This window comes from Leucopleurus acutus, assembly GCF_964270905.1.
Source record: "Leucopleurus acutus genome assembly, chromosome: 12".
In the NCBI taxonomy this organism is placed as follows: Eukaryota; Metazoa; Chordata; class Mammalia; order Artiodactyla; family Delphinidae; genus Leucopleurus; species Leucopleurus acutus.
In genome coordinates, this window is record NC_139154.1 from 26,252,445 (window position 1) to 26,396,623 (window position 144,179).

Genomic DNA, 144,179 nt, shown 5'->3' on the forward strand with positions numbered 1-144,179 from the left:
TTTCAACTAGGAATTGAATAACTGTTTTAACATGCCAGCAACCACTCTGGCATTTAAAAGTAACTTTATGAAAGTTCAGGATAGCTGTTTATACACAGCTTGATGTAACAGGCTACGAACAACCACCACTCGCAGCACATCACGGAGCTCGCCGCGAAGCTCCTGGGCTAAGGCTCAGCGCTGCAGCACTGACCGGGCTTGGGAAGCCAGGCTACCTGCCCTCAGGGACCCACCGACTCTCCCGCTCCCACCTTCCAGGGCTGGGCATTACTGATCCTGAGAAGAAAGTGCAGAGCTTTTTCTGTGATGCTTGTAACTTACTTTACTGAACTGCAGAAATGCAAAAATGGAATTTAAAGTGTTGGTCCAGATAAGCTGTGCTACAAAATGAAAGGTTTTACTTGCAACTTAATGCAAATTCATGAAAAAAATACACTGCTCAGAATCTGACATGGGCTAAGTAAAACATTCTGTTATCTGAAAAATACTGCCAATATACCTCTGTCTTAAAATAATTCAAACATATAATTAAATTCTCATAGTTCTGGTAAGATGTTTAAGATCATGGTTTGCAAAAAGAAGAGTTACAGTCATTTAAATGCAGTTTAGTGAAGATGTAGATACATTTTATTTGTCAGGTGTAAATAACAGTTTCATTTAGAATATTCAAGTACAAAAAATGAAAACTTATGACTGTTAAGAAAAAGTTAGAAGCCATTAAATCGTTCTGCAAATACTGAGGCACTGAATTCAAATATCCTTTACAGTACGAATTATCTAAATTTTTATCTTTAATATTCAGATGTTCATAGTAACTTTTTTAAGAAATATTTTTAATAAGATGATTCAACTTTATTATTTATTTTCCCTGGAAGACAGTTTGCAACAAGTATGTAATACAGACTCATGCAAACAGTGTGAAGACACCCAGTTCCAAAGGTACTTATCACCAGAAAAGGGCTTATTTACCTGAGTGTTTCTGCTTTAAACATGTTGTTTCATCACAGCAACCCATGGACCACAACACTGAAGCACATATTATGTAATTTGATGCAAAAGCTTACGATCATGTTACCAATTGGATAATTGTATGAAAAATTTTAAAGTTCTATAGAACTATTGAGCTTAGAGTTTCAGGTACATAATACGTTTTAAAACATACTCCCAAAAGTTTACACAAAAGGTTCATCTTGGAATATGTATGCAATCAGAGCCGCAATATAAACGAGTCCTGTGCTTTCAAAGGCACCGACACTCTTGTCACAGCAAAGTGACAGCAGGCACTGGGCAGCAGGAGAAATGATCTCGGTTCATCACAAACCAACAACTTAAACTTCTAACAGTGCGTGAGTAACGTCATCCAGTCTGGCTTATGTACTGACCTCATACTTCAACTGTGGCCTTTTGCCAGATATAGAGTAAGTGATACAGCGTTAAGTGATACAGCAAATAAAAACAGCAAGAAAATCAAAGCATACTTCTCACAGTTTAATAACTTTCCTTGTGATGATCTTCTGTGATGTGGAACCTTTGTTTTACATAAAACTGGAGCTGGAAAGAGAAAAAAAACCTTTTGATTGGTACAACAGAAAACCGTATAGGAATAAAAATCACTGGTTTTACAAAGCTTTTACAGAAAGAGCAGATGTACATCGAGGATATGATAGGATATCTAGCCATGGGACTCTGGAAAAGAAAAGAAAAAACAAACACCAAAATTTCTTGAGGGGAAATTTTTCTGAGCTCTCAAACTATGGGCTTGGCCCTGATTTTGCAAACAACAGCCCATACCTTACTTCCACAAGGTGATTGTAAATGGTTTTTCGCGTATGGAATAAAGTCAGGGGAGTCCAAATCTAGTAACACTGGACTAAGTTGAGATGATGAGGTGAAAGACCCCTCAGCTTTAATTCGAGGCACACCGAAAACAAGTTATAAATTCTATTTATACACTTCGGTCCTATGGATCCGAGGGTTCCACATCTGAGGATTCACCTGACTGAGGATCGAAAATACAATATTTGGGAAAAAATAACAGAAAGTTCCAAAAAACAAAACTTGAATTTGCCACTTGCTGGCAACTCTATACCTAGCATTTCCATTCTATTTACGTTGTATTAGGTGTTATAAGTAATCTGTAGATGATTTAAAGTGTACAGGAAAATGTGCATAGGTTCTTTGCGAAAATTGTGCCATTGTATATGAGGGACTTGAGTATCTGTGGATTTTGGTGTCCTCGGGGCATCCTGGAACCAGTCCCCCCCACAAAGATGACGAGGGTGGTTAACCTTTTGAAATTCAGTGTATTCATTTTTTCTAGGCTCTGGGGGGTGGATACATCAACGGACAAAACAGAGATCCACTCCCTGGAAGAGCTTATGTGAAAAGATCATACATGAGAATTCCTTCTTCCCCAAAACCATAAAATCCAGAGGCCAATTAAATGCACCCAAAACCGTGTGGATTTACTTCTCCATAGTTCAAAAATGGAAAGCTATCATCATGGGCGATGTTATGTTCTCCTACCTTTTTGAAGGTGACTTACAATATTCTGAAAATACCAGTCTGAAATATGATGTGGTCATAAACCTGAGGGCTGCCCTTTGGGGCACGGGAGAACCTGAGCTCCCCACGTGGAGGGGGCTGGGTGCTCAACAGAGCGAGCAAACAAGCAAAGTGATGAGGACATTTAAGCGGGAGAAATAAATGAAAAAAAGGAAGAAAAAAACCCTTATTTTCTAAGACTTTGGTTACGTTGTCTTTAACACATACCCCAGACCTACAAGCCTTGGGACCATCCCCCACCTGCTACCAAGGCCGCCCCGATGCACGGGGGCCCTCTCTACCTTCCTCTGCATCTTTACGTCCACCACTCGTTTCACAAGTTCTGACATCAAAGCACAGGAGTTCCAATCGATAGCCTGGTTCCCTTATTAAAATAAGAATTCTCATAAAATCATTATCAGAATTTGTTTTAAAAAAGTAAACCTAAGAATTACTTTTTTTAATCAACTATTATGTCTATGATTCCCCAATATACAGCCTCTGTCAGGCATGAAATGTGACATAACTAACGGGGGGGAGGGGTGGTCAGCAGTTACTAGACGTGCCCTGGAGCAGCCAGTGTCCCAAGGTCGCTGACCCTTACGTGTTGTAGATTTCTATTTCGTTCGTTCATTCACTTCAGACTTTCACTCAAGGATGCACAGAGCACGGAAGACGTGCCAGGTGCCCTTCTAGCTGCTGGGGAATCAGCGCAGCAAGAGGGACAAGCTCTCTGCTCTCAAGGAACTGATGCTTTAGCTGCAGGAGCAGATGGGAGTAAGGAGACAGGGTGAAGCGCCCTGAAGGTCGGGGCAGTGAGACGGGCGCGGGGTGGGGGGCGCTTACTTCTTGCGGTCCTTGTCCTTCCGCACGTTACCACCCGGGGTCATAAAGGGCTGGCTTTGGTATATCTCGGAGGTAGCTTTCTTCTTAGAGAAGGCGATTATTTCTTCTTCCAGAAGTCTTCTCTTCTCCTCAAGCCTCAGCTTCTCCTCTTGGTGTACTCTCTTAAGGTGCTCAAACTTGGCCTGGAGCTGTGAAGTGAAGTACGGTTCCCGCTGAGGGATGTGCTGGGGCAGCCCATGCCCCGGCACCTCCCCACTGCAGCCCTGCTCACGCGGCCTGCACAGTGACATGTGGAATTGCTCTAACTTTAACTCTGAATGAGCTGCCATGCAAAAAACGCATGAACAAAACATAAAAACAGCCTCATGCACAAACCTCAGTTTTTTAAACGTTTGACCTCTTAGAGTTTTTCTTTTGCTCTACATTTTCCCCACAAAGCCTCTTCAAATAAAGTTTCAAAAATCCATTCTTAATAAAAGTGAGGGACAAATTACAAAAGCAAGTTATCAAAAAGAGGGTAAAAAGCCCTTATTTTCCAAATAAATTTACTACGTGGTAGTGAAATAGCTCTTGACTATACTGGTGAACCTGTTTGGAAAGCAAGTGTCAATTTAAATCAAGAACCTTAAAATCTGTTATGTTTTTCCCACGGTCATTCACCTTCTTGAAATCTAAACTAAATCGAAAAGTCCTGAATTTAGATTAAAGTTTTATACATAAAAATACAGTTGACCCTTGAACCTTGCAGGGTTGAAGACGCCAAACCCCGCTGGTTGAAGATTCGCGTGTGTCACAGCTCCGTAAGCACAGACGCACCGGTGCAGTCCTGTGGACTCGGTGAGTGAGAAACATCCACGTATAAATGGGCCCGTGCAGCTCAAACCCAGGTGGTTCAAGGGTCAGCTGCACTGGCTGGGTTTACACCATAATTGGGAAAATATACCTGTGTCTCTAAGAGAGAGAACATTTTAAAATTCACTTATGCTAAATACACTCGGTGCAGTCATTAAAATGAGTTTTGCCAAAGTTTATAACAGTACAACATGAGAATTCCCTGGTTTGATTGTTGTTTATCTGAAAAAAGATCTAGAGACTTCAGCAGGTTCCTTACGAATCAGGTGTGGTGCCAAGAACAACAAGCACAACATCTAGAATCTACATCACAAAAGTAACTTTGTTTTTGGTTCTCTGGTCTGGTTAGATAAGTTTTCAATTAGTATTTTCAGTTCTGGGCAGCAACCTAACATTTATACAAAAAGTAGGACTTGGTTTCCAGAAAAGATGGCTTATGATCACTGAGGAAATTCATCAGAGGCTGAGGGCAGAGAGCTACGCTGCTTCCTAATAAAAATCAGATGTTGCAGATACGGAGCGGGCTGGCGAGTGAACCGGCAACCCTGATGGCAGAGTTTACAGGATAGGGTTGGAACAGATGAAGTAAGGCCCGAAGATTCTCTTATTCCTGAGGATGTCATTTCCAGAGGGATCAGTTCCTTAGTATTTGCTTATGTAAGTGGTTCCTTATAAAGGAAGGAAGCATGTTCTTTATAAAAAGAAACATAAATCGGTGGTATGAATACACAGACTGGCAGCTCTCTGAGCATGCGTGCACCCCGTGGATTTGGGAGAGGAGCGGGGCAGCTGGCGGGTGACGCCTGGAAAGAGAGGCCACAGGGCAGATTTATGTTATGTGAACAGAGATACATCTCTGACAGACACTTAAACGGAGGGTGCACACTTTATATCCTTAAATATCCTGAAAGGTTATGGAGTACTTCATATATCATTTATGAGGTTGACTAAAAATTCCAGGAAAACTATGAAGAGAAAAACGTCTTAGAAAGGGGTCAGGGGGCATGTGACTTATTCACATTCTGTGGAGTTCATGGCTTTCGTCAGTGACAGTCTGCTCCACCTGCAGGAAGCGCTCGCTCACAGCTCCAATATTCACTACAAGGCCTTCAACTCAGACACATTTTCAAGTTCTTCTGTGCTGTTAAACTACTCACGGATGCTCTGAAGCCTCTATGGCCAATGTGGTACGCTGCTGTCTCTTGTAAACCTGCTTCTAAGGACACTATACATGCTGTTGCTCAGTGATCCTTTCTAAAGTATCCATTTTAAAAAGTGAATACCAGAGACAACATTCCTCTCTTGCCAGACTAGTCAGTGTCTTTGACCTCTGTACTTGGCTGGAGACCCCGGAAGTGTCACTGACAAGCACCTAGCGCTGCGGCTCAGCTGCACTGAGTGCAAACCTCGCTGCTCATCCTGGACTCCCCACGTCCAGGTTCTAGTGCAGCTGTACTTGTTTACTGAAAATTATCTAGAATACTTTTAGAAACAGGAGAGGCATAAATACTAAGTGAACAACTAACCAAGAAACAGACTTGCATATAAAATTCAGAAGTAGTAACATTTTAATGTTGGTCATGCACTTCACCTGAGGGATAAATATAAAGTGCACTTTTTCTTGTGGTGGGGAAGGGCTGTGCATGCAGGATGATGTTAACAAAAGATGCCATCTAAACAGTATCCTGACATGCTATCTGTCCTGTGCATCTGCCTACTCTAGTTACCTGACGCTCACTGCATTTTCAGCTAACTCTGTACTATACATGAAAATCGGCCAAATTCATACAAAAGGTGAACTGCCAAGGATACTTTAATAACAAGGCCATCTAATACAGACTTCAGTAACGTTTTGGGTTACCTGCCAGTATCTTATTGATGTAACTAGCTTTGAATGTCCCACTTTGCCCAGTAGAGACCTGGTTTACACCTACCTATTGTCCAGTGTAACTACTAAAGAGCCTCCTTTCCCTCTAAAACTGCACTTACACTGACGGTAGATTATATGGCCCTCCTTGGTCCTTCAACTGATGGCTCTTTTTAAAAATTTTTTTAAAAATTTTTGGCTGTGTTGGGTCTTTGTGGCCTTGTGCAGGCTTCCTCTAGTTGCGGTGAGTGGGGGCTACTCTTCATTGCGGTGCACAGGCTTCTCATTGTGGTGGCTTTTCTTGTTGCGGAGCACGGGCTCTAGGCCTGCGGGCTTCAGTAGTTGTGGCTTGTGGGCTCTAGAGCACGGGCTCAGTAATTGTGGCTCGCGGGTTCTAGAGTGCAGGCTCAGTAGTTGCGACACATGGGCTTAATTGCTCCGTGGCATGTGGGATCTTCCTGGACCAGGGCTCGAACCTGTGTCCTCTGCATTGGCAGGTGGATTCTTAACCACTGCGCCACCAGGGAAGTCCTAACTGATGGCTCTTGAGTTATGCGAGTGAAGATGACCCCCAGATGCCCTGCACCAGACCTGACTCTAACGTACCAGCCTTGCAGGATGAAACTGGTCATGAGGGAACTTACTGATATTATTGTAATATTAATGAAACAGGCCAGTAATCTGCTTCTAAACCTATATAATTAAAAGTTTAGAACTCTTGTGACAACTTGGTTTAAACTAACTTCATTAGTTTTAATATAATATTCTTAACACGAAACCGCTTGAATCACAAAAATAAACATCTATGAAGCACCTACTGACAAATAATACTTCTCTTTTTCTTTCAACCATTTGGTCACTCTGAATTTTCAATTTCCTTTTAAACAGTATGCATTTAAGCAAAATATTCTTATGTGGGGTTTGAAAAATTAAAATTCAACTATAAACCACTGCTACATCTTCTCTCCTCACTGGAGAAACTGAGAACCATGATGTATGAGAGAGAAACTCTTACAAGAGAAGCATCTACTAATCAAAAGAAAAATCAGCACCCTATTTCCTACTCATCACAACTCCTTCCTCAATATTTGTATTTAAAAATAACTCCAGGGACTTCCCTGGTGGTCCAGTGGTTAAAAATCTGCCTTCCAATGCAGGGAACGTGGGTTCTATCCCTGGTCGGGGAACTAAGAACCCACATGGCGTGGGGCAACTAAGCCTGCATGCCACAACTACTGAGCTCGTGTGCCACAACTAGAGAGGAGCCCATGCATGCACCGCAACGAAAGATCCTGCGTGCCACAGCTAAGACCCGACACAGCCAATAAATAAATAAATATTTTTAAATAAATAAAAATAACTCCAAACTAGGAACTGTTTTCAAATAAGAGACTGAACAAAACAGAACACCCAAATGCAGTATGAGACCTAAGATTGAATTCTGGTTCAAAAACAAAAAATCACCGAACAGAAAGCAACAATAAAAGACAATCTTGGGACGAGTGGGGAAATTTGATTGTGCACTGGGGATTAGGAGAGTCTGTGGCATGCTATTCCTGTTCTTAGGTGTAGTACTGGTACTGTGGTTATGGAGGAATATGCACCTGAGCTTCAGAGACGCATGAAAGTGCCTGTGATAAAGTGTTGTGATGTCTACAACCAGCTTTCAGACGACCAGGGAAACACACACACTAAAGACAGCAAAATGTCTATCCTAAATCTAGGTGTGGGGAGGGACACAGGTACCCCATACTTTCACTTTCCCATTGTTTGAACTTTTTCAAAATAAAGATCAAAATTCAAATTATAAACAAGATAGATTATTTTACAAAACCACTTACTACAGAGTTTATTGAAATAGCAAGTACTATAAAGGTACTTAAAATAATAAATTTGTAGCATTAAATTACTTTACAAATAACTCTTCAGGAACTCTTACATCGCAAGTTCATTTGTATTAACATTTCTGTCTTCTCTTAGAGATTCCTTTTTGCAGCTCATCCTTTTTGACCCTCATCTTAAATGTGGCCATTTATTTAAAAGCAGCCATTACAGTAAAGTCTACAGAAAATACCTTAACTCAAGTAAAACTAAAACTGATCCTTGGAGAACCAGAAGCAAACCAAACTCATTGCGGATGGTTTTGCGCCCAGGCTGCCCAGACCACCCACCTCCAGGAAGCCTGACCTCAAACTCAAAGGCTAGTTAACAGCTCTCAGAGTCACCTACTTTAAACAACAATCCCAAGGACTCAAAACTCTCAGAAAAGGCTTTATCAAGCCACAGCTAAAACACTTCTGGCTCCTGGTTAAGGTATTTAAAATGCTTCTTAGTAACCTAGTCCTTTACAAGTCCTCGATAAACCACTTCTAATGGAAGACACCTTGTTCAAAAAGGCAAAAATTTTTGTTTCCAGCCTATGCTTTTTTTTGGAAGTCTGCATCCAAAGAGTATGTGTTAAAATACAACAGCTGCTTTTTAAGGAACAACTAGTTTTCAAAACCATCTCGGAATTCTTGAGATAATTATCCCCAGGTTAACAGGACACCCCAAATAAGTGCACATCCCAACAAACCAGCGCACTTGCCTCTCTCTCAGCTTCTTTCAATACGGCTTCTTTCTCCTTCACACGCTGCACAAACAACTGCTTCATTTCTTCCTCCTTCCTCTGACGTTCACCATAAAATTCGTGTCTTTTGGCTTCGTAGGTCTCCTGAAGACTGAAAAATTATTTATGGTACTCTCATATTAGCGAGATTACATCACAAACTTGCGAACACTCGGTCCGCGTTAGGTCCCGTGACCATCACAGCACATGTGGCTCCAGGGAGCGCAGATCTGTCTGCGGGTCCCTGCTTTGCCGGTGCTCCCAGAGGTGCTCATCTCACCCCAGATGGATTCCTCCTTCCACCTCTGTTGGTTCCTCCCCTCCCCTCATTGCCACGTCCGATCACCAGGCTCTGGGGGCTCAGCCTAAGACCCCGACATCACTTCAGTCCCGTCTTGTTTTGATTTCTACAGACACCGTGTTCAGCCCAACTTGATCTTTGTGCTTTTCTGCCTTCGCTACTGGAATAATCTCCCAGCTGAGCTCTAGGCTTTTAGTTCCTCTTTCTTTCATTTCGTCCTTCCTGCCACTCCTAAGATTTTTCCACCAAAAACAGACATCTCCTTATCTTTTTCCTCTGCATTAGTTATATTATCTGCAGGATAGCAGCACTTCAGAAACTTCACAATCTGGCCCAACAGACCCAATCCCCCTAAGGTTTCAGCTGTACCAACCTAACCTTTGTTCCTAAGACGTGCCACACGTTTCATGCTCCAGCCACTGCCCATTTCCCAGCCCTCCCTCTACTCACTAGTCCTGTCCCTCGCTTCTCCAGTCTCCCCAGCTGGAATCCACTGTTCCTCCCAAGCACTTCCATGGCTCTTTGTTTGTTTATACCTCTTCCTGGCACTTACACCCCACCTGCCTCTCTCTCCTAACAGCATCTCCATAACCCAGCTATCCAGTAGAGCCCTCCAGATGTTTCGGTTTCTTCATAGATGTTCACCTAATGATAGAAACTGCAGGGAAGTAGAGCCAGTTTAACCAAGCAGCGCAGGGACTGTCCTGGAACTCCACGGCCAGTGCCTGCCTGTCTTACTCATGGCATTTCAGAAGAACCACAGACCTTATATCCGGCAATGCAGGGCCCTTCCATTTCAGCTCACTTGGAGAATATCCCCAAGGTTTAACAGGGAACACAGATTCACTTTCCAGCTGTGTCACAGTTAGAAATTTCTATTACTTATAAATAGATTTAAAATGTGATGAAATTCAGGAATTTTACTAATCTTATAACTGGAGAAATCTTTCATGGCTAGAACTGTATAAATTTAAGGAAAAACAAAGGAAGAAATGTTACACCATAGCACTTACAGCTGAGCATGAGTGTGTGGTACTCAGAGCATGTATTCCAAGGAGGAACAATCCTACACATTGTCTTTAAGAGCAAAGTTCATAAATGTACAGAATGCCCTAGGTAACCACATAAATGCCTCTAATCTCGAGGCATCTTACTTTTTATAAGGTTTTTTGTTTCTCTGTGTTTGTTTTGGTCTTATTTTAAAGAAGCCTCTAAATCGATCAGGTCACCTTCGCCCACATTTCACTGGTCCTACACTGGACTGATAGCCTTTAGTGGCAAACTTAGTTTAAATAATGTATTTAAATCATGTCAAATCAAAGTTTTAAAAAGTTCTCACTAATTTACTTACACAAGCACTTGAGTTGTTCAGGAGGAAAATCAAGCCACCTGGCAAAGAGAAAAGACCAAACACTTGCGGAATAGCTGCTACCAGCAGGGACTGGTCTGGACTCACTAATTCCCGCAGCGCCATGAAGAACAAAGCACTAACACTGTCCTTCAGGTAAGAAGACGACGCTCGGAGAGGTAAAGTCACCTGCACAGAGGGACAGAGTTAGCAAGTACAAAGCTGGGGCTGGAACTTGATCAGACGTGCTCCAAAGCCTGTAACCCTAACCAGCATAAATCCCGCCGACAGTGATGCCTCAGCAAGAGGTAAAGAGGAAACACTGGTCCCGCGTGTTCTGCATCCATCACACACGCCCACTGTGACAGGTAAACTCACAGAGCCAACTGCAAGGAAAGAGACCGCACTGTCTTTCAAAAGGTGGTAATGAAACTCTGAGAGGGCCTGCAAGGAGTGGCTGTGAAACTAATGCAACCACTGCTGACTGCCGTGGCTCTGAGAATGAAAAAGAGCTCTCCTGCTGCCGTGATAGTTAATGCAGCATCCTACCCTAGTTGCAAGCATCACTGATTGAAGGCAGAGCTGAAAATGAGAGAGGAAGAAAATGCAGCCTTGATTGCTCGTGCCCACCAGGAAAACCGCTGCGTCCCCCGCACTCAGGACCTCCCTGAGCTCCAGGTGCAGCTCTCACAGGCCTGATGAGCGTCCACCACAGACCAAGTGCAGAAAGACACAAAGGTTATGACACAAAAAATTATGCCAAACACTTAAGAAACTCTAAAATACCACACAAATCTCCCTTCCAGACTCTGAGGGCCCAGAGCACTTCAGTGATGGTAAACGAGACTGGTTTTGTTCATCTAAAGTAACTTGGGGATTTGAGGTTGATAAAAGCATGTTTCATGAAGTTTAAATAAGTAAACATCAGTTAATTAAGACTACAGGGGTACACATAATGCCGACCCCCTGGACCTCATGACAAGCATGAGATGGGTGTGGGTACGTGGGGACACAAACCATGACTCAGCACAACCGTTCAAGTGAAACAGAGATGGAGACACTGCGGGGCTGCAGAGAGAAAGGCCGGGCCATAAAGAGCAGAGCGCAGCCTAACAGGCTCATGTAACTAACTGTTCTTATTGATAGATACAATACTGAGGGACAGATTTTACGTGCCAACCAAATTATAGTGACTGTTGTTGTACACATCCCAAATTAAATGGGAAGATTCCTAAGAAAACAGAATACAAGTTCTTAAAACCACACCGGTGAAACCTTCCTAGACCTCAGGCTATAAAGAACTACAGGAATTTTATCAAATAATTTATTCACAAATGAGACAGCACCAAGAGGAGAGAAGATTCTGCTGCGCCTGACCCAAGGAATCCCATCTCATCAGGACTGCAGGCCTGGGCAGAGCAGAGGGCCACCAGCTCCCAGGCAGGTGGGCAGGGCCTCCCTCACACTGAGCTCGAGCCCCCGGCCTTCTCGCTTGTCCTCTGCAAGCAACCTGCAGCCACTGCTCCTGCCCACTCTGTAACCTGGCCTCCACTGAAGAGCCTCCTTTCCCAGTTTTCCATTCTTCACCTGTCCAGTGGGCAGACGCTCCCCAAACTGAGGAAATGCTAAAAAACGGCTGTTCTGAGTGCCCGCCCACCATCTCTCTCACCTGTTGTATTATTATTCTGGTTACCTTTGGAGAGCTACTTCTTCCCGCGGGATGCATTCTGGTGGGACGGGCAGTCAGGCTCACACCCACCCAGCCAGAACACGGGCACATGTCCTAAGCTGGGCCTGCTGGACATCCCCCTTCCTGGAAGGAAGGCTGGAAATGGTTTGTTCATGAATGAAACTGGTTTTCTCCCTTCAAATCTGCAAGCCCTGGGCTTCCCTGGTGGCGCAGTGGTTGAGAGTCCGCCTGCCAATGCAGGGGACGCGTGTTCGTGCCCCAGTCCGGGAAGATCCCACATGCCGCGGAGCGGCTGTGCCCGTGAGCCATGGCCGCTGAGCCTGTGCATCCGGAGCCTGTGCTCCGCAGCAGGAGAGGCCACAGCAGTGAGAGTCCCGCGTACCGCCAAAAATCTGCACGCCCTGGCCTGTGCCGTCCTTTTTGACTCAGATGGCGAGTTCCTCATTATTGTCAAAGAACGGTCAAGGGAGCAACTGGACTGTATCACACTGCTGTACTTCCACAGCAAAACCCTCTCACTTTCAACACGGCCACCTCTCCCTTCCTTCTTGAGACCCTCTTCACTTGGCTTCCGCGACACGACCCTGCTGGTTTCCTCCTTCCTCTACCCTAGGCTTCTCAACCGCTTCTGTCTGCTTCTTCTGCTGACACACATTCAACGGACTCAAGGCTGTTTCCAAGGCACCTTTCTTTCCAAATGTACTTCTCTCTCCAGGCATCTCACCCATACGCAGTATTCAATTAACCACCTCTTAGCGTCTGTGACTCTGAAGTTCATCCCTTTGGCCCAGCCCTCTCCTCTCTCCTCTGAGCTCCAGATAAACAGCCAAAGTGCCTACGTGACACTGTCACTTGGATGTTTCAGAGGAAACTCTAAGTCCCCAGGTCCCAGCTGAGCTAACGACCTCCATCCTGCCCCACAGAGCAGCCAGTGCGCCTCCAGAGACACTACCTTGTGAGGGGTACAGCTGCCTGCCGAACTGATCCAGGCCAGCAGAAGTCTTCTTTTGGCATCTTCTGCTCCTTTACCTCGTTGCATCTGAACAGTCACTAAGTTCTTTCACTGTTATCTTCTAGGCGCCTCTCAGACACGCCCAGTTCTGTCCTTGCTGCTGGTACCTAGCTCCTCAGCACCTCTGCACACCCTCCGACCCCTCCCTCACACTGCAGCCAAGAGTGATCTTTTAAGTGCAAATACCGTATCGCTATCACTGCTTCAAACTTTGTGTCTTTCCCCGAGGACAAAGACCAAATCCCCACCAGGCTGCCCTGCTCCTCCGACCTTCTTGCAGAGACTTAAAGGTGCCTTTCTCTCTCTGCCTTCCAGGTCTCTGCATATGTCTCCTCTGTTTTCCCCAGGTAGTAAAAGCTCAGAACAATAAGTGCCTCAAGGAAGCCTTCCCTAATTTTCCAGATTAAATCCAGATGCCCTCCCCCCATGATACACCACCTCTCCTTTTGTGCACATTTCACAACCATAATTCATTGTGCAATTAGTTGTTTGGTTTTGGCCTCCCTCCCCGTGAGAATATAAACCCCATGACAGCCAGGACTGGTCTCATTCAGTATTACCTCACCAGCACTTAGCCTAGAGCACTGCGAACACTAGATGCAGTATTATATTCACTGCTGACTCCAAAGTATCATCTCAGCCTTCACTTCTCCCCGAGCTCCAGATTCGTTTATGAAATAACCTCCTCTAAGTCTTCACCTGAAGATTTAATAATCAACTGAAATGTAACATGTCCCAAACTTCTCAGTTACCCACCAGGAAGTCTACCCCTTCCCCTGTCTTGCTCATAACAATGAACATCACCACCGTTCACCCAGGTTCTCAGGTGGAAAACAGTAACTGCAGCTACCACCCTGGCTTCCTCTTTCCTTTACATCCGTATCCAGACCATCAGAGAGTCATGTTGACGTCACCTTCCAGTCCCATGTGGTAGCCATGCTTCTCACCACCTCCGCCACTGCCACGCCAGCACAGGCCCCTGTCTGCTCGTACTTGGATGCCCACAGCAGCCTCCTGCCCGGGCGTCCTCACTCCCCCAGACCCTGATCACCACACAGGGCAAGAGCATCTTCCTCTCTGCACCCACGGTGCACACCTGGCCAGTGACCAGCAGGAAGTGTCTGCTGAAGGGCTGAGTGGGAATTTTCATTTAAATGTGATTCTTCGGCTCCATACCCGGAAACTGCGAACCTGCATTTCTGAGTCCTCCACAGGTGACTGATGACTGAGCCATCAGGCACCTGAATCCCTCTCCTCCAGCACGCAAGGCCGCCCCGCCTGCTGTCACTCAGGATCCGCGTCTCCTTCAGGCACGTGGGGACCCCTCACCACCCACAGACTTGAAAGAGTGAGAAGTGAAGCCTCCTGGGAAACACGAAGGGTAGCCAATGCTAGATGCTTTCTCTTCAGCAGAGAAAATCATCACTTTACCAGAGCTGGCCCGTAACTAGTGCTTCCTTTACAAGATACTTTCCTAAGTTTAGTCATTCCAAAACTTTCATCAGGGTAAAAAACAACAGCTTTGTAGTTAATATGATTCATAGTCCAGGTTTTTAAAATAATAATCGATACTCTTTCACCTTCTTCACATAAATACAGAAATAAAACCAAATAATGAGAGATTTTTCCTTGGTTACTCACTTCAGCGGATGCTGAAATCCTGGGCTTCTGCCCTGTGTCCTCCCTTCTACTCGAACTCCCTGAGTCGGGTAAGGACGAAGACCTCCGAGGGCGGCACGGAGAGCAGAGTCATTAATCGTAGCAGGTGGCGCCACCTCCCGATGTGGGAGACTCTCTGTCATCCTGGGCAGACGGAGAGGCCCACCCCACCGCCCTCCCTGGCTGCTCACCTGAGCGGCTTGTTCTCTGGGCCCGTGTCTGTGAGGCCCATCTCCTCCAGTTTGCGGCGCCGGTACAGCTCGTAATGCCTCGTGTGCGTCTCATCTCGCAGATCCTCCATGTTCGTACAAATGAGCATCTCCCGGAGCTTGACAAAGTCGCAGTGGTTTTCATTTTCCACTAGCCGGAAAACAGAAAACAGCAACACCGATGTTTAATCCTGACATATAATTAGTATTTGTTCAATGGACGAGTAAATGAAAACACATTTGAAATAACCCAAACAGCGAAATGATCAGTCCGATTAACAGCTATGGTTGTTTCATACAAGTAACCAAGGAAGCAATTCTTGTATTACACACACCGAATTATAGGCGATATTGATTAACAGAGGTTTGCTTAAATTTAGTAGCCAAGGATAAACAGGAAATAGGAAAGAAATACATTCTATTCTGTACCATGTGCTCCAATCATTTCACTAGTATTTTGTTAACAGTTTATAAACCATCCTTAGGACGTTTCACATACCGCCTGAAAAGAGTATGTAATATTTTTTCACTAAAACTTCAAGGTGGTAAATTCTGCACACTCGAGAACACCACCTGTGCCTGCTGTAAACATCAAATGCTTGTCACACCATGCCACATTTGTGATTCTGCGTCACATGTGTTACTGTGATCAATAGTTTTAAGTACAATTATTGCCTTTATATTTTCTATACATTAAAAATGTTAAGTTTTGTCAATATTTTCCACTAATTACAAAATTTGTCAACTTAAAAAAAGCAGCACTGGGGCTTCCCTCGTGGCGCAGTGGTTGAGAGTCTGCCTGCCGATGCAGGGGACAGAGGTTCGTGCCCCGGTCCGGGAAGATCCCACATGCCGCGGAGCAGCTGGGCCCGTGAGCCATGGCCGCTGAGCCTGCGTGTCCGGAGCCTGTGCTCCGCAATGGGAGAGGCCACAACAGTGAGAGGCCCACGTACCACACACACACACACACACACACACACACACACACACAAAAAGCAGCACTGGGAAACCAGTACCAGCAGGGGTAATCCATTCCCCATTAGTTGGCATCATGAATGAATGAGCCAGTCAAGTGCTAATTACTTACTCATTGTAGAGTTAGACAAATGCTAAAAATTATTACTTGGCTGACTGGTTTGTTTGGGAAATAGCTGGCAATACTTTGATGAGTAAAAATATATAAATTTACAAAGTGGTTTATTGTGTCGCAGAATTATCTAGTACTTAGTTTACGTACTATGTTTAAACAATACTATTTACGCTCAAATTTTGTTCAAAGTACCCGACCAGTGACTCCCACCTTCTGAACGTCCTGGTGCACCTGGGCAGGTAACGTGATCTAAGACAGGAAGTAGGGAGGCTGTGCCTTGCGCCTCTGCAGACGTGGCTAAAACAGAACAGAGCCAACCCTTCTGACAGCCAATCATAACCCCAAATCAGCATCACCTCCTAGAACACATTAAATTCAACTTTCAGGCTGTCAGGCAGCGCACATATCCTCGTTTATCTCCTTTACCTTGTACGATGCCCCAAGGGTACTGGCGAGCTTTGACCATCTTATTTCCAACTTTCACCTCATCCATACTTCCTACCACAGCAAACGGCAAGTGTCCCTGGAAAGGAGCCAGGACATCAATCACATCTCATACCAGTAAAAACAGAGAAGAGAAAATTTACTAAATAACAAATGTGTTAAAGCCAAATGATCTGCTGTGCCTCAGCTTTTAAAATGTGCCCTGTGAATATGTGTTCACAGCTGTTCACGTGTATGCCAACTGTTCTACAGAGTCATCTTCAGGCCCTAGAGAGAGAATTATTTACTGAGCATGCCCCACACGTATTCCTATTTTGCTGCAAGAATACAAAAACAGAATTCTAGCACAGGTATCATTTCCCTCATTATTATCTTGGTCCTAAAAGACAAAGATAACGTTGAGGAAATCACACACACACCCCCCCCATATAACCAAAGTGTATATATATAGTGTATATCTACATATATAACACAAATATAAAATAATATTTAAGTCCCAAACTAATGCTAAATACAAATGTTATAGAAATTTAGAGGAGGGAGAGGTCTCTTTGGGCAGGAAGACACAACCCAAACTGGAGACGGATCAAGCAGAATAGGAAGAACTAGCATAGTAAGGAGAAGATTTTGAACAAAGATACAATAGCTGGATTTAATAGCAGTGAGTAGACCGTCCTGTCTGAAGCTGAGGATTAATGTAGGGGAAAAGTCTAATGTAAACAGTATCATGTTTAATATTTAATAATTGACAATATTTAGTCTCTTAATTGTACCCCTCTGAAAACTTATTCCAGGTGGGCACAAAAAACAAATTAGATATAAAGACAATTTAACACACAGAAATTAATATCACTTCCCTTTACATTGGTCAGCTTTCTATAGATTTAAGTATCTTAATATGAACAAAGTATGAAAAAATCAGAAAAAAGGGGAGAAATGGAACAAACAGGTACTGAATGTCACTGTGTCAGGCAGTGAACAAAGCTGTATCCTCACAACAACCCTTAAGACAGGTATTATTAACCCAATTTCATAGATAAGTTAACAGTCTCAGGGAGGTTAATAATTCCCACAAGAACACATGGTAAAGTCTGACTCCAAAACCCATGATCCGTCAAAATATAACCAAGTATTTAAGAAATCTGGTAGCCTCAAGTAACACAAAGAACTTAGTCATCCTCAATCACATTAAGTTATGTATAATTAAAATATACTAAATATATTCTGTATTAAAATATTAAAAAAGTATGTGAATATTTCATATGTACCTGTGACCCTGTAAGGGAGAACGAGCTTCAGTACCAGATTAGAAAGCTCTCCTTAAAGATTTTAGGATCCTAGAGCATTCTGAGGGAGGCCGTAATGTCTTCTCATGTTCTTAAAGACAGGACAGAAAGGAATCTTTCTAAGGCAATTAAATATGGTTCCACAAAAGATGAAGCCCGGTCTCACAGATGTATCACTTCATTTAGGTGAAAGTAGGGAGGAAAGAAAAATGCTCAAAAATATATTCTCATTATACTTTTCCAACTCTAGAAAATAAAACATTTCCCTATACTGGACTCTTTCAAAATTCACCTTGTTTTGGAAGACAGAAGTGAAAATACATTAGTAGCAGCGTTACTTACTTATAAATCACTTTTTTCATATGTAAAACAGAAATAATATTCAGTTAAGAGCTTACATTCATTGAAGCATTGACTTTAGCAATAGTTTCATCATCTGTTGGGAACTGGTATATCTGAACACCATTGCTGACCAATTCACTCATGAGCTTGATCTTAAACTTCTGTAATTCAGTTTTAGAAATTGCATCTGCTTTGGCAATCACTGGTATAATGTTCACCTATTAAGAATAAAGAGAAACAAAATCTCATGATTGAGGATTTATTTTTTAATCCTGAAGCTTTTGCATTCAAAACCACTCAGTCCCTGACAAATTTCCTTGACCTAGATCAGAGGACAGGCAAACTACAGTCCACTCACTCCCTGTTTACATAAATAAAGAGTTACTGGAACACAGCTAGGCCCATTCATTACACATTACATATTTCCTATGGCCACTTTCATTCTATAATAGCAGAAGTGAGTAGTTGTATCAGAGGCCCACGACCTGCGAAGCCTGAAGTACTTACTACCTGGCCCTTCACAGGAAAAGCTTGCCAACTCCTGACGTAGAATCATTGGCTTCATTTTTACCAGATAATCGTATACAACCACTCCTACAAATGCTGGCCTTACAATAACTGCTTTTAAAAAGCAGAGCTCTGGCACTTCCCTGGTGACAACAGTGGTTAAGAATCCGCCTGCCAATGCAGAGGACACGGGTTCAAGCCCTGGTCCGGGAAGATCCCACATGCCGCGGAGCAACTAAGCCCGTGCGCCACAACTACTGAGCCTGCGCTATAGAGCCCTCAAGCCACAATTACTGAGCCCACGTGCCACAACTACTGGAGAACTCGGGCCTAGAGCCCATGCCCCACAAAAAGAGAAGCCACCGCAATGAGAAGCCCGCGCACCGCAACGAAGAGTAGCCCCCGCTCACCGCAACTAGAGAAAGCCCATGCGCAGCAACGAAGACCCAACGCAGCCATCCACCCGTCCATCCATCCATCCATCCATCCATACATACATAAATAAAGCACAGCTCTTATAAAGTTCATCTTTCATCTGAATTCAGGTTTAGAAATCTCACATTTTCTTCTCAGTCTCTGACAATTCCATCATACACAAAATAAATAAAATGTAAGCCGTGAGCTGAAATCCACTGCATAGTTATTAAGAATTTTTTATTTCTTAATACTCTAAGCACTAATTAATCAGGGTGACTGATCTCAGCAGACCTACGGAACAGGCCAAGGGCCTCCTTCTGCCTCTCATTTAAGCAGGTCCCTTTTCCCAATGACTTCATCTGACCTGCACCCCATTGTCAGACTCTTACCCAGATGTTGAAAGAAGGAGATTTTACGAATACCAACTAAAAACGTTCACGACTCAAAGGAATAACTTTCTCAGCACTGTTTTTTTTAAAATAATTTTATTTTATTTTTGGCTGCGTTGGGTCTTCATTGTTGCACGCTGACTTTCTCTAGTTGCGCTGAGCGGGGGCTGCTCTTCGTTGCAGTGCACGGGCTTCTCATTGCGGTGGCTTCTCTTGTTGCAGAGCACAGGCTCTAGGTGCATGGGCTTCAGTAGTTGTGGCACATGGGCTCAGCAGCTGTGGCTCGCGGGGCTCTAGAACGCAGGCTCCGTAGTTGTGGCATACGGGCTTCGTTGCTCCGTGGCATGTGGGATCTTCCCGTATCAGGGATCTAACCCGTGTCCCCTGCACTGGCAGGTGGATTCTTAACCACTGTGCCACCAGGGAAGTCCCCCTTTCTCAGCATTATTTAAAAGTCCTATCACTGGCCTGAGAGGAAGAGATGTGGGGTCCTGAAGACCAACTGACCTGCAACGCTAGTTCTGTATGATTAACGTCCCCACCGAAGAGTGATATCTCCACAAATTCAGGGGTTTATAGGTCTTTTGGGTTATTAGTTCGTTTTTAGTGAAAGACTTCAGGCTAAGTAGTCATGTGTGCCCAGAGAGTGAGCTATCAATGTAATTTTCAGAATGAAAGTGAAAACTAAATATCATAATTCCTTTTCTATTCTTAAATGTATTTTTCTTCTCCAATTTCACACTGATTTACTGTGTACATTTGGATTTATTGGTCTTAAATACGTTCCAAAGGAGGTAAAGATTTTTCCAACTATCCATGAAATAAACTTTTCAGCAATTGTGGGTAAACAGCTTTGAAGATAAGTTAGTCAAAGTATATAAAAATTTGATGCCAAATTCTTGATTTTGGTATCATATAATATTGATACATAGATATTCAATAAATTATGCCAAGTTAGTAACTTCTAATTGATTCCACTATTAATAGCAGAAGCAGGCCAGTGTACATACACGACGTTAAGCTTTTTGATTGTAGCATATGCGCCTGAAACTGACCTTTGCTGAGGCATCTATTTCAAAGACATCCATTCGAATAAACCCACGGCAGCTGCGGACATAGCTACTGGCTACCATCCGGTAAGGAACCGGGCAGCCCTGCCTGGAGGACCCCCTTTCAGAAACCCTAGATGGCCGAGCCTGGAGCAACCTGCCTCTCCCTTGCCAGCCCCAATTTGCACGCTAGTGCTTTAAAGTCACCACCAAAGTGGGAACCTGTGAAACCCCAGATGCCTCACCCTCAGACCCTGATAGAGGCTGAGCCCAGGTTCACGACGCCTCCCTCCCTCCCCCCCACTCCCACCCCACCGTGTGGCCTTGAGTGTGCTGTGTGCCCTCAGGACCCGTAGGGACAACCCTTGCTCCTCGGAGTCCCCTGAGGCTTGTTGCTGATGTGCATCCTGGGACCCTAAGAACCAAGAGGGCTGGCCCAGCCACGACAGTGGCCCTGGCGGAGGGGGACGTGGCACCACCCGCACAGCAGGTAACTCTCCACGTGGAGGGAGCCGTGGAGCCCTGTAGTAAGAACAAGACACACTGTCGATTTAGTCCACCCTCACACCTGCCTTCGAGGTAGATACTCTCCTGGTTCTGGTTTGAGAGGCAGGGAGACGGACGCTCGGAGGGGAGAAACCTGCCAGGAACAAGGGGCGATTAGGTGGCAGAGCGAGTACTGCAGGCACCTCTGCCGCCACCAGACAAGCGCAGCCTGAGACAGAGCTGTGTGCTCTTGCGTTTATGTCCCTTGAATAAGATGGGTTTCCTGTATCAGACTCAACTATGAAAACAACCGGCTAAATGGTCAGAACATCCGATCAGGTGAACAGACTCTCACATCAGCTTCCTCCAGGCCCGTCACAGCCTGGGGACTGTGGTACTGGTCAGAAGCCAGCCCGTCTCTGCACCGACGCTGCACCCGCTGGCCCGCGTGCCTTCCACACCGACTTCCGTACAGAAAGCAGCAGTGGCCAGATGCCCTTGCTTTCCCAGTCCTAGCTCACGAAATGCTCAGCCAGGTAACGGAGCTGCATCCCTCACACCATCAGAGGTCACAGGAGAACCCTGGAGACTTTTTTAGTATAAGACAGTAGTCTTTAACTATCTTTTAAAGAAATAAAAAAAATCTGAAGTGACTTAATTTGTAGATACTATATTTTACAGCTCCCTGAATTTATACATAGCTCATTGGCTCAGAAATTCAAAAATAGGTTTTCTGGATACGGTTGAAATAAAAATGTAATTTACTGTAATATGTGGTGAGACTTTAGACCTTGATCTTCATCAGTGAGCTGCTTCTCACTTAATATGTCATACAGTAAAGTTAGTGTCAAATAAATTCTATAGTTAGGTGAAAATGAATACCCATATTCTGGCATGCAATTTAATCACTAAAAAAGGACTAAAATTTTATGTTAATGCTTTTTCTTTGCATCTCATCTCCCAAACTGAATTTCTCTGGAAAATATCCTAAAATTGAAAATTATCAAATGTTTTTAAAATGCACAGAATAAGAGTTATGACATATGTATATATCATAAAGATACTTTAATAGTTCCAAGTGAATGAACTTGGAACTATTAAAATGAACTGAAGCACGATGGTTGGTCCTTTTCCAAACCCACCTTGCTGTCCAGGCTTTTCATGGTCAAGAGATCCAGTGTCTTCAGAGAGTGGCCTGTCGGGGAAATGAAGTAGAGGCACACGTGGATGCGAGAGTCGTGGTAGTTAAAGAGGGAGCGTTTGATTTTCAGCTCTTCTTGGAGATAGGCCTCAAACTGAGCGTCGATGTAGTCAACAATTGGTTGGTAGCTGAAAAAACAATTATTTAAATATTTAATACACTATATTCATGATACCTTAATAAGGTATATGCATAAATCTAAAGTCTGAGATCTGTATTTTCACCAGTGAACAGTTGCTATCTATGCTAAACAGATAACTTAAGTAATAAAACAATGTGCAAACGTGCAGGTACAAAGGCAGTACTTTGAAACCATCAGAACAACCTGTGCTTTAAACCATTTTATAGAAACAACGCTGAACGTACACTAATTCCCTCTCACACTCATTCACACACTGGAGCCCTTCTGGCACGGCTTCCCACACTTGCCAGGCTGCTGAAGGAGGGTAGGCGTCTAATTGCAACCAAACTGGACATGGCATATTATTCTGCTGAGAGAAGGCACGAGTATCAACAACTTAAAAGATACTTAAGTCAAATTCCATGACTCCCTGCTTCTGAAATCGGATCGTGAGGCGTGGAAAGCATTAACGTAGTAAGGAGGAAGTGCACACCCACATGGAAGCGCCTAACTGGTGACGCAGGCATGACCTTACTTACTTACAAGCAAGGGAAAGCCCGTCGCAGCCGACACGTGAGTCCTTGCCTGGACCCTCCTCCCACCTGGTGCGTCTGCCCCCACAGCTGTTCCAGGCTGTTCACCCTTCAGGGTGCAGCTCACAGCACGATGCACTGCAGACACTAGTTTGTGAACGGTCCACTTCATTTTGGTATGCTAAATCACCGCCTGTGAACCTCAACTTTCTATGCGTAACTATTCTCATCAGGCAAATCTGGGCTTCCAAGTGAAAAAAGCAGCAAACGGATCCTCTATCAAATTCCCTGGACACCTTTACACTTATCCCTGTAGCCCCTAAACAGAGCAGTCAGTAACTGTGCAGCTGCAGTACTAATAAACGTGCATTCAGCGGAACGCCTGGCCCTGCCAGTCCTCGAGGATCATCACCTCCTTCTTTCAAACTCATAGAACCCCTGTTGTCCCCAGGCACACGGGCACGCAGCTGGGGACAGAGACGGGACCGTACGCTTCTGTGCTCTCCACACAACAACACAACAGCACACCTTCACCACATCAGATGTACTATCGGGGACACCATCCTTGGGAAACTGGTCTAAATGTGACCCAACATGATGCCATCCCCAAAATAATAAAAATTAATCTGTAAGTACATATTTAACATAAAATTTCCAAAGAAGCTTCTATTAATGACTTAAAATAGATCAATTATAAATAGCCATAAACACTCCTCTATCTGAATGCTTTGCATAATGCCTGTCATAAATGAAAACCATAAACATTTTTTGTTAAATAAATAATAATAACATTAGAAATTCTTCCACAGTATTTTCCTCTAGGCTTCCGTTTCCAGTACCTTGCAGGTTCAGTCTTCAATGAAATGAAAGACACTGGCTTAAAATACAAAAACCACCTCCTTTTTCAAAGTACTCATAAAGGGTAAGGAAGTAACCACCTCAAAACTGAAGAGAGTAGAAACAGGGAGGTGAGCAGAGGACCAGAGCGGGCTTGGTAAATGGGCCAAATCCAGCCACGTTCCTTTGTTATTCATAGTCTGAGGCTGCTTTTTCGCTACAAGCAGAGTAGTTTGGACAGAGGCCGTAGGTTCTGCAAAGCTTGAGATATTTACTTCTCTGGCCTTTACAGAAAAGGTGTACCAGCCCCTGCACTAAAAGCATCAGTGCTAGTTTCATCCTGAGGCCAGTTTGTCAATGTGGTTCTTCGGCTTTGCTCCCGAAGGATCTGCGGGACAAGAAGGAAGAAAGCGAAGTCCAGGTCCACACAGGAGACTGCCTCCCCACACTGGGCTGAGGTCCTCAGATCTACACCTCAGTGCGGGAGTGAGCTAGAAGTAAACCCGCAGTTCCTCCCCCCGCCCCAAGGATGTGAGGGAAGGTTGCCCTGGCACTAAATGAAGTTGGGAAAATAAACGGAGAGGGAGAACCAGCCTCAAGAACTTGTGGCCACGGGGTCAGCCCTCGCAGGAATCCACGGCCCGGGTTCACACATGGCCTCTGATTCTGAGAACCTCAAGCCACGAAACTAGGATCCTGAGTATTAACACCCAGAGGGACCTAATGTAAGCAAATCCAAATCTGTTCTGAGTATCTCCGCAAATAACTTTTCAAAGATCATGAGAACTCCAATAAAAAAACAACCAAGCATATAGGGGAGAAAAGGCACAATGAATAAGAACCAAAGGAAAAAACAAACATCAGTACAATAACTGCAAAATTGCAATGTACTGGAATTTTAAGATATAGTTACAAAATAGAGACAAAAGAAATAGAAATAAAGGTGAACTTGAATATACGTGCTGGGAATAGTAAAGTAACAAAAAGTGATCCTACAGATATGAATATGAACCACACAGAATGTACAGATTTGAAAACTATAATAACCAGAATGAAAAACTCATGGATTAGTTTAAAAGCATACTGGACACAGCTAAAGAGAGAATCAGTACACTGGAGGATAAATCCAAACTAATTATCCAGAAAACAATAGAGAGAAGAAAAAAAAGATAAAACTATGGAAGAGAGATTAATAAACACAGAAGACATAACGAGAAGGTCTAACATACATTTTAACACCGTTTCAGAAGGGGCAGAAACAGCATCTGAAGAGATGATGTCTCAGATTTTTTAAAAGAACTGATGATACTGTTCAGACTCAAGAAGTCAAACAAATCACAATCAGGATAAATTATAAATAAATAAAACCTAGATATATCACGGTAAAACTGGAGAACAGCAAAAACAAAGATCTTAAAAGCACTGGAGGAAAATAAGGAGGATACTCTTAAGGGGAAGACAGACTCACAGCTGCCTTCTCAGCAGTAAAAACAGAAGCCAGGAGACGGTGGAATGGTATCTTCAGTGGGAGGAAAGAAAATAAATGCCCACCCAGAATTGTATACCCAACTAAAATTTCAAGTATGAGAGTAAAACAGAAAATTTTGTTTAAGAGGGTAGTAAATACTGGCTATATAAAATGATAATAATACTGTCTTGTGTGGTTAGGAAGAAGAGAGAGAAAACATGACAGGGTAAGTTGGAGGGGGTAAGTGGGGGGGCGGTTAACAGTTTAACTGTTCAAAATTCCATTTTATTGTCTATTTGTATCATCGAGGACAAGTACAAATATTAATTAACCTCAAACCTTGATTAGGTTAGAGATTAGGTTTGTAATTTCTAGGGTAACAGCTACAAGAATAGAAATCAAGCAAGAAAGGAAAAAGAAACGTGAAACTCGCGACAAACAGAAAACTCAAGATGGTAAATTTAAACCTAAAATATCAGTAAATATATTACCTGTGAATGGACTAAGCACACAATTAAAAATAAATATTGTCACAGTGGATTTTAAAAAGGAAAACCATATGCTTGATCAGAAGCACACCTAAAGTACAAGAGGACCCAAAGGCTGGAGTGAAGGAAAAGAAGAGCACGCCTCCACAAGGAAGTGACCTCTGACAACACAGAAGCCTCACAAGAGGAAGAGGTCGCTACCCAGTGATAAAAGCGTCTATTCTTCAGGATAAAAGAAAAGAAAAAGTTAATTGAAATGGGAAATATCAATACTACATATCAAAATGTGTGGGATGCAGCCACACTTAGAGGGTAAGTATGGGTAAAGCCATACTTAGAGGGTAATTTATAATCTTAAATACATGAGGCTGAGAATCAGTGAGAAATCAGAGAAAATTAGATCAAAATCCAAAGAAAAGTAATTACAGATATAAGAGCAGAAATTAATAAAATAGGAAAAACAGTAAGTATAAAATTGATAGGATCGACAAAGCCAAAATTTGAAAAGACCAAGTAAACTTACCACACTTTGTCAAGGCTGACCAAGGAGAAAAGAAACAAGCACAAATAACCAGTACCAGGAAAGGAGGTGTAGATGTCATTACAGATGATGAAGACAATGAAAATATATTAGAAGAATATTATCAACATCTTTAAGTAAATATATTTGGGAATTTGGATGAAACAGACTCCTGGAAAATTGTAACTTTTCAAAACTGTCTCAAAAAACAACTCCAAATTGTCCTATAATCATTAAAGAAAATTAATAACTCAAAATCTTCTCAGAAAACTCCAGGCCCAGATGGTTTTACTGGCAAGTTCCACCAATCATTCCAGGGAAGAATAACTCTAATCTTACACACATTTTTCCAAAAAACAGAGTGAAAAACTCCCCAAACTCATTTTAGAAGGCTAACATAACATTTATTTAAAAAAAAAAAAAAGTATAAGATACTGGTTGAAAACCTCACTTATAGACATAACATGCAAAAATACTAAAAGGAAAAAAAAAAAATCAGATACAGCACAATATAAAAAGAATACCAAATGGTATCCAAGACTGCCAGGTTAATTTACCAATAAAAAGTCAGTTACTGTAATTCATCTTATTAAAGATTAAAGGAGAAAAATTACAATCTTTTCCACAGAATCCAAAAAATACCTGATAATAATATGTATTCATGATTTAAAAAAAACAACTCTTACTAATAATATAAAGTAACTTCCTTATTCTAACTGAAAAAAAGAAAGCAGCACAATTCAGGGCAAAAAGGAAGCTTTCCCTTTGGAGTCAGGGCAAGGCAAAGATGCCCACTATCTCCACTGACTCTAGTGGAGTACTGCCAGTCCCAGTGCAGTCAGGTATTAAAATGCGAGAAAGGAAATAAAGACCACTGTCTTCAGCCATGCTGGAGGAGCAGCAACTGGATCCACAACCCGCCCCCGCCCCCGCCCCCACCCCCGCCCGGACAAAATATATGGAAAGGGGGTTTCAGACACAGGACAACAGGCAGTAAAAATGCTGATCACTGGGAGATGAATGAGGCGAGTCTACAGCCTCCCAGCCCCACTGCCTGCAGACAAGTTTCTGGGGCCCAGCACAAAAGAGGGCACAAAGCCTGGCAGACCCACTGAGGACGGAGGAGAGACAGGCGCTCAGGGAGGCCAAAGTACCGAGACTTCACCAGAGGGCGCCGGGGAGAAGCCACAGCACCCGCCCCAGGAGAAGGCACCGCCCCGGGGGAACCCCTGGGGAAGAAGTGGGCTGTAGGGCACGTGAGGGGACTCAAGGCTGTGGAGATTTCCTATAACTGTCGTGGTGGTGGGTAGGAACTACACGTTTGTCAAAATAACTAAATTGTACACTTAAGCAAACAATGCATTGTATTATTCTATGTAAATTATACAGCAATAGGGCTTCCTTGGTGGTGCAATGGTTAAGAATCCGCCTGCCAACGCAGGGGACACGGGTTCAATCCCTCATCTGGGAAGATCCCACATGCTGCGGAGCAACTAAGCCCGTGCGCCACAACTACTGAGCCTGCGCTCTGGAGCCCATGAGCCACAACTACTGAGCCTGCACTCTAGAGCCCGTGCTCCGCAGCAAGAGAAGCTACTGCAATGAGAAGCCCGCGCACCGCAACGAAGAGTGGCCCGCGCTCGCTGCAACTAGAGAAAGCCCATGCGCAGCAATGAAGACCCAATGCAGCCAAAAATAAAAAACAAATAAATTTAAAAAAAATTATACAGCAATAAAACTTATTTAAAAAGAAGAAACAAAAGAATTAGAAAGGAGGAATATGCCATTATTTGCAGATTATACTATTACATACATAGAAAACCTAAACAAATTTAGAGACGAGTTATTGGAATTAATCAGAGGATTCACAGAAGTGGCTATATGCAAGATCAATTATATTTCCATACACCAAACAGAAAATGAAATATTTGTAAGAGATGCCATTTACAAGATCATCAAAACTACCAAATATCTAAGAATAAATGTAAGTGATTTCTACACAGAAAAGGCCTTTGCCTCCTCCACCACCTGCTTCCTCCAGAAAGCCCACAAAACTGTTTCCTGAAATCTAAAGCAGAACACACAAGTGTTCTGAACAGGCTAACACATAAAGACAGTCAATGATGCAACATATTTTCCCTCTAAAGCAAACTTTTAGGACCTAGGAAACTACCTCTAATAATGAAAATATGTAACTTTCAAAAAGGAGAAAGAACAAAAAGTCATTGCTTTGCCCCAGTCTATTTCCTCCTTTTATAGTTTAAATTTCATATAGAATCTATAATCAATCTTTATAATACCATAGGAGGGGCTTCCCTGCTGGTCCAATGGTAAAGTCCGCCTGCCAATGCAGGGGAGGTGGGTTCGATCCCTGGTTGGGAACTAAGATCCCACAGGCCGCAGAGCAACTAAGCCTGCGCACCACACTACTGAGCCCGTGCTCCACAACTACTGAGCCCGTGCACCTCAACGAGAGAACCCGCGTGCTGCAAACTACAGAGCTCACGTGCTCTGGAGCCCACGCACCACAACTAGAGAGTGAAACCTCGCACGCCACAACGAAGAGCCTGCGTACCTCAACTAAGACCCATCACAGCACCCCCACCCCAAAATAATAAAAATAAATACATAAATAAATAAATTTAAAGAAAAAGAATAATTATAATACCGTAGAAATAATGACAAAAATAGTGACCTAATATAAAATACAAATAAAAATTTCATTATCAAACCTTTCCTGCGATGCTTAATAATGTACCTGGCTAATTTAGTTAGAATTTCACAAAACAATTCATGCACCATGGATTTGGCGATTATATATTTGCCATATATGCCTTGTTGTTTTTTTTTTTCCTCAACAAGACAAGTCTTGCCTGAAAATTAGTTAAAATCACTTAATATACACCAAATTGTCATATCAGGAAATAACTAAAACTATTTTTGCTGAAACACACACTTAAAATGTGATTCAAAAATGTGATTCAAAAATGTGATTCAAATTACTCTAAAGAAATTAGACAACTGGATAGAAAAATGTCAATTTGTTAACAATAATAAAATATTGCTTAATTATTTAAAAAATTTAAGTCTGGGAGGAAAAGCATGGGTTTCCACAGTTGAAAATCAAATCACAGCACATAGGGCAAGAAGGCAGATATCCTGAAATAAGAAAAACCTATTTATTACAAGAGGAAAGCGTGTACCTCTCTTCTTTGTTTATTTGGTCACCAAATCCCACTGTATTCACGATGGTCAATTTCAATCGAACGTTACTTTCCTGGAGTTCATATGTCTGTGCTTTAAGTCTAACATGTGGGTAAAAATGTGAGGATTCATGGTCTTCAAAATTCGTATTAAATAGTGTGTCAATCAGCGTTGATTTTCCAATTCCAGTCTCCCCTGAAAGAAATGCAGGTACATCTTCACAGGTGCACAGGATGGTTGAAGAAAAACAGAACAGTAAACTCTTACAATGGTTTCACGGATCCCAAATATTTCAGATACTTCAAAGGCTGGATTGTCCCTGAAATAAATATATGCTAAGGCTGGTCCACTGAGTCACCAGCAGAGCATAAAAATGAATCACGTGTGCTAAGTTACTCAGAACTCTGAAGAAAGCACTGAAATGTTTAAAGAACAAACAAAAAGTTTAAAGCAGTAGAGCTAAGAAAACCAAAACTGATAGAATTTAAATAACTGGAAAAAAATCTGTAATCATGATCTTAAGTTGCTAATGTGGGCACCATGCTGCTCATGACAAGAAGGAAGTGAGCACAGGAACAGGAAGGAGGAATCTAGGGGGGCTTGGCACTTACCCACGCAGAGAATATTAAAGCAGAAGCCTTGCTGAATTGATCTGTTGACCAGCTGATCAGGCAGACTCTCAAAACCAACATGGCCAGACATGGCTAAAGAACGAGGATTTTCTTTTTTTTGCTGAAAGGAAACAAAAACAACGGCAACAGTTTTTTAAAGTCTTACTAAAACAGGATATAGGCACATTAGAGATAAACATAATTTATCAGAAAAAAATTAAAGACTTTTTGATCATTATACCTCCCCCAAGATACAACTGGTTAAGTTTGTGAGAAACCTGTGTCCAGACCCTCAAAACACATATTTCTTATTATCTTCCTATGATGAGAGTCCAGCACTACTTATGACATAAAAATATTTGATTTTCCAAAACAGGAAAATACTGTTGGATGAAGAAAGCTTTACAAGCAACCAGGGGTGGGAAGGCGTATTACAGACAAGTAAAACATAAGACGCACACCAAAAGACGACAGAACAGCACCAGTAAAGCGCCAAAGAAGAAGTGACAGCCCGGAGTTCTGTATCCAATGAAAACACCCCTCACAGGTGAAGGCAAATGAAGACGGCTACATTTGCTAAATGTACAAATGACATTTACGAAATGGCACGGCCAGAAATGCTACACGACAAGAAATGCTAAAAGTTCTCCAAGAGAAAGGAAAATGACAACAGACAGAAACTCAGATCTACAAAAAGGATGAAGACTGTCAGAAAGGTAAAAATATGGGTAAACGTAAGAGAATTTTTTGCTTGTTTTAATTTCTTAAAAATATAGATTGCTTAAAGCAATAACAACAGTGTATTACAGGATTTATGATACGTGGAGAAGCAGGATGCATGACTGTGACAGCACAAAAGATGGGAAGGGGAATGGAGCTACACTGTCGTAAGGTTTCTACACTATACAGGAAGTGCTGCAACACTGAAGGCAGTGAGTGGTAAGTTAAAGCCCACATCAATTACTGTTTAAAAAAATAAAAGACCAAAGAGGGTTAGCTAGTAAGCAATCATAAAAATACTCCATTAATCCAGAAGTAGGCAGGAAAAGAAAAAAAAATGAAAGAACAAATGGGACAAATGGAAAACACATGGCCACAAATGTATGGACACCAAGGGGGGAAGTGGTGGTGGGATGAACTGGGAGGTTGGGATTGACATGTATACACTAATATGTATTAAATGGAAACTAATAAGAACCTGCTGTATAAAAAAATAAAATTCAAAAAAAAAACGTAAAAAAAAGAACACACATGGCCAGTTGGTAGACTTAAACCAGCTGCGTCTATAATTAAGCAGAAGTGGTCTAAGCCAGCTGTCCAACAGGACCTTCCATGACAAGGCTGAGCTGCCAACTGGAGCCACCAGCCACGTGCCGTCACTGAGCACCTGCACGTGACGCATGCAACCGACGAAGGAACTTTTTAATTTTATTTCATTTTAACTAATTTAAATTTAAATAGCCACGTGTGGCTAGTGGCCACCATACTAGACAGTGTAGGTCTAAACTTTTCAATTAAAAGGAAATTGTCAGACTGGATAAAAGAGCAAGACCCAAATATATGCTGTCGATACAGTAACCAACTGCTGATGGTAAAATTCATATGGGAAGGCATAAGACTTAGAGCAGCTAGAATGACTGTACAAAAGAACAAGCTGAAGGACTTACAGTACCTAATCTGAGGCTACAATCACCAAGGAGTGTGGTATTGTGACAATCTATTATTTATCTATTTGTCTACTTAATCAAAATTAAAAACTTAGAGTTATCAAGGAATATGCAAGTCACAGACTGGGAGAAAATAGTATATATATGACAAAGCACTTGTATTCAGAATACATAAAGAATTTTGTAAGATTCAATAACAAGACAACCCACTTAAAAAAAAAATGGGTAGAACACTTGAACAGACACTTCACAAAAAAGATAACAAAACAGCCAATGAGCACATGAAAGAGTGCGCAACATTATTAACAGGTATCAGGAAAATGTGAAGCACAACTACAATAAGATACCCCTGAACAGCCACTAAAATGGCAAAAATTTAAAAGGCTGATAACGTCAAGCGTTGGAGATGATGAACAAAGATGGGAACCCTAATAAGTTCGCTGCTGCACATGCAAAATGGCACAGCCGCTCTGGAAGGCGGGCAGTGGTTTCTTATGAAGTTAAGTACACATAACCACACAGCCAAAAGACCCCGCTTGCCAGCACCCAAGATAGAGCACCCATCCACACAAGGACTGACGCACAGATGGTCGTAGCAGCTTTCCTCCAAACAGTCAGAAGTGGCAAGAAACAAGCAAAGGCCCAACAACTGGCAAATGGATAAACAAGTTGTAGTGAATCCACACAATGGAATCCTGAACGACTGACACATTCCACACGTGGAGAAATCTCAAATGCTAAGTATCTAAACAGTGATTTATTCACTGTGATTTCAGTTTCAGAAAGAAAAAATCTTTTCATATATTCTCATATATATATGAACATGGATGAAGATGTCTCAAAGGGTAGTGACAGACTGTTGGGAGTGGACCTGGAGGTGTAGGTGAGAAAGACGAGCTTGTCACTGTATATGGTGAGAGAGTTCCCACGAGGACCCCAAGACTGCTGGCACCGGTGTACCCACACCTTCTGGTTATTCAAACGCTAATCTAGGTGCTGCAGTGAAGGGGTTTGACAGATGTCATTACGGTCCCAAATCAGTTAACCTTAGAAAGGGAGATTATCCAGGGTGGACCCTTAAAAGGGACAGAGGACTTCCGAGTGGAAGGGATTTGAAGCATGAAGGGGCCTTGCCTTTCCAGTTCCCCTTGCTGTATGGGTCGCAAGGACCTAAGAATGATCTCCAGAAGCTGGCAGCAACCGACCAGCAAAGAACAGAACTCTGCCGACAACCTGGAAGGGTCGGGGGTGGGGTGGGGTGCAGTCCCAGCTGGGAACCAGCAGCCGGCCTCCTGCACGTGAGGCCTGGGTGGAGAAGCCAGGGGAGCCAGCCTGGCGCTCCCGACCCGCAGGCTGGGCGCTAATCAACAGCTGCTGTTTTAAGCAGCTCAGTCCGTGCCATTTGTTACGGAGCAACAGAAAACTAGTCCACAAACGAGTTGTGCCCTTCGAGTCCCTTTTACCAGGTAAGCCTGTTATCTCTGTGATTTAAAAAGAAAAGAGAATGAAGAAACACACTATGCTTCCCAGCTGGCCGTGAGAGCGTTCAAGAGGATTAGAACAGTATTTGTTAGAGTTTCTATTGGAAGCACAAAAGTTGAACTAAATGGCCTATAGAATCCCTCCTGGTTCTGAAGCATGTGATTTTAATGTCATGGAAATAAAAGAATCTTTTCAAAAATGTGGGAGTGGTCAGCATCATTTAATGAAGAAGAGGGGCTGGAGAGAATGAGGACTGAGCAGTGAGCACTCAGTGCATCAGTCACTAAACAATTACAGTAGTTTCAGCAAAGCGACGTGCTAGAAGACAGATTAAGAGTAATTCAAAGTCTGCGAGGTGATAAAATAAAGATGGAACAGACTACAACTACCAATGAGAGAACAGAGATAAAATGATGGCAGCTCGGTGGCCAGATGACCAAGTATCAGAACTGGGGGGACCTCAGCACGTGTGGGGAGGCAGAGGCTGCTGGAGCATGGAGCTAAAGGAAAGGGATCTCGTGACCCGTGCTCCCAGTTACTGTTTTCTCTTTTAAAACACTGACAACTCACCTCGTTCACCAAATTAAATTTACTCCCTCTTTCTAAATATAACTTTTAATACAAATTACCCAAACACATCCCTCCTGTGCAGGCACTCAGAAAGCCCTCAGAAGCACTAAGGTCTGACCTCGCACTCAGGAAGGCTCTGACAGGGCCGTCCCGTGGCGTCCCACCCTGTCATCATCAAGGTCTGTGAGGACGCCAGCTACAGCAGTGTCAGGCTCCCCCTGCCTGCCGTGGCAGAGCTGGAACCTGCATCTGCTTAACGTCAGGCAGGGTAGAGACGCTGTGGACAGTCGACAGTGATGCAGTTCGTCACTGATTTTTAACTTGGATCAACATAACAGTTAATTCATATTCAAGGTAAGTAGAACAAAAGTCTTTCAGGTCTCTCAGTAGTTATTCTGAAACCACAGAGGCATCCAGAGTACAAGGTGGGTCTACTTAAAAGATATACTCACTTTCTCTTCATTGTCAAATACTTGTGTGGACATATGCGCTGTTTTTGTTGCCATGTGAGACTGAAAGAGCTGAAAAAGAAAACACAGATATTACTCCAAAAACCCCTGTATCTAAGTAATGTACTTACATTAAAAAGGAATTCCAATATTGTCATTATCACCAAGCTTTGACTTGTAATCTACACAAGTGACTCATGTTTAAAACTGTGGTTTTCTTGCTGGAAGGATATCTGCACAGGTAAGTAATATGTGATAGTCAACACATGATACACATTATTGCACTTACACCCACACACACAAAAATGTAAAAATTATCATGTATAGAACCCCTACCACATGCCCATCACCATGCCAGCTCACGGAGTACGTGCTCTTATTTGATCCTCAGGACAGATCTGAGCTACACACATTACCACTCCACAGCCTGCACAAGAAAATTAGGATTCTGAAAGGTTAAGTAACTCACCCTAAACCGTACAAGCCAGTAAGCTGTAGGCACAGGTCTACTCTGACTGCAAAGCTGGTGTTCGTTCTACTGTACCAAGTGTAGACCAAGTACTCAGTCACCTGTATGCGGGGAGTGGGGAAGACAGTACCAGAGAAGCTGTGGGAATTTAATTTCCGAGCAACCGCCTCAAGGGCACTGCCGCCCTACTCTGGAGGGCAGTGCGAGGCAAGGAGGAAACGTGGCCTTTTTAAAAAGTAACAGGAACATGGATGTAGTAAGAAAAAACGCAAACGGTGCCAATGAGAACACAGAGCAGAATAAGTACGTTCCCTTCCTCCCCTGATTCCCTGCAACCTCAGCAGTGCTCTCCCCAGAGGCCACCTCCTGGGGGTAGAGGATGCGTGTGGTGGGAACGTGCAGTCTCTTTGGCTCACAGACATGGCACATAACCCATGCTCTGCAGCGGGTGTTTCCTTTCCACTTAATCTATGGTGGGGGGACTTCCCTGGTGGCGCAGTGGTTAAGAATCCGCCAGCCAATGCAGGGGACACGGGTTCAAGCCCTGGTCCAGGAAGATCCCACATGTTGCAGAGCAGCTAAGCCCACGAGCCACAACTACTGAAGCCCGCGCGCCTAGAGCCCGTGCTCCGCAACAAGAAAAGCCACTGCGATGAGAAGCCCGTGCACCACAACTACTGAGCCTGCGCTCTATAGCCTGCGAGCCACAACTACTGAGCCCACGGGCCTAGAGCTCGTGCTCCGCAACAAGAGAAGCCACCACAAAGAGAAGCCTGCGTCCCACAACTAGAGAAAGCCTGCGCACAGCAATGAAGACCCAACGCAGCCAAAAATAAATAAATCTGTGACTCTGTTTAATAAATAAATAAATAAATAATGAACACTCCCTCTTAAAAAAAAAAAACCTCTCTGGTGCAGACTGTTTCCGCAGAATGTGAGCTGCCTCACTCCATCTACAGGACAGCGCTCTGTTCTGTAAACTACACAACATGCGGATGCACTGTCTTTAAATACAGTGAACTACACTGCAGTGAACAGCTTTGCCCACACGTGGGACGGGGGACTGGACCCTGTAGCAAGGGAGGGGCGTGCCTGGCGCCTCGAACCGCCCCTCCCCCCCACCCTGGGCTGTGAAGGTAACACCAACAGACACACGGGGCACGTCGGGACTGCGTTCTACACAACGCTAACGACCCCCTTCCTCTGGTACTTTCTGGGTAATGTAAGCTTTTGAAGACTGACCCTGGGACTTAACAGGACACGCAGCAAGTCCAAACTCTGAGCAGCCAACTAACTGAGCGCACTGTGGTGACAGGTGGCTCTGGCCAGTGGGAAGAGGCCCCGTATAAGAGCACAGCCAAGGCTCGGGATGAACCCACAAGCACTGGCTGTGTTTTTACCATTTAAAAAGTGAAAAGCACGTAATGATACGAAGCCCACCAGAACTGGCCTAGTGTGGTTTTAACTGTACACACAGCTCCCTGACTCCCCCCAGCCCGTCACAGTGTGTCACACAAGCCAGAGAGCACATCCCCACTCTGAGCCAGCACAGAAGAGCGAGAGCAGAGGGAAAAGAGAGCAGTGGTCACGGCTACGCACAAAAAGAGGAAAGACAGTGACACTGCGCTGGGCCAAGAGACGGCCAAGCATCAGGCAAGGCGGCATAAGGTGGGAAGACCCCTGAGCCCCGGAAGGGAGGCCGGATTTCTTATCTGGATAAAGTGAACCGTGAGGGAAAGTTTGCTGGAAACACAACGCTCATCATCTCTGGCGAAGTTACGAAGAGGCGAGAAGCCGAGCAGGGGCAGACGAGTTGTGGGCTGAGGCCTGGAGTGTCCGCCTGGGCTGGGACCTGCTGTCGGGACCCAGGCGCCCCCGAAGCTCCGGCTCAGGGCCCCGTGCAGGCCCAGAGGGAAAGCGAACAGAGCCTTCACGCGGCCATGCGCTGCCGTCGGATGGGAGCGGGTGCCGCCACGTCTAACTGAACTTCATCAACTACAGAACTCTAATGAAAATTAATCTTTATAAAACTATACTAAGAAAGTAGTTTTGGGGTTTTAATATAATGGAGAGCATATCGAAATTTTTGTGAAATGCTGCTTAGGAAGCAGTTTCATTGATGTGTAAAATTTGCTTAGAAAAAATGAGATAGGGTTTGTACTCCTTTATGATTAAACTTTAAACTTTGACTAATAAAACCAAGGTTACATTTCTGTCATTTATGTAAGTTCATATCAAATATCCACTTTTGTTTATTCATTTCCTGTGTTTCTGAACACCAGCCAAAAAGCTTACTTAAAATCTCTGTGGATAAATATTTTGATCGGGAAGTAAAAATGAGTCACATAAAAGTATTATAAATAGTTATTTTTAGTATTTTCCACTGGTACTACCTGACTAGTCAAATTTCCAAAACACATTTTAGAATGAAAACAGTTTTTAATAAATTAACAAGACATTATTGAAGGTAAAATAACAAAGGGACAAGAGTTGATCCAGTCCCTCTAGTGGCAAACACTAAACTAAAAAAAAATCTGAAAGTGGAATTCCAGTCTGCTCCACTACTGACTAGCTTCTTAGTAAATCCTATGCTGGGAACTGGGTCTCAGGAGGAAAAGACACGGCCCTTGATCTTAAGAACTTATCTCAGAGAAAACACAAGCTCATAATAGGCAATCAAATCTCATTCCAAGGCACCAGGGAAACTAACAAAATCACCATCTACATTTTTGATGAGAGTCAGTAGCTTTTATTTTAAATACAAGCATACGTCATACATACACAAACACACATGTATTTAAATCTCTACACCTACATCCCAGAAAGAAAAACTTTATACAGTACTTTTAACTCCTGGCAAAGTCTAACAAATTTTTTTAAAGTTGTAGTATATAACGAATCACAGAAAAAATGCCAGAACATTTTGGGGAAGATCAGGTTCTCCACCTTCTTCAAAATATCAGTTTGAGGCAATGCAACAGAGGCTGCACACAATCTGTCCTGGGGTCCCTTGGAGACAGGTGGTAGGTGACCTTTTTCCTGCCGGTCAGTTACGGGGAAAATTCGGTGATTCTTTCACAACAGGACCCTAGATTTCCTGACGACTCTTCTGACTCTCCTGGAAACAGTCCTGTAATGCCTCATCACTTCTCTAGGTACAACAATGAGCTTTGGAGGAACAGAATTATGACTTGGGTTACAATAGCTTCATTTTAACTTCACTTTCCCACAGTTTTTATCTTTGTAAAGCTAATCCAAGAAATAGAACCACAGTTTTCAAATTATCGTCTGGTACTACTTAGAGTTCTTTAGGCCAAAAAAAAAAAAAAAGTAAGAGAGAATGAAGAGCAGAGAGGTCAAAATAGTTATCTGGGCCTATTTTATGGGTTTCAAGAGATCCGCGTTCTTTGGCTTAAAACAATACTTTGAAAGATTCCACAGATGCATTATTTAAAATCATTTTATTAAATCTTCAGCTTAAGTAAACTTTAAAAGTAAAGTTAATATACTCATCTAAAATTTTCCTAAAAACAAGTAGTAAAATTACCTTATTCAAATTATACAGAAGTTGATTCTGGAAGTGGATACTAATTACAACCAGGGAAAAAAAGAAACAATCCAACTGAATCAATAAGACTGGGCACTGTCACGAGAAGCAACATGCTGGCCTCTTGTCCCTCCAAGACAGTCTTGGTCGAGGGCAGCTTAGGGTAGGCCAAGTTCCATCAAAATATCACTTCAATTTTACCACCATCTCCAATAAACATAAAAGTTAAAGGGTAACTACAGAGTCTCATATGCAGCCTCAAAAGATCATCAAGATGGGAAAATTCTTGAGAGTAATTCATATGAAAAAGAGTTAGGGATTTTAAGCTCAGAAGAAACCCTTACAGTAATGTGTATGTAGCTGCTTTAGATACAAATGCAATCTTATTTTGAAATTACTTCCCCCACTTAATTAGAAAAGGAGTATTTTATGTTTATTACAGGAAAAAAAACACCCTTTCTAATTGTGTCACTTTAATAACACTACCATGAACACTCCTCCGTGGCAGCCAAACGGGTGTGCCCCACAGATATCCCTCCAACAAGAACTGCCCTCTGGCTACACAGGATGCAATGAGCTGATGGCCTCCAGCAGCTGGGCCTGCAGGACTGGACCCACACCACGCCTTCCCAGGCAGCCCTAGCCGAGGCCTGAGCGCAGTGCGGTGTCAGGACCTGGGCTCTTCTGCCCCACGCAGGCTGCCCTGGCAGACACTGGGCTGGCCCAGACTCTGCTGGATCTGCATGGCCTCTGAGGGTCTCTCTGTGGATTCTGCTTCCTCCCCTTTCTCCTCTAGGGCGTTACCCTCCCCCGCCCCATGCCCCCCCCCCACCGCTCCCCAGTCAATCTCTAACACTCCTGGCTCTTCCTTGAGGACCCCACACACACCTGTATAACCATCGATCACTGTGTACATCTATCTGATAAGTTTTCTCACAAGAAATCCCTAGACTGTAATTACTGGTCAGAGGTATAAACATATTGCCAAACTTACATTTCCAAAATCAGTATAAAAATAAAGTATCATTTCATTATATAGTCATCAATACAGGTGTTAACAATTTTTTAAGTGTCAATCTGTTAGGCAAAAACTGAAATCTTAATTTGATTTCTGGTATTCTGAACATTTTTTTTTCAGGTTACTGGCCTAAAAAGTACATAGTATATTTTCATTCATCACCAGTTCGCGTTTTCCCATTTGCCTATTAGGGTATTCCTTTTTTGTTTCTTATTAACGAGAGCTGTTGGATGTAACTCCATGCTTGTCATGTGTATTACAAATGTCTTTTCTGGATTTGTCACTGATCTTCTTGGTTTCCATAGAGCTCAATCGAGCAATCTTTTCTATTATGGGTTCTTCCTTAAATGTAAGGCTTAGAAAATCTTTCCACACTCCAAGTTTTCTAAAAACATGACTCTAAATTTTTTCCGAGTTCTCTCATGGCTTCATGTCTTATACAGAAGCTTTTAAGCCTTCTAAACATTACTTTCTAGTTCTGTGTGAGGTACTTTTCCCCAGTGTTGTTGGCCTGTTGCAGCATCAGGGGACAGCAAAGCATATTTAAACATCTATAGTCTGTCTCATGGAGATGAATCTCCCAAGGGAAAAAGCAGGACCCACGAATGAACTAGAGAGGCTGACCTGACACAACAAAGGGAAACTTCTGAAGGTCTCTTAAAAAAAAGGTGTCTAACAAGATGGGCTGGGCTGCCCGGGAAGGATTCAGCTGCTGACCCGGGCAAACTGTGGCGCCAGTTCCTGCTCTGATCTTCTAAGTTCGCTTTCAACTCAGAATGTATGACCTGTGAGCAAGCAATGAGGAAAAGTATGTGATGTGATGGAGAATGAAGGATGAGTCATGGGAAACTGCAAGTACAGACAAAGTGGATTAAGGAAAGACAGAACACAACCACACCTACTTGATACGGAAAGGCTTATTTAAATGAAAAGTAGATGGTTTGCATTCCAGGGAGAGGTAGTATGTCCCAGGCAGGCTGGGTGACAAGCCAATCAAAGTTGAGAAGTCAATTACTTAGGACTGGGAAAGGCAGAAAAAGTCGTTTAAAGGACTTAAAATTGACAAGGAACATTTGGGGAAGAAAAGAATACTCAGAAATAAGTGAGAAATCTATCAATATACATTGCTTTTCGTTTCTTCCACAAATATACACAGTATTTACTAAAAGACCTACATTTTCAGGACCCCAGGCATTGAGGCTCAAAGGTGAATAAGTCATATCTTTGCGGTTTGAATTTCAGCACAGGTAGGAGACATGCGTACAACTATGGACAGGGCACAGGAGTGGCTTGTGGTGAAATGACGCCTGCACTGTTAGAGATGGCACTGCCAAGAAAAGGCTTGAGCTGAGCCTTGAGGGAGAAATACGAATTTTCCTAGCGAAGGAGAAAAGGACGTAAAGGAGTCAACGTGTGCAAAAGCATGAGCGCAGCCCTGGCGCGGCTGGGAGCTGCAGGAGGCGCCGTGCAACCTAAGGCGGCTTCAGCTGGCGCGAGGAGGACAGCAGAAGGCAGCAGGGTGGGGCATTCCCTCAGCCTCCCAGTGAGGCCAGGAGCACCTCCACGCCTTTCAGACAAAGGTAAACTGATAGGCCGCAGTGCTTAGCAGGAAAGAAAATTTGAGTTTAAGGTTCCTACGGCCCCGGATCCCTCAAGGAGCTTCCACCTAATCACCGGCATCTTTAGTCAAGTGTAAAATAAATCTAGGGTAATTTTTACAGGGTTATTAAAAACAAATACAGTGGTAGTTCCCATTTGCCTTAAAGTGTCCCCTGATTCCATAAGACTTGTACTCTTCCACATAGATAAGAGCACTAAAAATCCAGCCCAACTCACTAGGCCAGTCAGGTTTACTTTTCACACAGAACATAGTTAATACTATACTAGTTAATACTATATTACTAGTAACAGTTTAGAAGTTATTATCCCATTTTTGTAAGTCAGAAAAAGATAAATCTTCAAAAGGAAGGATGAAGTTGCATATACTGAGTCTATACTGAAATACTGGCTACAGGGAATATTTTTACAAAGATTAGAAGCAATAATTATGAAAATTAAGAGAAATTATATGTGATATTAACTGGCAAGAAAAGAATATAAGATTTTGTTGACACCATGGTTACAAGTAAAAATTATACATATGAGCAAGCATGTATAGAGTCTGATTCTAAAGGGAAGAGAATAAATATTTCCTTTTCTTCTTGATATCCATTAATATTATCATTTGGGCTTCCCTGGTGGCGCAGTGGTTGAGGGTCCGCCTGCCGATGCAGGGGACACCGGTTCGTGCCCCGGTCCGGGAAGATCCCGCGTGCCGCGGAGCCGCTGGGCCCGTGAGTCGTGGCCGCTGGGCCTGCGCGTCCGGAGCCTGTGCTCCGCAACGGGAGAGGCCACAGCAGCGAGAGGCCCGCGTACCGCAAAAAAATATATATATATTATTACTTATGTGAATTTAACAACGACTAATGTAGAAAAAAGAATATGTCTTCCTCAACTATCTATAAAAATGCATTTATTTAACAGATATGAATTGAGTGCCTCCTATATTCCAGGAACTGTCCGAGGCCCTGGGGCTGAATAACTTAATAAAATAGAAGAAAACACATTAAGTCATTATGGAGCTTCCATTCCAGTTAGGGGAAGAAAGGCAAAAATCAAAGTAAAACACATGCTCTGATGTGATAACAGAGAATAATAAGTGCAGCACAGAACAATAAGGCAGCAGAGGGGGATGGGGGTAGGAAATGAGGCGGAGGCATGGCTCAGGGGCACCGCTCTGAGCAGGGTGGTTACAGGGGAGACGGCAGCTCAGCGAAGGCCGGAAGGAGCACAGGGAGCAGAGCGGTGAAGGGGCACCTGGAGGAAGAGCATTCCTGGCAGAGGGAATGGACCCCTGCAAAGATGTGGCAGCTGTGTGCCCTCCTGGGTTCCTGGAACAGCAAGCAGGCGAAGCAGCAGAGGGAGAGAGAGGCAGAGTGGTGCCGGACCTCACAGGGTTCCCACGGCGTACTGAAGAACTTGGCTTTGAAGGGCTTTTAGCATAAAGGGACGTGAGTTATCTTTGTAGTAAAAGATTCATTACAGCTACTGTGTTGAGAGGACACTGAAGGATGGCAAGGCAGAAGCAAGGAGACAAGGTGCAAGGCTACTGCATTAACCCATGGCAGTCTGTTAGCGGTGGAAGAGGTGAGATGTGGGCACATTCTGGATCCACCTCGACAGCAGAGCCAACGGAACTTGCTGAAGGCTCAGTGTAGAATGTGGAGCAATGTGGAGAACGGTTCCAAAGTTCTGGGCTTGAACACCGGGGAGGAGGGAGCTTCCCTTCCTGGAACTGGGAAGACTGCAGAAGGAGGGGTTAGGGAAGGCGGCTCTCCTTGAACTGGAGATGCCTGCTGGACGCTCAAGTGAAGGTCCTGAGTAGGCAGCAGGATGCTCAAGTGGACAGAGCAGAGATACCAGGACTGGAGGTAACAACTGTGACGTCATCTATACATGGCAAGTCCTCAGCGCTGTGGGACGAGGTGAGTCACCCTGGGAGTGAAGGTGCTTAGAAAAGAGAGGGCTCCCAGAACTGAGCCCTGGGGGGACTCTGACACTTCAAGTTTGGGGCACTGGGAGTAATCAGTCCAACTGACTGAGAAGGAACAGTCAAAGAGGGTGAAAGAAATCCGGAGAAGTATGGAGTCCTGGAAGAAAGCTTTGGAAGAGAACGAGTACCACCCCCACTCCTTGACCGACCGCGTGCGGCTGCTTTCAGGACACAATGTACACAGAGACCACGTGGCTCGCAAAGCCAAAAATGTTTACTATTTGACCCATTAAAGAAAATGTTTGGCAACCCTCGACCTAGAAGGATGAGCCGGTGAATGAATGAGGAACATGCAGTACAGTCTGTCGGCAGCATCAAGGCCTCTTGAGCCGAGTGGTCACGACATGAAGGAAGACAACTCAGCACGATGCTCCCCCATCGCATTCAGCTGTGAGGACGCAGGAGCGGAGTCCAGCACCGCTTGACTGCAGGCGGTGTGGGTTTGCCGGGGGAGAACGATGAAGCGAGAGAGGCGGCTGAGACGTGCCACAAAGGGACAAGAGGGCATGGAGGATGTGAGGGGAAGGGAAAGGTGGCGGGATCAGAGAACCGTGGGACCAGGAGCAGCTGGTGGAGTGAACAGGAAGAGGGGAGGTGTGGTCAGACTGAGATCTCAGGGGTGCCCTTATGGATGATGACAAGGTCAAGGTGCTCCCCACTAGAAGGCGAGGCTAAAGTAGGGTGGAGAGCAGGACACTGAAGGAGAGGAGGCGGGAGGCTGAAATGGGCCGCGATCACACAGGTCACTCGCTGGAGATCCATCAGGCCCTGCGGCAGGAGGCGTTTCAGAGATGGCTGAACAGAGGCGGTGAGCATACAGTATGCCAGGCCCGTAAGAGTCAAAGCCCGGAACTTTCCAGGATGAGAGCGAATGATGGGGAGTGGCGACCACCTCCCCTCGGGGCTCTGTGCTGCCAGGTGTCTGTGAACCACAGGAAGCTTCCACACACAGCCCCCCGCTGCCGGTCCCCTCCTCCCTACGTCCCCCACAGAGGCTCCTCCTCTCCAGTCAAGGAGCTTCCGTCTGAGGAAGGCAAAGATTTCCTAGCTACAGTACCCAAAGCATGATCCACAAGAGAAGAATGATAAACTGAACCTAATAAACTAAAAAACTTCTGCTCTTCAAAACACACTGTTAAGAGAATGAAAAAACAAGACACATACTTGGATAAAAGATTTGTAAATCATTTATCTCATGAAGAACTTATGTCAGAAATATCTATTTTTAAAAACTTGTACAACTCAAAAGACAATAACTCAATTTAAAAAAACAGGAAAAAATTGGAACAGATGCTTCATCAAAGATATAGGGATGGCAAATAAGCACATGACAAGAGGCTCAACATCATTAGTCATTAGACAAATGTAAATTAAAACACAAGGTATCACTACATACCCATCAGAATGACTTAAAAAAAAAACTATCTGGCAAGGATGCAGAACCATTGTTAGTGGGAATGCAAATTTTGGCACAAACATTTTGAGAAACAGTTTGGCAGTTTATAAGGTTAAAACACACTTACCGGGCTTCCCTGGTGGTGCAGTAGTTAAGAATCCGCCTGCCAATGCAGGGGGCACGGGTTCAATCCCTGGTCCAGGAAGATCCCACATGCCGCGGAGCAACTAAGCCTGTGCGCCACAACTACTGAGCCTGCGCTCTAGAGCCCGCAAACCACAACTACTGAGCCCAAATAGGGGCAGAAAAGTGATAGAGACTAGGAGGAGGGCTGCAAAGAAGCACCAAGGAATGTGGGGTGGAGGATGCTGGAACAGTTCTCTATTTTTCATTGTGGTTGTGGTTACATGACTGTATGTATTCATCAGAACTCATGAAACTTTGTACTAAAAAAGTAAATTTCACTGTGTATAAATTATAGCTTAATAAAAAAGTTAATTCTTAAAGATATAACAAAAATTTTTAAGTAAGTAATCAATACATGGGAAAGCAGTAGCTAACAAAAACAGAATATCTGCAGACAAACTAAATGATTTAGATGATACATGTATGATTATTTGTGAGAAGCAATAAAAAAGAAAATATTCAACAAAATATGCAATGAGAATAAAACAGTCTCTCCAATTGTTCAAATTACAGTTAAGTATTAGGTTCTTTTGGCTCTCAGAGTCATGTGGAAACTGTAAATTATAATTCTTTTCCACACAACAGAATCTCTGTTACTATATGACAAGCAGCCTATCTTTTCCCGAAACAGAGAGCCCCTAGAAATTGTCTCAATGACCGAGGTCACAAGAGAGAAGGGTTAACATGACATCAGTGTAAATGTATGGCTTAAGAAGGCTGCTGGGATTTCCCTGGTGGCGCAGTGGTTAAGAATCCGCCTGCCAGTGCAGAGGACACGGGTTCGAGCCCTGGTCCGGGAAGATCCCACATGCCGCAGAGCAACTAAGCCCGTGTGCCACAACTACTGAGCCTGCGCTCTAGAGCCCGCAAGCCACAACTACTGAGCCTGCATGCCGCAACTACTGAAGCCCGCGCGCCTGGAGCCCGTGCTCTGCAACAAGAGAAGCCACTGCAATAAGAAGCCCGTGCATCGCAACGAAGAGTAGCCCCCACTCACCGCAACTAGAGAAAGCCCGCGCGCAGCAACGAAGACCCAATGCGACCAAAAATAAATAAATAAATAATAAAAATAAATTTAAAAAAGAGGGCTGCTGGAGCTAACTGCTTATGGTGGCAAGAGATACAAAGGTCGGGAGCACTAAGCAACTGCCAAAGCCATGTGCCAGGGCCCGGGCCAAAGAGGCACCAGCACAACAGGAGAAAAACAAGAGACAGTCTGTTAACAAATTTTGAGAGAGTTAACCCTCAACCCCCAAAACGGAGATAACAGTACTCGGCTCATGGAGTCGGGAGGAGAAATGTGATAATGCAAGTCAAGCACTTGCCCCAGTGAATGCATGTTAGCACGGGGAGCATTCAGTTACCCCAGTGGTGTCCCAGACAAAAATATACCTTGAATACTTTAGTGTTTGCAAAGATCTTTAGAGATTACCAGACCACTAAAAAAGTAAAGATTCATCTAAATAAGTTGAAAATAATGGTTAAAGTTTCCTTTAGTTTTTTAAAAATATACATTAAATTTTAAAGCTATTTTTTTCATGATTGGCAAATACAATTGAAAGGCATCTCGTGATATTTTAAGATTGAGTATACAGGCTGAGTCTGAGATGAAGAATCTTCTTCCTGCCTAAAATATTACTTCTCTGCTGATCCATGGCCATCTCTTCCTTTAATACTAAGCTCAATATTGAGTTTTGGCAAAAAGGCCTCACTCTTTATATAAATTTAAAACCAGTACAAATCACCATCTCACATATAGGTTGTATTTTCCAAAAGTTCATTTCAGTAAGCTTTTTGGATCTAGAATACAGTTTCCATAGAAACAACACTACAGTTAAGGTCCTGAGTAGGTTCACAAATGCCTTATTTAACCCATAATGTACAGACGATTTACAGTCTTAGACTAAGTTTTCAAATCCATCAGCAGACAAAGTACACCTGTTGCCCTATTCCTAGAAAAACTAACTCTAGATCATGCATTCTCAATGGGGGGTATCCCCTCACCACAAAGGTGGTAGAAATTGGTTCTTGGGGGACCAAAAAAAAAAAAAAAAATCAGTGGTTTGTGGACCTCCAAAGCTCAATCAACCCTATCTGAAAAAATTTATTCTTTAGTACTGAATTCCTCTCATTAGGGAAAACTTAATTAATTGGATCAATTAATTTAATAAGACTAATTAAATGTTATTAATTAACTAAATTTGATTTAAATTTCATTTTTCTCCAGAAAGGGCAATAATGAAAAATGATAATTACTGCTCTAGACAAAAGACTGAAACAGGCCACGTTTGCATGCAGCATTTCCCACCTTCCTCCACAGCTCTCTCCACGCTGCCCTGCGCTCCAGTCTCTTCACCCAGGTTGGTCCTAAATCAACTGCCCACCTGTTTTCACTGCTAATCAAACTCCTTTCTCGGTTCCCGAGATCTCACCAGGGGTTAGGAAAGTGACCTCTGACTAACCTTCCCTAAGCTAGTTATACTTTCACAAGAGGAGACTTGGTGAGGAGAATTCAATGCCTTTGTTTCTGAAGCCCTGAGTCACTGCCCTGAAGACTGAGCATCCTAGCTACCAATTTGCCAATGAGGACAATTTCCCACTTACACATACAGGACGGCCCCAGTTAATAACTCATCTTAAAACAAAGCTCCTTTATAACAAAGACATCTTTTAATGTTTGAAAATCATTCAAGCAATCCTGGCTTAATTAATAACGCAAAGTAACAGTCCAGTTAGTATACACGCAACTAAGCAAAAATATCACTGTGCACAACTTACATTTGTCCATGAAAAAACGAGTACAGACCACTCACAAAACATTTATGGTATCCATCAATATACTCTCTACCTAGCATTTCATTACTTATGGCCTCTTCCTACACATACCAATCACACTGTCTAATGAGAACAAAAGGACTCCTCACTGTCTCCATAAACATGGTCCGAATAGAGGGCAGGATAACCTTGATCCGGTTCTTCAGAGGAGAGGGAAAGGAAACCAGAGAAGACATCCCACAGTTCTTGCACCTCATCTTTGGTAAGCCCTGTGGTTGTGTGACGCCAGGCTGCCTGAAACTGGCTTGGAGGGGCCGGGGACCCCATCACACCTGGCAGGAACCTGCAGGGCCAGCCCGTCCTCCCGGTCCCTCCGCACACACATCTCAAACAGAAACTGCCTCTTCTCCTTTCCCCCAACCTTAACTCCTTCTTATGCCTCACGATGCATATTTTATTTTTTCAGCATATGTCATAATTTTAATACTTGCTTCAGTTGTTTTACTCAGGTCTGACATCCCAGAAAACAACCCTATTCCTCCTATATAATTTCTACTTCTGTTAATAAGTATTTCTGAAACACATACTTTGTGAACTAAATGACTACCATGCAACCTCTGCTAAACTGCCATATGCTTACATTTCCATCTGTCAGTTGTCTCAGGCCTAGATGTCAGAGTATTTAGGATTGTTTCAACAGGAAAAGATTCCGGATGGCCTTAAATGGAACACGGCTGAGAGGGTGTATCTTTATCCCTCTCCCCTAACAGAGGTTCCACAGCCTCAGCCCTCCATGTTCATTATGGCACGGCTGCCACTTCCACTTACTTGCATCTCCAAGCATCTTCCCTCGTAACACAAAGAAATGGGAGTGAAATTCTGACACCTAGGTTCATTTTCCTCCACTTCATTTCTCCCAAAGGCTGCATTTCAAAAATCTTTCACATGCTCTGTTTGACTCTACCTTCCTTTTGTAGTCTCAATACCCGGTTCATTTTTTTTAATTTGCCCCAACAATTTAGTTATTCCATAATTTAAATTTTTCTAGTGTCAGAAAAAGCAGACTGAAAGAAATCTGAAAATTCTAGAATGTAGTCAATCATGGCTCCTGAGAGAATATGGTCACAATGTTTCTCAAAACAGATGCTCCAAACACATGGTCTAAAAGTATCCTGTCCTTGGAAGTGCTCCAGAAAACCCAGGGCTCAGAGCTTCCCTAAGCGGTAAAAGTCTAACCACACACCTTCATTTGCCTCTGACAGGGAAAGCCTGCAGATAGCCAAAAGGGAGCTTGTACATCCCTGTGGCATTATTTAAATTAACCAAAACAAATGAGGAAAAAGGGACCATCAAAACACAATTCTGGACAACTTTAAGATTAGCACACAAAAGTTCACCTTTACAATGACTAGTTCTGGAACGAATCACATAGTGTAAGGAACCTTCAGTTCTATTGTATCTAAACTGCTTCAGCTAGATCCTCAATGAAGAAATCTCCGGACTTTTTGAGAAATACAAAGAAAGTAGTTAATTTCAAATAAGTGTAACTGCCAAATACAAAATTTCAAAGACAGGAAGAACACTCGAGCAGAATATGCGTATTTACTAAAAGTAATAAAAAATTCTAAGCATACTAAATCATGATTGGTTTTGAAGGTATTTAAAATGGTAGTTTTAATCTTGTGGTTTTGTTATTGAGACTGTGAGCTGCTTATTTCCGTGATCTTCAAATCAGTGGTAGACACAAATTGTAAAAGGTGTTAAATAAAATTTTAAAATAAAGCATCATCTAAATCAGACTTTCTCCCAGATATGATCAAAAGGAAGTGTAAAAATTATTCTCATTGAAAAAGCCTTGAGAATCAGGTATATTGTACTAAGAATACTTAAAATCTTAAGCAGAGAAAATTAATTTAGTATGGTTAAAAATAAAGGGCCAGGGCTTCCCTGGTGGCGCAGTGGTTGAGGGTCCGCCTGCCGATGCAGGGAACACGGGTTCGTGCCCCGGTCTGGGAGGATCCCACATGCCGCGGAGCGGCTGGGCCCGTGAGCCATGGCCGCTGAGCCTGCGCGTCCGGAGCCTGTGCTCCGCAACGGGAGAGGCCACAACAGTGAGAGGCCCGCGTACCGCAGAAAAAAACAAAAAAAAAAACAAAAACAAAAAATAAAGGGCCAGGGACTTCCCTGGTGGCACAGTGGTTAAGAATCCACTTGTCAATGCAGCGGACACGGGTTTGAGTCCTGGTCCAGGAAGATCCCACATGCCACAGAGCAACTAAGCCCGTGAGCCAGAACTACTGAGCCTGTGCTCTAGAGCCTGTAAGCCACAACTACTGAGCCCGTGCACCTACAGCCCGTGCTCCGCAAGAGAAGTCACCTCAACAAGAAGCCCGTGCACTGCAACAAAGAGTAGCCCCTGCTCACCACAACTAGAGAAAGCCTGCATGCAGCAACAAAGACCCAACACAGCCAAAAATAAATAAATAGATAGATAGATAGATAAAAAATAAAGGGATAATAAATATTCTTGAGAAGAGTAAGTCTATTCTGTAGTAAACTACAAAAATTTAAAACACCCTCTTTCTCCTTTCCCACACACCCAAATAAATAAATAAATAATCAACACAAACAGTTACAGTCTGGAACTGTGTTAGGATCAAAATCAGCATGGAAAAACCTCAAAAGCTTGGAGGAAGGTGGAGCCTCGTTAGAACATAAATGCAGACTAACAGCTCCTAGCTGCCCGTAAGAATTTATAACTGATGTGTGTAACATTCAACAAGAATAAAATGATTCAAGGTGAACATACTTCCCATATAAAAAATATTCAACACCGGTCCTCAAAGACGTATAATCATGGCTACGGAGGATACAAAGAATATTACAGGTTGCTTTTCCTGAAGACAGATCATTTAATTTAGGGGGTGGGGGGGAAATGCAAGGTTCACTAAAATTTAATTGATGTGAAAAGTTAAGTAACAATACAAAACATAAGTTAGGAGGTATTGCAAGGAAGCACATGACTAGTGGCAAACAAGCAGTACAACAGACTGCCACAGGTTAAAGCGCTCTGGGTAAGCTTCAGAGAAGATGGGCCAGGAACTCGGTCTTTCATTATCTTACGATGATTACAGGACCTGGACCAGTGGGAAGGGATGTCTCTCCAGATCAGAAACACTGAGACGGTAATTAACTCCAGGACATAAAAGAGAAGAATTAAAAGTCACAACTTCAAGGTAGAAAGTAAAACAAATGAGGGAAGCTTCTAAGATAAAAAAATTATCCTCACTGAATGATAACTGAAAAAGAAACATAAGAGTTCAAAAGTATAGCATCTGAAATAGGAAATGACAGAGGCAGTTTGAAATTGAAAAGATCTGGACACCATTTAAAAGCTTTGGTAAGGATAGTCTGAAGAAGCAGAAAATTATGAGTGTGTTTCTCAAGAGACAGGAAAAGGTAGTCAACGTCATCACAAGATCCACTATCAGAGTCAGCAATAAATAACTATACAGTCAAGATCTCTTGAATCATAAAACTTATGCAATTACTAATGGGGGACATGTGGAGACAGTGGCAGGCACAATATGGCCCAAAGCAGACCTCATCATCACTAGCTGTGATTCCTTGAGCATGCACTAAACCTCCCTGAGTCTTTTTAATACAACCTTTGAAGGTCAGTTTCCATTTACAGTTATTACAAAATACTGGCTATACCCCCTGTGTTGTACAACATATCTTTGAGTCTTAATGTCCTCTTCTATGAAAAAAAAAGGTCTGAAAATCTGAAGAGTTTCAAGTGAGATTTAACACAGAGCTCTTTAAAAACTAAAGGTAGAATGAAAATGAAAATACAACATACTAAAATCTGTGGAACACAGCTAAAGCCCTGCTGAGAGGGAAATTCATTAACACCATGTGCCTATATTAGAAAGGAGGAAAAGTCTCAAATCAGTGATCTAAGGTCTCCCCTCAAGAACTTAGAAAAAGAAGAGCGAAATAAACCAAAAGCAAGCAAAGGAAATAAAGATAAGATCAGTAATCAGTTTATTGAAAATACAAAAATAATAGAGAAAAAACAATGAAACAAATAGTTCTTTGAAAAGATCAATGAAACTGACAAACTTCTAGCAAGACTGACAAAGGCAGAAGATGCAAATTACCAATATCAGGAATGAAACAGGGACTGTCACTACAGACTGAAGAAATCAAAAGGATAATAAGATAATATTATGAACAACTCCATACACAGAAATTTGACCACTTGGAAGGAATGGATCACAAAACCACACACCATCACAACTCACCCAATGTGAAATAACGTGAATAGCCAGATAACTAGTAAGGAATTGAAATCTGTAAGTTTAAAAATCCCTCTCCGTAAACTAATATGTAGACTTAATGTAATATCTATCAAAATCCCAGCAAAATTCTTTGTAGGTAGACAAGACTATTCTAAAATTTATAATGAAAGGCAAAGAAACTAGAATAGCCAAAAAAATTTTTGAAATATAAGAATAAAGTGAGAAGCATCAGTCGACTCTATTTCAAGACTTATTTATGTAGCTACAGGAATCAAGACTGCATGCTAACAGAGACCCCAGAAAGAGATCCACACAAACACGCTCAACTGATTTTTGACGAAAGTGCAAAAGCAATTCAAGAGAGGACAGACAGCATTTTCAACAAATGCTGGAGCATCCATAAGCCAAAAATGACCCTTGACCTAAGTCTTGTATCTTATACAAAAATTAACTCAAAATGGGTCATAGGTTTAGATGTAAAACAAACTATAAAACTGTTAGGAAAAAAATTAGAGAAAACCTTTGGTATTTTGAGTTAGGCAATGGATTCTTAGACTTGACACAAAGGTACAATCCGTATAACGAAAAACTGATAAAATGGATGTTATCAAAACTTTTAAAAACGTTTGCTCTGCAAAAGATTCTTTAAGAGGATGAAAAAAACCCACAAAGAATGAGGAAAAACATTTGCAAGGACTGGTGTCTAGAATATATATTTTAAACCACATAGCAAGGACTGGTGTCTAGAATATATATTTTAAAAACGTCTAAAATCAGCAGTAAAAAAAAATCCAATTAGACAATGTGCAAAAGAAATGAAGAGACATTTCACTGGAGAATATACAGATGGCAAACAAGCACATTAGAAAAATGCAAGTTAAAACCCCAATATATCATTACCTACCTATCGGAAGGTCTAAATAAAAAAACAGGAACACCAAGCGCTGGGGAGGATGTGGAAAAACTGGTCTTGCATACGTTGCTGACGGGAATGAAAAACGGTGCAGAAACTCTGGGAAAGAGTTCGGCAGTTTCTTATGAAACTAAACATGCAACTGTCATGTGAATCCCAGAGAACTGACGACTTACACCTTCCTCATGCTACATTACTAAAGCAGCTTTATTCATAACAGCCCAACACTGGAAACAACCTAGGTGTCCTTCAAAGTGTGGTATATCCACCCCCTGGAATACTACTCAGCAATTAAAAGGAACAAACTAATGATACTTGCGACACCTGAATGAACCTCCAGAGGACGCTGCTGAGTGAAAAATATCCAATCCCCAAAGGTTACACACTGGGCGATCCCATTATATATGTCTCGAAATGACAAACTTACAGAAATCACAGACTGCAGTAGTTGCTAGGGGCTAAGGAGGAGGTGGAGTGGAAAGGAAGTGGCTGTGGCTACAAAAGGGCAGCGACGGGCCCTGGGGCGAAGGAGAGCCCTGTCCTCACACAGCAGAGTCAGTGTCCTGGATGTGCTCTTCACTGTGGTTGGCAGCATGTTATTATTAAGGAAGACTGGGTAAAGGGTGCTGGGGAATTCTGTTACTTCTCACAGTTGCACAAAAATTTACAATTATCTCAAAAAGTTTAATTAAAGGTAAACTTATTGCAAAATAAGCACAGCAACTGACAAGAAATCCACCGTCAATTAAATTATTAAACTCTCTCCAGCCCAAGTTTAATTCTGAAGACTGAACTTCACTCTGAACCAAAGAGTTTAAAACACATTTTCCTCACCCACACGTGCACACAAACACAGCAACGGTAACAAGGCAGTCCAGACAGGAAAGCTGAGACCTCCCTAACGACAGGACACAGAGGAAAGAGACCTGGGCCGAATCAGGACAAAAACCCTTCTCCAGGCTCTATCAAACAAACGGGCTGTGTGACTTGGGAACATCACCCAACCTCTCAGGTCCCCACAACCTAAACTTTTAATCTGGGAGACTGCTTAGACCAGCACTTTTCAAACTTTTTGGTCTCAGGCCCCCGAAGAGTTTTTTTTTTTGATTCCCTTATTTTTTATTTATTTTTTATTTTTTTGCGGTACGCGGGCCTCTCGCTGTTGTGGCCCCCCCCGAAGAGTTTTTGTTTACAAGGATTACGACCACTGATATTTGTAGTATCAGAGATTAAAACAAAATTTTCAAAAGGCAAGTGGTCCTTCCACAACTTATAGCGTCTGGAAAACTCCACGGCACTCACAAGAGAATGAGAGTGAAAAGGGCAAGGAACAGCTTGGAATGGCCGAGGACACAACTGTGACCATCCCACGGCTTACTCTGAAATGAGATCAGTGCATAAAAGGGACTTGAAAGGTAGAGAACACCGAACAAATCAGCCACATCAGTTATTTTAACAGAAAAGGGCGCCAAGGCGGGAGAAAAAGGCTCCAATCCCAAGGAGGTCGATGCTGGGTAAAATGGGGGGCTTCTATAGGCCTGGGAGGCCGAGTCAGTGGGCCAGCCCGCCACCGGCCCGCTCTCGCGCGTTCGGGACCGTTACAGAAACCGCCCCCGCTTCAGACTCAACTTCAGGGAAGACGGGAAGCCCCGCGAAGCCTCGGCCGCCGGGAGGGGCCGTGGCAGGAAGGCGGGGGCCCCGGGGAGGGGGGCGGGGGACTCACCAGGTGCCGCGCCACCTCGGAAGACATGGTACGAGCGGGGCTGGGCGGGCGGAGGGCCAGCGATGCGGCTGCAGCCGGCCGAATGGCGCGTCCGGCGGCTGAGGGGCGCTGGGGGCGGGACGGGACAGGAGGGGGCGGACGGGAGGGAGAAAGGGAGGAGCGGCGGAGAGGGGTCCGGCGCCCTCAGTGACGTAGAGGGCCGGGCGGGATGGCGCGGGGCGGGGTCCGGTCGGGAAAAGAGGGGAGCTGAGGGGAGGGGTCCCGTGGCCTCAGTGACGTACGGTCCGGGCGGATGGCGCGGCGGGCAGGGGTCCAAGAGGGAGGGGAGAGGAAATGAGAGGAGGGGTCCAGCGGCCTCAGTGAGCTGGGGGGCGGGGCGGGCTGCGCGTCTCCACCGCGCCCAGACGCCGCGCGCGCGAAGCGGGCCTGTCACAGGAGTGCCCGGACCTTTTAGCGAACCACCAGTTAGTGCCGGGGAGGGAATGGAGCACACTCGGGACGCGAGGAGAAAGACGCGCGGAAAAGCGAACACTGCTTTTCCGACCGCCGGGGCGGGGCTGAAGCACAGATTGCGGCCGGAGCTGGCGCCGGAAGTGGGCAGGGTCTGGGCGTGTCCCCTGGCAGGAGCGGCCATTGCAGACCGCTCACGGGCCGGAAGTGGGTGGAGCCAGGGCGTGTTCTCCGGGGAGAGCACTGATTGTGGCCTGCGCGGGGACTGAAAGGGGGCGGGTCGGACAGGAGCGGGGCCCGCGGGAGCTATAAGGCGGCCAGTGAGAAGGCCGGAAGTGGGCGTGTCCGTCCGGCGGGGGCGTGTCCGCGGGCGTGCCGGGGGGCGGTGGCGGTGGCAGCTAGTCAGGCCGCTGCGGCGCCCGAGGGGCCTGAGGAGGGGCCAGCCGCGTCCGTGCGGAGCCGGCCAGGTGCGCGGCCACGGATGGAGGGTCCAGTGGAGTGCGGGGCCCGGGACCAGGCCGAGCTGGAGCAGCCCGTCGGCGGCGCCCTGGGCGGGACGCCCGAGCAGCGCGCCAGCGGCCGCCTCAGGGAGCCGGGGCACTCGGCGGCATACCCCGCCAACCCCGCCGACCCCTCCGACCCCGCGGACGAAGCCCCGAGCGCGCCCCCGGGGAGGCGGCCCCGCGGCTGCACCGCGGAAGAGGGCGCGCGGCCCGAGGTGCCTGGCGATGCGCCGCGGCCCGGCCGCCCCGCGCCCCGGGAGGCGGCGGGCAGCTCCCCGCAGCTGCGGCGCGGCCCCGGGGGCGCGGACGGCGCGGCGGCAGAGGAGGAGGGCGCGGGCGCGCTGACGCTGGACCCGCTGGAGCACGCGTGGATGCTGTCGGCCGCCGACGGCCGCTGGGACAGCCTAGAGGGGCTGCTGGCCTGCGAGCCCGGCCTGCTGGCCAAGCGCGACTTCATCACCGGCTTCACCTGCCTGCACTGGGCGGCCAAGCACGGCCGGCAGGAGCTGCTGGCCCTGCTGGTGCGCTTCGCGGGCCAGCACCGGCTGCCGGTGAACATCAACGCGCGTACAAGCGGCGGCTACACCGCACTGCACCTGGCGGCCATGCACGGGCACGTGGAGGTGGTGAAGCTGCTGGTCGGGGCCTACGACGCGGACGTGGACGTGCGCGACTACAGCGGCAAGAAGCCTTCGCAGTACCTGAGCCCGAGCACCGCCGAGGAGATCCGGACCCTGGTGGGCGCCCTGGACGAGGACGAAGCCGAGAGCACGGCGGGCAGCGGGGGAGGGCGCTGGAGGCTCTCGAGGGTGCTGCCCTCGACCCTCATCTCCGGCAGACTCTCGCACGCTCTGGAGGACGGCGGGGACCACCACCACCATCACCATCACCTGGCCGAGGGATTGGCTGCGGGCAAAGCGAAGGAGCCGGGTCGCAAAGCCTCGGGCAGCTCTAGTGGGCGGATGAAACCCAGACTCAACAAAATCCGCTTCCGAACCCAGATCATCCACACCACACCCTCTTTCAGAGACCCGGAGCAGCCCCTGGAGGAGGGGGAGGACGAAGAGGAAGACCGGTCTTTTAAAGGCCACTCATCCTCATTCAAACTGAGACCCAAGTCCAATGTATTCGGGTAAAAATGATTTTAGAACGTTCTAAGACTTGTTTGTCGTCTTAGGAATAGGGTACTAGGTGTAGACAAGGAAGTGAGACCAGAAAAGACTTAAGCTAAATGCTGCATTCTTACTTCGGGGGGTTGGAAAGGACGGGGAGGAATTCTCCTTAGCAGTATGGCTGCAGTGGATTTCCAAGCGATTCCTCAAACCTTGACCTAGGCCTCTTTTCCCCCTGCCACCCTTCTGCGCTGGAGTCCCTGTTTCTAAGGACTGAAAGTGTATCAAAATCAGGTGCAGAGTTGATGACTGAGGGTCCCTTTGATTGAAACATTGCCGGCTACCATGCAGAGTAAGGAGCATTGCACATTCGTATCTGTTTTTAATAGTGGCGACTCTTCCAAGAGCAACAGGAAATGCAAATTGTAATGAAGCTGGTAGTGTTTGTAAGTGTGAACAAACCGACATACTACCCTGTGTTTTTACTAATTGCATTTGATTTTAAGATGCTACTGAAGGTCAGGTCAGAGTTGAAATGCACAAATACTAATTAGAGAATAATGTGAATGCAATTGGAAATCTCTTGGTACCCTACTTGTAAGTAGTGTTCACCTCTTTTCAAAAGCAATTTCAGCTTTGGTCACTGAACTAAAGAAATAGGCAACATTCACTTTTGAGTTAATCTGTTGTGTGGTTTCCTCTTAATTATCTCTAATACCACTGCACTTAGTATTAAGGTACATTATTAATAACTACATAAATTTTTATTTAAAGAAAACCCTTTTTAGCAACCTATGGTACTTTTAAGTAAATGTTACCTCTGGTTCTGATTCTCACTAACTTGTTTTGCTTTTCCAAAAGTCTGAATTTGTCTGAGTTTTTATTCTGGGGGTAATTTAACCGTTGGTTCTACTTGGCATGACCCTATTTGACAGTGCTTAGAGTTGAATTGCCTACAGAAACTGTTTCTGGTTTAGATTATTAACAAAAATTGACATAAATGTTAATGAACTGATGCTTCTGTGAAGTAATTATTAAATCAACTTAATATTCTCACATAAGGTACACTTTTTTTTTTTTTTTGCGGAACGCGGCCCTCTCGCTCCTGTGGCCTCTCCCGTTGCGGAGCACAGGCTCAGCGGCCACGGCTCACGGGCCCAGCTGCTCCGCGGCATGTGGGATCTTCCCGGACTGGGGCACGAACCCGTGTCCCCTGCATCGGCAGGCGGACTCTCAACCACTGCGCCACCAGGGAAGCCCAAGGTACACTTTTTATTTTACTAATGAAATACATTCATAGTCTCAATACTTTGTAGCAATGTTTTGCAAATGTTTAAAATACTCAATCTTTTCAGTTTTCCAGTGTTTCCTTGAATCTATTAGAGACATGGAATGAAGTTATTGGAAAGCTGGCTAGTAAATCTACCCAGTTAAAAATAGCACTTTATAAAAGGGAAAAGAAAATAGATGGGACGATTTCTATATTTAAATGCTGCTGGTTATTGAATCCCTTCACATATAAGTGAAAAAATATCGGTCATTAAAATTAAAGACTCGTTTAACTGTGGTTCTTAATTATATTTCGTTCAAATATGTTAGGGTGAATGTCTTTATAATTATTGTTCAATTTAGCTCACAGGCATATTAGATTCACTTGTAACAAGATTCAAAACGACTTGTGGGAGACTAATTCCAAAACGTCCTTCTCCCTTGGCCTTTTTGGTCTCATAGTTGCTGCAATATAAGTATTGCAGCCTATAGTGATGACAGAGTGAGTTAACAGATTGCAGAGTGAATGAACCAATACATGAATTGCACAGAACTGCAGTGTTTAGAGAGTTCTTAGATCTTTAATTTCCAAAGTTGTAGAAATTTGTAACAAGTTGGTCACACCTCTCTAGACAGCAATTGATTTTGTTTAAAGACTAACGAAAAACATTCACATAAAATATATAAACCATTGTCCATTTGTATGCCTTTACTTTTGTTTTAGGATTATGGAAGTGGGATATGTACATTTGAGAAGCACTTTTATCCATACATGTGGGTGAAAATCTAATTTTGTATAAATCAAAATTAGGTTCCTTGAAGGTGAAAAGCAGTCATTTGTTCCGGATCATAACCACATTGCCTGTATCTAGTGTGGGATAAGTTGTAACTTCTCACTGAGTCTAAGGTTTCAAGGACGTGTGAAGCCAAAGTGAACCATAAAAACACTGCGGAACCACCTCCATATTCCACTGAACAGTGTTAATCTCTCAAATGTGTATGTTAGTGCCTAATTGCACAGAATCTGTAACTTGCTAGATCTTTAGGGATGGAGTCAATACTTAACTTGCTTTTCACATTAAAGAATTCAACTTTTCAGATAAAATATACTTTAAAATTTCAAAAATCATTCCTGGGGGAACTTTTAGCATTCCTTGTCATGATGTACTTGTGTGCAGTAAGTGCAGCATTTGCAGCTGCTTAACTCTGTTCCTCTTATTTTTTCAATTTCCAAATTGAGATTATAAAAAGCAAGTGATTTGTGTAATTTGATGTTTGTGGAGTTGTGCCTACTATTAATGGAAATATGCACGTCAGTTACTCAGAGGTTGTTGATGTGAAACTGGTTAGAAATTCCAGGTGTGTCGGTGTGTTTCTTACAGGTGCACTGGACACTAGTGAATTTGTCACAGCTCTCTTCACTTTTATGGTGTATAAAGTACAGCTAGCTTATAAAACTTGAAAATATGGCACTAGTCTATTCATGCCTGAAATCTTGGAGTCCAGGATGCCTTGTCTCTTACTTTTCAAATAAGTGAAACTTTGGGAGTTTAGAATGTAAAATTTGTGAAGTTTGTTTTGTCAAAATAAAACGTTCACACTAGATTTTTCCTCTGAATTGTCTAAATCGCTATAGTTCTTTATATTTTTACCTGTCTGGGGTTTTACATTTCACACAATGCTTTTTGAAGTTTGCATATATTTGATCCTTTTTCTATCCCTTAAATCACTGGCCATATATCCTTAATTTACAGATAAGGGAATGAAGGTTGTTGCTGTTCAGGGTTACAAAGTCAATGACTGTAAGATCTCAAGACTTGATGCTTTTCCACAACATTATCTTTTCTGCACTTTGAATTGCCAAATTTTGGCAAAGGTGCTGCAGCTGGGCACCAGTAGTGGAGGAATCAGCTTGGGGAGAGGGTAGTACCTCTACCACTACCTTAAAAAAAAAAAATTCAAATGAAAGGACCGACAAGGGATTAATCTCCAAAACATGCAAACAACTCATAGAGCTCAATATCAAAAAAAAATCAAAAAATAGGTGGAAGATCTAAATAGACATTTCTCCAAAGAGGACATATAGTTGGCCAAAAAGCATATGAAAAGATGCTCAACATCACGAATTATTAGAGAAATGCAAATCAAAACTACAATGAGATATCACCTCACACCAGGAAGAATGGCCATCATCAAAAAATCTACAAACAAATACATGCTGGAGAGGGTGTGGAGCAAAGGGAACCCTCTTACACTGTTGGTGGGAAGGTAAATTGGTGCAGCCACTATGGAGAACAGTATGGAGGTTCCTTAAAAAACTAAAAATAGAATTACCATACGACCCAGCAATCCCACTCCTGGGCGTATATCTGGAGAAAAGTGTAATTTGAAAAGATACACACACCTCAATGTTCATTGCAGCACTATTTACAATAGCCAGGACATGGAGGCAACCAAAATGTCCATCAACAGAGGAATGGTTAAAGATGTGGTACATATATACAATGGAATATTACTCAGCCGTAAAAAAGAATGAAATAGTGCCACTTGCAGCAACATAGATGGACCTAGAGATTGTCATACCGAATGAGGTAAGTCAGACAGAGAAAGACAAATATATGATATCCCTTGTAGGTGGAATCTAAAAAGAGGGGTACAAATGAACTTATTTACAAAACAGAAATAGAGTCACAGATGTAGGAAACAAACATGGTTACCAAAGGGGAAAGGAGGGGGATAAATTGGGAGATTGGGATTGACATATACACACTACTATATATAAAATAGATAACTAATAAGAACCTACTGTATAGCGCAGGGAACTCTATTCAGTGATCTGTAATGACCTATATGGGAAAAGAATCTAAAAAAGAATGGATGTATGTATGAGTGTAACTGATTTACTTTGCTGTAAAGCAGAAACTAACACAACATTCTAAATCAACTATACTCCAATAAAAATTAATTTAAAATAATTTTAAAAACCCATGGCTCAAGCACACACCAGCTACCATAAACCCTCCCTTCCCAGACTGGAGCTTAAGGAAGATGGGAATGCCTTTTTCCATTTCCTTTAATATCTATCAAACATTGGACATTAATGAATTTATTTCCTCATTGCCTTTGATCTTTGTTTTAACCAAGTTCAGCAGGTGGCATAGGGACTTGTGAATCTTTGCTGTAACTGTCCGCCATTGGTCCCTCTTAGGAAGATCCTGCTATGATTGCTGCTGGGGCTTTTTGTTGTTGCTGTTAATTTAGGACAGCTTATAAAACAAGATAAGTCTAGTTTCCGTTTCTAGAATGATTCTTTCCTTAGAAGTACTTATCTTAAAAGGATTCATTGAGGAGCCCCCATGAAGATATCTTTAATTTTTCCTAGTGAAAGTATTTTTTGTTTTGCTAAATACATGGTATTATTTAGAGTTTCTTGTAAATTAATCCTAAAAGTACTTGGGAATTTGCTGCAAACCAGTGTTCCTTCAATGATGAGTCAAATAGTTACTATTAGAGGGCTGGAAGGTGACCCTTCCTGAACCTGTTTTTCAAGATATAGCAGCAGAGTTGTTTGCAACACTATCAGATTTCTTTTTTCTGAAGTATACTGCTTTCATGTTACCAAACTTTTTTCTCCTCAATCTTCTCTTCAAATGTCAGTTTTGTCTCAGGAAGTGACTTCCCCATTCAGCTAATAAAGTGTCTGCTCTTCCATATTTATCGGGGAATGAATGACGAGTGTCCCCACCGGCACAATGCCTGGCATGTTGAAGGTACACAATAAGTGTTTTGTTTTAATGGAAAACACTAAGGAAATGTTTCATAATGTTGCATCACAATGATAATTTCAACAATATGCATTCATTCCAACTGAATAAAGGTGAGAATTTTTCCTACAATGTGGCTCTACTGCCAGCCAACCCCTGCATCTGCAGCCCAGCCCAAGGAACAACCTATTCCAATCCTGGAGGTAAAATCGGCTTTATTAGGATTTTACTTTGTAAGCAACTTAAGAGATTTTCAACAGTAAATTTGATTATAAGGAGTTTTACCTTACAAGTTATTCAAGTACATAATCCCTAGGAGAATCTGCTTTAACTGGCTTTAAATATTCTAAGTATTATCATGCATACAAATGACTACTTATTCTGTGAAACCATAAAAAGCAAGAGAATAGGGAGATGAAGTTTATTTCAGCTTAGATAACTTTCTAATAATCATTTTGAACATGCCGTGGACTGTCGCATAAGGTAGAACACTCAGCCTTTGGAAATATTTGGTCAGGGGTTGCATGAGGACCTGAAAAGCTAAAACAGATCGTTTTAAAGCACCCCTGTGACTGATGCAGTATTGAGAAACATTGCTCTAGACCTTCCACTCTGACCAAAGTTTCAGCCCAAATTTGGCTGACTTAGAATGAAGTTTAATAGTAAAGTAGGATCGTAAAAGTTTGTTGTTTTTTTGTAAACCAAACTTTACGCCGCTCTGATCAAAGAACCTGGAAGCGCCTGTTAGAATATTCTTCTGGGTCTCTAAGAAACTTTGAGCTAAATAGTCTAGAAAGGTAATTGAGAATCCTTGACATTTGTCCAGAAGTTTCCAATATCGATGAATGTGGTCTTCAAGTTTTGTCTTCATCCGTTCGGCCTGCTGAAACAGAAGCCCATAGACTAGGTGGCTTGTAAACAGCAGTTACCAGTTGAGCTTGTTTTTCACAGTCATGGAAGCCGGGGGCACAAGATCAAGGCCCCGGCAAATTCGGTGTCCAGTGAGGGCCCGCTTCCTGGTTCACAGATGGCCGGCTGTTCCCTGTGTCCTCCCGCTGTTGCGTCAGAGGGTCTCTGGTAAGGGCACCAATCCCGTCATTAGATGAAGCCCTCCAAAAGGCCCCACTCTCTCACACCATCAGCTTGGGGTTTGGGTCTCAGCACGAATTCTGGGGGACACAAACCTTCAGTCCATGACGAGCTTGCATTCACCAGGCAGTTACTTAGTTGCAGTCAGCAGTTCTATGCCCTGCTGCAGGCTGAGTCAGCACCGAGGGGATTGAAAGCTGGCCAAGGGTGTTCTTTGGCTGTAAACACCGTCAGTTCTCCCAGGAGGCAGGCTGTGTACGCCAGGCAAGGTTTTAAGCACTTTATGAAAAGTAAGCTGTTTAATTCTCCCACCTCCCCCCGCCCCAAATCTAGCATCTACGTTTCGTGATGAGGAGTCCGTGGCAGAAACTGGCTGTTTGCCCAAGTTCACAAAGCGAGTTGGCAGCAGAGCCTGGCCTTGAACTCAGGCAGCTGGGTGCCAGGCCGCACGGGGACCACGAGCTGTGCCACTTCTCTGGGAGCACAGAAGGCAATGCTACCACCCTGTGATGCAGAGAACGCACTGTCCCTGTGGAAGAAGAGACCAGACAAACCGCAGACAAGCACGAATGGGCGAGACAGATTGGACTTGCACATTTAATATTGTTTCCGCACAGGAAAAGAATAGAACTGGACTTTTGGGTGTTTGGTCCTTTCCATCTCACCTAGGGTAAAATTCATCTGTGGTGGGAAAGAACATCTCCTTAGCTCCCAGTGGTGGAGTTGCTAAAATGTGCGGTGTGTGGTTACGTTTCTCTCTTTCCTCTCCAACCTCCACCGACTTGTCTGAGCACTTGAGCTCTAGTGGAAGGGCCCATTCTGCATAATCCTGGGATTATAGGTAGACCTGGAGAAGAACCACCAACACGGCAACCACTTTCCTTACCATAAATTTCTAAATTTGTAACCCACTAATTCCGAATTTTGAAATCTCATTTTGGAATAAGCAGACGCTTGCCTTTGCTCTACTACAAAGGGTGATGGTTGAAGATGGTTGAATGTCTTTAAGAACATAATCTTTTTTTTTTGAAGTTAATTTTCTCTCTTTTTTAAAATAGATTTATTTAATTAATTAATTTAGGTTTTTGGCTGCCTTGAGTCTTTGTTGCTGCATGCTGGCGGCGAGCTGGGGCTACTCTTCCTGGCTGTGCGCGGGCTTCTTATTGCGGTGGCTTCTCATGTTGCAGAGCACGGGCTCTAGAGCGCAGGCTTCAGTAGTTGTGGCTTGAGGGCTCTAGAGTGCAGGCTCTGTAGTTGTGGCGCACGGGCTTAGTTGCTCCACGGCCTGTGGGATCTTCCCGGACCAGGGCTCGAACGGGTGCCCCCTGCGTTGGCAGGCGGATTCTTAACCACTGCGCCACCAGGGAAGTCCCAAGGACAGAATCTTTAAGGATATTTGCTCATTGCTTGCAAACTACTCTTAAAAAATGTTACTCGCTACAACTTTGATACCCAATTAACTATGCATGAACTTCAAATGAATAAAAATGCCTTGTTTTAATTTATTTACTATTTTTATATTTTAAAAAGTGTATGCTCATGGACAGTTAGAAGAAGAAAGGGCGGAAAGTAAAGACTACTCATTTCTCCGCCATTTGCATCTCCGTGTAACTCCAGCTAACGGTTCCTTCTATACTTCTGGGTATTGGACTTTTCTTTAATTCAGGCTGGCCTCTCTCCTTGATTTAAAATGATTTACCCAGTTTCTGCTGGGTTATATGGAATGCAGACATTGAAGAAGTGAGAAAAAGCTGGTATTGGGCTTCCCGCCCCGGGGCGCCCTTGCAGCGGAAGGCGTGCGCACGCCCGCCCCAGGGCTTCCGCCACCGCCGCCCGCGCCGGCTTCCGGTCTCCTGTCTCACTTCCAGCCCTTCGCTGCCCACAGCAGGCCCTCTCCAGGCCCGGCACCCTTCTCCGAGACGCGCAGGCAGCGGGGTCGCTTCCTGCCGCTGCCCATTCCCTGCCTCCGTCCCCAACCCTGACCAGTTGACAGTTTGCCGCTGCGCGCCCCCCGCTCCCGGGGCCCTGGTTTTCTGGACCCTGTCTGTTCCCAAAAGCAGGTGTCTTCGTCTCGCCCAGCCACCCTGAACGTGCTTTCTCTCAGGAGCTGTTTAAAGACTGAGGAATGAACGGCTCTTCTGGCCGCCTGGCCCTCCCGCCATCTATACTTTGCCCACAGCTTTCGGATCTCCAAGAAGGGTGCATCTGGAGCTGCTTTTCCTCAGACCTGTGCTGAGTGGCGCTGGTGGAGAGCTGCGAGGAGGTGAGTCTGGGGTCTGTGTGAGGCCATGTTGTCCGTTTAAAAGCCATCCCACCCTGGTTATCTTCCCCAAGGCCTTGCCCAATGCCTGTTCCTGGCAAAGTTCTTTCCAGGAGAGGTAACACGTTAAACCTTAATCGCCACTAGAAAACCGTGCATTCCTTGATCAAAAAGCTGGAAAACCACCTTCAAACAAATTTAGCATCTTGAAAAAACTCCACAGCGAGATTGGTAAGGTTGGGGTGGGGAGAGGAAAGAAGGGAGAGAGGACCCAGGAGAGCCTGCGGTGGGGAACACCGGATGGCCATCTTCTCCTGCGTCATCTTTGTGCCCGTTTAAGTCTACAGAAATATGATGGTCGCCTTTCTGTGCACCATCAGGGCTCGGCATCCCCTGTCAGTCTGCAGGCTCCGGGAGGGAAGCTCTGCATCCCCTGCTGTGGCAGCTGTTTGCATCAAAGTGTTCAAAGGAGACCATGGGGGCCTGGATGTGGTCTGAGGCTAAGATGAAAACAACGCCATGGTTCAGCCCATCATACAAAACTGTTTTGCGGGAACCTCCCCTATGTTCCTGGAGGTCAGCTCCTCCTTCCTCCCTGGCGGGGATAATAGACTCTGACCCTTCTGCTTGCGGCGGGTTCCACGCACTTCCTGCCGTCTCTTGCTTGAACACAGGTATCTGTTTATTCAGGTGTGGGCTGTGTTGCAATTAATCCCTTAACTAACTGTGGAGCAAGTGAACAGAATAGAGGAGTATTTAAGCGAAATGTTGCTGGGGGCGAGGGGGACTTTAAACCACCACCATGTGCCTTTCATTCGAGGCTAATTCTGCCACTAGTGCCAGGCTAGACCTTGAGGTCATTTTAATTAGAAACTCGTGTGATATGGATGCTGTTCTCCTGCCCCAGAAACTTAGCTGAAGGTCGCGCTACGGGTTCGCTAACCCCAGGACCTATGTTGAAGCAGACATTTGTCAGCCTAGTTTGAGTTTGCTAAATAGAAATGAATTGCACTTGTCACATCTTATAATTCAGATTTTTCATCAATTCATGTTGATCTCACCCTCAATTAGTATTGCTTTTAGTATTTTAAAATACTTACTTAGATATAATTGACTCATGAAAAACCTAGATTACTTTGTCCTTGAAAGCGACCACTATTTCCTTATAACTGGAAAATTGATCTGCCATTTACTTGCCATTTAAACCTAGGCAGCTATGTATTTTGAGTTTCAGTAGTTCATCTATAAATTGGAGGTGATAAATGCTGTATGTACAGCGCATCACACTTAGTGGTTTTGAGATTCAAATGATATATCGTGAGGATGGTTTAAAATACTAAATAAAGTACTGACCATATAACAAGTGGAATTAAAGCAGGAGTTCTTTTTCCCTCTTTTCTCACCAAATCAGGCTGTTTTCTTCCTTTTCTAAAATCATAAAAAGGCATAGGGTAATGTATACCACATTTAATCTGATCTTTACCTCTGGGGAAAAGGAGAACGAAGTGGAGAAACTTAACTGTATCTATGGAGTTTTGTTTCTTTAAAAAAATCTGAATCAAACATAGCAAGATGTTTAAATATGATAAAGCTGGGTGATGGGTAGACATTTACTATATTTTTCTATATGTTTGGAATATTGCACAAGGGAAAAAAGAACAAGACAGGCATTCTTTGGTCTTCTGTGTCACGGCACTTCCGTTCTCCCTCACTGTGCTGCTTCTCTGAACTCATTCACGCTAAAAATCTAAGTGATAAAGCATGACTGTCCCTGAGACGCGGCGAGATTGCGCGGAAGAGGCCACGGCAGGAGCACCAGGGAGCAGAAGGGGAGTGGGCTGGTCTGCAGGCGGTCACACAACTCCATTGCAGCCCCGTCCAAGCCTCACGTCTCTCCCACTCACAGCTACGCCTGTCAGACCCGCAAATCTGGGAATTTTACTTAGACTGGCTTCCAAACTGCTGCTCTCAGGTTAGAGAGATCAAAGTGAGGTGTGGGCTACAGTGCTGTGTCACCCACAGGCAGGCTGGCTGTGGGGTTCCTCCGGGAGCAGAGTCTTGGTGTGGTCTTTAGCCTTGGGATGCTAGAGCCGTGTGGAGGCACCCATCCCTGGTGTGGACGTGGCTGGGGCAGTGCGGGCCTGGATCCACAGCCGAGGCAAAAACCCAGACTTCTGTATGGAAGTGAAGAAAATGCATACGGAAAGCACTCAATTCTATGTATACACTGATGACTTTTCAATAAACTCATCACAGCAGCTGTGTAACGGGTCACCCAGAATAAGACACAAGGCGATACCAGCCCTAGAAAACCCTCTCACGCCCCTTCCAGTCCCTGCCCTCCTTACAAGGGCGACCCTCTCCTGGCCCGTGACTCTGATGGCAAAGATTCATTTTGACTGTTTTGTACTCCTTGTGTCTGACTTTTCTGCTCAACAGTATTTGTAAGATTCGTCCATGTTCTCGCTTATGGTGGTAATTGTTTACTCTCCTTGCTGTGTAGTTGCGTGACTGTAACAGTTTCTCTCTTCTCCTGTTGATGTCGATGCGCGCTTTTGTTTGGGGCCTCGTGCTGTGCTGCTGTTCGCGGGCGGCTGTGTGATGTGAAGCGCTGGTCCTGGTGCGGCGGCGGCGGGGCCTGACTTCCTGCTTCTCCGTCTTCCGGGTGGTGAAGACGGGGCGGCCCCATGGCCCTCTGTTTGGTGGTTTTCTGGGAGGGTCCTCAAAGCACGGCCTGCGGTCACCCCCTAACACTCACGAGGCCCGGGGGACGGCAGGGGTCCCGTCTCCTGGTTTCTGTCACAGGCAGCTAATCACTAACCATTAAAAAAGGGTGTTTCCTATTTTCCCGAATGTGGCCACATCAGTTTACACGTGTACGCTTCCCTCACTTATGTCCATGTTCGTGTTCTAATAATTTCTGCTAAACTCATCCTTTTCTCCCCAAAGCTGTCTGCGTTTTTTTTAATGTGCTAATTATTTTGTTTTAAATTACATGGAATAGATTTTCTTTTTTTTTCCTTATTGAAGTATAGTCGATTTACAATGTTGTGCCGATAGCTGCCGTACAGCAAAGTCTGTCTGCTTGCTTTATACCTTTTTCTGTTTCACACGTTTCACCAACATGACGACATGCTACCTTTGCACAGCGGTACAGCTCAGGTGGTACATTCAGTCTACTTTTAAACAGTATATATTTTTAAACCGTAAAAAATTTAAGTGAGATCATTATTCCTTTCCCTTTAGAGGAATCTCATGTTCTTGGCAAGCAAGTTGGCAATTATGTGTCCTACTAAATATAAATCCTACTGAGTAGCCACTAGCAAATACAAACATTACTTGCCCTAAAGTAGTTTTTGAAAAATAAATCATATTGATTTTTATTTTACTGGGCCTTATTTCCACAAGCTTGAAAAATGATAAATCTCTACCTTAATATAAAAATTAGCTTTATAAATATTTACTAAATAATTTATTTTAAAATCTCAATCCCACTTGGTACCAATTTGAGTGTTAAGTATGAAAATATTTGTATAAGTGTGTATGTGTATATATATATTTGTTGATATTTATTCATTAAAAGTCACTCTGATCTCATACAAGGAGAGCAGCAGCGTGCTTCCCCCATTGAGGAAACAGTGATCCAGGTCCCAGGCTCTGCCCTTAAGAGACCCAGTCAGAAGTGAAACAGAACATGCTCCCAAATAGCTGCAGTGCAGGAACGAATAAGAAAAACATCTGTGTGGCTTCTACAGACAAGGTGATGCTGAGGTTTAGAATGTTGACTGAAAAAATTACACAACCTAAAAGTTGAGAGTTCTGTTTTATTCGGCAGATATTCTTAGGACCTCAGACCTGGGAGGCAGCATCTCAAGTAACCCTGAGAGAACTGCTCCAGGGAGGGGAGGGGAGAGCCAGGTTATATAAAAGTTTTGCAACAAAGGGCAGGTAGCCTGAACGTGAAAAGATTATTGTTAACTAAAGAAAACCAGATATCTCAATGAATTTAGAGCTTTTCTCTGTATGGGAAGTTGCAAGAGTCTGGGCTCACTGAAAGCATTCCTTTGATATGCACCTCAGCTATCTGGGGCCAGTATCCTGTGTTTTCACATCCCGAGCTTCCTCAAGGCTCACCAGAGTGGCTGCAGTCTGATGGCTGCTAGATGGCAGGTGTTCTCTGTTTCCTTCCTGAGTCCCCTCAGGGCTCACCAACTCGTGGTTGGAGGGGTGCAATTGCTGATGACTGTGACATCCTTTCTTTACTGATATGGCGGGCGATATTTTATTTCTCAAGAAGATGATATCATTTCCATCTGGAGGATCAGGGAAGACTTGTGGGGTAACAGCTAAAGATGTATAAGGATGGAAAGTTTCCAAGATTAAACACTTGAAATAAATATTTTGAAAATACCCTGAGAGCACTGGTTCTCTGAAGGTCGTGTGAACTGTTGACTCGTGGTCATCATTGGATTGCAGTACCATCTCTTCCAGTTCTTGCTGTCCACATATGATGTTAATGCAAGTTCATGTTCCCGATGTACACTGAGGCCAGACAAATTGAAACGTCAGAGTTCGGAGCAGAGAAAGGTTTATTGCAAGGCCATACAAGGAGACGAGGTGGCTCTTGCCCTGAAAAGCCTCGAGCTCCCTGAAGGGTTTCAGCAAAGCCTTTTTAATAGGCCAGGCCGCCCTGACTGTGGGGCCCACGCTGACCCCTGTGGCTGGAACTGGGTGTGGGCAGCAGCCAGGTGGGAGGAAACAGGTGTCACGTTATCTCTTCAATACGTGCTGTCCAAGGTGAAGTACACAAGTACCATTTTGGGTTTCTTTCCATTCCAGTTCCTTTCGGCTCCAAAATCTTAATAAGTTGCCATAAACTTACTGTCGTTCCTTTTTATTGTGCTAATGCTCTGTGGAAACCGGTTTGGGAGACCTGCTCGGGACGGGTCCTGGCAGCAGTCAGAAGGCACATTCAGCTAAAATTTTGGGAAAGACTTTCAAATGAAGTAATGATTTTTAAAAGAATAGACAGGAGGAAGGGAACCAGCAGGGAAGGCTGAGGCTCCCAGGGAAGCTGCCCCCCACCCCGGGCCTGCCCCCCAGAAGGACATGTCACTGCTGTCCGGCCCTCGTCTACCTCCTGCAGCGATTCTCAGGGGTGGGTGGCGGTGAAGACAAGGCTAAAAAGGAAACTTGGCTAGAGAATGAATCTGGGGGCAAATGGATGATACCTAACAGCACAGAAAATGGGTGTTGGACTCAGCCTAAGAGACAGCTAGCTTCCTAGACTCCCACCGACTGGCTGATTTTCAGAGTCAGCGGACATGTGCTTCTCCTATAGCTGAGAGTTGATTCTATTTAATTCTCTTAAAAATCTAGTTTGTGCAGCAGCTGATACCATATGAACGCCATTGTAGAAATATGGATTAACTGGTGGCTTTGATTGCAGTTTGTCACTTTTTCCGAGAAGCTTTTGATGAGCTGGCTACATTATGTGTTGCGTGTTCCCTGTTGCATTTCCCCTGTGATGCTGTGATTTAGTTTTTCTACCTGCCTATTTTCCTACTACATGGTAAGCTTTTTCAGGGCGTGGATTTTCTCATGTTCCTTTCTCAATAGTCAGCACAAAAATGTGAACAAGTAACAAGAGACTGTAAGTTGAATAAGATTACTTGAAAAAGAATTAAAATGTTCATAAATAAAATGTATAATAATTGACATTTAAACAAAAAATAAACTTAAGGGACAGCCTTACACCAGGAGAGAAAAACAATCAACTGGAAGACACATTTGAAGAATTTTTCTAGAATATAGCTCAGAGAGACAGATTTTATTCTAGTGTAAAAAAGAAGTTAAGACACAGAAAGGATAGGATGACATCAAAGATACATGCATTTAGGATTTCAGTAGGAGAGAATAGAGAGAAAGAAGAAGCGATATTTAAAGAAATAATGGCTGGGAATTTTCCCCAGCTGATGGAAAAACACCAGTCATTGACCAGGAAGTCCAACAAACCACAAAAACCCAGGCCTAGAGACATACTTAAACTGACAAACATGAAACAAAGAGAAGACATTAAAACAAACCAGAGAGAAAAGACAGGTCATCTCTGGAAAATGGACAGCTAGGCTGAGAGCTGATGTCTTGATAGCACAGTAAGCCCCAGAAGGTGGGGGATGATGGCTATAATATTAGTTATTTGCAAATAATATAAAGTCACAACAACAAATGAGTTATCCATGAAGAAGTAAAAACCTGGTGTCCATGAAAAATTAATCAGTCAATCTAGGAAAGAAATGGAAGATTTTATTTATTTTATAATCTGGGAAGAACATCTCAGAAAGCTCTGAGAATTCTTCCACCCATTAGAAGTCAAGGCACAGTCAAGTTTTTTGAGAAAGCGGGCTGTACATCAAATGACATTATTTATTTATTTAATTTTATTTTATTTCACTTGGCTGACCCGCGCGGCTTGCAGGATCTTCCCGACCAGAGATCGAACCCAGGCGCCTGCAGTGAAAATGCAGAGTCCTAACCACTGGATCTCCAGGGAATTCCCTTCCAGTGACATACCATTGACAGTTTACATAATCCAGGTCTAAGCACAGTCCTGGTGGGCCGCGTGAGCGCTTACAAGATCCAGAAGGAGCGTTATCTTCTAAGGAGTTGTCTTGTTGATGCTGGGAGAATGTTACTCTTTATGGTCGAGCAGTATTTCTAGCTGATGGGGAGCCTTGGTGGATGCCTAATGCAGATACACAATGCTCAGTGAGGGGAGAGAGGAGGCCAAAGGGCAGAGAAGAATTTTTTATGTTTAAATTTTTCTTGTCTTGCCATAAAATATGAATTTTATTTCACACTGGTAAACAGTCATGATCATCGCTTTCTCGTTAAATATTGCACTGCTGATACGTTTACTTATTTTGTCATGTGCCAGCGCCCACTTGCACGTGGGCTATGGCAAGAGCCTAAATGTTATTACCAGTTTATGGAGAATCCTGAAACTGATGATGTTTTATCCTAAGTTTTTCTGAAATTGCAAAAAGAACAGTTTTTGACTGTTTGTGATCTAGTTCTTTAGTCCACTTTACACAACTTCAGTGTTTAGCAGAAGCGAGATAACTATTTGGCATATCGTATTTTAAAGATTTTTTTTTTTGATGTGGGCCATTTTTAAAGTCTTTATTGAATTTATTACAGTACTGCTTCTGTTTTATGCCTTGATCTCTTGGTCCCGAGGCATGTGGGATTCCAGCTCCCAGACCAGGGATCGAACCCTCATCCCCTGCACTGGAAGGCAAAGTCTCAACCACTGGACCACCAGGGAAGTCCCTCAAATTTTAATCGTTTATTTTTCAGTGATCCGACCTTGTCAAGTGGTGGGTGAGGACGTTTTAGCCACTGCTCACCAGTGGAGCCACACAGCACATCCTGAGAGGCAGCTGCACCTGGACTGGACTTTCTGACCCTGTCTGAACTGAGGAAGAAACGGAGATGGGGGGAGACAGTGGAAACCAAAAGGAAAGACGGGCGGTTCTCATTCCCATGGTGGGTGCCAACTGGAGGTCATGCCCTTCACTACTGCTAAGTCATAAACGTGGATGCTCTCCCTACGACTGGAAATTGATACGTAATCAAAGAATCGTACTACAGTTATTACGAATCCGATGATAGTTTAGAATTCTTATGGTTTCTTATTTCACTGAGAAGGGCATACCGAGATACAGTTTTCCTGTTAACAATGATTATACGTCAGCTCCTGATATGTTGCACTAGAAAAACACACGGCTTCTATGAAGTCTCTGCCAAAAGTGCATGACCTGAACGGAGTCATTAGGAAACAGCCGAGTAGCCCAAATGGAGGGACTTTCTACAGGGTGCTGAAGTGTAGTCTTCCAAACTGTGAACCCTGTGGAAGACAAAGACTGAGAGCTGTTCCAGATTAAAGGAGACTCAAGAAATACGACAGCAAGTGCAGCACAGGAGCCAGGCTTTTCTTTTGCTAAAAGGACGTTTTTGATGCCGAGAGCTCAGTTTCAGCGTGCACCGGTGCTGAATCAAATCTCGGAGAGAGTTTTGGGTGAAATAGAAAAGGAGAGCTTTATTACTTTGCCAGGCAAAGGGGGACACAGCGGGCTCCTGCCTTGAAAAACTATGTGTCCCCCTCCTTGGAGAAGATAGAAGTTTTATAGTAATTGTTCAAAGAGGGCATGGTCTGCTCGTGGACACTCTTCTGATTGGCTGGTGGTGAGGTAATCGGGAGTCGGCATCATCAACCTTCTGGTTCCAACTGATCTGGGGTCTACATGCTTGTGGGCAGCAGACAGTTAACTTCTCCCACCTGGAGGGGTTTCAGTATCTGCAAAATAGCTCAAAGATATTGTTGTGTCTATCTGTTGATGGGGAAACAGGACCTGCCCCAAGGCTGCTCTTGACTGTTTCTCCCTGGTCTCACATCCCTTCCCTCCCCTAATTAACAACTGCTTGAATCTGCCCATTGGAACTCAGGGAAGGTCACGGGGGCTGGAAGAAGTCTGTTTCCTGTGATCAAAGAAATGAGGGGGGGGGGCCTTCCCTGGTGGCGCAGTGGTTAAGAATCCGCCTGCCAATGCAGGGGACACGGGTTCGAGCCCTGGTCCGGGAAGATCCCACATGCCGTGGAGCAACTAAGCCCATGTGCCACAACTACTGAGCTTGCGTTTTAGAGCCCTTGAGCCACAACTACTGAGCCCACGTGCCGCAACTATGAAGCCCCCGTGCCTAGAGCCCGTGCTCCGCAACAAGAAGCCACTGCAATGAGAGGCCCCCGCTCACCACAACTAGAGAAAGCCCACGCGCAGCAATGAAGACCCAACACAGCCAAAAACAAAAACAAAAAACCTACTATTTAAAAAAAAAGAAAAGAAAAGAAATGCGGGACACAGAAAGGCTTTGTGCCCAGGAGCCCCACAGGGCCCTGCTCAGTATCATTATTAAGCTAAATTGGCCAAGTCTGAATAAGGCCTGTAGATTATAATGGTATTGTGTGATGATAGTTTCCTGGTTTTGGTCTTTGTTCTGTAGTTATGTAAGAGACTGTCCTTGCTTCTGGGAAATACACACTAACTATCTGCACTTAAGGACATCACGTCTGCAACTTACTCTCATATGATTCAGGGAAAAAAGCAAGAGACAGAGAAGGTCAGGGCAGGTGTGGCAAAATGTTAACATTTGAAGAATCAGGACAAAAGATGCATGGAAATTCTTTGTGCTCTTATTGCAACTTACAGTTTTTTAAAAAAGGTAACAGAATAAAAGTATTATTCAATAAAACTATTATTCAACTATTATTCAAACTAAGATAAAGCATTTCAAGTATTGGTAGCACTCACTAGAAGCAGGTTAAGTCCCTTTAAAGGGGAAGACACTGGGTTGCTCTCTGAAAACATGAGATTTAATAGTCCCTGGAACTTCCTTTTTTATGTCCGATAAATGCAAACTCAAGTTCCAAATTCCCCACCAGGTGTGCAAGTCGTGTGCTTGGACTGAGTGTTTTGTTATTGTTTTTCCTGAACCTGCTTTTGAAGGCACCTCTAGAGTGGGACTAAGCCACCTGCCAAAGGTAACAGTGACAGGGCTGGGCCTTCTGTGCAACCTCTTCCGTTGACTCGTTTAAAAATCAGTCCAGTTAGACTTAGCTTTCACAAATGTGTTAATCAAATCAATTCCTGAGTCCCCATGTACTGTATAGTAGGTTTGCACAGTAATAAAAAAATGTTTTAATGGAATCTCAGCAACAGGGTTTCCTTTGTTTAATTCTCATTTAGATTCTTTTTAAAATTTTTTACTTTCTTTTTTAATTGAAATATATTTGACATATAACATATAAATTTAAGGTGTACAACATGTTACTTTGATACATTTATACATTGTAGCGATAATTAGCACCTCTATCACATTGCATAATTATCTTTTCTTTTTAGTAGTAGTATTTCAGGATCCCTTTCCCAAAAGCAGGTAAACTCCAGCCAGGGTGGAGCTGATGACTCACTGTGGTCCACAGCAGGGCTTTTTAGGAGTAGTTGAACTTAAGAATCATTTAGTTCTTGGCAAGACTGATGGTTATAATACACTATTGCTGTCTGTTAGATTCCTTTACTGGCTCATTTATGAGGGCATGGTCTCAGCTACTAGGACTGGTTCTCCTAAAAAGCACTAAACTGTTAAAAACTACTAAAACTGTTAAGAAACAGTTCAAATGCCTAGGGTGTTGCATTGTTGAGATGATGTTCCTGTAAGACTCCCTGTTTCTTCTGCCAACCCTCTGCGATGGTGTTTCTTGCTGTAAATAGAGGCTGGGGACTTTTTCCCACCTCCAGTGGTGCTCTGGTCACGTTCCAAACAGAGCCTGGGCCCAGAAGATGACGCTGCTGGCCAAACCCCTTTCCAGCAGACACGGAGCAATCTAGCGCAGCACCCCTGGGTTTTCTCTCCAATATTCTTGGAAAGAGGAGCTTGTTGCCCAGTGCTTAGGATGCTTCTGTCGTCACATCGACCGTTCACATCAAAGTGGTTTCATCTGCAGCATCTCCCCCTTTGTAGGGATTCATTCAGATTTTTTCAAGTGCACTTGTTCTCTACCTTCTGAATTCAAAGAGTATTTGTACTCAGTGATGGATTTAAGCATTAGGCCAAATCTGCTCGAAGAAAAAACCAGACATTTCTCCAGAGTTTTCTGCAGCCTTCAGTGAAACAGTGATCTTCCTTCGGAAACTCTGTGAGGGAATCAGTTGTAACCTAGAGGCTCTGGCCTGCCTTTTACAAAAGGTCATTTATATTTTCTAACAGTGCAAGGTTAAGAGGGAAAGAGAGCCCAGGGAACTTGCTGCTCTTTGTTGTTGTTGTTGTTATTGGGTGGGTGGGTGTGCCAAATCCAGCCTGATGGCTGAGACTCTTTTTCTAAAATATAAATTTATTTACTTATTTATTTTTGGCTGTGTTGGGTCTTCATTGCCGCGTGTGGGCTTTTCTCTAGTTGCAGGGAGCAGGGGCTACTCTTTGTTGCGGTGCATGGGCTTCTCGTTGCGGTGGCTTCTCTTGTTGCAGAGCACGGGCTCTAGGCACGTGGGCTCAGTAGTTGTGGCTCGTGGGCTCTAGAGCGCAGGCTCAGTACTTGTGGTGCATGGGCTTAGCTGCTCCGCGGCATGTGGGATCTTCCCGGACCAGGGCTCGAACCCATGACACCTGCGTTGGCAGGTGGATTCTTAACCACTGCGCCACCAGGGAAGTCCCTATTTATTTTTTTAAATTAATTTTTATTGGAGTATGACTGCTTTACAATGTTGTGTTAGCCTTCACTGCATAACAAAATGAATCAGCCGTACACATACAGATATCCCCTCCCTTTTGGAGTTCCCTCCGATTTAGGTTACCACAGTGCATTAGGTGAGTTTCCTGTGCTAACAGCATGTTCCCATCAGTTGTCCATTTTATCCATAGTGTCAGTGAGGAACTTCCTGCTCTTAAAGGGCTGGGAATTTTCTTTTTTCCTGCCCTCTATTTTTTTCTGAAAGGGTGCATTAAGCATAATGGAGGGTTCACAGCAATACTTAGAAATTATATGATTCCTTGTGTTTTCAAAGCCCGAATCTCCTTTTTTTTTTTTTTTTTTTTTTTTGCGGTACGCGGGCCTCTCACTGTTGTGGCCTCTCCCGTTGCGGAGCACAGGCTCCGGACGCGCAGGCTCAGCGGCCATGGCTCACGGGCCCAGCCGCTGTGCGCGGCATGTGGGGTCTTACCGGACCGGGGCACGAACCCGTGTCCCCTGCATCGGCAGGCGGACTCTCAACCACTGCGCCACCAGGGAAGCCCTCTGGGTGGTTTTTATGTTGTTAACTTTGCATTTTGGAAAATGTTAAAAATAAGGGAAGGTATGTGAACCCCACTGTCCCCACAAACCAAGTTCCACAGTTATCGACGTTTTGGTGAAACTGTCTTTCATCTATTCACCTACCCACTTTCCCCATCCCATGTTATTGTGAAGCAAACCCGGACATCAAAAAAAGTGTTCATAAGCATTGTTGACATGTCTAAAATTGCATCTGGTAATTTTGTAATATAAATTTGCCAGTTTTCTACAGATAGTAAAAATAAAAGAACTTACTGTGCTGCCAGGTTACACGTCACCAGGGTGTGTGAATGTGAAGGACATGGGCATGTGTAATTTGGAAATTCCTGGTCCTCTATGAAATGTTTGGATTTTTAAATTCTTACTAAAACTCAAGATTGAAAAAACGCGTTTGTGTGCATGTGCGCACACACACAATCGCAATACTGTTACGCCTAAAGTACTGGCAAGAATTCCTTAATGTCATCAGATACTCAGAGTGCTCAAATTTCTCCAATTTTCTCATATTTCTAAATAGTTTGGTTGTTTTAAAAATTAGGTTCATGCATTTGAATCAGTCATTCTCATTATGTCTCTTAAATCTCTTTTAACTGATAGGTTCCCCCAGTTACCCATCAACTTTTTTTTTTTTTTGATGTTGAAGAAACTGGGCCATCTTTGCTGTCGAGCTCCCACAGTCTAGATTTTGCAAACTGCATCCCCATAGTGTCATTTAACATGATCTTCTGTCTCCTTATTTCCTGAAAATTGGTGTCCTATCTAAGGCTGAGTCACACTCAGGCTCCATTTTGGCAAGAACACTTTTAACAGCAGACCCACAAGAGCTGTTGTTTGTATGTAGCGGGTGTGGAAGATCAGTGCCTGCCCGGATCCATTATTTCATTAGAGGGTCAAAATGTTGACCTTCTAATTGTGTCATTCCTTCTTCAATTGTTAGCTGGTCTACTCCTGTAAAAGGAAACTTCTTCTCATCAATTATTTGGTTACCCTGAGGTATAGTTCATATAGGAAAAGAAGGGTACATGCCTGGGTTTCCCCTTTATTTGCAGGTTTTCCAAACAACAAAATGGTTTCCTAGCATCTTCCAGAGGCGACCAGTGATCTGTACAAAGACATCATGATGAGTTCTGGGCTTTAACACATTTACTGGGCTTCTGCCTTCTGAAATTATTTTTTATGCTCTAGTTTTCATATTATAAGCTAACTCGAGAGGGTTTTTCTAACCTTTGATTGGCTATCATATTGGCTGATAACACCTTTGACACAACTCTTTTCTTTCCCAATATGACAATATCTTCCAAGTTCCTTGGTACACTGTCTTCTGCATACCTGGAATTGGACAGTTCTCTAAGGCAGCCTAGTTTTTTGTTGAGAAGTGCTGTAAGGACCTCTAAGGTGCTCACTGCTATTGGGCTTATCATTGTTTCTAGGTCTTTCAGAGGACAGTGCTACAGAATTCTTTTTTTTTTTAATTTATTTATTTTGGGCTGCGTTGGGTCTTTGTTGTGGTGCACGGGCTTCTTATTGGAGTGGCTTCTCTTGTTGTGGAGCACGGGCTCTAGGTGCTCAGGCTTCAGTAGTTGCAGCACATGGGCTCAGTAGTTGTGGCTTGCGGGCTCTAGAGCGCAGGCTCAGTAGTTGTGGCACACGGGCTTAGTTGCTCCGTGGCATGTGGGATCTTCCTGGACCAGAGCTCGAACCCGTGTCCCCTGCACTGGCAGGTGAATTTTTAACCACAGTGCCACCAGGGAAGTCCCAGAATTCATTTTTAGAAATCAAATATATTACTAGCTGTAAGACTTAGATCAATATGATTTACTTCTCTGAGCCTCAGTTTTCTCATCAGCAAAGTAAAGATGAGTGATCCTTACCATCTCATAGGCTTGTTACAGGAACTTAACAAGGTAGCACATGCTGCGATTAACTCAGATGTCCCTCTGCACAGCTCAGAATGCAAGTCACAGGCTGTACTTTGATTTTAGACCAGTTGTGCGTAAGCTCTTACGTGCTCTTGGGAGGTGATAGCCTCGAAGTGCAGTCTATCTCCTTCCTTTCCTTCCTGCCCCTCCCTCTTAGTGCACACAGGATACCCCTCATAATAGGGGTCCTTAGGGGAGTCCCATCGACCTGTCTTCTTTGGGGTGCAGCCTGCAGTGGGTGGTCAGGAAGACGTGAAGGCTGAGAGCACCGGCCCTGCCACAGCCCCTCCTAAACGCAGAGCTACCACCTCGCCATCCCCGACGTCTCGCTGACCAGCACTCTCTTGACAGCTTTTTCTTAAACTCTCAGAACTCAAAAGGTCATTTCATCATTTTCCTAAAATATGCGAGGGATGCCTCTTGATGCCTCCACTCTTGTGAGACCCGGATTTTTCGGTCCTTGCGAAGCAGCCGGCATTTTCTCTTTAAAGTAGAAAGTAAAAGCCAGTGTGATGCCTGGTGCAGCCCCTTTCCAGCAGAGGCCCTGCTCCAGGAGGCCAGCACGGAGCCAGGGGCTGCTTCGTGGGGGGAGGGGTGGTGAGGGCCAGACCTGGCCGCTCAGGACCGTGTCCACTCAGTATGTGATCCCAGCAGGGAGACAAGTGGCCTGCGGTTTTCAGACGCCTCACCTCCAGGTCTCAACCCCATCCCTTATCTTCAACCCATCCCACCTACTGTGTAGGCTCTGGGCTTTGATTCCCAAATAGAATTCCCATAGAATCTGTAAAGTTAGAGCACCATTTCATTAATTTTGATTTGGAGTTCTGAATTTTAGACTATTTAAAATTAAGTAAGACACTTGAACCCACAGGTCAACCATAGCTTCACTAAAACTGGGGCAGTAGACCCTGTACCCCTGGGTGAGGCACTAGGAGGCTTTCAGCACCACTTACGCATAGTCTGCTGCAAAAAATGGAACCTGATCTCATCGAGCCTGTAACACTAACTGCCCGTTAGGGAATGGCAGGGACAGTGAAACAATTAAATGACATCATGAGGATGTCATCAGTCAATCCAGAATGTGGAAAACTCCAGAGGACAAGCGACCAGGTCCTCCCAAAATTAATGGCATAAAAAGGGAAGGGAAGGACGGTTACAAAAGAGACTTAAGGGACAGATTAGCCAAATATACTATGTGGAATTTGTTTGAATCCTGATCCCACCAGAGCAATTGTAAGAATAGGTTCTTAAGACAATATGTACAATATGAAAACTTAATTTTGTGACATATGATAATAGTATAGTGGATATGTTTCTTAAAAACTTTTCATCAGTTACAGAGGCATACTACAGTATTTATAGGAAGAAAGGCATGATATAAGAGATTTGCTTTAAAATATTCTGAAACAAAACAAAGTACCAGTGTTTGTGGGGAAGAAGTATAAAAATAACATGTGCAAGATGTTGATTTTTTGAAGCTGGGTGGTAGGTTTAAGGAGGTTTATTATATTATTCTCTCTGCTTTTTATATGTTTAAAACTTTCTGTAACAAAAACGTTTTTTAAAGCAAAAAACAGTAAAAATAAAAAAGTGAGAGAGGGAGAGGAACGGAAGTTTTCACAATATGGTCTAGGTGGAGACAGAGGTGCCTTGTACCCTGCTTCTATCCAGCCAGATGGCGAGAATTGATCAATTCGGGGTATATTTGGGAGGAGTAGAGAGCTGTTTTCTAGTGGTATTAGGAAAGGGGTGAGGATGAAGAATGTCACCTGCCGTATCAGTAAACAAAGGATGCTGTGGCCATCAAGCCACCAGCCACTGCAGCCGCCTTGATGTGCACCCTGAGGAGATTCAGGATGGAGAAAAGCAGGATATTGGCCCTAGATCATTAAGGTGCACATCAAAGGAATGATTTCAATGAGCCCAGACTCTTGCATCTTCCCATACATAGAAAAGCTCTAAATTCATCAACAGTAATCTTTTGATGTTCTGATGACCTGGTTTTTATTGCAAAAACTCCTATATATCCTGGCTCCGTTCCCCCACCCAAAACCTAGCCACCACTGCCTTGCCTCTACAGAGAAGCCCCTCAGAGCCCTCTGAGAGGCTGCATCCCAGGCTTAAGTTCTCGGTAGTCGGCCAAATAAAACTTAATTCACAACTTTTAGGTTGTGCATTTGTTTCGGTCGACGGCGGGGGGAATTGATTATGATTCCTCAGTTTTTGGCTGCGGCGGCCAGAAGGATGGCCATAAACTTGTTGAAGAAAACTGGGAGATGGGAGAGGTAGGCAGAGCTCCAAAGTTTGGTTGTGGCCACACTGAGTCTGAGATGGGATTAGAAATCTCAGTCCCCAGGCAGACATCCAGCCCTGGGGCTCAGGGGAGATACACACTTAGGACTCATCAGCCAGACGATAGCATTAAAACTAGGGGATTGAATAAGTTCACTAGGAGAGAGTATGGTTAAAGAAAAGTAGTTTGTGTAGCGCTAGAATTTTCCAGAATCTCCGAGATGAACACTAAGAAATCTGAGGCAAAAAGGAAAATCAGGCTTCTGCAGTAACACGTTCAAGCACACATTCAGACCGCAGGCGCCTTGTGTTGGCTGGTGTCTCTACACCCACAGGCTTCGGGAACTCTCGCTGGGAAGTCACTGCGGTGCCGTCTGGATGCAGCCTGGGGTGGAATGTAAGCTTGCGGTCAGCACTCCACTTTCCAAAAAGCAATGCTGTCATCTAAACCTGGACCTTGTTTCCTGTCTGCTTCCCCGGCCGCTTGTCAGTATTTGATTTTCAGATCACAGGACCCCGTATTGCCAAACCCCAGGCCTGTCACTTAAAACAAACAGAAGAGGAAGTCAACAGGAACCGTGCTGATCGAGCTGTCCACTTGGGAAACTTTCCCTTGGTCCTTTGCTGCTGCTGGCCCCCACCCAGCCCTAGGGAGAGCAGTGCAGTGCTAACTGAGCGGCTTTTGTTTGTTTCCTGACTCCGTGGCCCCGAAGGACAATGCCACATTCACAAGCCAGTGGGACCCCAAATGTCTGCAGATGCCAGCAGCAAGGTTACTGTTCAGTCTGTTGGCAAAGTTCTCCCTGGTGCGTGCCTGCACGGGCTGTGAATTTAATTCCCTGACCTCTGTCTCTTGAGCCTTGACTGCCAGGAGTGCAGGGTCAGCCTTCCAAGGTAAAGAACTTTAGAGGCGGATTGGAGGAAGGAGGTGGGGTTCACGTTGCAAATTCTCACCAGTTTAGTCGGTAATTTCAGCTCCTCCTAGAGCAGCGGGTAGTCTATGAATTGGCCGAGTGGGCAGTCAGTCAAGGTCAGTGAGTGATGCCTCAAACTCACCCTTTTAGCCAGAGATTTCCTTCTCTGTGTAAAGCCATTAGTGAGTGAGACCGTGCCTTATTAAAATAAATCCAGGTCCCCCCAAGTTTCTGTCTGAAAGGAGACCTTCTAGGTGAGTATGGTGGGGAGGTGAGGAGACAGCTAGGGCCGATCATGTAGACAGAGACAGAAGACACGGGATGTGCAGACTTGGAACAACGTTCTAGGTCCTGGAAATTCCCCCACGAGGCTGCCTTGAGTTGCGTGATCTACTCGCCTGTCCTTATGCTCAAGTCCTTTTTTCCCCCTTCAGCTGGTGTAAGTGGATTTCTTTTTTTCTTTTTTTTGGCCATACCACGTGGCATGCAGGATCTTAGTGCCCCGACCAGGGATCAAACCCGTGCCCCCTGCAGTGGAAGCACAGAGTCTTAACCACTGGACTGCCAGGGAGGTCCCGATTTCTATTACATAGAGTCAAAGAGTCCTTGATGCAGATTTGGTGAGTCAGTTAGGACAATGGGTGTCACCTCACATTTCTGAGGCCACAGATGCTCCTTGTGCTGGCAGGGCTGGGGAGGAGAGGAGACCCCAGTCTCAGAAGAGGCCCCAGGTATGTGGGGAGCCCTGCGGGACCTGCCAGGGACAGCCAGCAGGTTCAAACCTCCAGTCTGTGCACCAAGCACAACCATTCTGTTTCATGACTTTAGTGGGAACCCCTACACCACAGTGCGGGGCTTCTCCACGTTCCACGCGAATGTGCATCACCTGGGAGCCTTGTTGAATGCGGATTCAGTAGGTGTGTGGTGGGGTAGACACCCCTAACTCCTAACCAGCGCCCAGATGACCTAAGAGTAGAGTAACCTGGCCAGGTCACGTTGGCTCGGACCTGCCTCTACCCTAATTAGAGCCAATAGGCTTCTGCTGCTTCACTTAGAACCATGCTTGTTAACTGCTACCTTCACCCCATAAACAAGAAGGTAAGACACAGTGCTTACCAAAAACTGAAAATCTTACAGCTTTTGTTGAGAACTAGAAAATAAACACCTGACTACCTAAGCATTCAAAAAGGGGCGGGGGATGGGAATTCCCTGGCGGTCCAGTGGTTCACTGCCTCGGTCCTGGGTTTCAGCCCTGGTAGGGGCAGTAAGATCTGCAAACTGCAGTGCGGCACAGCCAAAAAGAAAGGGGCGGCGGGGGGAGGCTTCTTTCAAGCTGGGAACAGAAAGCTTGGAGACGGCTTGGTAAGGAGTAATTTACCTGTCTCCTTGCCTCAGCAGAAGAGTCCTAGTGATCAAGGTTCCTGAAAACGGTGCTTGAAATGCATCACGGGGGTTCAGTGTTTAAAGGTATTGTGAATTTTATACTTACCTAAAATAATTTGTTTTCTTTTTTGGTAAAGCATCTGACTAATTCCTCATTTATCTGTTCTAAAATTCCAAGTTTTTTTACATTCCATTTTCTAAGAGCTGAATTCCAGAACACAAATTTCCTTTATGGAAATTCCCCCCCTCGCGTGTTTACTTGGGCAGAGGTGAACTTGAGGACCCGTGACAGCCCGTGGGGGCTGTGACCCCGCCCTCACAGCATGTCACACTGATATGATGACATGACATGCAACCGTTTGTTGCAAAACAGTTGTGTCCTTTTCTTAGGGCAAGGCTTCCCTGAAGCTTCCCAGAACAGTCCCGGTTCTGGATGTGCCTTGCAGGGCACTGCTGTGTATGGCTTTGATTTTTCAATTGATTCACAAACATTTGTGCTTGTTTGGATTTTGTGGGAAGCAAAAGTCAGGGAGATGATGGAAATTCATTATACATTCTAGTGGTGTGACGGCACACGTGGTAGCAGCCGGGCTCAGGAAACGGCCTAAGCTGCACAGATTGACAGTGGGAATTTGATCTGGGGAATTTGGAGCAACGTCTGAGGAAGCCCGCAGAACACGGTGGAAGGCAAGCTGTCCCAGACATTAGCCATTTCAGGAAAGGCAGAAAGGACACTGACAGGGGGTGAATCCAGGTGTCCAAGAGCAAGGACCACTGTGTGAGCTGGAGCCACCGGGGCTGCCTGGTGGGGCTGGGGCCCTGGGGGAGGAGCTGCCCAGCCAGAGCTGCAGCACACATGAGACACAGCCAGAGGAGCAGGGGGGAGGGGGAAGGGAGGGGGGAGGGGGAGGGGAGGGGCCCTGCCTCCCTCCTGCTCCTGCCAATCTCCCGCCAGTACCTCCCACTGTCCAGTCCTACCTGGAAGCAGACGGCAAACAGCTGGCACTCATTTGTGGCTCAGCATTTGTGGCACTCATTTGTGGCTCAAATACCGCCTGTATTTGACTCCTGTTTGATGACGTCATGGGTCCAACCACCAGGAATAGCTCTCCTTAATGTACCCTCTCCCGCCAAGTGGAGAGACACAAAGTCTCAGCAATCTCTGGATCTATCTCAAAGTCCAGGATCTCTGGTGATGCACAGCCCCCTTTGTCAGATCCAGATGTGGCTTCAAATGTGGTCTATGAACTGCACGGGTTAAGTATCACCCATTTTCCTTGTCTAAAATAATAAGCAAGAGATAAAGCGGAAATATAGGTGCGTGTGTATGGGTAATTTTAACACTTACTGACGTGTTATGTTTTATATTTATTTATTCATTATATTTTACTCTTTAAAACTGCTACAGTTCTCATTTCTGTAACCGTCACTGGCTTGATATGGTCACTTTTTTGTTTTCACCCCCCCATTCCAAGTTCCCTTTGCCATCGTATGGTTGACATTCTCTAGCTGGTGGGATGACAGAAACGTTTGCTTCTGAATAGTTCAACGCGTCTGTAGTCCTGCCTGTAGTTTTCCCTTAGATTTTACTTTGGGACATGGAAGTATTAAGAAGGACCCACTAAACCCCTGGACGCCCCAGCTGGTCCTCTCTTGTCCCCACGATCTAGGGCCAACCGCCTATCCCCAGGGAAAGCCAGCTCAGCATGTCCCCTTCTCTGTCTGCCTGGGTCAGTGGCGTGAGGAGCCCCAAGTAGCCAGGCCTCAGCGTGAGTCAGTGGCACCTTGTTGCAGCCTCGGACGAAGACTCCCCCGCTTGACAACCGAGAACTCTAGGCCTGCAGATCCAGTTTTCAAGGCTGGAAATGGTTTACCAGGTGGTGGTGAGAGGGTCCCTATCATCTCTACCCTGACCCCTGGACCTGTGAACCCTGCTGTGGAAGAAACAGCACATATACCCTCCTTGGTGCAAAGCATTCAGGGGCAGCACCCAGCCTTGCTTCCCAGCTGGTTCCTTAACCAACCATTTGTAAGATTGGGCTCAGGCAGGTCCAGGAGGTTAGGGTCCCATAACAGCTCCTGCTGCCTTGCCCTCCCTCCCTCACCCAAACTCAAGCCCTCGTGGAAGCTCCTTATGTCCATATGAGAGGACAGAAAAGCTTGGGTCTGGTTTACAGATGCTTCTGCGCAGCCTGCTGGACCAGCACGGAAGGGACTGTGGCTGCACTCAGACCCTCTCCAGGGTGTCCCTCGAGGACAGCGTGGAGAGAGACCTTCCCAGTGGACGGAACTGTGGGCACCTTGCCCAGCTGGAGAGAGAGCCGGAGGTAAGGATCTGCACTGGTTCGTAGATGGCGGCTCATGGCTTGGCTGGTTGGTTGGGGGCTCTGACGGGGAACCTGGGGAGTGGGCAGAGCACGGTGATGTCTGTGTCCCCTGTGAGAGCTTCCAGTGGCATCCACTACAGAGGAGGCTTTCAGAAGTCAGGTGAACAAGATGACGTTAGTGTGTGAATGTTGCTCCCCACGCCCCCACTTGCTCGGTGGCCCCCTGTGCAAAGTGGTCATAGCGACAGGGATGAAGCCTGTGCATATGGACAACCCCTCCCCAAGGCTGGTCTGGCCACTGCTGTTGCTGAGCGCCCAGCCTGCTGGTGGCAGAGCCCACGCTTCTTCCCCGAAAGGGCACTGCTTCCAAGAGGGGGTGGTGACGGGCCAACTACGTGGTCGTGGGTTGGTTGCATTGGACCCCTTTCCTCCATGGACAGGGCGGCAGTTTGTCACTACAACAGACAACTGTTCCGGCTGTGGACTTGCTTTCCCTGCCTGCGCTGCTTCTGCTAACCCCACTATTCTTGGATTCAAAGAATGTTCTGTTTACCATCATGATAAATGTTCTATTTACCATCGTGGCAAAACCTTCCTCTGACCAAGCGACTCTCATGCATCAGAAGAAGTCATTTTCACTTGGATGGTTCCTGCTGTGCGTGCACAGCCGTGTGGCCTGGTGGCTCACAGAGCACCCAGTTCATGATGGCAGCGTGAGTGCCCGCTGATCTGGTGTCCCCTGGTCAACTTTTCAGTCTCTAGACAAGCCCAAGAGGAAACCTCCAGCTGTTTCTCAAAAACATGGATTACAGTTCTTGGTAGAATAAAATAGATTTGCGCTGGGTGGTAGAAACAGGGGTGTTTTGGCTTTCCAGAGGTTCAAGTTGACGTATTTCAGTGCTGACTCAGCCCTCAAAAGTCTGGTTGTTTCCTTTTCTAGATGTACAGTCACCTGGTAACTGACCTCAGGTCCCTTTGGGAAGGGCTCTGAGGAAGACTCATAGATTATTATATTTCTGACAGTGCTGAAGATTCCTTCCTAAGAGGACCTGGCCTCCTCTTCCTCAGGGTTTGGGGCTCCTGTGAGCTGACAAAGGTCTGGGAGTCAAAAGAGAAATAACTTCCTTTTCTGGTCACTCAGTCATGCTTCTGCTGACCTAGAACTTTTCTGCTTGTGTGGATGAAGTAACCTTAGTCGGGTGCCCTTCCATTTCAGATCTCTGTAGTTCAGACAGTCTTCTCCCCTTTTGCACATCACAGTAATTGCACCCATTTGTCTGCTGGACCCATTGCTGCAGGACCCCGCCATTCCTGCTGATCAGAAAGCCCATTTCAGTGCAGAGGCTCCCGCTGTCATTCGCACAGGGCTTTTCAAGGCTGCTGGTCCTCTACTCACCAAAGCATCTCTCAGAGCCTTAATAAAGGGAGTCTCCAGGTCCTCCTGGGAGACAGTCAGGTGGTGAGGAGGTGGGCTGCACAAAATAATTTCTTTTCAACTTTCTCATATTCCTAAATCTTTGGATTCCTTCCTTGACATTATCCCAGGGAAGTTCTGGCCTCTCTTGTTAAATGTAGACTACAGTCGGGCCCACATTTCAGTCAACCAACCAACCAGATTGTTAGAGCCAGCGCACAAAGTCCAGGGTCTTGAATAATAGTCCCCATTATCCAGTGCATTATCCAGTGCAACATTTCTTTCCATCTCAGGTGACTGTGGATATAAACTTAGCAAAATCTTGAGTTGTTTTGGTTTATAAGTTATCTGGGAACAGACCTAGGATGCATGGGTCCGACTGTAACTATGGGTTTGGAAGTAATGAGCAGAGGTGAAGGTAAGTCTTCAGGAGAATAGGCATTTCCTTAAAAGACACTTACCTCAGGTGAGTGGCTTCAGGTGCTGTGGAAGGCATGTTGCTACTGGTAAGGAAGTCTCGGTGGATCTGGGGTACGAGGTTGTCAGACTCTTACAAACCCATCCAGATGTCCTCATCTCAATCTCGAGGTCCTACGTGCCATACTAACAATTTCCAACCCTTAACATAAGAGACTTTACAAGGCTGAAGGTGGAACTCTCTTGTGATTCAGAAGCTTGCGCAACTAGATTTTGGGTCTAGTCCTCAGCCTGTGACATAAAAATAAGAAATTCTGTTAGGGCCTCCATGGGAGTTCTGTTCCTTTGACCAGGCCTTGCCTTGAGCCAAGAGTTTAAAGCCCTGAGCTTAGCTTTTTTCTCTTCCTGAGCCCTGTAGTGCAACATGAAGAAACCAGTCCTTCTTCACTTCTACCCTAACCATCATTGCTACCATCATCAACATTACTACCACCATCACTACCCTAACTATCATTGCTACTGCCATTACTACCCTAACCACCATTACTACCTCCATTACTACCATCACCACCATTACTACCACCATCACTACCCTAACTACCATTGCTACTGCCATTCCTACCCTAACCACCATTCCTACCAACACCACCATTACCACCACCACTACCCTAGCCATCATTGCTATCACCATTACTACTACCACCCTCGTTACAACCATAACTATCAAGTATATTAGCTACTTCACGTCCCAAAGTCTTGCTTTCCACTGGCCTTTTACCTTGAGTCAGCACAGATGACATTTAAGCTCAAATAGGTAAGCAATCACAGAATTCCTGAATCTCAGAATTCCTGGACCGCTTCTGGGGTCACCCGGGAACCCATCTAAGCCCGAGCAGATACGTTTGTGGCATGGTGATGGGGTGCAGCATTTGTCCTTGATGATGAACTAGCTGTATGACTTCTCTGGGAGGCTCTGGTTTGTACCCTGGAGCTGTGTCATTTCTGTACCACCGCACTCCTCTGAGTGGCCGGGAGCCGTACATCCCAACTCCCACTGCTTCCAGCCACAGTTCTTTGGAACTGGGAGGACACCGGAGCAGCAGCTTATGAATGGCTGGCAGTGAAGGGCTCTGCCCAGATAGAGTCAAGGCTCTCGTTTGAGAATTAGGATGAGGCCGGCCCTGCAGCTACTAGGGACGTTTGGGGTGCTGAAGAAGGAGAGGATGAGAAGGATGAGAAGAGTAGAGGTGGAGGCTGGGGAGACTGGCAGGAGACGGGGCTTCACCGGTGCCAGCATCCCACCCCACCTCCCACCCTGCGCGCATGGGTTCCCTGAGGGGCCCCCGTAGCCTTAATTTAAATCGAAAGCAAGCAAGCAGAAGCAAAGCCAACAAAACAAAACCCTGCCTTTCATCTGAACTGTTTGCATGGTCTTGGCCTGGGGAAAAAAGAACACCTCTGGTGGCGCAGTGGTTGGGAATCTGCCTGCCAGTGCAGGGGACACGGGTTCGACTGGTCTGGGAAGATCCCACTTGCCGCGGAGCAGCTAGGCCCGTGCACCACAACTACTGAGCCTGCGCTCTAGAGCCCGTGAGCCACAACTACTGAAGCCCACGTGCCTGGGGCCTGTGCTCCGCAACAAGAGAAGCCACCGCAATGAGAAGCCTGCGCACCGCAACAAAGAGTAGCCCCCGCTCGCCACAACTGGAGAAAGCCCACGTGCAGCAATGAAGACCCAATGCAGCAAAAAATAAATAAATAAATAAATTGTTTTTTAAAAAGGGAAAAAAGAACACCCCTAATACACTGTTGTGTGTATCTAGACCGGAAAAAGACTTGTTTTCAGAATCAAATAGCTCATGGTTCAAGTTCACGGCCTTGGGTGGCTTATCCTCCCTGCACCTTGGTTTCCTCACCCGTAAAGTGAATAATTCCATTTGGAATGCCCTTCCAGACCTACCCATGTCCACTTGCCAGCCCACTCTTCAAAGTAGCTCAGGTGATACCCACAGCCCTTCTAAGTCCTATGGCGTCACTGGCCTCCGTATATCCACCCTACTCCACCTTGTACACGCATTTACACGCCTTCCTATCGCGGCCGCGTCCAACCTTCCTTTACCCCAGCAAGCGCAGCAGAGAGCCTCTCGGGGAGCAGGTGTGGAACGAGTGAAGCGTCCACAGTCCGTTAGAGCCACTTTATTTCCTTTAATTTTCAATTCCTTTTCTTAAAAGTAAAATCCCAAAGGAAGCCCGGCTTCATTTGTTCAGGTGCCTAACATATACAGTCATTTCTGAAGTGTATCTCATGTGATCATTAGTTAGCAATTGTAAAATTCATTTACACTCTGGCATTAATTAATGTCATGCGAGTCTTCTGGGTTTTCTTCAGCTCAAATTTTAGTGAATGAAGAATAAAGTCTGAAGGGGATGGAAAAAGATAAAACTTGGTGTATGATTCTGTTAAGAAAATGGAAAGAATTTAGAAAAGTAGGAAGATTCATAGGAGGAATCAAGATCCCCGATGGAGAAATAAAAAGGCAGATGGTAAAAATTAACTATAGGCTGAGGTTGATCTTTGGTCCAATTATTTCAACATTGGGGCCAAGAAAATCCATGATGTGATTTGAGAGAAGTCATTTCAGCTAAATTAGAAACACCCTCTGGATAGCCTGCTCTCATGAATGGCCCACAGCTAGACCTCACCTACCCGGTGACGGTTAATGGCCAGCCCTGTGGGGACATGCAGGCACCCCTGCATCTCAAATGCCAGACAGATGTTTGTTAAGTGGAATGGGACACACCTATGTTCTTTCTCTATATTTCCATAGAAAGAACATCACACATGTGTGCAGAGGGATGTCCAACTTGAAATAAATGTTTAAATTGGTTATAACTTCATGTCTGGTGTGTGTGACTTTTAATAACTAAGAATGGCATTGTATTACAGAAGAGGAAGAATGCACTCTCAGAAGGGAATCCAAGTTGACTGAGGTCTCCAAAGGCATGATTAGCCCTTTGTCATTAGTCACTTGACGTAAAGTCTTACCCAAGTTCATAACTTTGAAATTAGCACAAATCAGAATTCATGTTGTATAAGCTGATTTGCACTTTCTCTCCTGAATAAAATGATTTCATTTCTAACAGATATAAATCAGAATCGCACTGTTCTCTCCTTATTTAAACAGACACCATGATATCTAGTGAACAGACACCATGATATCTAGTGCTAAGATTCTTTGAGAATAATGTTGAGTCATAGTGAAAGGATCATATTAAAGCTGTTCAAATATTGAGCAATGGGGGCTTCCCTGGTGGCACAGTGGTTAAGAATCGGCCTGCCAATGCAGGGGACACAGGTTCGAGCCATGGTCCGGGAAGAGCCCACGTGCCGTGGAGCAGCTAAGCCCGTGCACCACAACTACTGAGTCTGCACTCTAAAGCCCGTGAGCCACAGCTGCTGAGCCTGTGTGCCACAAATACTGAAGCCCGCACACCTAGAGCCTGTGCTCCGCAACAAGAGAAGCCACCGCAATGAGAAGCCCGCGCACTGCAACGAAGAGTAGCCCCCACTCGCCGCAACTAGAGAAAGCCCGCACGTAGCAACAAAGACCCAACAAAGCCAAAAATAAATAAATAAAATAAATAAATTTAAAAAAAATATATTGAGCGATGACATCAGCGATATCCCAAGAAGGCAATTAGATAAGATCAAATAAGCTCGTTTAACAGCCATGCAGTGGCCTGGGCTCCATTTCAGAAGTGAATGGTGACGAGTACCGGAGTCGTGTCTTCCAGCTTATCCTTGGGCAGCTGTGAGTGTGGTCAGAGGCTTGCTGCCGGCTGGCTGGACAGAGGGAGGGGCTGGGAGAGGGATGCAGGCGGCCTGGCATGGTGGGAGCTCTACCACAAGGGGGCAGAGGGGCCAGGGCACCTGAATGATGGGTCTGCCTGTCCTTGGTACCCAGTTATGAGAATGGGGGCCCAGGGTGGGGCTGAGTCTCAGGCACAAGCAGGTGGACAGATGGCTGAACTGGGGTGCCAGGTGGGGGCATGGGGGGAGCAGCAGGGGCTCAGCTCTTGTCTCGGGTCAGGGCTGGTCCCAGGAAATGAAAGGCAGAAAGGGCTGAGCCTCAGTGGGGAGCAAGCTGTCCCCAGACCCAGGTGGCCAAGGTGGGGTCCGGCTGGCCAGACTGTCGAGGGCCCGAGCAGCAGAGTGCCTGTTCTGGTTCTGCCCCAAATGATGTTAAACCAAGCTCTCAGAGACCCATTTCCTCTTCTGAAAGAACAGCAGTGCTAGAAGCTCCGCCTCCTGACATCTGGGCCAAGACCTCCTTCTCCTTCCCCGACTCCTTGCCAGCCACCGGCCCTGGGTGCAGAGAAGGCGGGAAACCGTGTCCATCCTCTCCTTCCAGGCTCTACCTGAATGCCCTCATCTGTTCCTTCAGCTGCATCTTTGGCCTCTTCCTTGGAGCTCGATGCACCAGGTAGGGTTCATTAGGCTACTTAGGTCTGGCTTATCTGCTGAAATACATAGATTTATAAAAAATGGGGACTGGCCTGAGCACAGCAGGTAAACAGCCCTGGTCATGCCGGGCAGGCAGAGTGGCTTTGTTCCCCGCGGTCATCCAGGGACCCGGGTTGAAGGAGGCTCTGCCACCTTCAGCATGCAGCTTGGCACTTGTGCTGTCCGTGCCCTGGCGGAGGGGAGGGGAACGAGGGAGCACAAGGAGTGAAGGTGGCACCCACTTCTGCTTCCGTTCCCCTACCTCGTGCCCGGTCGCGGGGCTGCCCTGACTGCAGGGAGGGCTGGGCGTGCAGGCGGGTGGTGAGCCCCCGGGGTCGTGGTCGGCGGGGATGTGGGTTCGTGGGCAGCTGCCATCACCCTGCTTTCCCGCTCTCATCCCTCGGATGCCCCCCAGGAGGAGGGCTAAATCTGGCCAAGGTCAAGCTCACTAATGTCCCCAGTAAATCGTGTCCCTTCTGCTACCTTCCTTCCTCTCCAACGCCCACTACAAAGTCAAGTGCGGTGGTGGCCATGAAAACCACAGCTAGTACCTTCTCCTCGGGAGCGTGACTGGCCGCGGCCCCGGCAGCTGAATACCCCTGCTGGGCCTGTCTCTGTGTTTGCACTGAGCCCACACTTCCCCCCTGTGGCTGAGTGGCCCGGCCGCCCCTCCTTCGGCTTGAGGATGCCCCATCCTCCCGCGGAAGCTTCTCAGACCTGTCCTTCCTTTTCTCTCTGCACCGGGATCACCTCTGCTTTGTCCAAGGCTCTCCCACCTTTGCCTTTCGCAGGCGTTTCCCGCAGTAAATGTCTTGAGTTCAGTCTGTTCTGCCGGCCTGTACGTTTCAGAGTTGCCCTCCTTCGCGCCCACTGCCACCGCCCGATTCAGGCGCGCCTCCTTCTCCACGAACTACTGCAGAAGCTCCCGATGGCCTCCCGGCCTCCAATCTCTTCTTTTCAAACGAGTGTCCAGACTGCCTCAGAGCCCGTTTCCAATGCAGGTATTAACACGTCACTCTTCTGGCCAAAGGCCTTCAGTGGTTCCCACCTGCCACCTAGGGAATCCCCCTACATTTCTTAGAACCTGGTTCAAAATCCTTCACCGTCTCTCCGCGGCCCCTCCTCCCACTGTCCTTTCTGCACCAGGAACACGTCCTTCCCTTGAACCTGTACTGTCCCCCTTGGTCTGGGCTCCTCCCTCTACCTGAAACGGCTTCCACCTTTCCCATTCTATCAAAATCCGCTTCATTCATGAGAGCCCAGCTCAAAACCCTTCCTGATCCTCAGAGACCTATTTTTTCCCCTTTTCTGGGATCTCGCAGCACTTTGCACAGACCCCTTACCTTGTGTCTCTTTACTTAGGTGCATGTCTGTCTCCTCCTATAGTGGAGAAACCTGAAGGCAGGGTGGTGTTTCATTCATTCATTCATTCAGCATCTACTGTGCCCCAGTTCTTGTCCTGGGAGTTGGGGATAAATCAACAAGACAGATAAAAGCATCCCTTTCCCTGTGGAGTTTCGTTCTAGTTTAGACCCAGTGTTGAGTGGCGCTCTTGCGTATGGACAAAGTGCCTCACTGGTAAATACTGAAAGGACAACGTTATTTAAAATAACCTACTGATGAAATACATCGGTAATGGCGGTGCTGAAACACATCTCTCTTGGGAGGAAAAAAATGGAATTATGGCTCACAATGTCTGCAGAAATCGCATAACTACACCAACAAAAGTGAAATGAGCCACAAATATAGGCCAAGAACACGTGAGACAAAGTTGGAACGGTTGATGGAACACCCAGAATGAAGGGAACAGCCTTTGTGATGACGCTGAGGAGTCCACATGGCTGTCCAGGAACCATTTCCACTTGGCTTTGGGGGGAAGGCTCTGTGACATTGGGCTACCTCCCCAGGGTCACTGGGCAGCAGCTGACCTGAGCACGGTCATGGACCCAGACACATTGACTCTGAGAGCTGGGGGCAGCACGAGGCGAAAAAGTCCCCAAAGACGAGCCTTCATTCTCTTCTGCTTGGGCACTTCCTGTGAGCTGACCATCCTGTCCTGGTGCTGGGCAGCCCTTGTTACGTTTATTCCTCTTCTGATAACATCTTGGTTTTTTCCCATCCTTCTTGTTGGGCAAGATCTCTGCTTGTAGCAAAATGCCGTCATTATATTTCTGTAGAAATGATGTGTGCATTTAGAAATTCAAGCAATAGTGCAAAATTTAAAATCACCCCGAATCCCCCACCCAGAAAGCACCTTTATGAATATTTAGTGAATAGTCTTACAGAAATCTCTCAGTAAATACTTAAATGTAGGTAAAATTAAGTATACCAAAATGAGATACCACAATCCTACTTGTAATTTTTAATTTTATTTTAAAACTTTGTTTTTAAGTATGGCATACATACAGAAAAGGGAAAAAAATCAGAACTGTAAATGCAACAGATTATCACAAAATGAATACATCTGTGTAACTTCCGCTTAGGTCAAGAAATAGAATCAGCATTCACAGAGCTCCACTCCTGCTTCCCCCGTAAGAGTCCTCCTAATCGCTGTTCTCTCCTTCTTCCCCCAAGTACCACTGTCCTGACTTCTAACATCATAGCTTAGTTTTGCCTTTTCTCTTTAACTTTTTTTTTTTTTTTGGCCACACCTCACGGCATGCGGGATCTTAGTTTCCTGTCCAGGGATCGAACCCGTGCCCCCTGCAGTGGAAGCGCAGAGTCCTAACCACTGGACCACCAGGGAAGTTCCTCTTTTTAACTTTTTATAAAAGTAATCATTTGTTCGGCATTACTTTGTTTCTGGCTTCTTTGGCTCAAAATTATGCTTGTGAGGGACTTCCCTGGTGGTGAAGTGGTTAAGAATCCGCCTGCCAATGCAGAGGACATGGGTTCGATCCCTGGTCCGGGAAGATCCCACATGCTGCGGAGCAACTAAGCCCATGCGCCACAACTACTGAGCCCACGAGCCGCAACTACTGAAGCCTGCACGCCTAGAGCCCGTGCTCCACAATGAAGAGTAGCCTCCGCTCACCGCAGCTAGAGAAAGCCTGTGTGCAGCAATGAAGACCCAACGAGCCAAAAGTAAATTAATTAATTAATTTAAAAAAATTATGCTTGTGAAATTCATCAACATCAATATATGTCTCTGTAGCTGGTTTTCATGGCTGTCTAGTATTCCGTTGTATTCCACAAATCATTCAGTTGTCCGTGGACACTTGTATATTTCAGTTTGGGACTGTTATAAATAATGCTGCTCTAGATATTCCTGTCCATGTTTCGGCCTGTGTGTACACACTTTTTTAAAATATATATATATATATATTTTTTTTTTTTTGGCTGCTTCGGGTCTTAGTTGTCACACACGGGGTCTTCGTTGTGGCTCGCGGGCTTCTCTCTAGTTGTGGCGTGCAGGCTTAGTTTCCCCATACATAGCATGTGGGATCTTAGTTCCCCAACCAGGGATCAAACCCACCTCCCCTGCATTGGAAGGCGGATTCTTAACCGCTGGACCGCCAGGGAGGCCCCCGTGTGTGCACACTTGTGTTAGATATTCCCAGGAGTGGAGTTGTTGGGTCATGGAGCATGCACGCTCCACTTTAGTCAGAAAGGCCACTTTGCCAAGGCAGTGGCATCCGTTCAACCTTTACAGACAGTGCACGAGAGCTCTAGGACCCCCAGCCTTGTTTGCCCTCGACGTGGCTTGGTGTCGTTTCTTCATTTCAGCTATTCTGGGAGTAAGGCAGTAGCGCGTGCGGTTTTAATTTGCATTTTGCTGAAGGCTGATGAGGTTGAGTGCCTCTCCGTGCATTTATTGCCTGTTCGTGTGTGTTTTGTGAAGCGCCTGAGTCTTCTGCCCAGTTTTTCTGCTGGGTTGTCGGCTGCTTCTCATTAACGTGTTAGGATTATGTTGCAGATACCGCCTCACGCTCTGGGTGAGATACCTTTCACTCTCTTAATGCTGCTCCACGACGGTAAGCACAACCATCCTATTTTAATTAATTAATTAATTAGGCTGCACCAGGTCTTAGTTGCGGCATGCAGGATCTAGTTCCCTGACCCAGGATCGAACCCGGGCCCTCTGCATCGGGAGCGCAGAGTCTTAACCACCGGGCCGCCAGGGAAGTCCCCAAACATCCTCTTTTAAACATTAAATATTGAGTCACTGTACTTCAATTTAACAGAAAAAAAACGGAAGTAAAATGGAAGGAATTGCTGAATTTCAGCTAGATCTTTCCTCACCTTTCCTGGTTTCTAAAATAAAGCTGCTAGAATTAAGACAGGGGCTACGGAAAGCGTTAATAGGCAGCGGTTACTTTTGTCTGTCTGTTTGCTTTGGCTGCACCATGGGGATGAGGGATTCTAGGTCCCCGACCAGGGACTCCGCCCCCTGCACTGGAAGCTCGGAGTCTTAACCGCTGGACTGCCGGGGAAGTCGCAGCATTTATTTTAAAATAGCTTTGTTATAACTTTGGATAGTATCTGCTAATGCCGTGATTTGAAGAAGGAGATCAACTTCTCACATGTCCTTTCCTCCTCTCTCCCAACCTCCTGAGTTTGCCAGGTTTATGCTGTCGAGGTTTACGTTTTATTCTGAAACCACACTTTACACCGTGGAACAGTCTTCACTCTTCGTTTCCGTGGAGTCACCCTCTTTGCCAGTCTTTTTACCGTGGCCCCTCCCTCCCTTAATTTTCTATTTTGATTCAGCTCTTGGTTGTTTACACTTCATTTTCAGGGACATTTTTAAGTGCCCTCAATTGCCGATTTGCTCTGATGCTGGAGAACGGCTGCTACCTTCAAACTCGAAGGACGAGGTGGCGAAGCCGTGACCCGAGTACGTCCTGCAGCGTCTGCCCACCAGCGCGGGGCTCAGCCTGCCCGCCTCTGCGAGGGCTTTGAAGGCTGTGTAGGAAAACAGTCCCGCGGATCGCTGGCCCTCGGGCACCCGTCAGGCTCCAGGCAGCAGCCCTTCCGCGTCACTGGGAGCGGGCTGCTTTGTTCCTACGGGAACGCAGGCGTCTGGGCGGGGCAGGGGGACCACAGGGGCCGAGGAGGCAGGTTACGGCTGCTTCTCCTTCCACAAACATTTACAAACGAGGAGGTTCCTCCACGGAACAACCGTCAGAGTCCTGCTTCTTGTGCGGAGTGCTCTGGAGGACCTCCGGCAGGCTGGAGGGACCACGCCGGATGGCGCTCCGTCTCCCTTCCAGCCCTGGTCCCCCCTCCACCTTCCTCCTCCCACCCGTGAGGCCCTGGGCGCTCGGGTGAAAGCGGGGCAGGCTCTTCCTCAGCATCTCAAGGCCCTTTGCGGGACGCCCTTCCCCAGCAAAACCCCCTTACTGGGCGTGCTCTGCCCTGCCCTCCCTGCCCGATTCAGTGAGTAACTGCTGAGCGCAGGTTAGCTGTGGTTCTCACAGCGAAGCAGGGGATCCGCAGGCGGGTGTGGGCAGGCACACCCAACACACCCGGCCCGGAGTCCGGGCCCTGCAACGTCGTCGCAACAGGACAAATTTTCTACCTATTCAGCACAGCCGGGGAGGAAGCACCGGTTTTGCCCTAAACCCTGAAATTACCTTTGTCAGAGCAGAAGCCAGAGAACTGACGTGACGTGAGAGGCTCAGGAAATTCCAGCTAAAGGAGAGGTCGTGAGCCTTCCTATGGAAAGAAAAGGAAGCATTTTTCCGCCTAAAATAAGGAAGCCGGCAAGCCTTTACCAACACGAGCACGTGCACACTGCCTTACGCCCCTCGGTGTTCATCCTGTCTTTGCAGGGCGGCTGATTCTCCTGTGAGCCCTGGACTCACTGCCCACAGTGGAGGCTGCCCTCTGGGCATCTGGGGACTCGCGCTTGCGGAGACGCAGCCTCGTTTCTTTGGCGTCAGTCTCTGTCATCTTCTCTGTGAGATCTGAATCCTAGCAGAGGGGGCAGTTGTCTTTCAGAAGCTAAGAAGTCAGCTCTGCGTTTCTCTACCTCTGCTCTGCTCCTCACTAAATGGGGCCCCATCCCTTTACGGCACATTCTCCGTCTTCCGAGGCAAACACCCCGTTTTGCAGACGGCCTTTGCGCACGCCCTTCTCATCGGCACCCGCGCTCCTCCATCGGGAGCTCTCCTGGGCGGCAGCCCCTCTGGGCACCTTCCCTGACTCATCCCTCACCTGCGCTGCAGGATGGCCCACAGGACGGCAGGCCCTCACCACCCCAACACCTGGATGCAGCACTCGGGTCCCGTCACCCAGCTTTCAGACTGCACCCGGGCCCCGCCCGAGCTTTCTCTGAATTGGTCGGCTCAAGGTCAAGCCTAGCCAGTTTCCAGCCTTGGCCCCGCGGTCTGCTCTTTCTCTCCGACATGTGGCTCATCCTTCACCTCTGCCCTGATGTCAGCATGTAAGAGTCAAGGCCTGTCCTCTCCATGGTAACAGCGAACCGAATTCTGCCAGGAGCAGCAGAAAGTTTCCTGAAGGTTTATGGGTCACAGGAAGTGCTTTTAAAAGCAAAGCACTTAAATCCACATGGCTCTTGAGCTGGGCCTCAGCCAGGACTTCCGCAGCTGAATCCCTGTCCTCCCTCCCGTCTCTTCTCCTCTTTTCCACGAACTCCCTCCCACCCCTGGACTGTTCCCCAGGCAGCCTCCATGCCCTTGTGCGCCAAATCCTGACCCAGAAGTTTCACCAAGTCATTTTCCCAGATAAAGTCAGTTTCCTCCCAATGAAGAACTCTGGTGTCAGCTGTGTAGATGAAGCAGCTTTTATTTCCTTACCAGAGCAACTGCTGCTCTGTCGTTTCTGTGTCTCCCTCCAAAACCAGGCTGGGCTCTCCTCTTTCGATCCATGCATCCCCAGAACCTGGCAGGGGGACTCGTAAGCGCCCAGTAAGTCCAGCTGCTGAGAGACACAGAATGGCTGACCAGAGGACAGCCTCAGGGGATGCACCGCGGCTGGGGATGAGGGGCTCTGGGGGGTGTGCAGCGCTGCCTAGCAACAGTTCCTCACTCTCCTGTCACTCAGAGCGTACAGACCAAACGATTCTTAGGGCAAGACTAGCTCTTTGGTCTCACTTAAAAATAGGTACGATCTTTCCTTTTGTCTCCGCTCAAAATCCATAATTCTTAAAGGACCCCGAGGGTGAAAAGTATTGAGGACCTCAGATACTCACACCCAAGAATCTACTTCATCAGAGGGTTAACTGTGTCAGAGGATACTGGGAGGCCATCCAGGGGCCCACAGCCTATCTTCCGCTACCTGAGGGACAAATCCCGCCCGTGGTGGCGGGTGTGCTTCCGGCCTGGAGTTGAACCGAGTGCTCACGTGGTCTGGCCTGGACCGGGACAGAAATGCCTTCTGGATGGGCTTACGCAGCCCAGGAAGAAAACATCCAGAACCTTCCTGTGAGCTTAAGTTCCTTGCAGACTTGCATCGAAAATGTTGCACGTGAGTCAAATAGTAGTAAGGGATGGCCACGCTTCCCTGGCGCCGGAGACACAGTAAACACTTGGTTTTTCCTTTTCCTCTTCCCTTTGGGCTCCCAAGGGAGCCTGGACTCAGGCTGCAGAGTGGGGCCCAAGGGGCTCTGCGGGCTTGTGGGTGCAGGGAAAGCCCCGCTGCCCCGTAGCTCTGGAGCTGCAACCCACCGAGAGTGGGACCCCCAGGTGGATCCAGCGCACAGTAGGAGCACAGCCTGTGAATAAACCTGGAACCTTCCACCACTCAGCTCTCAGCCAGCAGCTGCTGAGGGCCCGCCCTTTGCTGACCCGGGAGTGACAAAGACAGAGGTCCTCCCACACTCGGTCTGGTCGGCCGCACAGCCTCCATGGCCGGTCTGTTCTGGAAACTGGCTCGTCGCCCCAAGGAAAGTACAAGGGCAGGTTCCGTGACACAGCACTTTCATCAGCGAATCAACACATAACCTTGTTTTGTGTGCTTCTGTTTAATTCACACTTTTAAAAAAATTAATTAATTAATTAATTTTTGGCTGCATTGGGTCTTCATTGCTGCGCGCGGGCTTTCTCTAGTCGCGGCGAGCGGGGGCCACTCTTCGTTGTGGTGCGCAGGCTTCTCATTGTGGTGGCTTCTCTTGTTGCGGAGCACAGGCTCTAGGTGTGTCGGCTTCAGTAGTTGTGGCACGTGGCCTTCCGTAGTTGTGGCTCGCGGGCTCTAGAGCGCAGGATCAGTAGCTGTGGCGCACGGGCTTAGTTGCTCCGTGGCATGTGGGATCTTCCTGAACCAGCGATCAAACCCATGTCCCCTGCATTGGCAGGTGGATTCTTAACCATGGCGCCACCAGGGAAGTCCCTGTGCTTCTGTTTACAGACACCTTATTGAATATAAATTGTTGATTCATTAGCACTGAACTCTCAGTGACAGCCCCGTGACTCGGGCCTGAAGGAGACTCGTCCCACACGTGCATCTTCTCCCTGCAGTGCATCCCGGCCTTCCTTAGAAGGGGCCTTAGAAGCCCCAGACAGCACCCCAGCAGCACGCTTGGGGCCGTTTCCAACAGCACGAAATGTGAAAAACATGTGGAAACTAAATAGGCCACAGAAAGGGCACTTGCTGACAGTGTGACATGAAACAGAAAGCAGAGCCCTGTTTGTTTGAGCTCTGCTGGGAACGTGCAGACAGGTGACAGATTTCTCTCCACTCTGAGCGTGTGGACAAATGCCCACGAACGCATGGTGAGCGTTGATTTTGGGTTACAGATTGGTTTTGGAGAGCAGGTGAATTCACAAATACAGAATCTGTGAACAACAGGATCGACTGTATGTATGTACGGATGTATGTGGCATATCTATCGAAGTGGGACATCTGCGCACACAAAGTGGGACATCTACGCATGGGTACATGTGACAACCGTATGCATGTGTTTGTCTTTAAAAGTAAAGCTTACCCTCTTTGTACCACCCACCTCGAGATGAGGAGGCATGGCCCTAAAGGTGGCCTCCACCAGCTGATTGGAGCAAACTTCTGGTTACTGGGTCTTCCCAGAGAAATGCCCAAATGTAACCGCCCCACGCCACCTCAATCAGACGAACCCTGCTTGTATCCTGACTTAGTGAGACGGAACAGGTTTCACTAAGTCCTACAGCCCAGGAGTGTGAAGGCAGAGTTTACAGTTTTCAAAGTTCACAGTTTGAGAATCACCTGTGAAGGTTTCCAGACAGTGGGAGACGTCAGCCTGGAAACTTTGTCTGACCCCGGGGGCAAGAGGCAAGCCACAGCCCTTCCTCCCCGCTCCCAACTTGTGGGCAGATGAAACCAGTCTGAATTTGGCTCCGGGAGACGTCGTAGGACTGGGAAGGCAGCCGCAGCTGCATTTGGAGCTGGGTGACCTGTGTCACACACAGGTGCTAACATTCACTTCCCTAAGGAACTGGGCCAATTGTCTGACTTGGGCATAATCTAAGAAGACACGGGCCTTTAAAAGACACGCTGTGAAAATTGTTTTTCATTCATCAACTTCTACTACACGTGACCTACCAAAGTGACAATTATTTAAAACCTGTTTTAAAGAGTTCTCCAGATGTTTATTTTAAAGTGTAATGTAAAAAACTGTATAAAGAACTAGATTTTATAATGGATTTGTGAATAAAATAATACCCAAGGTTGTTGCACTGAATAAATACCTTTTTGATAGTTATATACACAAATATGCAACTATGTGAACTTTAATTAGCAGCTCTCTTCTTTCTTCTGTTTTTCACTGGCTTTTTTTTTTTTTTTTTTGCGGTACGCGGGCCTCTCAGTGCTGTGGCCTCTCCCGTGGCGGAGCACAGGCTCCAGACGCGCAGGCTCAGCGGCCATGGCTCACGGGCCCAGCCGCTCCGCGGCATGTGGGATCTTCCCGGACCGGGGCACGAACCCGTGTCCCCTGTATCGGCAGGCGGACTCTCAACCACTGCGCCACCAGGGAAGCCCTTCACTGGCTTTTTACTTGGTGCTTTTACTTGTGTTGCACTGATGGTCTGTGTTCTGTGAACAAAGTAAATTAACAAGTTTTAACAGTACTAGGATCTTACTTTTGCCAACTATGACAGAAGAATACTGTAACCTTGAAAGGCATCCAGTTTTACAGACCTAATTCTATAAACCTCAGGTTGAAGAAACCCAGAGAGCAAGCTTCTAAGCAGTCTTGAGTGTATGTATGCGTCGGACACAAGTGCCCTCAGCTCCAAACCATCATTGTGTCAACGCGGCACAAGCGGGGTGGCACGGTCTTCACCATTCAGTACGTTCACCCCAAGTCAAGTGCAAGAGCAGCATTAGTAATGACCACACTAGGAGCACCCGGGGCATCTGTTGGCGGTGGAGCGGGCACGAGTGCTGGGACATCCACGCAGCAGGGACCGCACAGCCCTCGGGTCGGGAAAGAGACACCCCATGGAGCTCCGTTTGCATGACACGGGGGAGAGGGGGACAGGCAAACCTGTGATGTTACAGGCCAGGTGGGGTACCCTCGAGGGGCATGGAAGACAGGGAAGGAGAGACAGGAGGGTCTCCGAGTTTTTGAGCGTTTGATCCTGTGCTGCTTGTCCATGTGTCTGTACCTCGTGAAAACTTTCTTTAGTTGTGTGCTTACTTATGCACTTTACGCAATTTGTATTACATTTTAAAAAAATTTATTTTATTTATTTTTGGCTGCGTTGGGTCTTTGTTGCTGCGCTTGGGCTTTCTCTAGTTGCAGCGAGTGGGGGCTACTCATCGTTGTGGTGCACGGGCTTCTCATTGCAGTGGCTTCTCTTGTTGCGGAGCATAGGCCCCAGGCACGCGGGCTTCAGTAGTTGTGGCACGCAGGCTCAGTAGTCGTGGTTTGCGGGCTCTAGAGCACAGGCTCAGTAGATGTGGCGCACGGGCTTAGTTGCTCCACGGCATGTGGGATCTTCCTGGACCAGGGCTCGAACCCGCGTCCCCTGCATTGGCAGGCGGATTCTTAACCACTGCGCCACCAGGGAAGCCCCTGTATTACATCTTATAAAAGTTTACTCAGCAAAGAAAGGCAGGGCTGTGAAGAAGTGTGTGGCTGGAAGCAGGGATCAATGTCAAAGATGGAGAAAAATCAAGTGGCGTTAAGGAGGAAGGGAAGTCAAGGACTGCTCACTGTGACGATTTTGAAAGATGAAACCCAGAAACTGTCGAACGCATAGAGGCTGACCTGGAGAGTCACAGCCAGGTTGCGTGGCCCTGGCGCCCCAGAGTGACCTCAGGGGCCCCGCCCTTCTCCATCGTGTCCTTGGGGAGGCTTGCATGGCTGTGGTCTGCTTCCCAGGGACGCGTCTTCGTTCGTTTGGCCGTCAGAGGTTCACGGAGCTCTTCCTCCTTCCTCCTTCCATCCACCTCAAGCCCCGTGGAGACAAGACATCCCTGGGGGGATGATCTCTTCTGTTCTCTGAGCAGAGATGGCCTTTTCCCCAGTGCTCCCCAGACCTGCCTGTCCTGATCTTAGGATCACCGAGGCGCTTGCCAAAAACATCCTCCCAAGGCCGTTTCCTGGAGACTCTGATTCGGTTGGTCTGGGACGGGATCCAGGACCCCAGGCTCTTCTTCCAATCAGACAAGTTTAGGAAACAGTGCTCTGGTGCAAAGGACATTCTTTGGAAAAGAATAAACACATTACTGTAAATAGTGAGATGACGTTTTGAAAATCGTCCAAGATATTGTAATGATTTTACAATTTCCTGCAGGGGAAAAGGAGAAGGGGAGTCCTGCCAATGCGTGCAGCAGTGAAGTTGCTACATGAAAATACAGGCTGCCCGGTTAAGCTTGAGTTTCAGATAAACGACGAATAATATTTTAGTAAAGTAGGAATGAGATGTTCTTGGACTGTTTATCTGAAGTTCAGACTTAGCTGGATGCTCGGTATTGTTATTCGCTAGATCTGACCACCATCCAGGAGAGGGTTGAGGACCCGGAGGATGTTTGCTGGGGCCATTGCAGAAGGGAACCAGCAGGTTGGGTGGGGTCAGAGGGGCAGTCAGAGGCTCGTATGATGGGAACATTGATTGACTGTTGCGTAAGCACTTCACATTATATAGTGGATTTACTGCTTCCCCTAACCTATGATGTCAGGTTTATTCTTATCCCCCTTTTACAGATGGGAAACGGGGCAGATAGCTGTAACTTGGTCCAAATCGCAGCAGTGAGGAATCCAGGCAGTTTGATCTGTGCCCTTGGACCAGCTGCCAGGCTGGCCGCCACCAGGGAGAGGCCAGGGTTCTCAGAAATGGGGCTCTTCACCGTGGGTGGTCCCTGCCCCGGCCCCGTCCGTCCTGTGTTCGGCTAATACTGACTGTGTACCTGCCGTGTGCTGGCCCAGGGCTCACAGTGGTGGGGCGGGGGTGCTGGTTCTAGAACTTCGTCAGAGATTCTGATCCCTGAATTCCGGCCCCTCCGTGGAAGGTGAGGCCCCACTGGTCTGGCTCCTCTCCCCCCGGCTCCTTCTCAAACCTCCGGCTGCCTTGCCCAGGGCTGGCCACCCTCCCGTCGGCTCCCACTGTGTCTCATCCATGTGTGCTCCTGCGACTGACCTGACAACTCAGCAGCACTTGGTCAGGGAAGCAAGAGGCGTCGGCCAGCCCCCTCCCCCCGGGCAGTCTGAGGACTGAGGAGGCTCCCTGGAACCCACTGAAGACCTCACAGTGGGCGTCAGTTTGGCACAGAGGCATGTCTGGGAGGACTTGGCGCCCAGCAGGAGACTGCCCATCCCTGGGAAGACTTTCCACCTTTTCGGAAACGCGAGCCATCCTCCTGGTAGCGGGGGTCTTCCCAGTTTCATCCCTGCCTTTACAGAAACTGGTCTTCCTTCACCCTCCCTCCCGCCAGCCCCACCCAGGCAGCGAATGAAGGCACAGCATTAAAACATGACTCTTACAGGATCGTAATGAAGGAAACACAAATCACAGCCGTGGGACTGTTTTTCACACGTCAGGCTGACGAGCATATGCCAGAAGTGAGGACGGCAGTGCTGGTAGTGATTGGAGGGACAGGTACTCTCACACCCCAGGAGAGGGTGACTTGGAACACATTATTGGAGGGCATTTTGGTAACATCTATGAAAAGTAAAAGTACACGCACCCTTTGACCCAGGTCTCTTGGAGGAAGTCACCATATGGCGTAACCCAAAATACCTGCCTAAGGATGTTTACTGCAGCACTAGGTGTAACAGTAGAAAAGCAGAAACGATAAACCTCAGTGTCTGTCAATGTGGAAATGATTAAATAGTCTGTAGTTTCTTTGCAAAATCAAATTCCACTTAAGTATTAAAAGGAATAAGCTAGAAAGCTCCCCAAGACACCTTTCTTCTTTTCTGCATCTGCCCTTGAGGAATTCATCCCACAGTCACCATAATTACAACGTTCTGGTCACAGTGCTGGGGAAGAAGCAGTTAATCCCAAGAGCCTCAAAAGCAGACACGGGGAAAGTCAAGGACGGTTTAGAGAAACGTGAAAACTGTGGAAACTGAGGGAAGTGAGGCGGCGGATGGAGGTGGGTGAGGGGACTGCAAGATCCATTTGGAGTGGGAGAAACTTGAATATGGAAAAGCCAAAGGGCAGAATTCAGCTGCAGTGTGCCATTAAGTTAAAAACAATAGCCACAAATGTGTGTATACGCACGTGTCTGTAGAGTGTAATAGGGCGTGTATAGTTTGATCCCATTTGTGTAAAAGTTTAGAGGCTGGTCATGATGGTGTATACATAAACGTCTTCTGGAAGGACACGTAAGAAATTATTAATATTGGTAACCATTGTTAATTATTATTATTATTTTTGTTTTTTTTGCGGTACGCGGGCCTCTCACCGCCGTGGCCTCTCCCGTTGCGGAGCACAGGCTCCGGACGCGCAGGCTCAGCGGCCATGGCTCACGGGCCCAGCCGCTCCGCAGCATGTGGGATCTTCCCGGACTGGGGCACGAACCCGTGTCCCCCGCATTGGCAGGCGGACTCTCAACCACTGCGCCACCAGGCAAGCCCCATTGTTAATTATTGATAGTGGTAACTATTACTGTCTTTGGGGAGAGCTGTTGGGGTGGAAGAGAGGTGTGATTTTTCTTTTTATTTCATACTTCTGCACTCTCTTCTTCCTCCCCCAATCAAAATTCTAATTTTCAGGGTGATTGATGTCATCTTAGTAGCAAGAGGAAAGCAATTCTAGTGAAAGGAATCCAAGGAACCCAAGCTAAGAAGTAAAGTGTAAATAACCCCACTCACCCCGTAAACTGTGCTGAATCCCAAAGCAGGGGGCATTTGGGAATGTGGCCCATCCCTCCCCTTCCCGGGTGCTGGTGTCGCTGTGACTTGTGCCCAGATGAGCATCCAAATAATCCGGGGTCACCTGCAGGGTGGGGTCACCTGGGGACCTTCAAAACCACTAATGAGCTGTTACCACACCTGATCAGGTAAACCCATGGGGTGGGGCCCAGGCTTCACCATTTTGAACACTTGACTCTCAACCCAGCTGCCTGTGAGAATCACTTAGGGAGTGAGAAATGTTAACATCTGTATCAGTCTGCTCGGGAGGCTGTAACAAAGTACCACAGATTGGGTGGCTTAGAAACAGAAATTGATTTTCTCATGATTCTGGAGGCTGGAAGTCCCAAGATCAAGGTGTGGGCCGGGTTGGTTCCTTCTGTGGCCCCTCTCCTCGGTTTGTAGACGGCCGTCCTCTCCCTGCGTCTTCAAATGGTCCTCCCTCTGTGTGTCTGTGTCCTAATCTCCTCCTCGTATGAGGACCCCGGTTTTACCGGATTACATTCTGCCCTAAAAACCGCACTTAACTTGGTCACCTCTTTAAAGGCTCCATCTCCAAATACAGTCACATCCTGAGGTCCTGGGGGTCAGCTTTGACATATGAATTTTCAGGGGACACACTTCAGCCCATAACACCGTCCAAACTGCATTCTAGGCCAGCTAGGTCAGAATCTCTGGAGGTGGACATGAGTGTGTTTTCAACCACAGATGATTCTGATGTGCAGCTGAGGCTGAGGTACGCTGACCCACAGGATGACAGGGTGACAGGCACAGGAGGTGGGCTCAAGGGACCAGCAGGCAACCGCACTTTGTAACCGGCAGGTGTGTCCCCAGCGAGAGCCTGGATGGTGCTGCTTAGCGTGGCCGTCGGAATCGAGGGGCTAGAGCTGTCCCCCCACCAACTGCGTCTTTAAATCCATTTTGTCATCTCCTCCCAGTTTGGAATTCAGTCTTGGAGGAGCTCAGTGAAGCGTGCTCCTTATCAGAGTTACCAGATCAAATTCCCTGAGGCCAGAGTGATCAAAATATAAGTGAGTTTCAGATAAGCTAATGACATCACTGAAAAGAGCCAGGGCACGTGACAAGTCCAGAGAGTTGACTTCCAGAAGGGAGGTGAGTTGACTTCCATACCCCAGGCAACGTGCCCCTGTTCCGTCCCATTGCTGCCGAGCCCCATGGACCTGTCCATGTGAGGATGTAGTGCCAGGAATCGGGGCAGAGGCTGATGAGGTGAGACGGACCCTCCCAGCGCAGAGGTGGTGATGCCATCGCGTCCGGGAGGTAAACCAGCCCCAGAACTGCTCCACCTTTGAACTTGTAGTTAGAGGACGTAAGACATTTGTTAGGGTTTAAACTGTTGACCTGGGATCTTCTGTTTCTTGCAGTCCAGAGCGTCCTAACCTGACACAGCTAATTACTGCCAGGCAGTGGTTCTCAGTTACAGCGGCTGAAAATTACACCCACTTGGTAGCTGTGAAGAAAACAGAACAAAACAAAATCCCCCTGGTTTCTGAGTTCCACTTCCAGAGATCCTGATTTAATTGGTCTGGAGGGAAGTAAAGGCACTGGGAATTTGAAAGGTGGGATGGGACTGAGAACCACTTCGCGAACGTCAGGAAATTTATACGAATGGGGATCCAGAAGCTGCCTCGGAACCTTTCAAGCCAAAAGCTGAGCAAAGATGGGGTGAAACAGAAGGTGGGCCTGTGCCTCTTGTCCTGGGCTGCTGTCAGGGCCGAGCAGGAGCAGCTTATGCCCATGTGGTGGGTAGTCCACAGGGAGCTGCCACAGAGCCACCTAGGGCAGGTGTGGACCCAGGATCTGGAGAAAAATGACCTCATTTCCTCATCAGCCGGAAGAGCCAGTGTGTGTGCTCCGCGTGTGCATGTGTGTGATACACATGTGCATATGTGTGTATGTGTGCGTGTGTGCATGTGCTGGTGATGGCGAGATGGGGTTTGCACTTCATTTGGAACTGGGAAGCACAGGCTTTCAGGAAGGAAAACCAGAGGGCATTGAAGGCCCGACCGTGGTGTGAGCCCGCACCAAGCCTGACCCCAGGTGGCTGGTGTGGGGTGTGTGTGCGTGGAGGGGCACTGAGGTCTCCCCCAGCTCGGGAGTGAGGTGGGCTCCGCTCCTAACTCTGAGACCAGGGGATGGCTGTGTGCCATCTGCAGACACGGCAGGGATGGGGACACACAATGGGACCTTGGGGACAGGAAAAACCAACACCCCAGGAACAGCTCTGGCGCTGGTGGTGGGAGTGGAATTTTCACCGTCAGTCTAGACGGTGACCGTTGCTGCCAGTGGGATGTCGACCTGTAGGTCAGAGGCGGGTCGTCATCGGGAGGACCTGGTCGTCTCATTTCCTTGGCAGACTGCCTCTAAGGATTTTGACCAGGACAGATCACCCTTTCCTTTATTTTCCTAGTTAAATAAGCGAACAGTGCTTTGTCTTTAAATACCCCTTTGAGGGTTGCCCACGGGATGGCCTGGGTGAGGATGGCCAAGGCTGACTTGGACGGTGATGAGCAGGAAGGGGAGATGAAGTCATTTGATTGTTGGAAAAGTCCTGAGTGGGAGGCTGGTAAAACGTGGAATAGCATCGTCCCCGCCCTCAGAGAGCTCATAACTCGTTAGGGAAAGCGGACTGAGATGGAGAAGGGTACCAGGAGTGGTTAGAGGTCCAGCTGTGTGACCCTCAGAACAAAACCCCTGAGCTGGGAGGCCTGGAGGGGGAAGCACCTTGCTGAGCAGGCCCCACTGGGGGGGTGACAGGTGCAGGGCCTGGGCCAGGGGAGGGGCGGGGGTGAGCTGGGGCCGGGGAGGACAGCGGGCGGACAGCCGGCAGGGCCACGGGTGGTACAGTGGGCGTGGGGTGGCCGGGATGCGGGAGGGCCCCAGGGAAGGTCAGAAACCAGCTCACAGGCCCAAGGCCAGGCAGCCCCTCCCTCCTCTGTGTCAGCCTGACCTGCAGAGTCAACATCGCTTCCAGAACATTGACCTGGTCACCTCTGTGTCCTGTTAGGCTGTTGGCCTCGAGCCCTGCAGTCGGTGACCGTCCTGCCAAAGTGCTGGCAGATTGAGCAAATGCACGGCTTGCGAGGCAGAACTCGGCTGGCTGGCGTCCAGCTGAGCTGGCCGGGCTACCCCCAGGGCCCTCCGGCTCCTGTCCACGACCTGACCCCTGGGGGACCCTGCTGGGGGCCACAATGGCCCTTTCCCTCTGAGTAGAGACCACGTCATGTTCTTCTCTGTGTCTCTTCGGGATAAGCGCCAGGCCCACGGGTTAAATTCAGTAACCTTTCACTTCCCCCAACTTTATTAGAGACAAAACTATACATATTTTTAATACTTTAATTTTTTGAATAGGTAAATATGTATATGAACAAAATTGTAAAGTTACAGTTTTGGGGAGAAAGAGAAAAGCAAGTTTCCCTCTCTCCTCGGCTTTTCCTTCCACTTAGTTCCCTCAGGCAACCGCTACTAGGCTTCTTGGGAACCCTACGAGAAACATCCTGTGTTTATGGGCTTCTGTGAACACACGTTGCTTTCGTCACTTTCCAGACACCCTGCGGCTTTTCTGTACGAGAGCGCACCTAGTCCTGCTGCTTTCTTTCTAACAGCTGTGCGCTGGTGCACGTGCAGAGGCACGTGATCTATTCAACCAGGTGACCCCTGGTGAGCCTGTAGGGCAGATGACGTCACACTGAATAGCTTTTAGGACTTAGTTTTGTACCTGCACCAGTGAAGGGTAATCACTGAAGAGAAGTTCTGGGCCTCAGGATGCGTCTCTTTCAAATTTGGGCGGTTAGTGCTGCATTGCCCTTGTAGAGGCCACGCCAAGTTACGTGTAGTTTTCAGAAGCCGGGCAGGGTTTTTGGTCTTACCAGGCCCCCATAGCGCTCTGCTCGGGCTGTGGGGGTGGGACCCCTGAAAACCCCTGTGGCTCGACAGGCTGGCCAGCTGGCGGGACGCCCCTCCCCCACCCCGGAGATCAGCAGTCGCACGTCGATGGGTCCCAGGGGCCTGTCAGGCTAGGCGCCTGGGCGCTGGGTTCTGGTCTGTTTGTGGGAAGGGTCACCTCAGGGTCACAGAACAGGGGGAAACGGTTCCCAGGGCCAGGAAGGGACGGTGAAGGAAGGAGGAGGATGGGAGAGGGGTGACGGGTGCTGGCCAGCGGCGGGGGGCGGGGGGGGGACTCTGGAGAGCGGATCAGGTCTGGGGCCAGGGAAGCCTAAACCATGGGGGGAATTTGGCGTTTTAAAATTCCTGAAGAAATATCACAGAAGAGTAATTTTTTAGAGGGATTCATGGTTAGTTTTGTGAATTTGGGGATCTCCTTGCCTCCCAGCCTCTGGCCTTCACATCTCCATACTTGTTTTTGGATGGTCTCGCCCGTTTTGCCCGGTCCCGCGGTGCCTGGGCGCCTGCCTCGGGGCTTTTGCAGCGTTAGAGGCAGCCTGTGAGAAGGGTCCCAGGGCCCTGGACTTTTGCTGGAGCAAGTCAAGGCCCTGGACCAGTGGCCCCCGGACGGTTGTGAGGAGGCAGGATGGCTTTTCAGGAGCAATCGCGGCGTCAAGCGCAAATCTCATTAAGCGAGCCGGTTTCGGTGCTGAGACGCAGACACGCCCATTGAGCTGCCGGCGAGCGCTTAGCTTCTAACCTGAAACCTGCTGGTTTGCACAGGAAAGAGCTTGAGCCGGGGCGTGCGAATAAAATTGCTCACAGGCTCCTCAGCGTTTGGCAGCAGACGGCTACTCTTTATTTATTTATTTCATTTGTTTTAACATCTTATTGGGGTATAATTGCTTTACAATGGTGTGCTAGTTTCTGCTCTATAACAGAGTGACTCAGTTATACATATACATATGTTCCCATGTCTCTTCCCTCTTGCGTCTCCCTCCCTCCCACCCTCCCTATCCCACCCCTCCAGGCGGTCACAAAGCACCGAGCGGATATCCCTGAGCCATGTGGCTGCTTCCCACCAGCTCTCTACCTTACGTTTGGTAGTGTATATATGTCCGTGCCTCTCTCTCGCTTTGTCACAGCTCACCCTTCCCCCTCCCCGTATCCTCAAGTTCATTCTCTAGTAGGTCTGCATCTTTATTCCCGTCTTGCCCCTAGGTTCTTCTGACCTTCTCTTTCTTCTCTTTTTTTAGATTCCATATATATGTGTTAGCATACGGTATTTGTTTTTCTCTTTCTGACTTACTTCACTCTTTATGACAGACTCTAGGTCCATCCACCTCACTACAAATAACTCAATTTCATTTCTTTTTATGGCTGAGTAATATTCCATTGTATATATGTGCCACATCTTCTTTATCCATTCATCCGATGATGGACACTTAGGTCGCTTCCATGTCCTGACTATTGTAAATAGAGCTGCAATGAACATTGGGGTACATGACTCTTTTTGAATTATGGTATATGATATGCCCAGGGTATATGCCCAGTAGTGGGATTGCTGGGTCATATGGTAGCTCTACTTTTAGTTTTCTAAGGAACCTCCATACTGTTCTCTATAGTGGCAGTATCAATTTACATTCCCACCAACAGTGCAAGAGTGTTCCCTTTTCTCCACACGCTCTCCAGCATTTATTGTTTCTAGATTTTTTGAGGAAACTATAAACAAGACCAAAAGACAACCCTCAGAATGGGAGAAAATATTTGCAAATGAAGCAACTGACAAAGGAATAAGCTCCAAAATTTACAAGCAGCCCATGCAGCTCAATAACAAAAAAACAAACAGCCCAAACCAAAAATGGGCAGAAGACCTAAATAGACATTTCTCCAAAGAAGATACACAGACTGCCAACAAACACATGAAAGAACGCTCAACATCATTAATCATTAGAGAAATGCAAATCAAAACTACAATGAGGTATCACCTCACACCGGTCAGAACGGCTACCCTGTAGAAGCAGCCTCCCCTCCTGTCCAAGGACGTGCAGCCTGTGTGCCTGGCCCCCTTTAGGCTCAGCACATGCGCTTAGGTTACTTGCTTGGCTGTTGGTTTACATTGGTTTGGACTCCAGAATGCTATTTTACAGGCTCCCAGTCCAGAATTATCACTACTTACTTGGCTGCTTACACTGGCCCTGCAGGGGTTCCCTCAGGTCGACTACCCCTCCTCACCTTTCCTTTCAGCAGCACATGCTATTTAGGGTCATCTGGTCGTTTCCTTGACCCATCCGTGGCATCAGCCCCATCTCCAAGAAGCCCTGGTTCCGTCTTGTGGAGAATGGTGTCTCTGTCTAAGTGTCTCTAACATTTCTTTTCAAATCCATTTAGGACAAAACTACGGGTTGGAACATAAATGTAAGCTGTTCATCTTTATCTTGCAGTGCTAGCACTCGGGTCAGCAGGCCCGGAAGAGGGGAAGGGTCAGCAGGAAATCACTCGCGGAGAGAGTTTTAAGTAGCTGTAGCATATTTTCAAACCTGCTTTTCATTAGCAGTGACAAAATCCAGCCACACCCCGGACCTGGTGGCCTTGCCTCTTCGGTCTCCTGAAAGCCCTCTCTTTCCCCCCTCCCCCATCTCTGCTCCATTCCTAAAAGTATGTTCTTGTACTTACAGGGAAATTTGATCCATATGGGCTGGACCGTCTACACTTAACTCATGAAAACTGCTCTTTTATAAGAGTTATCCCACCGCCAAGTGTCTGTGAACAACAATAAAATGTTTTCCCAAGAAAAAGTGACAGCTGAACTCCCAAAATTCACCCTCTCTCCCTGACCTAAAATTTCGTTCAATTTAACCAGCATTTATAAAGTGTCCTAATCTGTATCGGGGACGCATTGGGGTGTAAACATAAAGGCCATCTGGTTCCCGGTCTCCAGGACCGGGAACTAATTAGCCTAATGAGGGAGAGAAATGTGACGATGATAAGACCCTAATGGAGCTGAGGGAGGTCCTGGAGCAGGTGACAGAACCTCAGCGGCGCTTGAGGCCGGCGATGAGCTAAGGGTGAAGCAGCGAGCGGGCGACTGAGCCCCTCCGAAGCCCCGCCGCCTGGCGTCCGCCTGCGGCTCCCCAGCAGCAGGGCACCCATCCGGGACCGCGCCGTGAGCGCCGTTGCGGGAGCTGTGCCACCCCGCCTGGCTTTCCTCCCTTCACCCACCTTCCTCCTTCCTGCCCACGCAGCGACCAGCGGGTTCTCACCAGTGCTTTTGCGACTGTCCCTCCCCAGCTCAGCCTTCGCTTCACTCTTTGCCTGACTGTTGCACCAGAGCGGGGCCCCTCCCCAGGGCAGACGGCATCCGGTTCTGCAAGTTTTACAATGTTCTGAGCCACCAGCAGTGTCCTGCCGAGCAGAGGCCTGGGGTCTAAGCGTTACAGCAGCTCTGCCAGAAGCCCAGCAGATGTGTTTAAAGAAAAACAGACCTACTGTCCAGCAGCAGAACCAGCCACAGTCAGCTCTCGATGACTGGGAGAGAAACTTCCCTGAGACAACACCTGACAACGGTGGTTTCAGCCTAAACGCGGGAACCTGGGGGAGAGCCACCCGGGGGCGTGGTCCTGTGCTCAGTCACTGCCGAGGGCATAAATTAGCTGAGCGGCTCCTGCGGGACCGCGCCAGGCAGGGCCGGTTTCCAGGCTCTGCTCTGAGCTGGACCAAAGCAGGAAAGCTCAACTGACCTAACACTTGGCAGGGCTACTGAGCCTTAGGCTGGGACCAGTTCAGGTCTGGAGCGATCCTTGTGGAGCATTTTCCAAGTTCTGCCAGCCCCGGAAGTGGGACTCGTGGCTGCCTCAGTGGTCTCGGGTCCCAGCCTGTGGCTCTTCCTGCGCTGCCCCTGCCCCTGCCCCTGGGTCAGGGGGCGGGTGGAGACGGGGCCAGAGCAGCCCCAAGGAAAATCTGTACCCTGAAACCGAGCGGTGGTGGGTGTCCTGGGGAGCACAGCCTTATTTCTGGAACTGAGCCCCCTAAAACCGAGTTTGCCCTACTGCGTTTATGATTAATCTCTCTGTCCATAACTTTATTCCCTTTCTTGTCCCCTCTGACCTCAATCCTGTGCTCACTGAACACTAGTCAACCAAGGTCAGGTGGCTAAGGTTGCTGGCGTTGATAAGATCGTACCTAACAATCGTACTAATGAAAACTGCTGGGACTTCCCTGGTGGTCCAGTGGCTAAGGCTCTGCACTCCCAGTGCAGGGGGCCCGGGTTCGACCCCTGATCAGGGAACTAGATCCCATATGCCACAACTACGAGTTTGCGTGCCGCAACTAAAGATCCCACGTGCTGCAATGAAGATCCCGATTGCCGCAACTAAGACCCGGCGCAACCAAATAAATAAATTTCAAAAAACCTGCTGCTGTCGATATATCATCATTAACATACACACTCAGGTTGTTTCTCCAGGGCCAGATGAGCTAACAGAGGCATGAGCCACCGTAGACATCTTGAGCCCTGAAACCATGATTAAGTAATGTCACAGAAATGTCACAAGATGAGCAATCCCAGCCTCTTTGTTCTTCCCCTTTAAAACACCCCCAACTCAGAGACCAGGCTGGAGTGGAACTGAGGCCTGTCTCCCGCTCCTTTGGTTGGTGTCCTGTTAATAAATCCTTGCTGCAAACTCCTGCCATCACAGTTTGGCTTTCTGCGCTGCAGGCACAGGAGCCCTTGCTTACTTACAAATCCACCCCCAACCTCAAGCGTCCTGGAGAGTTTGTGATCAGTTTTCAGTTTCCGCCTCTCAAGCCCAAATCCACCTCCTGAAGGCTTACTGCCCGGGGAAAGTGGCCTTTCTCTTCTGGATCAGGTGCTGGTCAAATACGGCCACAGAAAAAAGCCAGCACAGTGGCAGGTGGTGTACAGCCCCACCTCTGTTTGCATGCGGAACAGGCAGATCCACAGGGATGGAGAGAGAGCCTGGGTGCCTGAGGCTGGGGGTTCCAGTGAAGGGGTGTGCAGTGTCTTCCTGGGGGTGGGTGCACAAGTCTGGGCATAGACCAAGACCCACTGAACCGCACACTTCAGAAGGGTGAACTTTATGGCACGTGAATTACATCTCAGTAAAAAACGAACGTGACAGCAGAACCGAGAGACACACGATAGAAGCCGAGCGCCTCCTGGCTCTCCCTGTGGGAAAGCCCCTGAGGTTTGCTCTTGCTTTTGGGTCAGCTGGAGGCTACTGGCCGCGTGGGAGAAAAGCCTACAACTCAGGAGGGACGGGGTCCCTCTCCCTGTGCTGGCTCCTTGCCCTTTCTTCTTCCCTAAGTCAGAACCTGGGTTTCTTGGGAGCTGTGAAGTGGCTGCCTGAGTTAATTCGCCTCCGGAGCTGCAGCACAGGGGCTCTGTCTGTCCTTCAAGGCGCTTTAACGCCCGTCGTTCATCCAGGTTTGGGCCAACTGCGTGCGACTCACTGCTCTGGGCACTTGGGATACGTCAGATCTTCCCACGGTGGTCAAGAAGACAGAAACACAGTAAACATTTAAGAAAGTAAATCATGGGGCACATAAGAAGGTGTTAAGTGCTAGAAAAGAGAAAAGCAGAGCAGGGTAGGGGGTTGGGAGCCAGGGCAGGGGTGCAAGTTTAAACCACTGGGTGGGCGGAGCAGATCCACTGAGAAGGTGTCATCCGAGCAAGGAGGACGAGGAGGCCCGAGAGAGCCCTGCAGGGAGCTGGGGAGGAGCTGTCCTGCCGAGGCTTGGCCCCAAGGCAGAAGCTTGCCAGGCGGCTGAGGTGCAGCCAGTAGGCAAGGAGGCCAGGAAGCCAGCGGAGGGCACCGCTCAGGGAGGCACCACAGGTATTAACCGTGTCTTCCTTATTCTGTGTTTTTGATGCTTTGACATCTTGGGGCCTTGCTGACCCTGGAGGGACTGCTCCTCTCAGGTCAGCTAATCCCCAGAGACAATAAATATGCGAACCACCCAATTCAGAGCCCACTCCCAGCCCCTCCTGCATAGACTCTCACTGTCCAGGCCACTGCTCCCCTGCCCTGCTCACCCCAAGGCCAGGAACCAGAAAACTAGGGGCAGCTTATTCAGTTATTCAAACCACCCAGTCCCTACACCATTACCAGCCTTGCCTGCACCCTCCCGGGGAAACCACATATGCCTCTTCCAGGTGAGAGATGGAGCGGAGATCAGTGGTTTTCGCTTCAGCTATCAAGTCTTTGCTCAGCCCTGCTGACACTACCTTGGAAGGGGATAGGCATGCCACCTGTGTCTGCTGGGTGAAGATGGAAGCCTAGCGCCCCGCTCAGCACTGCTGACACCACCCTGAAGGAGACCAGAGCATTGCTGCTGCTTCCAAAGGTGGGGGGTTGGCGGTGGGGAGTGAAAGACCAGCTTCCTACTCAGTCTTGCTGAAGCTGCAGTTGGCAGGGACGTTTTCCATTGAATTTTGGCTGGAGTACGGTGGGTATTGCCAAAAGTTCTTTTCTGTTGTTAAGCTATCTTTTCCTCAGACTTTGGTTAGGGATAACAGGCTTTGCTTGAAGGTTTTCTTTTTTCGATGACTGTTGTTAGTTCTAGGTTGGAGGCTTCTATAGCTTTTTGTCCAGTGTGTATGGGACACATAAGGAAACCCAGGGAACTTCCCCGCATGTTACCCCTCAAGTGCTGAGGTCCCCAGGCAGGCCATCTCTACTTTCCACTGTTCAGAGTCCTCCTATGCTTTTTGGTTGTGTCATGCCCAGTGTTTTTTAGTTACAAAACAGAGGACCTGGAAGGACTGGAGCTACTCCACCATGTCCAGAACTAGACAACAAACTTCTTTTTAATTTATTACTTTTAACTTATTTTTTAAAAATTATGAGTCTTGCCAACCTAAAACCTACTGCCATATCATGTGCCACTCAGCCATTCTTTTGTGTTTGGAAGATAATTTGCAAAAATGAAAAGTATTGGGCTTCCCTGGTGGCGCAGTGGTTGAGAGTCCGCCTGCCGATGCAGGGGACATGGGTTTGTGCCCCGGTCTGGGAAGATCCCACATGCCGCGGAGCGGCTGGGCCCGTGAGCCATGGCCGCTGAGCCTGCGCGCCCGGAGCCTGTGCTCCGCAACGGGAGAGGCCACAACAGTGAGAGGCCCGCGTACCGCAAAAAAAAAAAAAAAAAAAAAAAAAAAAAAAAGTATTACAGTGATAGCATAGTGAGGATGTGAATAAATTTAATCAATTTTATTGTTATATAATTTATCTCCAACCGACGTCACCCATTTAAAGTGTATGACTTGATGACTTTTAACAGACACATACAATTGTGTAACTGCAACCATAATTAAAATATGGAATATTTGCATCAACCCCGAAAGTTCCTTCCTGCTCCTTTTCTGTCAATTCCCTCCCCCATCCACAGCCCCTGGCAACCATGGATTGGCTGTCGTTGTAGCCTTCAGAACCACACATATGTGGGGTTACCCAGCATATGGTCATTTTGACTACAGCTTCATTTACTCACCTTGATGCCTTTGAGATTTATCTGCGTTGTTGCATCTGTCCTTTTCGTGCTTTTTATTGCTAGTCAGTATTTCTTTGCATGAATGTACCTCAGTCTCTATTCATTCACCACTTGATGAACATTTGAATTGTTTCCAGCTTTCAGCTATTTTGAATAGAGCTTCTATAAACATGTCTGTAAACGTTATTTTTTCTGGTATGATATGTTTTAATTTCTCTTGGTTAAATATAATACATAAACATCAGATTGCCAGAATCACGGTAGGTAAACACATGTTTAATTTTGTGAGAAACTGCCAGAGTGTTTTCTAGGCTCACTGCACCATGTTTAGTCTCCGACAGTGTATGAGAGATCTGGTTGCTTACCATCTTTTCCAGCATTTGGTATTGTCTGTCTTTGAAATTTTAACCGTTCTAGTGGGTGTGACGTGGTAGTTTATTGTGGTTTTAATTTGCATTTTTCCAATGCGAGTCTTTTAATGTACTTATTTGCCACTTCTCCATCTTCTTTGGCAAAGTGTCTATGGAAATATTTCATTTTTTTTGAGTTGTTCGCCTTCTCATTAATGAGTTGTAAGTGTTCTTTATATATTCAGGGTACCAGTCTTTTATCAGATATATGCTTTGCAAATGTTTCCTCAGGCTTACATATTTATCTCTCTAAAAAATATTTATTTTTGGCTGCATTGGGTCTTCATTGCTACACGTGGGCTTTCTCTAGTTGCGGCGAGCAGGGGCTTCTCTTCGTTGTGGTGTGCAGGCTTCTCATTGCTGTGGCTTCTTTTGATGTGGAGCACAGTCTCTAGGCGCGCAGGCTTCAAGTAGTTATAGCACGTGGGCTCAGTAGTTGTGGCTCACGAGCTCTAGAGCACGGGCTCAGTAGTTGTGGCTCACGGGCTTAGTTGCTCCACAGCATGTGAGATCTTCCCGCACCAGGGCTCGAACCCGTGTCCCCTGCATTGGCAGGTGGATTCTTAACCCCTGCACTACCAGGGAAGTCCCCAAAAGTTTTAATTTTGATGAAGTGCAATTTGTCCATTTTTTAGTGTGATCCTTGCTTTGTGTATTCTCTCTGCAAAGACCCTTTCCCATCTCATGGTCATAAAGATTTTTTTTCTTGGATTTTCTTCAGCAATTGTATCCTTTTAGCTCCTATATTTAGGTCTATGATCGATTTCAAGTTAAGTTTTTACACGTGTGAGGGGTTGAGGTTCATTTTGTTTCCTTATAGATATCTTATTTTTTCATGACTGTTGAAAAGATGATCTTTCGCCGATTGTATCACCTTGTCACCTTACATCAAAGATTAATTAAACATGTGTGAGCCCATTTCTGGACTCTTATTCTGTTCCATTTATCTACATGTCTATTTTTATGCCATTTCCAGTCTAGGCTACTTTAGTTTGTAGTCTCAAGACTGAGTAGTAAAATATTCTCTAATGTTCTTTTTTAAACTTGTTTTGACTATTCTAGGTCTTTTGCACGTCCATATGAATTTTAGAATTAAATTAAAACCTGCTGAGATTTGATTAGAATTATATTGAATCTATAGATCAGTTAGGGGAGAATTTACATCTTAACAATAGTGAGTTTTGTGATTCATGGATATGGTATACCTCTTCATTTATATAAATCTTTAAAAATGTTCCCTCAGTGATATTTTGTAGTGTTCAGTATATAAGACTTGTACTTCTTTTGTTTATTTTATTCATAAGCATTTTGTATTTATCTATGCCAATATAAAATGTATTTTTTCCCCTGAACTTAAACCTCTGAATGTTTGCTGCTTGTTTATAGAAATGTAAATAATTTTTGTATAATGACCTTGTATCCTGTGACTTTGCTAAACTCAGTAGTTTTACTAGCTTTTTTCTGGATTCTTTGAAATTTTCCACATGGAAACAAATTTACTTCTTTCTTTCTGATCTGGATATCTGTTGTTTATTTTCTTTGCCCTATTGCACTAGCTAGGACCTTTAGTACAATATTAATGAGAAGTACTGGGAGCAGACAACCTTGCCATACTCCTTATTTCAGGAGGAAAGCATTTATTATTTCATGATTAAATATGATGTTAGCTCTAGGTTTTTGTTTTGTATATCCTTTAACAGGTTGAAGAAGTTCCCTTCAACTGCTTATTTGCTGAGTTTCTTTCATGAATGCGTGTTGAATGTTTTGAATTTTTCTCCATCTAAATATATGTTTTTTTTTCTTTTTTTAGTTTGATAATATGGTAAATTATATTAATTGACTTTTGAATGTTAGCCCAACCTTGTATTTCTGGTACAGACGCCACTTGGTCATGTTATATATGTTGCTTGATTTGATTTTCTAATATTTTGTTAAGCATTTTTACAGATATTTTCATGAGGGTTATTGGTCTGTACTTTTAAATTTTGTTTTACAATCTTTGGTTTTGGTATCAAATGTTTGGGTATCAAAACATTGACCTCATAAAATTATTTGGAAAGGATTAGCTCCTCTATTTTCTGGAAGCATTGGCAGAGTACTGGCATTATTTCCTCCTAAAATGTTTGGTAGATTTCACCAATAAAGCCATTAGGGCCTGAAGTTTTCTCGGTGCAATGTCTTTATCTGCAGATTCAGTGTTTAAACTGGATAGAAAGCTATTCAGCTTATCTACCTTTTCTTGAGTGAGCTTTGGTAGTTTGTGTCTTTCAAGGAGTATGTAATGCCATCTAATTTGTTGAGCTTATTGGCATAAAGGTGTTTATGACATTGCTTTATCATTTTTGTAATATCTATAAGATCTGTGGGGATAGCTTCTTTATCATTCCTTATACTGATAATTTGTGTGTTCTTTATTTTGTTTTCTTGATCTGTCTGGTTAGAGGTTTTTCTACACTATTGGTATATTAGGTATACCTGTAAGGCCAACTGGCCCGAGGCAGGGGAACACAATCAGATTCACAGGTTGCATCAGAACGAAATTCTCCGGACCACCCAGTTGCAGAAACTGACCTGGGGACTTTGAACCCAGCCCAGCCTTCCCGCCTTTCGAGGGGTGGGAATAACGGTCCCCCAGGATACTCGAAAAGACCACCAAATAAGGAATACCTTGCGCCCTCCCAGATTCACCACACCCCTTTCCCTTCTTCCCCTATAAAATCTTGCCCAACCCTCGCCCGGGCGCGACTTCTCTGGCCCCCTTTCTCTCGGACCAGTGAACCTCGCCCGGGAGCGCTCCCTAATAAAGCTCACTTGAAGCTTTCCTCTGTTTCGTGGTGCCGTTTGTTAAGATCCGACCTTACATTTGGTGCCGAAACCCGGGAGGGGTACCAAGCCCCGCGGGTTACCACGCGGGCCGCTCCTCCCCTCCCCCAGGAGACAACCAGGGAACCTCTACTCACCCACCCGATCCGGCAGAAAACGGGGTAAGTCCCCCTCCCTTGTTCCCTCCGACCCTCAGAGTCCCTGCCCACCAGACTCCCTGTCCTTAATCGCGGCCGCGTCGGGGATTCCTCCGTCCTCTCTCCGGGCCTCGGGCAACTGTGGAGACGTCCCAATCGCCTGACCGCCCTCCAACCTGCCGTGAATTGGAGACTGAGACCAGGGACGCCTCTCTCCCTCTCCATTCACTCAGGGACAGACTGGGGGTCATGGGAACCTCACAATCGAAACCAGATCCTAAGACGCCCCTGGGGTGTCTCCTAGCCAATTTTACGGCCCTCGGTTTCTCCCAAGATCTCCGTCGCCGACGGCTTATTTTCTATTCCACTGTGGCCTGGCCACAATATCCTCTAGACAATCAATCCAAATGGCCTCCTGAAGGGACTTTCGATTTTAACATCCTCCGTGATCTAGATAATTACTGCCGCAGGACGGGCAAATGGTCCGAGGTCCCCTATATTCAGACCTTCTGGTATTTGCGCTCCCGCCCTTCCCTCTGCGTCAATTGTTCCACTTCCCAGATCGTTCTTGCCAAACAGACATCTACTACATTCAAGCCCTTAATTTCCTTTGACGATGACCCCTCTCCACTAGCCGACCCACCCGAATCTCTCGCCTCTCCCCGCTCCAGAACTCCTCTCCAACCTCCACCCTACCCTGAAGCGGTCTCTCCTCCCGAACCCGCCCCGGCCCCTCCAACCGTTCCCCCGCCTCCCTCAACGGTTTCTCCTCCCACGCCCCTTGCTTCGCCAATTAGTGCACATACACGCTCTCACGACTCCCAAGATTCAAATCTCCTCTGCCCTCTGAGGGAGGTACCAGGAGTGGAAGGATTAGTTAGAGTTCATGTTCCCTTTTCCCTCCAAGATCTCTCTCAAATAGAAAAGCGATTAGGCTCCTTTTCTGCCGACTCTTCCCGCTACATCAAAGAATTTCGCTACCTATCTCAAGCTTACGATCTAACCTAGCACGATATCTTTGTGATCCTATCTTCTACTCTGACCCCTGACGAGAGGGAAAGAATTCAAACTGCTGCCCGAAACCATGCAGATCAGGTTCACCTTACCGACAACTCCATGCCTGTCGAAGCGACTGCCGTACCTGGCACCGATCCAGGCTGGACTTATCAGGATGGCCACGATGGCCGTCGTAAACGCGACCTCATGATCCAATGCCTCCTGGCTGGCATGCAGGCTGCCGCTCATAAGGTAGTCAATTTTGAAAAACTAAAAGAGATAACCCAAGAACCTAACGAAAACCCAGCTATCTTTCTCAATCGCCTTATAGAGGCCTTAACTACACCCGGCTGGACCCCGACACCCCGGCAGGGGCAGCGGTCCTAGCCACCCATTTTATCACCCAATCAGCCCCGGACATCCGAAGGAAATTAAAACGGGCAGAAGACGGCCCTCAAACCCCTATTCGAGATCTGGTAAAAATGGCCTTTAAAGTCTATAATGGCCGTGAGAATTTGGCAGAATCCAGCCGACAGGCTCGGGTGCACCAGAAGGTGGCCCTCCAAACCCAAGCTCTTGTAGCCGCCCTAAGGCCGGCCATCTCCCATGGATCACAGCATCCACGGGGTCCGCAAAAGGCAACCCCGCCGGGGGCCTGCTTCAAATGCGGAAAAGAAGGCCACTGGGCTCGCCAATGTCCCAATCCACGACCTCCTTCTAAGCCCTGTCCCAGCTGCGGGCTAACGGGCCACTGGAAGAGTGACTGCCCTACGACTGGCCCTCCCTCAGCGTCTCCACGCGGGGGGCAGGCCGACCCAACGGCATTACCACTCGAACTGCTGGGATTGGCTGACGACTGACAGCGCCCGGACTCGAAGACCCCCATCACCCTCGCCGATCCCAGGGTAACGCTACAGGTAGCAGGTAAGTCCATCTCATTTCTGGTGGACACGGGGGCTACCTACTCGGTCCTGCCTACTTATTCCGGGCCAGTTTCTCCTTCCCAGATCTCGGTCATGGGTATTGATGGCAAACCATCCTTCCCACTCCAGACCGGTCCACTCCCATGTCATATCGAAGGACTCCCTTTTACTCATTTCTTCTTAGTCATACCATCCTGCCCAGTTCCCTTGCTAGGCCGAGATGTCCTTTTCCACTTAGGGGCCTCCCTCCAGCTGGTTAGACTTGACCCTAAGGTCCCCTCCTCCCAACTCCTGCTTCCTCTTCTCGGCCTGTCTCTAGAACCCTCCCCCTCCTATCCCCCTCTTCCAATCACACCGAACCCAATCAATCCCCAAGTCTGGGTACTTCTAAGCCCATAATAGCAACACACCATTCCCCCGTTCTCATCCGCCTAAAGGACCCCTCCAAATTTCCATCAAGCACCCAGTTTCCCATCTCTGAGACTCACCTTAGGGGCCTACAACCTATTATCACCAGACTCCTAAACCAGGGACTCCTTATCCCCACTGACTCTCCCTGCAACCCCCCCATCCTGCCTGTCCGCAAGGCCTCTGGGGATTATCGCCTGGTCCAGGACCTCCGAATAATCAATGAGGCCATAATTCCTCTCCACACAGTAGTACCAAACCCATACACCTTGCTGTCCCATATCCCCCCACCCACAACCCACTTTACGGTTCTGGATCTCAAAGATGCCTTTTTCACTCCCCCTACATCCTGACTCCTATTTCCTCTTCGCCTTTACCTGGACGGATCCAGATACACATACTTCCAGTCAGCTCACCTGGACAGTTCTTCCCCAGGGCTTCCGCGACAGTCCTCACCTCTTCGGTCAGGCGCTGGCACGGGACCTCACTTCCTGCTCCCTTACCCCCAGCACACTCCTTCAATATGTAGATGACCTCCTCCTTTGTAGCCCGTCTCTCAGCCTCTCAAGACAACATACTGCAGATCTCCTCAATTACCTTGGCTCTCGAGGTTATTGGGTCTCCCCAGCCAAGGCTCAGTTATCTGTATCTTCTGTAACCTACCTGGGGCTCCACCTTACCCCTACCACAAAAGGTCTAACAGCCGACTGCACCTGGATTATCCGTGAACTCCAGCCTCCGGAAACAGCGGAACAAATTCTCTCCTTTTTGGGCCTTATAGGATTTTTCCGACACTGGATCCCTAACTTTGCTCTCCTCGCTAAACCCTCATATCTAGCCGCTAAAGAAACCCCTCAAGGACCCCTCACCTCTCCTTCTGCCGTTCGACAGGACTTTCTCACCCTCCGTAACGCTCTGATATCTCCCGGAATAGCCACTGGACTCCTTGCCCAGCCTGTAGGGCCCTCCTACCGCCCCGTGGCTTACCTCTCCAAACAGCTAGACCCAACCATTCGGGGATGGCAACCATGCCTTCGGGCCCTAGCAGCCGCCGAACTGACCAAACAAACACTCAAACTGACTCTGGCCCACCCACTAACCGTGTTTTCCTCCCACCGGCTGGTCGACCTCCTAGGCCACAAGTCTCTCCCTCCTGGGCCCCTCCCGCATCCAGGAGTTCCACCTACCGTTCATTGAAAACCCTGCTATCTCCCTCAACCTCTTCCCCTGCCTAAACCCAGCCTCCCTCTTGCCTATCTCCGATACCGGGACCTCCCCTTCCCACTCCTGCCCCCAAGTCGTAGAGGCCCTCAGCCCGCCGAGAGAGGGACTCTTTGACACGCCTCTTTCAAACCCGGACCGCACCCTCTTCGTAGCATGCTCGCTCCCTGTTTTCTTAGGTTCCTTCGCAGGCGCATGGAGGAAGTCTCTCGGGTGGCCACAAACCAAATGCTCCTCGGTCCTTACACCTTGCTTCCTACAGAAGCCCCCACTGGTCTCCCCTAAGCCTCGGACCTCTGGTCGCTCGACTCCCCTTTCGACGCCCCCATTCAGCATGAAGTAGCCAGAGATCAGAACGCCGCCCCATTACAACAAAGATGTCGGGATGTAAGGCCAACTGGTCCGAGGCAGGGGAACACAATCAGATTCACAGGTTGCATCAGAACGAAATTCTCCGGACCACCCAGTTGCAGAAACTGCCCTGGAGACATTCCGGACCACCCAGTTCCAGAAACTGACCTGGGGACTTTGAACCCGGCCCAGCCTTCCCGCCTTTCGAGGGGCGGGAATAACGGTCCCCCAGGATACCCGAAAAGACCACCAAATAAGGAATACCTTGCACCCTCCCAGATTCACCACACCCCTTTCCCTTCTTCCCCTATAAAATCTTGCCCAACCCTCACCCGGGCGCGACTTCTCTGGCCCCCTTTCTCTCGGACCAGTGAACCTCGCCCGGGAGCGCTCCCTAATAAAGCTCACTTGAAGCTTTCCTCTGTTTCGCGGTGCCGTTTGTTAAGATCCGACCTTACAATACCTTTTTTATAATGGTTGTTTTAGAGTTTATGATATACATTTTTAACTCATCACAGTCAACCTTCAAATATTATATTGCTTTATGTATAAGAACCTTACATACCTTGATTTTCTTTATGTTTCTTTTGCTTGGGTTTCATTGAAGTTCACATCTCTAGATTTGTGGTTTCCATCAGATTTGAAAAAAATGTGGCCATTATTTCTTCAAATATTTTTTAGTCTTCCCCCAACTTCTCTCCTTCTGGGACTCCAATTGTGCATATGTTAGACCACTTGTCATTGTCCAATAGGTCATTGATGGTCCTTTGACTCTTTCAGTCATTTTTTTCTTTGTGCTTTGCTTTGGATCTATGCTATGTCTCTACCAAATTTTTGGCTATGTTTAATCTGCTGTTAATCTCACCCAAAATATACTTATTCATTCTAGACATTTTCTTTTCCATCTCTAAATATTCCATTATGTCTTTTAAATATTCATTTCTCTCCTCATAATGTCTTCTTTTAGATCCTTGACAATATTTACAATAATTGTATTAGCTGTTTTAAGGTTCTTGTGTGCTAATTCTACCATCTGTTTCGGTTCTGGGTTTGTGTGTGTTGATTGAGATTTGCTTGTATTAATTGCCAATTTTACATTGTTGGATGCTGGATTTTGTTTTTTTCCTTTAAAAAGTGTTGCATCTTGTTTTGGCAAGAAGTTAAATTTCCTGCAGATGATTTTATGGGTTGGTTTTAAAGCTTTGTTTACATGGATGTGAGGTAGCTTTTCTACTTTAACTGCACTACTAAGGTGTGACTCTTCTGAGGACTCGGCCCAGTGTCCTGTGTACTATGAAGTCTCTCTATCTGCCTGGGTGAGTTCTAGCAGTTGTGTTCATCTATTACCTTCTGGTGGTTCTTTGTATGCCTTATGGGATTTCATTCTATGCATGCACTAGTTAGTCAAAGACTCAAGGGGGCTCCTGCGGATCTCGGAAGCACTCTTTCTTTGCAGGTCCTTTCATTTTAGTGCTCTGCCCGAGTCCAGCTGCCTTGGCCTTCTCAAACTAATCTTTTTCTTTCAAGTCAGCGAGTCCTCTGGGATTGCTTTAGGTTCCCTTTTCTGTGCTGCAGCCTGGACACAGCCTCCAGGAAATGAGCTGAGAAAATTGTGGGGCTTATCTTTGCTCAGAGATTGCTTTCATGCATCACCTGTTGTTCAGTCTCTAAAAATAGCCTTTCATTTATTTTGTTTGTTTTCTAGTTTTTATGGCAGGAAGATAATTCCTGTAGTAGGAACTTCTTTCATGGATGGAGGTAGATGTTCTGGATACTTTTTTAAATTGTTACTATTATATTGTTTTACAAAGCTCTCACCAAAAGAAAATATCAAGTGCATTTAAAGTTTAATAGCATTCAGTGTCCAGACTATTTTGTAATAAGTTCAAGTTCAAAGTAAAAACAATAATTATCTTACTTGCAACCTAGTGTGAGTACTTGACAATCCAGAGGGGATGTTGGAGGGATTAACTGTTGTTTGTACATCCCATGAAAATAAAACCCTTCTATACTGAAATGTAGTCATGACTAATAAGGACACAGTAAGTAGAAAGTTAAAGAAAGGCCCATCAGAGCCAAAGGGGGGTGGGTGCAGTTGGAGGGCAGATGTTGGAGGACTCATCTCCTTTACAGAAGTGGCAGAGAACAAATCAGAAGGTGATGCAGGAGGAAAGCTGGGAGTCTAGGGAGAGGCTCCGGGCTGAAGAGTTTTGTGTACGTATAACAGAAACTTTGCAACCAACCAGGGGGATGGGCTTAGATCCCAGCCTTTGGGGCTGAGGGAAGGCTGTGGAAGCCGTATGCAGGAGGTGAGTTCTCAGGGGCCCAGGTCCAGGGCTAGCATGGCTGCCTGCTCTACAGGAAGAAGCTAAACCAGGAAAATCCGTCACCTTCTGCAGCCAGGACATACAGCCTGATCCCGTGGACTCCGCATGCCATTGATGCAGCTTCTCATTTAAAATGTATTTTTATTTATTTATTTATTTATTTATTTATTTAGGCCACATAGGCTCTTCGTTGCGACGTGCGCATTTCTCTAGGTGTGGCATGCAGACTCTAGAGCATGCGAGCTTAGTTGTGGCATGCATGTGGGATCTTAGTTCCCTGACCAGGGATCAAATCCAGGCCCCCTGCACTGGGAGCGTGGAGTCTTAACCACTGGACTGCCAGGGAAGTCCCTGCAGCTTCTCATTGGAAGCAAATTAGTGAAACAAATGATTCTCTCCCAGGGAGTTTGCCTTTGGGGCCAGAACAAGTGTCTTAACTCTGAGGCTTGACTCGTGCTGACCAAGATGCATAACCTTCTCCATTTGGGAAGTCACGAGGCCAATTGTTCCCTGAGCATCTTCTGATTCTTTTGTTTCACTAAAGGCTGTGATCTGTGCTACTTCATGTCACACCTTTGAGTGGCTTCCATGGAGTAAAGGAAATAATCACCTAAAGGGCTTAATCTGAGGGTCCTGTGAGGTGACTTCTGTGCATCTGTCACAGTGCCTTCCAGAAGGAGAGCCACTGCTCAGAGGTCACGCTCTACTGGACATGACATCAGCTGCTTTCCCCACGACAGATGCCTTGGACCAGGCTGTGGAGAAGTACCCGTTGGGTGGGAGGTTGAAAGGAGTGCAACTCGGGACAAGCGTGGAGGCTTTGAAAACTCAGGGTAGGAGGAGTTAAAGCTGGAGACAGGAAAGAAGAGGTGAGAGAGGCAACAGTCTCCACCTGTGCGCCTGCTGGGAGTGGGCGCCGGTCCAGGGCCTCGTCTGTATCCAGGGGCCGAACTGCCTCTGACCCACCTCGCGTCCTGGCCAAAGGTGCACGCAGTACGCCAAGGTGTCCCGTGCCACCTGGCTGCACAAACACCGCCTCGGCACAACCCTGACTCTCCCCATCCACACAGAGATAACAGACCTCCAGCAGCGCAGTAAGATGAGCCCCTAACTTAGCTCTAAGAGGCAGTTCATTTCAGAGCTTCCCTCCCTCCTGCTTTGACCTTCCCTTCCCCTGACACTGAATGTCCTGTGAGACTTCCTCTCAATCCTATCTCAGAGGGTTTTACAGCTCCATGGTTTCAGAAAGTGCTAGGCTGAGGTGCATGGCCAGTTTGTTTCCCTCGACCTTTCCTTAAGTCAGCCCTACGTACTCTGGCTTCTGCATCAGTCGCTTTTTATCATAGCTGCGTCCTGGGCAAGGCGCCTCCTCCTGTTGTGGTGTGACAGCAGAGGTGTGGCTCTTTCAGGAGCCCACTGCCCCCCTGGGAGCATGTTTACCAATCTCCCCTGCCCCATGCTCCCACAGAACAGCAGAATCATTGTAGCCAGAAAACAGCAACGACATTGACGAGGTTTGGGGCCAGGGCTAGGAGTGGATTGCGCAGAAGATCTGTCATTCTGAAGAGAGGGCTTTTGGGGCTGTGGAAAAATAGCAACTTGAGAGCCAAAATGATGCGAAAGTGGCCACATATTAATCAAACAGCGACTAGCTAGGACCCGAGTGTTCAGAGTGGTTGGCTGGACATGGACCTGCTGAGTCCCCAGGGTGGAGACCAGTCAGTGAGGGTGGGCGATGCTGGGGCTTGGGTGTTAGCGTTTCTTGTTGCACCCCGAGCCTCGGTGTGAACGTGGATAAAACAACACCGTGTCTTCTGATTCCCATCCGTTACCTAACAAGATGTGTCCAACTCGTGCAGACTCTGCCTTACAGTATCTGATGGGGGTCTGTTTTCCTTCCTAAAAGGCACTTGTCCTTTGCCTCCTGGTTTGCTGTTAGAGCGTATTTCCAGCTGAACCTTCCACCCTCCATCTAACACACTGTCAGAGTAAAATGCTTAAAACACCACCTTGAAAATTCTTCCCCCCACTCAAAAACACATAAAGGTTCCTAATGACCTGTTGGTTAAGTCCAAGCCACATAACTGGCCACTTGTGTGTGTGTGTGTGTATGTATATATATATATATATATATATTTTTTTTTTTTTTTCTTAAAAAAATTTTTTTTTTGGCTGTGTCGGGTCTTAGTTGTGGCATGCAGGATCTTCGTTGCGGTGCATGGGCGGGCTTCTCTGTAGTTGTGGCGCGCAGGCTCCCCAGCACATGGGCTCTGTAGTTTGCGGCACGCAGTCTCCCTCATTGTGCCCCATGGCATGTGGGATCTTAGTTCCCCGACCAGGGATTGAACCCACGTCCCCTGCATTGGAAGGTGGATTCTTTACCACTGGACCAACAGTGGAGTCCCTACTGGCCGCTCTGGGGTAAGGACTGGTGAGCGCCATGCATCACTGGGGTTATCTGGAGGGCACATCCTTGTGTGACGGAGCTGCCAGTCGTTTCTCCCACCATCCCTCTTTACCAGGGATTTGCCTCAGCTGAGGGCAGTGGGCCACAGGGGCTGACCCTGCTCACCAGCAGTTATTGGCCCCAGGGTAGAAAGTAGATCTGTCAGGTGAGCTGGATGGCCTCTCTGACACGTTTGGAAGTGGGCTCAGAAAGGCCACCCAATCCATATTGAACTGAGCTGTTGTGTCCGTTTCCACGCCATGCATTACACAGCACAGAGGACTGTCCTCCAGAGAGAAAAGAATACAGCGGGCATGAAAACATCAGTAAGAAACAACAACAATTTGGTATAATTCATTACTCATATAAGATGCTCAAACCCCTCTAGGAATTACGAAAATGCAAAATGAAACAACATTCATTTTCTGCCAATCAGATTAGCAGATAAAAGCAAAGTGGAGTGTATGCGGTGAGGACCACAGATAAGAAGGAAGAAAAGTAACCAGACACCGAGACAGCAGGGTTTGACCCACAGCTGCTGCCCCGGTGTCACTGTGGAGCTTGTTCCTGCTCAGACCTGTGCACCTGCCTGCAAGGGTGTGGTTCCAGGTCCCCGTTCCCGGCTCAGACTCTGAAGTGACAGCCCCTGCAGTTCACATCTGTGCTCGGCCATCATTCTCTGAAGCACAGACCTCATCAGGGTGGCTCCTCAGGGCACCGGGTGGGACGTGTCTGTGCCTGACTTTCCCTGGGATGTAGGCAGAGCCAGTCTGGTCCAAACCAGCAGGCTTTTCCAAATTTTAATTTGGGGGCAGGAATTGAAGTCTCAGTCCCCAAGGAGGTCTAGGAACTGTGCAAAGAGAGCCACCAGCCCTGCAGCTCTGCCGACCAAGGTTTTAGGAGTAATTACCTAATGGCCACGTCAAATTCAAACTTCTAAAACAGAAATCCTGTCAGTCCCCTGTGAAAGAACCACTTGACCACCTGCCCCTTCTCGGATAAAGGGAATGCCAGCTGCTCGCATACACACACCAACAAGGAGCCTGCTTCTCGGGCTCACGCCCAGCCTATCAGACTATTCCTCAGAACGGATCCGATATCCCAGCTCATCTCGCTGGGGACCTGCTGCCACCAGCCTGGGCTGTGCTTTGGCCTCCTGGCGGCCCCTCCTGTCCCTGCCCAGAGTCTGTTCTCAGAACAGCAGACATAGGTTAGGCCAGGCTGCCCCTGCTCATGCCTGGTATTGGTGCCCATTCCCTCAGATGGGGAGCCCAAGTCTTACCTGGAAGGAAGGTCCCTCTGGCTTCTCCAGTGTGGCTTCCACTCCATAGACTGGCCCCTGCTGGTCCTTGGAGATGCCAGCCTTGCCTCGGGGCTTTTGCACTGGCTGTTCCTCTGCTGGGAATGCCCTTGCTCAGAAACCACGTGGCTGACGCTTCCCTCCCTTAGGACTTGGTTCCCGTCTTGTCTTCCACTAGGCTTGCCCTGACCACACGCCCTCCCTGACACTCCAGCACCGCTACTCCCCCTCTGCCCTTCTCTGCTGTCCCCCGTGGCACGTGTTCCCACCTGATGTGGCCTATAATCCTGTTTTTATGATGGAGCACCTGGGGTGATGAAGATGGAGCACCCAGTAACTAAAGTGGTCACAGACACAGGTGCTGCACAGGGAACACTGTCCACCATCTTCTCTCCCAGCAGGGACTGGCCCGGCACTGCAGGGCAGGACTGCCCTGAAGGATGCCCAGCTTAAGCTCCACCCTGATGGGCATGTGCACATACATGTGTGTGTTGCTCCAAAGACCTGACTAAGAGCTAGAAGCTCACCCCAAAGTGTTCACAGCACCACCTCTGGGGAGAGGGAGCTGGAAGGATGCTGGGGACTGTACTTTTGACTCAATATAGCTCTGAATGGCTGGGATTTTTTATGCTTAACCAATGTGGTTGTTACGATTAGATAACTTCATTTTTTAGGGAATAAAGTCTATGTGCAGAGAGAAGCAGATTCAGGGACTGTGAGTCCTGCAGAGGCACGCAGCCCTGGAGGCTCCCAGATACCCTTCCAGCTCCTTCACGTCAGGCTGCGTTTCCTCCCATGTCCGGTGATATGCTCCAGGGAATGCTCCTGGATGAGAGCAACAGGAACAGACGGGCTGATTTAAGCAGCAAAGGCCCAGTGACCCGCAGCAGGCGCTGGGCCTCCCCAGCTGCTGCTTCCACCACAGGAACTGGGGTTGCTGCTTTGTCAGCACCATCGCCAGAGAGGATCCTCCCATCCTGGTTCCTCGCCTCACTGGCTCTTGATGCAGAACCTGGGCTGGGAGCATCTGACTGGCCCAGCTCAGCCGCCCGTCCTCTGGTGGCAAGGGAAGGGGGAAGGTGGTATCTGATTTTGTTCGGCTCCCGTGGTGGGGATACTCCAAACAGAAAAAGGGGTTCAGAAGCCAGATCGCCGAAAACTCCCAAAAGATATCCGTGACACACAGTTTCTGTTATGAGAATCAAACCATCCCTGCCTAAGGCAGGAACAAATGTTGGTGGTTTTAGGGTAACCTTCGATGTTTCGTAGCTTGCCAAGGAAGTCAGCTGTCTCCACGGGAACTTTCCGAAACAGCTCTGGGGAGGGGTGGGGGTGTGTGCCGGGTGACTGGACGTGGTGGGCCTTCTCTGAGGGCCGTGGCAGGGCCGTCTGTGCTGGACCGGGGGACGGGAAGCGGTGCTCCCGAGCCATGGCCAGGCCGGCTTTAGCTTAAGCAGGAAAGAGAAAGGCAGAACCAGGGAAGGGCTCAGAGTGAGGGTGTGGACGGAGATGAGGTGGGGGGGGGATGTGTGGGCCTCTCAGGCAGATAGTTGCAGTTCCTCGACCCCTTCCAAGTCACCAAGTGGGGAAGTGAAGGCCTTGGCATCCAGGCCCCTACCTGCATCCATCCGTGCCCCCCACCGACCGCTCCCAGACAGGTCAGGAGCACACCTGGGCCTTGTTTCAGGCCATTGCCTCGACACACGTCCCTGCCCCCAGCTTCCACCTTCCTAGTCTTGTCTTCCTGCAGAGTCCCGCTCACTGCCGGTTCCTCAGCCCCACGTTTCCAGGATGCCCTCCGCAAAGCAGTCCCTCGCTGCCCTGACCAGCCCTGGGCCCTGACTTCGGCTCCCGTCGGGCCTGTTCTACACCATTTGCCCCACCTGCTCTTGGCCCACTCTGTCAAGACCTGCCCCTGGGAGTCTGCGGTTGGGATGGGGATGCATGTCAAGAGGGGGCCCCGCGGCGGAGGGAGCCCGGGAGGACTGGGGCGCAGAGTGAGGCCACCTCGTCCAGTGGGGTAGGGACGCCTGCCGCATGGCCACCTGAAGAGGGTTGTCGCCAAGTATTGGAGAATACAGTGCAAGACAGATTTGGAGTCGTTCGCAGACTGGACGTGGCCTGTGAAGGACAGGGAGGTGCCGGAAGATCCCCCCCCCGCCCCGTTCTCACCTCCCCGCGATCGCCAGTGAGGCAAGAAGGGCAGGGACCCCCATGATTTGCCCCGTGAGCCTGTGGCCTCCCCGACCCAGCAGAGTGCCCTCAGGGTCCTCCTACATGTTTGGTGGCATAATCACAATTTCTTTCTTTCTTTTCTTTTCTTTTTTTAGGTGGACCATTTTTAAAGTCTTTATTGAATTCGTTACAACATTGCTTCCATTTTATGTTTTGGTGTTTTGGCCCCAAGGCATGTGGGATCTTAGCTCCCTGACCAGGGATCGAACCCGCACCCCCTGCATTGGAAGGCGAAGTCTTAACCACTGGCCCGCCAGGGAAGTGCCCGCAATCTATTTCTGTGCACACTTCTAACCTTAGATCTATTGCCTAGTAACCCCCGTGGAGGAAATTGGTGTTTTTCCTTACCGTTGACATGTTTTGGAGGGCTGACTTAAAGTTAAATTCATGTATTAAAGCCACTGAGAGGCTGTAGCACAGCTGCTTATGGAAAAACCCAAATGGTTCTTTTCTTTGTTCTTTTTCTTCCACTAGTTAGGTCTCCCTGCCCTTCTCTCCTCCATGACTTGTGTCTGCTCCCATTTAGATGTGACACAGCGCTATCCCTTCAAGTATTTTTCCTGAACAGACCCTAGGAGAAGCAGTGCTAAGATCACGGGTCTGTTTGAAAGCAACCTACCCTGAACAGGCCCCTTTGCCAGGCTGACATTCAGCCACTCGGCCAAATGGATTGTGAAATGTGGACACGATCCATAGTGGTAGGTGTCTTGCTGCAGCTCCTGAGCCCTCCAGCACCCTCCCCACACCACTTCTCCCCACGGCCCACCCACTAAGGGGGGGACATCTGGCCAGTATCCATCCAGTCAGCGCCCATGCCATGATGGTTGTTAAATAATTTGAATGTCCCCCTGCCCATTTTTTTTAAAGGTTTATCTGAACCAGGTCTTTCTTTTTCTTTTCTTTCTTTTTTAAATATTTATGTTTATTATTTATTTTTTATTTCTGGCTGCTTTGGGTCTTCGTTGCTGCGCGTGAGCTTTTCTCTAGTTGCGGCGAGCGGGAGCTACCCTTTGTTGCAGTGCACGGGCTTCTCATTGCAGTGGCTTCTCTTGTTGTGGAGCATGGGCTCGAGGCACGCGGGCTTCAGTAGTTGTGGCACATGGGCTCAGTAGTTGTGGCGCACGGGCTTAGTTGCACCGCAGCATGTGGGATCTTCCCGGACCAGGGCTCGAACCCGCGTCGCCTGCATTGGCAGGCGGATTCGTAACCACTGCACCACCAGGGAAGTCCCTCCCTGCCCTGCCCATTTAATCATCCTTTTCTCCTAAAATGCAAAGCTCTCTGGTCTCATGGTTTTGAAGTGTTCAAAAAAATATTTAAATGTTCACGTGTAAGTAAAGCAAACAAAAACTTCTTGGTTTGAGCCTCTCAGACAAGCCAGGCTCTCCATATTTCTGTGCAGGGGCAAAGCCGAGCTGGGGTGTCCCATCGAGAGTAGCTCAGGACAGCCCTGGGCATCTCATACCAGGCACCAGTGCTGTGAACACCCTTGTGTGAAGGCACTTAGGTCTGGGCTTAGAAAAACCTCCTTGGCATCAGTTCTGAGAAGCCCTTCTTTGTGTCTCCAAAGCAGGACCTCAACCCCTCTGATTCCTGCAGACACCCTCAGTTTACACCTGTCCTCTCGGCTCAGTTATTAATAGCAGCCCTCTCAGTCTAAGAAGGACCCCAGTTCAGAAGAACATTTTACAGTCACCACACTTATTTCTCACTGTGTCCCTGGGTCTGGAGGAGGTGGTCACTGCTGACGTGCTTAAGTCCACTGATGGTGAAGAGAGAATTTATTACAAACCCTTGGTCCCACACGTTGACCTTGAGAACACGTGCAGGATCTCCAGGCCATTTGCCAAGCCTCCTGCAGGATCACAGGACCGTTGAAGCTGGGTTGGGAGATTTGTGACCATCCATTCTCACTGTCAGAGAGAAATCTGTGGACCCCTAGCTGTTTGCCCACCGTTGCCACCAGTCCCTCCCCAACCTAATACCAAGCAGGACCCTGTAGGGGTCCTGCGGGGCCTTCCCCCAGTGTCACCTGCCTTTTGTTTATAGAAAAGCTTTAGCCATCTAGACCTTCCCCAAGTTTCAAAGAGCAAATTTAACCAGAGAAGTGAAAAAAAAAAAAAAAAACAGAAACAAAGGAAAGCAGTCAAGCAAGACAAAATAATAATAGTTTAGCCATAAAACAAAGTCAAGGACCTTTAGTTCTTCCTCAGGGGCTGTAGATAGTAATGTCCTTGAGCTGTTTTGCCGATACTAAAACCCCTACCAGGTGCAGGAAGTTAACCCACCAGCACGGAGACCCCAGACCAGCTGGAGCTTAAGGATTGCTAACGCTAACCCCTGTGACCTCACCTGGTTACCTCACAAGCCACCAATCAGAAAATTGTGCATGAGCTGATCACATGCCCTGAGATCACACACTGTCTTTAAAAAACCTTCCCTGAAAGCCATCAGGGGGTTCGGGTCTTTTGAGCATTACCTGCCCATTCTCCTTGCTTGGCTTCTGCAATAAACTCTGTACTTTCCTTCATCACGACCCAGTGTCCGTAGACTGGCTTTCCTGCACACGGATGAACAGACCCAAGTTTGGTAACAAACCCAACTCCTGTTGAGTGTCACCTAACGAATTCCAAAAAAAAAAAAGGTAGTTTTTTAAACCTTTTGTTATTTTCTGAAAAAAAAGTGCTCATGGCAAAAAATTATAAAAGAGATGAAAAGAAAACAATATGTTAGTAATCACCCATAATCTACATTCTATAAGACAGCTGGGCTGGAATGTTCCAAATGTCATGTCATTGTTCCATGACAATGTTTCACTGTCATGCGGAAAAAGTGGAGTGATTGTTTCTAGATTGAAAAAGATTAAAGATTACCTAGTAACCAATTGCAGTTGGTTTCGGGGGGGCATTTCGAATATGGATAGGTAACCATTATTATGGGGTTATTTTAAACATTCTTAGATGTGATAATGGAACAAAAATGTGTGCACACACATGCACACATACACACATGTGCACACAAATATGGCAAAATGTTAACTTGTGGTGAATCTGTTTAAAGTCCATATAGGTATTCATTATACTGTTCTTTTAAACTTTCTTCCTCATTTGAAAAATCTCAAAATAAAAAGCCAGAGCTATGTCTACCCATAACCATTCCACTGAAAGGTAGCCACTGTTTTATATATTTACATATATCACAGATATACGTTTTAAGTAAAATTCAGTTGCATGTACATAATTTGGTAACCTCTCTAGAGCAATGTCTACATTTTATTTTTAAATAATTAAAAAAATAAAATTGAGTAACACACAATTTTGCAATCTCTTATTCTGACTCTTTATTGTAAGCATTTTCTGCCACTAAGTATCTGTAGAAAACATAACTCTCAATGCTGCCTAATATTCTGCCATGTGATTATGTCATAATCTACTCGACCATTTTCTGATTAAGTTGGCTCCCACACTAATAAATAGCTCATCATAAACAACTTCACATAAATCTTTGTTTGGTTTTGTTTATGGTCTGTACTTGACAGAATGCAGGTGGCCACTGCCCTTTCTAAACCCATGGTAGAGTTGCCTTTATCAATACACAGTTTCTTTTTTTTTTTCAGAGCAGTTTAGATTTAAAGTTAAGTTAGGAAGATTGTACAGAGATTTCCCATACACCCCACACTCAGTTTCCTCTATTATTAACATCTTACACTATTAACGTTTGTTGTGATTTATGAACTAATATTGACATATTATTATTAATTATGGCCATAATTTTTTTTTGATTTCTCTACTTTCTCCCTAATTTCCTGTGTAGTTGGCAGGACTCCCAGTCTGCTCTGAGCTGTGACAATTTCTCTCAGTCATTTCTTCTTCTTGGTGACACTTTTGAGGATACTGGTCAGGTATTTTGGAGACTGTTTCTCATTTGAGATTTATCTGATGTTTCTCTCTTTTTTAAAAAATAAATTTATTTATTTTATTTATTTATTTTTGGCTGTGTTTGGTCTTCGTTGCTGTGTGCGGGCTTTCTCTAGTTGTGGTGCGCGGGCTTCTGATTGTGGTCGCTTCTCTTGTTGTGGAGCACGGGCTCTAGGCGCATGGGCTTCAGTAGTTGTGGCACGTGGCTCAGTAGTTGTGGCTCGTGGGCTCAGTAGTTGTGGCTCACAGGCTGTAAAGCACAGGCTCAGTAGTTGTGGTGCACGGGCTTAGCTGCTCCGCGGCATGTGGGATCTTCTTGGACCAGGGCTCGAACCCTGCATTGACAGGCAGATTCTTAACCACTGCACCACCAGGGAAGTCCTGATGTTTCTCTCTTTATTAAAGGTGGATTTTGAGTTTTGAGGAGGAAGACCACAGAGGTAAAGTGCCATTTTCATCACATCATATCGTATCAAGTGTACATTCTATCAACATGACTTATCACTGTTGATATCGACCTCAACCACCTGGCCAAAGAGAGTGTTTGTCAGGTTCCTCCACTGTGAAGTTACCCTCCCATCCCCTACCCTTTCCACACTGTCTTCACTGGAAGGAAGTCTCTCTGCAGTCCATCCTTAAGGAGTGGGGAGTTAAGCTTCACCTCCTTGAGGGTGGAATATCTACATACAATATTTTTTAAATTTTTATTTAAAAAATTTTTATTTTATAATATATTAGAGCATAGTTGATTAACAGTGTTGTGTTAGTTTCAGGTGTACAGCAAAGTGATTCAGTTCTACATATACATGTATCTATTCTTGTTCAAATTCTTTTCCCATTTAGGTTATTACAGAATATTGAGCAGAGTTCCCTGTGCCATACAGTAGGCCCTTGTTTGTTATCTGTTTTAAGTATAGTAGTGTGTATAAGTCAATCCCAAACTCCCAATCTATCCCTCTCCTCTCTTCCCCCTGGTAACCATAAATTCTTTCTCTCAGTCTGAGTCTGTTTCTGTTTTGTAAGTAAGTTCATTTGTATCATTTTTTTTAGATTCCACATATAAATGATAGCATATGATATTTGTCTTTCTCTGTCTGACTTACTTCACTTAGTATGAGACTCTCCAGGCCCATCCATGTTGCTGCAAATGGCGTTATTTCATTCTTTTTAATGGCTGAATAATATTCCATTGTATATATGCACCACATCTTCTTTATCCATTCTTTGTCGATGGACATTTAGGTTGCTTCCATGTCCTGGCTGTTGTAAATAGAGCTGCAATGAACATTGGGGTGCATGTATCCTTTTGAACCATGTTTTTCTCCATATATTTTCCCAGGAGTGGGGTTGCTGTGTCATATGGTAGCTCTATTTTTAGTTTTTTAAGGAACGTCCATACTGTTCTCCATAGTGACTGTATCAATTTACATTCCCACCAACAGTGCAACCAACAGTTCCCTTTTCTCCACACCCTCTCCAGAATTTACTGTTTGTAGATTTTTTGATGATGGCCTTTCTGACTGGTGTGAGGTGGTAGCTCACTATAGTTTGGATTTGCATTTCTCTAATAATTAGCAATGTTGAGCATCTTTTCATGTGCCTGTTGCCCATCTCTATGTCTTCTTTGGAGAAATGTCTATTTAGGTCTTCTGCCCATGTTTGATTGGGTTGTTTGTTGTTGTTGTTGAGTTGTATGAGCTGTTTGTATATTTTGGAAATTAAGCCCTTGTTGGTCACATCATTTGAGGAGCTTTTTTTTTTTTTTTTTTTTTTTTTGCTGTACGCGGACCTCTCACCGCTGCGACCTCTCCCGTTGCGGAGCACAGGCTCCGGACGCGCAGGCCCAGCGGCCATGGCTCACGGGCCCAGCCGCTCCACAGCACGTGGGACCCTCCCGGACTGGGGCACAAATCCGCGTCCCCTGCATCGGCAGGTGGACTCCCAACCACTGCGCCACCAGGGAAGCCCTGAAGAGCTTTTAAAAACTGATGATGCCTGGGCTCCAAGCAAATGGAAGCCAAATCTCTCTGGGGGGTAAGACCTGGGTATCTGAGTCCCACAGGTGATTGTAGCACCACGAGGGCTGAGAGTCACTCTCTAGGTAGCGAGATGATGCAGTTCCCCCACTAAACTCAAGTTCTGTGAGAATCTGGCATCCCAGGGATCCAGACACTAACTGATGCGGTCGTGGTATAGAGCTCTGATGGGACGTAATCCATCATCTAATCCAGTCTCTCTAGTTTTCAGCAGTGTACGTAACCCCAAAGCTGTTACCTTCTTACCAAGGTTGCCTGATTTTGCTCTTGTGCCCAGATGACTGGGGAGATTCCTTAGTCTGGGACCCTGTGCCAGCGGACTGTGTTCCCTCCCCTTGACTGTCACTAGACCAGCCGCCAAAGAGGCGGCTGTTCCAGGACAGGTCAGGAATGTGCTGCCTTTTCCTCTCCTCCCCTGACCCTGATACCTCGCTCACATTTGATAAACACCCGTCAGGTTACACACACGGGCCCAGGAGGGCTAATGCAGATGCAGTGACATTGCACAGAATTTGCCACCTGATCAAAATGCTGGCTGCCCTAAAACAAAATGGGGGAATAAATGCCTGAAATATTAATTAATTTCATTACTAGTACTTCTTCACAAAGACTTTTGAGTGGATGTTGGATGATACTTGAAAGGGTATTTAAGTCCTGCTGTGGAAATGGGAACTTTCTTTTTCTTTTTCCTCACTTCAGCTTTCTCCTTTTGCTGCTTCCTTTGAAAGGGGCACAAGCAAACATGTTTCTTCAGCAGCTACAAGCTGTCATACCAGAAATTCCACCCCTGAGGCTTATGGAACATGAAACGTGCAACTTGTTTCCAAAACACAGACTCATAAGAGCAAAAGATTGTGCAGGGACACACTGGTAAGAGTAGCTGACCTCAGCAAAGACCCATCACAGAATGACTGCCCAGCGGGCACCTTTTCTAGTCCACTTAGTCCCAGAGATAAGAGCAGTGTTGACAAGCTAGAGCTATAGACCCTGGATGGATCTCACTACCAGTGCTTCTCCCGCAACTATCAACCACCTTTATTTTATTCTCCATTTTTTCAGTATGTACTTTACTTCGTATATAAAATATGTTCCCCACAGTAACATGTTCTGGGCACCCACTGGCATCCCCCAGTCTCGCGGACGCAGAAGACATGGGCCACCATCATAACTGAGAGTCTCCTTGGCAGCCAGCCGGCCCCCCGGTTCCTGCCAGGGAGGACCGCCCCCAGCTTATCCCAAACTCAGCCTTTCTCCCAGGGCCAGTCTCACCGTGCAACCCATTCAAACTCAAGAATCTTGTGCAGACAGACAGCTCACAGAGTGACCCTTTAGAGGCAACTGCCCTGTTGTTTTCCACAGTGGCTGCAGCTTTTTACTTTATTATTTTGTATGGCAGAAAGACATGGCAGATTTTGGATACACCCCATTTGGTTTATCTTTTCACCCACTGATGGATATTTGAATTGTTTCTAACTTTTGGCTATTGTGAACAGTATTGCTATGAATATTAGTGTGCAATTTTTTGTTTGGACACATGTTTTCAATTCTTTGTGGTATATATCTAAGAGTGGAGTTGTTCAGCCATATGGTAATTGTATTTTTATTGTTTTGAGGAAATCACAAGCTATTGTACCCATAGGCTGTACCATTTTACATTTCCAGAAGCAATGTGTAAGGGTTCCAATTTCTCTACATTGTTGCCAACATTTGTTATTTCTAGTTTTCTTTATTATAGGCACTCTAGTGTGTTTGAAGGAGTATGGCATTATGGTATTAATTTGCATTTCCCTCATGACTAATGATGTTTGATACATTTTCATGTGTTGTTGACTGTTTGTTTTATCTGGAGAAGTGTCTATTCAAGTCCTTTTTGCATTTTAAAAATTGGGCTGTTTGTCTTTTTGTTGATGAACTGTAAAAGTGCTAGATATATTCTGGGGAAAGACTCCCATCAGATATATGATGTGGAAATATTTTCTTCCATTCTGTGGGCTGTCTTTTTACTCTCTGGATAGCATCTTTGGTGCGCAACTGTTTTTATAATATTCTTTTTTCTTTTTCTTTTTTTTTTAAACCCCACATTTGTTTATTTATTTATTTTTGGCTGTGTTGGGTCTTCATTTCTGTGCGAGGACTTTCTCTAGTTGTGGCAAGCAGGGGCCACTCTTCATCGCAGTGTGCGGGCCTCTCACTGTCGCGGCCTCTCTTGTTGAGGAGCACAGGCTCCAGACGCACAGGCTCAGTGGTTGTGGCACACGGGCCTAGTTGCTCCGAGGCATGTGGGATCTTCCCAGACCAGGACTCGAACCTGTGTCCCCTGCATTAGCAGGCAGATTCTCAACCACTGCACCACCAGGGAAGCCCAACACAACTGTTTGTAATTTTGAGGAAATCCGATTTATCTATTTTTTTTTTTTATTGCTTGTGTTTTGGGGTCAGATCTAAGAAAATTGCTAAATCCAAGGTCATGATTATTTATCCCCATGGTTGTTTTAAGAGTTTATACAATCATTCTTTGGTATCTGTGGAGAATTGGTTCCAGAACACCCTGTGGACACCAAAATCTGTGGATGCTTAAGTCCTTTATATAAAATGGTGTAGTATTTGCATATAGTCTAAGCACATCTTCCTGTACTGTTTAAATCATCTCTAGATTATGTATAATAAATGTATTACAATGTAAAAGACATGTAAATAGTTGTGAAGGAAATAAAAATACTATGGAAATAATTGCTGGCATGTGGCAAATTCAAGTTTTTTTAATGGAACTTTCTGGACTTGTGTTTTGTTTTGTTTTCTATCCAGAGTTGGCTGAATCTGCTGATGTGGAACCCACAACAAGGAAGGCTGGTTTTCCATCTTTCCTCATTGCTCTGCATAGAGGTGCCAGTACATTATTGAGTAACAGTGATGAAAGCCAGCATCAGGGCTTTATTCTTGATTTCAAGAGTAAACCTTTAGTTCTTCAACATCAAGCATGACATTTGCTGTGGGTTTTGTATAATGTTCTTTATCATATTGAACAAATTTCCTTTTACTCTTACTTTCTTGAGTGTTTCTATTAGTATTGGATTTTGTTTACAGCTTTTTCTGCATCAACTGATATGACATGTGTTTTTACTTCACATGATTATTGTGGTCTATTACATTGCTTGGCTTTGATATGTTGAACAACCTGGAATTCTGGTGTAGAGGCACTTGCTTATGGTGCATAATCCTTTGGATGTGCTGTTGGCCTCATATTGCTATTATTTTGTCGAGGATTCTTACGTCTATATTCAGAAGGGATTCCTGGTCTGTAGTTTTCATTTTCTAAGATGTATTTGTGTGATTTGATTAGATTGGTGTTGGTGTTAGTGGCTTAGAGGGTAGGGCTAGGGCTGAGCCTGGTGTTAAGGGTTATGGTCAGGATTTATTGTTAATAGTTTTGGTTATGATTTCTACTTTCTGGTATCTGGTTATGGTCGTAGATTCTGTTTCTGGTTTCTAGTTTCTAATTTCTAGTTTTGCTTTCATGTTCTGGTTCTGGTTCAGTTTCAGGTCTCAGGATTGGGGAAGGGCTTGGGGTTAAGGGCTAAGGGCTAAAGGCTAGTGGCTAGGGTCAGGGCTCAGCTCAGAGCTTGGGCTTGGGCTTGGGCTCAGAATAGGGTTTGGGCATTAGGCTTAGGACTCTTGTTGGGTATAGGGGTTTGTGGTTCAGGGTTAGGTTTATAAGTTAGGGGCTTCAGAGTGAGTTCAAGGTTTGGATTCAGGGTTCAGGTTTGGACTTTAGTGTGTGGGTTTGGGTTCCATTACAAGTTCTCTTGCAGGGTTAGAGTTAAGGGTTAAGGGTTAGGGTTAGGGATAGGATATTAGTTTGGGTTATGGTACGGCTTAGGGCATGAGCTAGGGTATGGGTCTGGGCTAGACTGAGGCTAGTGTTTAGGTCTGGGGTTGGGGTGAGGGTTTAGGGTTACTGTCAGAGCTGTAGAGTCAGGGTGACGGGGTTAGGGTGAGGCTAAGGGTCAGGGTTTAGACTTTACAGGTCAGAGTTGAGAGTCTCAGGGTCTGGGATTAGGGTAGTTAGGGTATAGAATTAGAGGTTGGGAATTAGGGTTCTAGGTGACGGTGTTAGGTTTTGAGTGTTAGGGTTAGAGTGAGCTTTAAGCATCACTGGTCACTTCCTCCTCTTTCCTCTCCTTTTCCCTGAAGCCTCCTGGATGGACATGATTTGCCCAGGGTCACACATGAGTCAGAGAGTTCAGCTGGATGTCTGTTTTTCTGTCTCTCAGTCCCGGGCTCTGTAGAAGAATGAAATGTCTGTTCTGGTCACTGACTGTTTCAAATCCAACTCAACCTTAGTCAAGGGTTGTGAGGCCTCAGAGGGCAGGCAGAGTTTTCCTCCACCCTCTCATCTGAGAAGGGTGGAGCTGACCCACTCTCTCTGGGCAGCCCATGTTTCAGCATAGCCCTCACACGTAGGACACTCAGTGGACACGTGTGGATTTATACAGGACAGGGTGGAGTGACCTACCAGCCCCCCGATGCTGCCTTCTTGAAGGCTGGTGGGGCCCTCCTGGGCACTGGTGGAACATTTGTCCCATCTGGGTGGACATCAATAGACAATCACGTCTCAGCCAGGGCAGCCCTTGACTCTAACCATCCAGGAAGGCATCTGTGGTTCTCCAGCTCAGGCCAGCCTGGGCCCTGTCAAGCCCCCTTGGCCAACTACTGAGCTGACCGTGCTGCTGAGCAACTGAACAGCCACTCTTGGGATGTTTCAATTCCCTACATCCCTGCAGTTGAGAAGAGGACCTCCTCCCTCGCAGCCTCTTAGCCTGTCGAGAGCCGTAGTACCCTCTAAACACTTGCTGTGACCCTGGCCACAGCAACGAGACTGCAGACCGTGATCCTGCAATCCTTTGGCCTTCCAGTTGTAACAAGGTTTTCACATTCATACTCATTAAGAATCAAAGATATGGGAGGAGCTGGGCCTCCCACTTGACAGTTTCACACTGAGGACACATCGTCTTGGAGAGTCATGTGTGTCCAGGGCCTGGTCCCCGAATCTCTGGAAAGGCAGCCAACTCTGCATTCCATGGTATGAAGTAATCCTTGAACCTCCCCATGCTTCACTGAGCAAGGGTTTCCTTACCACCCTAGCATTTGGTCTCTGCTCTTTGTAAAGGAGAGAGAAGAGACTGGAAAATGAGCAGACTTGTTCTTTGGAGATGGGTGATTGATGTGGCCAGGGGGCAGGTGTGATTCCCGGGCTCCCACCCTCCAGGGGCAGGAATGAGGTCTTTGTTTCTTCTGAGGACACACGGGCTATTCTGGGCCTGTATCTGAGATTCAGGGACCTGATTCCCAAAGCAGGAGCCTTGAGTTTACCACCATCAGCAACCTTGCTTTACAGCAAATGGAAGAGCTTCTTGTCATCCTGGGAGGACAGCAAGGGCCCTGGATGGGTGGCCGCAGCCCCGACCCTAAGT

The 144,179-nt window shown here is 46.5% G+C and overlaps 2 protein-coding genes across 4 annotated transcripts; one reads left to right on the forward strand and one right to left on the reverse strand.

The window, feature by feature from the left end:
• Nucleotides 1–426: 426 nt before the first annotated feature.
• SEPTIN10 (septin 10) lies at nt 427–54,127 on the reverse strand. 3 transcript variants are annotated; one of them, XM_082852336.1, is made up of 11 exons: nt 54,021–54,127; nt 34,101–34,169; nt 29,930–30,050; nt 29,318–29,513; nt 22,089–22,275; nt 18,155–18,316; nt 16,453–16,549; nt 14,919–15,087; nt 8,697–8,829; nt 3,391–3,578; nt 427–1,551 (listed from the first exon to the last, which is right to left on the reverse strand). In XM_082852336.1, the coding sequence occupies exons 1-11, from the start codon at nt 54,045–54,047 to the stop codon at nt 1,536–1,538; spliced, it is 1,365 nt and encodes a 454-aa protein (XP_082708462.1). In that variant the 5' UTR covers nt 54,048–54,127; the 3' UTR covers nt 427–1,535. The 3 variants fall into 3 exon arrangements, with proteins under 3 accessions (XP_082708462.1, XP_082708463.1, XP_082708464.1); XM_082852338.1 differs by lacking the exon at nt 427–1,551 and adding an exon at nt 2,786–2,929; XM_082852337.1 differs by lacking the exon at nt 34,101–34,169 and having other exon boundaries at nt 54,021–54,108.
• A 746-nt stretch (nt 54,128–54,873) lies between these two features.
• Nucleotides 54,874–61,427, forward strand: SOWAHC (sosondowah ankyrin repeat domain family member C). Its single transcript, XM_082852335.1, has 2 exons — nt 54,874–57,348; nt 61,012–61,427. Exon 1 carries the CDS (start codon nt 54,952–54,954, stop codon nt 56,107–56,109), a length of 1,158 nt encoding a protein of 385 aa, XP_082708461.1. The 5' UTR covers nt 54,874–54,951; the 3' UTR covers nt 56,110–57,348; nt 61,012–61,427.
• Nucleotides 61,428–144,179: the final 82,752 nt, after the last annotated feature.

Coding starts and splice junctions, on each gene's coding strand:
- SOWAHC (XM_082852335.1), top strand. CDS start 54,952: ATGGAGGGTCCAGTGGAGTGCGGGGCCCGGGACCAGGCCGAGCTGGAG.
- SEPTIN10 (XM_082852338.1), bottom strand. CDS start 54,047: ATGTCTTCCGAGGTGGCGCGGCACCTG. Junction 29,514..29,929: donor CTTTAATATTCTCTGCGTGG/GTAAGTGCCAAG, acceptor CATTTCTTTCAG/GGGAGACTGGAATTGGAAAA. Junction 18,317..22,088: donor TGAAAAGCCTGGACAGCAAG/GTGGGTTTGGAA, acceptor TATTCTTAATAG/GTGAACATTATACCAGTGAT.